At 48.8% G+C, this 133,960-nt stretch overlaps 17 protein-coding genes, 3 long non-coding RNA genes and 1 pseudogene across 46 annotated transcripts; 9 read left to right on the top strand and 12 right to left on the bottom strand.

The window, feature by feature from the left end:
• Positions 1–1,785: 1,785 nt before the first annotated feature.
• On the bottom strand, positions 1,786–5,977 carry LOC120641936 (programmed cell death protein 2-like). 4 transcript variants are annotated; one of them, XM_039918270.1, is made up of 9 exons: positions 5,827–5,977; positions 5,385–5,728; positions 5,066–5,149; positions 4,727–4,824; positions 4,330–4,625; positions 4,024–4,252; positions 2,815–2,898; positions 2,694–2,740; positions 1,786–2,196 (listed from the first exon to the last, which is right to left on the bottom strand). In XM_039918270.1, the coding sequence occupies exons 2-9, from the start codon at positions 5,478–5,480 to the stop codon at positions 2,138–2,140; spliced, it is 993 nt and encodes a 330-aa protein (XP_039774204.1). In that variant the 5' UTR covers positions 5,481–5,728; positions 5,827–5,977; the 3' UTR covers positions 1,786–2,137. The 4 variants fall into 4 exon arrangements, with proteins under 4 accessions (XP_039774204.1, XP_039774200.1, XP_039774202.1 ...); XM_039918266.1 differs by having other exon boundaries at positions 2,694–2,898; positions 5,827–5,975; XM_039918268.1 differs by having other exon boundaries at positions 2,694–2,898; positions 4,733–4,824; positions 5,827–5,975.
• A 5,363-nt stretch (positions 5,978–11,340) lies between these two features.
• LOC120641934 (beta-D-xylosidase 4-like) lies at positions 11,341–18,427 on the top strand. 3 transcript variants are annotated; one of them, XM_039918263.1, is made up of 7 exons: positions 11,341–11,929; positions 14,215–14,502; positions 16,032–16,201; positions 16,353–16,450; positions 16,580–16,927; positions 17,045–17,461; positions 17,564–18,427. In XM_039918263.1, the coding sequence occupies exons 1-7, from the start codon at positions 11,516–11,518 to the stop codon at positions 18,130–18,132; spliced, it is 2,304 nt and encodes a 767-aa protein (XP_039774197.1). In that variant the 5' UTR covers positions 11,341–11,515; the 3' UTR covers positions 18,133–18,427. The 3 variants fall into 3 exon arrangements, with proteins under 3 accessions (XP_039774197.1, XP_039774199.1, XP_039774198.1); XM_039918265.1 differs by lacking the exon at positions 11,341–11,929 and adding an exon at positions 13,852–14,101; XM_039918264.1 differs by lacking the exon at positions 11,341–11,929 and adding an exon at positions 13,867–14,106.
• Positions 18,428–20,627: 2,200 nt separating this feature from the next.
• Positions 20,628–23,553, top strand: LOC120641931 (shikimate kinase 3, chloroplastic-like). Its single transcript, XM_039918258.1, has 10 exons — positions 20,628–21,049; positions 21,660–21,706; positions 21,833–21,887; positions 21,970–22,042; positions 22,147–22,234; positions 22,487–22,569; positions 22,641–22,770; positions 22,883–22,961; positions 23,100–23,164; positions 23,260–23,553. Exons 1-10 carry the CDS (start codon positions 20,839–20,841, stop codon positions 23,311–23,313), a joined length of 885 nt encoding a protein of 294 aa, XP_039774192.1. The 5' UTR covers positions 20,628–20,838; the 3' UTR covers positions 23,314–23,553.
• LOC120641929 (uncharacterized aarF domain-containing protein kinase At1g71810, chloroplastic-like) lies at positions 22,950–30,953 on the bottom strand. Of its 9 annotated transcripts, none has more exons than XM_039918253.1 (21): positions 30,474–30,949; positions 30,321–30,365; positions 30,187–30,225; positions 29,908–30,078; positions 29,237–29,389; positions 29,004–29,039; positions 28,270–28,313; positions 27,859–27,949; positions 27,724–27,765; positions 27,519–27,627; positions 27,259–27,373; positions 27,037–27,086; positions 26,795–26,873; positions 26,660–26,710; positions 26,375–26,516; positions 25,883–25,927; positions 25,434–25,541; positions 25,282–25,323; positions 24,608–24,793; positions 24,245–24,364; positions 23,368–24,154 (listed from the first exon to the last, which is right to left on the bottom strand). In XM_039918253.1, the coding sequence occupies exons 1-21, from the start codon at positions 30,831–30,833 to the stop codon at positions 24,050–24,052; spliced, it is 2,133 nt and encodes a 710-aa protein (XP_039774187.1). In that variant the 5' UTR covers positions 30,834–30,949; the 3' UTR covers positions 23,368–24,049. The 9 variants fall into 9 exon arrangements, 4 of the variants coding, with proteins under 4 accessions (XP_039774187.1, XP_039774188.1, XP_039774190.1 ...); XR_005662448.1 differs by having other exon boundaries at positions 23,790–24,154; positions 26,375–26,593; positions 30,474–30,953; XM_039918254.1 differs by having other exon boundaries at positions 23,790–24,154; positions 29,237–29,380; positions 30,474–30,950.
• A 37-nt stretch (positions 30,954–30,990) lies between these two features.
• LOC120641932 lies at positions 30,991–33,615 on the top strand. 3 transcript variants are annotated; one of them, XM_039918260.1, is made up of 11 exons: positions 31,072–31,301; positions 31,383–31,444; positions 31,534–31,582; positions 31,690–31,764; positions 31,914–31,982; positions 32,150–32,226; positions 32,598–32,686; positions 32,765–32,894; positions 33,027–33,117; positions 33,224–33,289; positions 33,381–33,615. In XM_039918260.1, the coding sequence occupies exons 1-11, from the start codon at positions 31,164–31,166 to the stop codon at positions 33,498–33,500; spliced, it is 966 nt and encodes a 321-aa protein (XP_039774194.1). In that variant the 5' UTR covers positions 31,072–31,163; the 3' UTR covers positions 33,501–33,615. The 3 variants fall into 3 exon arrangements, with proteins under 3 accessions (XP_039774196.1, XP_039774194.1, XP_039774193.1); XM_039918259.1 differs by having other exon boundaries at positions 31,383–31,459; XM_039918262.1 differs by lacking the exon at positions 31,534–31,582 and having other exon boundaries at positions 30,991–31,301; positions 31,383–31,478.
• A 367-nt stretch (positions 33,616–33,982) lies between these two features.
• Positions 33,983–35,497, bottom strand: LOC120641933 (annotated as a pseudogene). Its single transcript, XR_005662453.1, has 2 exons — positions 34,960–35,497; positions 33,983–34,869 (listed from the first exon to the last, which is right to left on the bottom strand). The product of XR_005662453.1 is annotated as a stress enhanced protein 2, chloroplastic-like (transcript).
• A 1,982-nt stretch (positions 35,498–37,479) lies between these two features.
• LOC120641928 lies at positions 37,480–38,303 on the bottom strand. The gene is made up of 2 exons (XM_039918252.1): positions 38,073–38,303; positions 37,480–37,938 (listed from the first exon to the last, which is right to left on the bottom strand). The coding sequence occupies exons 1-2, from the start codon at positions 38,164–38,166 to the stop codon at positions 37,796–37,798; spliced, it is 237 nt and encodes a 78-aa protein (XP_039774186.1). The 5' UTR covers positions 38,167–38,303; the 3' UTR covers positions 37,480–37,795.
• A 3,071-nt stretch (positions 38,304–41,374) lies between these two features.
• Positions 41,375–41,858, bottom strand: LOC120643140. The gene is made up of 2 exons (XR_005662861.1): positions 41,806–41,858; positions 41,375–41,686 (listed from the first exon to the last, which is right to left on the bottom strand). It is a non-coding gene; the product is annotated as an uncharacterized LOC120643140 (long non-coding RNA).
• A 2,894-nt stretch (positions 41,859–44,752) lies between these two features.
• Positions 44,753–46,192, bottom strand: LOC120640361. Its single transcript, XM_039916194.1, has 4 exons — positions 46,162–46,192; positions 45,830–46,037; positions 45,653–45,700; positions 44,753–45,047 (listed from the first exon to the last, which is right to left on the bottom strand). The coding sequence occupies exons 1-4, from the start codon at positions 46,190–46,192 to the stop codon at positions 44,900–44,902; spliced, it is 435 nt and encodes a 144-aa protein (XP_039772128.1). The 3' UTR covers positions 44,753–44,899.
• A 5,440-nt stretch (positions 46,193–51,632) lies between these two features.
• On the bottom strand, positions 51,633–52,298 carry LOC120643139. The gene is made up of 2 exons (XR_005662860.1): positions 52,048–52,298; positions 51,633–51,936 (listed from the first exon to the last, which is right to left on the bottom strand). It is a non-coding gene; the product is annotated as an uncharacterized LOC120643139 (long non-coding RNA).
• Positions 52,299–59,087: 6,789 nt separating this feature from the next.
• On the bottom strand, positions 59,088–59,645 carry LOC120643138. The gene is made up of 2 exons (XR_005662859.1): positions 59,477–59,645; positions 59,088–59,349 (listed from the first exon to the last, which is right to left on the bottom strand). It is a non-coding gene; the product is annotated as an uncharacterized LOC120643138 (long non-coding RNA).
• A 2,325-nt stretch (positions 59,646–61,970) lies between these two features.
• On the bottom strand, positions 61,971–63,426 carry LOC120641927 (protein MIZU-KUSSEI 1-like). Its single transcript, XM_039918251.1, has one exon. It carries the CDS (start codon positions 63,073–63,075, stop codon positions 62,131–62,133), a length of 945 nt encoding a protein of 314 aa, XP_039774185.1. The 5' UTR covers positions 63,076–63,426; the 3' UTR covers positions 61,971–62,130.
• Positions 63,427–68,387: 4,961 nt separating this feature from the next.
• Positions 68,388–69,538, top strand: LOC120641926. Of its 2 annotated transcripts, none has more exons than XM_039918250.1 (2): positions 68,388–68,946; positions 69,071–69,538. In XM_039918250.1, exons 1-2 carry the CDS (start codon positions 68,590–68,592, stop codon positions 69,146–69,148), a joined length of 435 nt encoding a protein of 144 aa, XP_039774184.1. In that variant the 5' UTR covers positions 68,388–68,589; the 3' UTR covers positions 69,149–69,538. The 2 variants fall into 2 exon arrangements, with proteins under 2 accessions (XP_039774184.1, XP_039774183.1); XM_039918249.1 differs by having other exon boundaries at positions 68,390–68,946; positions 69,056–69,538.
• Positions 69,539–79,737: 10,199 nt separating this feature from the next.
• On the top strand, positions 79,738–81,550 carry LOC120641925 (anthocyanin 5-aromatic acyltransferase-like). Its single transcript, XM_039918248.1, has 2 exons — positions 79,738–80,566; positions 80,666–81,550. The coding sequence occupies exons 1-2, from the start codon at positions 79,910–79,912 to the stop codon at positions 81,362–81,364; spliced, it is 1,356 nt and encodes a 451-aa protein (XP_039774182.1). The 5' UTR covers positions 79,738–79,909; the 3' UTR covers positions 81,365–81,550.
• A 9,261-nt stretch (positions 81,551–90,811) lies between these two features.
• On the top strand, positions 90,812–92,787 carry LOC120641924. The gene has a single exon (XM_039918247.1). The coding sequence runs from the start codon at positions 90,956–90,958 to the stop codon at positions 92,141–92,143; it is 1,188 nt and encodes a 395-aa protein (XP_039774181.1). The 5' UTR covers positions 90,812–90,955; the 3' UTR covers positions 92,144–92,787.
• Positions 92,655–99,926, bottom strand: LOC120641923 (DNA polymerase I A, chloroplastic-like). 2 transcript variants are annotated; one of them, XR_005662446.1, is made up of 12 exons: positions 99,503–99,870; positions 98,302–99,019; positions 97,663–97,860; positions 96,508–97,175; positions 95,872–96,298; positions 95,630–95,725; positions 94,733–94,825; positions 94,449–94,643; positions 94,097–94,189; positions 93,696–93,908; positions 93,531–93,615; positions 92,655–93,274 (listed from the first exon to the last, which is right to left on the bottom strand). XR_005662446.1 is itself a non-coding variant. In XM_039918246.1 (12 exons), exons 1-12 carry the CDS (start codon positions 99,643–99,645, stop codon positions 93,113–93,115), a joined length of 3,096 nt encoding a protein of 1,031 aa, XP_039774180.1. In that variant the 5' UTR covers positions 99,646–99,926; the 3' UTR covers positions 92,655–93,112. The 2 variants fall into 2 exon arrangements, 1 of the variants encoding a protein (XP_039774180.1); XM_039918246.1 differs by having other exon boundaries at positions 93,531–93,620; positions 99,503–99,926.
• A 573-nt stretch (positions 99,927–100,499) lies between these two features.
• LOC120643136 (protein EPIDERMAL PATTERNING FACTOR 1-like) lies at positions 100,500–101,589 on the bottom strand. The gene is made up of 3 exons (XM_039919660.1): positions 101,345–101,589; positions 101,193–101,242; positions 100,500–101,076 (listed from the first exon to the last, which is right to left on the bottom strand). Exons 1-3 carry the CDS (start codon positions 101,433–101,435, stop codon positions 100,876–100,878), a joined length of 342 nt encoding a protein of 113 aa, XP_039775594.1. The 5' UTR covers positions 101,436–101,589; the 3' UTR covers positions 100,500–100,875.
• A 1,302-nt stretch (positions 101,590–102,891) lies between these two features.
• LOC120641922 (transcription factor TGAL6-like) lies at positions 102,892–110,913 on the bottom strand. 4 transcript variants are annotated; one of them, XM_039918244.1, is made up of 14 exons: positions 110,896–110,913; positions 110,703–110,795; positions 110,124–110,405; positions 109,518–110,039; positions 109,313–109,419; positions 108,539–108,653; positions 105,351–105,555; positions 105,187–105,261; positions 104,679–104,738; positions 104,482–104,559; positions 104,326–104,389; positions 103,972–104,243; positions 103,638–103,874; positions 102,892–103,520 (listed from the first exon to the last, which is right to left on the bottom strand). In XM_039918244.1, the coding sequence occupies exons 6-14, from the start codon at positions 108,592–108,594 to the stop codon at positions 103,353–103,355; spliced, it is 1,215 nt and encodes a 404-aa protein (XP_039774178.1). In that variant the 5' UTR covers positions 108,595–108,653; positions 109,313–109,419; positions 109,518–110,039; positions 110,124–110,405; positions 110,703–110,795; positions 110,896–110,913; the 3' UTR covers positions 102,892–103,352. The 4 variants fall into 4 exon arrangements, with proteins under 4 accessions (XP_039774178.1, XP_039774176.1, XP_039774177.1 ...); XM_039918242.1 differs by having other exon boundaries at positions 109,313–110,039; positions 110,896–110,911; XM_039918243.1 differs by lacking the exon at positions 110,896–110,913 and having other exon boundaries at positions 109,313–110,039; positions 110,703–110,810.
• Positions 110,914–117,093: 6,180 nt separating this feature from the next.
• Positions 117,094–121,489, top strand: LOC120641920 (UBP1-associated protein 2B-like). 2 transcript variants are annotated; one of them, XM_039918235.1, is made up of 2 exons: positions 117,094–118,792; positions 121,329–121,489. In XM_039918235.1, the coding sequence occupies exon 1, from the start codon at positions 117,194–117,196 to the stop codon at positions 118,781–118,783; it is 1,590 nt and encodes a 529-aa protein (XP_039774169.1). In that variant the 5' UTR covers positions 117,094–117,193; the 3' UTR covers positions 118,784–118,792; positions 121,329–121,489. The 2 variants fall into 2 exon arrangements, with proteins under 2 accessions (XP_039774169.1, XP_039774168.1); XM_039918234.1 differs by lacking the exon at positions 121,329–121,489 and adding an exon at positions 118,934–119,607.
• A 759-nt stretch (positions 121,490–122,248) lies between these two features.
• Positions 122,249–125,765, top strand: LOC120641921 (prostatic spermine-binding protein-like). 5 transcript variants are annotated; one of them, XM_039918236.1, is made up of 4 exons: positions 122,275–122,768; positions 123,135–123,182; positions 123,288–123,385; positions 125,004–125,765. In XM_039918236.1, exons 3-4 carry the CDS (start codon positions 123,296–123,298, stop codon positions 125,457–125,459), a joined length of 546 nt encoding a protein of 181 aa, XP_039774170.1. In that variant the 5' UTR covers positions 122,275–122,768; positions 123,135–123,182; positions 123,288–123,295; the 3' UTR covers positions 125,460–125,765. The 5 variants fall into 5 exon arrangements, with proteins under 5 accessions (XP_039774175.1, XP_039774170.1, XP_039774172.1 ...); XM_039918238.1 differs by lacking the exon at positions 123,135–123,182 and having other exon boundaries at positions 122,328–122,768; XM_039918241.1 differs by lacking the exons at positions 123,135–123,182; positions 123,288–123,385 and having other exon boundaries at positions 122,249–122,768.
• Positions 125,766–128,025: 2,260 nt separating this feature from the next.
• On the top strand, positions 128,026–131,010 carry LOC120641919 (regulation of nuclear pre-mRNA domain-containing protein 1A-like). Its single transcript, XM_039918233.1, has 7 exons — positions 128,026–128,347; positions 128,821–129,068; positions 129,201–129,362; positions 129,443–129,599; positions 129,682–129,824; positions 129,956–129,991; positions 130,100–131,010. The coding sequence occupies exons 1-7, from the start codon at positions 128,272–128,274 to the stop codon at positions 130,817–130,819; spliced, it is 1,542 nt and encodes a 513-aa protein (XP_039774167.1). The 5' UTR covers positions 128,026–128,271; the 3' UTR covers positions 130,820–131,010.
• Positions 131,011–133,960: the final 2,950 nt, after the last annotated feature.

Below are 133,960 nucleotides of genomic sequence, written 5' to 3'. Positions count from 1 at the left end.
TCTACTCTACGGTACCAGCAGCCACCCGAAGAACAGGCAATCGACCAAAACCAGTGCAACGTAAACCGAGTCCACACGGATCTGAAAAACGATGGCACCTGCTGTTGCCGTACAGTAAACTTGTTGGAATCGACCTGGCCAATTCGCTGGAGGCGCCCCCACCCCAATCATTCACGCCGAGCAAATCTCCCAAGCCGATCAGCGCGAGGCCGGAGAGCGAGACGGACCCCTTGCATCGCCTGCCTGTGGTGCCCGCGCACAGTCACCTTGCCGATGGACAGCGAGCGAGCGCCCACCGTGGAGACTGACCCTCACAGCTCGCGACTCGCGACATGCCAAAAACGAACGAGGCGTGGCGACTGGCGAGAAGAGTCCGTGCGGCAGTTGAGTGAGGCGCCGCTCTCCCTCGGCCTATCGGCGCTCCGACGAGGCGTGGCGACTGGCGAGAGCTGTCGAACACCGCGAGAGAAAAAGTCAAGGCGCGGCGCGCGCGTGGGCCGCCCCCGGTTGCCGCCGACCCGCGCGCCGCGCGCCCATTCGCTGCGTCCGCGTCCGTCCACGCGGCGCTACGTGCGCGCGTGCCCGCGCTCCATTGCCCGGCCACCGCTCGTGATCGCACTCGCACAGGTCACTATCGTTCTCGGCGTTGGCAAAATGGCAAGGCCGCAGAGCAGGATTAGGCGGAGATCACCGTTCACCGCACGCTCGCGGCGGAGCGCACCGCACGCCGGGGGCACGCACTGGCACTGCACGGTTGAGGCAGCAGCAGGTCAGGCTGGGGAGTGGCGTGTCCGGCGGAGGAGTTTACCCGGCCCGCCCAATGGCGAGGCGCCGCATCGGGTATGCCGAGCCGAGCGGTGAGGGCGAGATGTTCGTCGTGTTCTGTTCTGTCTCTGCGTCAGCAGGTCAGGCGATCAACCATTAGACCAGGCGACGTGCCGTCTTGGGCTCGAAACGTTGCGACGGGGACGGATTACTGGTAGCAAGCGGAGGAGACCTCGATGCCAAATGAGGAACAAGCATATGCTAGTCCTAGTTTAATTTACACAAAACGCCAAGCGAATAGTTTTTTTTTTTGCAACTGAAATTCTTGGGAAAAAAAACAACGTGAGATGAAGTCAGCAAAGCTACAAAGAGATTAGGTGGCCGTGAGTTGGGGTATAATAATACTGTGCACATCTTTTACGTTCTAGTACGTTTAAATTAAGATTCTTCAAATGGAGAAAACATGGCTCAATCCCATTACTATAATATAATATATGCTGAACCCGTACTGGAATATTGTGGGCCAATTTGTGGACAGGCTGGCACCATGCCCCGGCGATTCGAAAGCCAAGTTGCAAATGCAAGCATCAACGTCGGTGCAGGTGGAGTTGGCAGCGAGAGAATAATACAGCTGATGAATTATGCACTTCGTCTACTATAATTATTATTATAGGCTGCAGCAGTGTGTTTACAGCTTTTATAGGTGTACTTTAATCAGAACCAGCACTTTCGTGCAATTATCAGGCTCAATAAAACTAAAAAAAATAGTGGAGAATATTTTATTTTGAGTGTAAAAAAAAGGGGATTCTGGACAAGGACATAAAAGAGTGGTGGAACTGACGGGGCAAAACAAGAACATAGTACAAACAGGATCGCGCACCGCCCAATAATCGAGTGCTAACATGACTTTGCTTGATTGGAGTTTTGACAATTCAAGCAGCAAGATAGGATTTAACATCTGAAGCAGGAATGATGCCACGCCGATCAAAAGCTACAGCCTGACAGGATAATTGCTAGGACTTGCAGCCAACCAGCTCGTGTTAACCAGGGTTTCTTCAGAGTTCAGACTCCAGGCAAAAATGTTCATGACATCCCTTGTGACCAGGCAAGGCGGCCGTATTTTGTTTTTGACAGTTTGCAGGATCTACACAAAAGTAGCACAAAATTGCAGATAGCTCTACAAATTACAACTCAAACAATGGGAAACGGCAACAGGAGCTGTATATCACACACTCAAACCAGGAACGGTGTTTCTCAGCAAATTAGATCAGATAGGACTTCATCCTCCTGGATCATGACTTCCTCAACAGCTACCAGGAATCAACAGATTAGGTGCTAGACGGCTTCATCCTCCTGAATCATTATCTCCTCCTCAGCTACACCCCAGCAACAGCTGCAAGGCTTTCCACCACATGACGACGGGCAGCAGCTCTGCAATAAATTAGCACGATATATAAATCCCTACAAAATATATAAAACTAAAAACAAAAGATAGTGAACAAATGCTTACTTTTCACATTTCAGTACCAACACAAAATACTAAACAATGTCAACTATATATATGTAGCTTCCCACCTAGCCTCTAAGATTCCATATGCCTAGAAAGTTCATTTAAATCTTCAGGGATCATAGAAATCGATTCACCATAGCATGGATGACAGAAAATGTCTCCAAGATGGAATCTAAAATACAAACAGAATTCATTGGAAGTCTAAAATTTTAGGCTGGATTAATTCATGGCAAACGTTTGCACAGCATATCTTAATCCTTTTCTGGCCATTCCAAAGGGTATATAACGAACATCAAGCAGGACGAAGGAATCTCTTTGTTACACAAATTTGGTGTAATGTACATGCAGGTAGAACCTTAATAAATCCTTAAACTTCATCGTGTATTTAGTACCAGGAAATTGAAGAGTGAGATTGTACCTTTGAGCAAGTGTATATGATAAGAGTTAGCCAAGTCCAGCTGCTGGCTGCATAATTTGAGCAATCATCACTAGCTTCATGGAGAAAATATGATAATGGAGACATCAATTGCAATTCATACTGGCGTGATGAGCCACACAGCCTACAAGTGCCAGCATCTTGTAACTTTGTTGCAGCCAACAGTGGCTTGCCACCATAAGAATACCTAAAAACAATACATGCCATAATTTGATTCAGGTAATGCAAGCCAAGAAAGGCGACAGGCAAAAGTCTTATGAACAACCATGTCAGATTACAAGACTACTGTGAGGTAAATTTTAGAGTAAATTTCACTGGCGGTCCCCAAACTTGTCCCGAGATTTCAAGTAGGTCCCGGTACTCTCAAAATGCACGTCTAGGTCCCTGAACTTGTCCCGAGGTCTCATCCCGGTCCCGGTACTCTCAAAATGCACGTCTAGGTCCCTGAACTTGCTAATCCATTTCATATAGGTCCAAATCTCCATAACATGCTCTCCAAACAGTACGATTAAGTGAACTAACAGGTGGGGCCCATATGGCAGTCACACCTCTCCCTTCTCCCTCCTCTCTTGCTCCCAACGTCGCCGCCCATGGCCATGGCCATCTTCAACCTTGAGAATGGGGAAGGGGGCAGGCTCGGGCGAGGGGGTCGCCGGCTCGCCAGCCGGGGCGGCGCTGTGCGGGCCCGCGGGCGCTGGACCGGGACCAGGACCGGAGCGGGGCTCGCCCGCCAGGGCGCGCCGGCGGTGGTGGCCATGGAGGGCGCTGCCCTCGGGGTGGCACGACATCCAGGGAGCGGGGTAACCGAGGGTCGCGTGGGACGACGGTCTTGACGGCAGCGCGGCTGGGTAGGGAGGGCATGGGGCCGGTGGAGGGGCGGCGGGGATGCAGGGTCTGCCGTCGGCGTGGCCAAGCGGCGGTTGGGGCATGAACGAGGACCGGGGCGGCGCGGAGTTGAGGTCCATCGTGGTAGCGCAGGCGCACGGGTGGCGACAGACGCTAGAGGTGGGGTCCGGCGGCGCCCATACAGAGGGAGGAGGGAGAAGGGAGAGGTGTGACTGCCATATGAGCCCCACCTGTTAGTTCACTTAATCGTACTATTTGGAGAGCATGTTATGGAGATTTGGACCTATATGAAATGGATTAGTAAGTTCAGGGACCTAGACGTGCATTTTGAGAGTACCGGGACCGGGATGAGACCTCGGGACAAGTTCAGGGACCTAGACGTGCATTTTGAGAGTACCGGGACCTACTTGAAATCTCGGGACAAGTTTGGGGACCGCCAGTGAAATTTACTCTAAATTTTAACTACCTAAAGCATTGCTCAGGATATGCATCCAACCGCTTCTTGAATTTTAAGAAAGTTCTGTCGGCACCAATAGCTTTATCATACTCATACTTTTCTCCTTCCCATTTTTCTTCTTCATCATTTGTTGTATCTGTTATTTCTTTGTCCAAAACCAATTCATTGCTACTTGAACCCATAGTACCTTTTCCCCGGTATTGTTCCTTATCATAGTATATGTAAAAACAAGGAAGAACTGCAGTAAAATTCAATCAGATCAAAACATTCAGACTTCGTATACATGATAACGAATTCTTAAGAAATTTTCCTCACCTGGTATGCTCAGATCATCTGTTTTCTCCTTTAATACAGGGCGTTTTATAGGGGCACTAGCACGCTTTGACTTATTTTTCTTTTTCGAGTTAGATGCCAATGTCGCAGCTTGCTCAAGTGCTTCAGCTAAGGCGTCTAGATCGAAATCATCATCGTTGATATCAGGACTCTTATTTTTATCAATCTGTTCTTCTGGGACACTTGTAGAAGAAGGTCCAGTCGCTTGACCTAATTCATCATTGCCACCTTCTGTTTTCTCAACATTACCGCATCTTTGAACTCTTAGGACCTTCCAACTATAAGAATAATAGTAATTAGTAAAGGAGATAAACTAACTTAATATCATGTACAGGATACAAATAATAACTAATAATAAGATGGAATCAAATAGGTATACATTTGCCTTTGAGATTTAGGCCCACATTCTGGTGTCGGGCAAACAAGCACATAGATTACCCTCTCCTCAATGTTTAGCTTCACCACAGGTGCATATACCTGAGTTTAGGACCACAAAAACAAGAGTGAGGGAAAAAAGAACAGTATTGTCATATAAGCATTCTCTACCATCATAGGCCAGTCCAGTATATGAACAGGTTTTGCAATGCTACGCCTGAACGTTGCAAGTTCATAACAGCTTACTAGCTGATGCCTAAACATTACACTAAAACATTTTCTCATACGGGTGACCGCCAGAACGCTCCAACTGCTAATTTCTAGCTAAATCAACAATGCTCACCTGAGCAACGAGACAAAGCTTAGCTCCACATAAGCTGCACTGAAGCATTTCAGGCTTAATGCCCATATCACCAGCTGGCCAATCCTGCAGAAATTTCAGCAAATGAATCAAAAGGAGCTTGGTGTTGAAATACTGATGCCTCGTTGCTTATAATCCCTTAGAAAACAATTCCACCATCTTAGAGGATCGTCAGTTAAAATTAGTAATTGTGGTGGGGGAGCCGATTAAAAAATGCATAACTCGGTCTCTAATTCCTTAGGCAAAAGGAGAAGTAAGAGACAGGAGGAGCTACAGACAGGACTAAGAAAGAAAGACTTACAGGTACTCCACCGATCTTAGTGGTGTAGTGGTCGGCCTTCTCCCGGTAGTCCGCCGCCCAGGGACCAGGCAGACCTAGATGCACCTCCTCCGCCATACCCACCTCCCTGCTTCACCTTGCTCCTCACACTGCTTCTATACTCTCCCCGGTAAACAGAAGCTCAGTTGATACGGAGAGACCTTCAAAACGCAGAGGCACGAGTATCCTGCTACTCGCCGGCGGCCGGCGGCGAGGAGAGAGGCGCGTGGGGGCGGTGGGGGGAAGGTTTAGGCGGCGACGGCGTGGGAGAACTTGATAACCGGAGGCGTCGGTGTGAGCAACGCTGGGCCGCCGCTGGCAGGCTCCTGGAACGAGATAGGCCGTGAACTTGTAAGTTGTATGGGATGGGCCTAAAAAAGGGCAAGGTCGGGCTTAAGGGACGTGATAGTGTAAGAACCATCACCTCAAGGGCGAGGCCCATGAGCGGCCCACGACCACACAGGACCGAATCTACTGTTCTTCTTCTTCCCTGTTCCACCGATCCTCGCCCCCGCGCCGCCGGCCACCTCCGGCTCCGAGTGACCTGCTCGCCCCCGCGCCGCCGCCGCCCGCCGCCGGATCCGCCTCCGCCACCCGCCGCCGCCGTCAGATGCGCCTCCACCGACCACCTCCGCCGGACCCTCACCATGACGCCCCCGCCGCATCCACCGCCCACCGGGGGTCCTCCACCACCCGCGGCCGGCGGCGTCCCGCCGCCCCGCCCACAACCCATCGCCACCGCCGGTCCGCCGCCGCCCACGGGCCCTCCCTCTACAGTCGAGGAACAGCAGCAGCGACGAACCCCAACCCCGAACCCCGGCAACCCGAACCCTGAAATCCCTAACCCAAACCCCGGCGACGATGAGGCAAAGGATGAGGAGACGAAGAGGTGGAGGCGGCGAGATGGAGGAAGAAGGAACGCTTCAGGCGATCGTTCGCGTATTTGTCGCGCGAGCGACGTGCCACGCCGCGTGACGCCGCCCATAAATTAGAGACAGCCCATTGCTTGATGCAGCCCACTTGTGTCTGTCTCTGTTCGTGACGTTGGAGTACGTGCTAGGCATGTGGCACCATTAGGGCCTGATCTCGATTTGATTAGAATATTTCACTCAGAAAGCTCTGATCATTGGCCTTGGTTTGCAATTGCATGTTGCGAATTAGTAAGCCTCTGTAGTCTTAGCAAAAGCGACGGATCAGATCGGTACACGACGAACGGGGAGGCCGGAATTGATTGATCCTTCAGATCCGAAGACGCCACCGCTGTCTGCCTGTCTCCTCTGGGGAGCTGAACATTCCGGTGACCCCATGACAATATGACATGCTGGAGCACGTTTCGATATTCTATCGATCAGCATGAGATCATGACCTGACAGTGGATGATACAACCGGAGCTGTCGCGGAGCAACGGGATGCAGCCTGCGTTCAGACTTCAGAGTTGGATGATACAACGGGATGCTACCGCGGATCTGATCCAATGGTAGGCACACACGCACACTCACTCTTCCTGGCTATTGTTCCCAATGGGTTCTGATCCAATGGGTCCCCAAATGCTCGACAGCTAATACGTTCAGAGTTAGGTCGTCTGAAGTACCCAAGTCACAACATGTACTTTGGCATGCTTCTGCAGTAGCCGGCAGCTAGCGTGTGTCACAACATGTGCTCCAAGTGAAGCGAATACTGGATCAAGTACTAGCCAATTGTTCGTCCAAAACAAAGTACTAGCCAATCTCTCTGATTACAATTACGAATTCAGGAGAAGACGTATATATTGTTTTTCAATTTGTACATCCAGATATCCGCAAAAGGTCGGGTGGCTGAGTTGGCTAGCCCGGCCCGGTAGCGTCGCACACCGACAAGTCCTGAATTTGATTCTCATCAAAAGCATACTTCTAGCTGTTGGGATAAAAAAAATCTCTCACTATGCTCGCCGCGAAGCTTGGCCCTCTTGGGCGTGGACCAGGATTTGGAAGATTTCTCTACCTAGGTAAGCCAATAGAGCTTTTTCTTAATGAAGAAATTGTGAGGCCGTTTCCTCCCTGAGTAGAGTACATACAGATAACCTTCTCGATCATGATGTACTACCAAGAACAACACGCATGATGCTTCCCAGACAGCTGCATGACTGCTCGATCTGCAGCGCGCGGCGTTTTGAGTTGATGAGTGGATACCAGACCTGCGTTGAGTTCGTTGTAAGCAAGGGAGACCCACCAGCCACTCGTCGGCGCCTGCACCATCTACATCCTAACTGACCCAATGATGAAACTTGGAACCGCATCTCGTCAATCAACGAAATAATCGGCACTTTTGAGGTGAGTAGAGTGGCGGCACTCGGAACAGAAAACGCGTGATAAACCATCGAAATGGTGTTGAAGTACACATGGAGAGGTGAAGGTAAAAGCCTGTGCTAAAACTTGTTTAACATGGCAGTCAATAGGGGGATCAAGTTTCAGCACTTGTATTTGCCTGATACCTTGCGCTTGCAGCATTGCTCCGAGCAATGCAACTGTTCAGACGGCACCAGCAACGAACGATGGAGTCATCATCTGCTAGGCTCCAACGGATTGTGCCTTGTCCTGCACCTCGCACGCCTCACCGCGTCATGCAGACCTGCTGACAGCGACGGCTCACGCTCTGGGTAGCTTTGCCTCGCAACGGATTCAGTTCGGTGAGTCGATGACCACGCCCGCGCGCATCTCCCAGATCCGAGTCGAAGCACCGCCGCACATCGCGCGATCGGAGCCGTGGGGTTCGTCTCCGGCTCGGCTCCGGTTCCGCGGCAGGACGCGCGCGCCCGTGACCGGCCGGGGCGCCGGCCGGCCGCGGCCGCGCGTGGCAGAGGTGCCCGTGCCGCCGTGCGCAGGCCAGCGCGCAGGGAGTCACGGGAATCCACGCCCATTTCTGGCGTTTTACGCGCGCGCCGGCCGTGGGGACGCGCGACAGTGCGACACGGGCTTGGCCGGCCGCGGCCGTGGCGTCTTGCTAGCTTTGGTGCATGCACGTTTGCAGGCACCACGGGCTCTGCTGGCTCAGGCCGCTGCAGCTGGTGCCTGGCGATTCATTCCGATCCGAGAAAGGAAAATATCGTGCGTCGCCGTACATGATCCTCGCTCGTGTCCTGGTCGTGACCCATGATCCCCCGTCCGAGTAGCATCTGCTGCCAGTGTTCTTCGTCGCCCTGCACTGTTCTGCATCAGCCGCCAGTGTTCGTGGTGCGCGCTGCAGGCTGCAGCAGTCAGGTATCAGGCCTAGGCTCACGGGAACCAGCTCACATCTACGGCTTCGCTGACGCGTGTTTACCAATTGTGGATGGCCAGCCAGCCTGGTTTGTGCTATGCTAAGCTGTTGTTTGGTCGCATCGCATCCTATGCGTCGTGGGTTCTCACAGCACCTTTCTTCAGAACGATGCAGGAATGTGCCTACATTCGTATCCTGAACCCAAAGCATTTTTAAATCCGCTTGCTTTATCACACTGCAAGCAACCCGCATCCTGTAACCGGTAGGGAATCATGCGCTCAGCCATTGTGAAGCCAAAAGGGCCATTCCAAAAGGGCCATTTGACTGTAGAGCAACCGGCATTTCCATCAACTCGATCTGGGATCCGCACCCTCTGACGACTCCTTTTCTTTCCATCAGAATTTAGAAAGGGTGCAGCCTGACAGGCATCTCTTGTGTCTGCTCTACGGCATGGTGCCGGAATGGAAATGGGACGGTTCAGAAGCTACCGTACTCGCGTCACGGAAGTCATTCGTATCGTATAGCCCCCCGTACCCCTGCCGACGCAAGAGATCTCCATCACATGCGGTGGCCGGTGCATGGACCGGTAACACAGACACCGATGATCGAGAGAGATTGGCACGCTTGCAACTCTGACTTGCAAAAGCAAGGCACATTGCCCTCCTGTTTTTTCAGACGCAACGTTCCCATCTGGCTGTTGACGCTGCCGTTTTATCCTGCGAAACGTTTACGAGCAAAATCTGCTTGATGTGCGACCCCGGTAGGTCGCCGGACAACCTCGCCGTTCATCGCCGTCGACATCGAGCTAAATGCACATCCAATTTGCAAGGGCGGTTGGAAAAAGGGAGGTCCACCCATGCGATCAGGACCTGTATCTCGACCTCTGAACCGTGGCAACGGCATGGACAGACACAATGATCATCTGAAACCGATTTCTCAGCCTGCACGGAGACACAGTTCCTGCGTGTTGACTGTCGATCGATGCACTGACTGCTTCATGTGAGAGAGATGACACCTGTGGATCGATGCAGAGGAGAGGAAACACGTATACCGTATACGTCCAGATGTACACTCGTATCTCTTTCTGGTATTCGGCCGGGCTGAAAGCAGTGTGCGTAACCACCGGTGGTCCTTTGATCGAGCGTCCATCACGCTGAGTTTGGAGGCTTGCTGAGCGGCGAGCGAGCAACGCCGAACTCGAGCTGCTCACGACAGTGTGTTGTGTGATGGTCTGGTGTTGTATTGGGATCAGGAGCAGATGAGATCCATCCATCGATCCCCAACCACCGAATGTGTCGGTAATATCATACGCATGGTCCGTTTCGGAACCGGAAACCAGCCATGGCCCCTGCTGGTGTCCGATCGCCTTTGCCTTTCCATGGCAACCACCGTGCTTTCCATGGAAGAATCTCCGGTCCCCAAGCCACCGGATCGGTCATGCACTCTGTATTTCCAGTATTCCTCACCTTGCTTTCAGTCGGGTAACAAACTGACAGGACAGCCCCAGTTACCGGATCACATCCACGTACAAGGCAAGTAAATCATCACTTTTTTTTTACTAATTACAAGTATTCGCTTTCATGGACAAGCAGTATTGCTGCTCATCCTTTCAGGCACGGTGGCACTTTAAAAATCTCAAGAATGTTTCGCAAACAAAAGAGCAAGAATACGGCAGTAAAAAAGATTCAACTGAACTTTCAGGGCACGTACGGTAGCACTGTAGCTGCATCGCGCTGCCGTTCTGCTCGCCGGCGGCGCCTTTCTTCCGTGGTGGCCCCTCCACATCGACGCCATTATCTCTAGCTCCAATTTTAATAGTACATCTGAATATGAAGTGCGTCGCCTAAACTCAGACGTTTTTAAGCTGCGGATAAAATACTCCATCCAAATAACAATATCTCCAATCTGAAACAAGTGCGCCACAATATTTTTTTTAAAAAAAAACTTTTCAGCATCCATTTGAAGAACTCCAACCAGCAATACTGCTAATGCAATAAAGTGCATTTTAATGAATCTTCTAGCTTGTAAATAGTACAGTAACTAATAACTATTACACTAACTAATCACTAGATTATACAGAGCACTGTAAAACGCGGTGACTTTTCTACGATAGCTAAAAGCATTTTCTTGGAACAGCTAGAACAGTATAGATTACTAGACTATAACAAAGATTTACCCTTACTAAGCACCAGGTTCTCCGGCGCACGGCTTCTAAACTCAGGTAACCTTTTTCTGGCCACATCCTACAACAATATAATTTTGTCAGCTGTTCTTCGATAAGTATCAGCTAGTAGTTATAAGCTAGTTCCGGTCTGAACTTATCATACATTAAAAAAATTCAGGTTGTCTATAGTATTGTCGATATGACGTGATCAATGCTTCTTCCAACACAGCAGGATCTACTGATCAATGTTTCGGAAAAAAAAGGAACTATACATACAACTACAATTTTAGTGAAGATGACCCTAATTAAACCATCAGTAGGTTCCTTAGCCCGTAACAGCAGAGCAGGGCAACAGCAAATGGACCCATCAAGCATACACAGTCCATGCAGAGAGACTCGTCAGGAGAAAAGAAAGGATGGCTCCAAGAATTGGGCGTCACGGACTCGGAAGAATACAAGGCGCGAGCACAGTACAAGACTACAAGCAAAGAAGAGGACGAGAAAAATAAGGGCGCCCCCCACGTCCGTGTTCTCCTCCCCTCCCCCGCCGTCCCCGTCACGGGCCGCCCTCCTCCTCACCAGCTCACACCCATGACCCACCACCCTGCCGCGCGCGCCCACTCCGTCCTACCACTCTATATATGCCGCTGCTAGCGCCTGTGATACGGGAGGGGTGGTGGTGACCAGGAATCGAGAGCTAGCTTAGCTATCTATCATGGCCGCGGCGGCGCCTCCGTTCCCGGCCGCGGTGGCGGCGCTGCTGCTGCTGCTCTGCCTGAGCGGCGGCGGCTGCAATGCGCAGACGCCGGTGTTCGCGTGCGACGCGTCGAACGCGACGCTGGCGGCGTACGGGTTCTGCAACCGGTCGGCGACGGCGGCGGCGCGCGCGGCGGACCTGGTGTCGCGGCTGACGCTGGCGGAGAAGGTGGGGTTCCTGGTGGACAAGCAGGCGGCGCTGCCCCGGCTGGGCATCCCGGCGTACGAGTGGTGGTCGGAGGCGCTGCACGGCGTGTCCTACGTGGGGCCCGGCACGCGGTTCTCGCCGCTGGTGCCCGGCGCCACCAGCTTCCCGCAGCCCATCCTCACGGCGGCGTCCTTCAACGCCACGCTCTTCCGCGCCATCGGCGAGGTCAGTCTCAGTCAGCCGCCCACCCACCCCGACCCACCTCACCTGCCATTTCCTCCCTCCTCCCCGTACGCTCTGCTCTCCTCCGTACACCTGCATTGCATTCTTTGATTCTTTCTTTCTTTCTCCGCCGCGCCACCGTACCTGCATTGCCGCCGCCGCCCCTGCTCTCGCTTGGTGGGGGCGGTTGATTTGACGGCGAGCCGTCGCGTTCGCCGGTGGCGGTTGGTGCGCTGGATCGGTGTGATCCGGCCGGCGCCGCGAATGCCGTGCCTTGCTTTTCCCTCCCGACTTTCCCTTCATGCGATGCGGCACGGCAAGAAAAGCCGCAAAAGCGTGTGCGCCGGATCATATATTCTACCGGTATTTGTTTTGGACCCTTCTCGCCGGCGTCTTTAGATGTCAACCGGCGACGCAGTCTCATACTAGCTATCTCTAATCTACCTACCTATCAGGTTAAAACAAGGAGTGGCTGTATTAGCAATTTGTAATCTTGCCTAGAGCCTAGCATGGATCGGAGAGTTCATAGCACTGCACTATACTTGGCACTGCCTGGTCTTGTTTTCTTGCTCGTGGAGAGTCATGGCGGATGGAGATGCGGCGCCATGCTCCGTACTAGTACGGTTCACGCAGTGAGCTGCACGAAAAGCTTAGCGCGTTCAAGCCGGTTCAAACGGCAAGACAATGGCGACAGGTCGAGTACAAAAAGATGATATATCTAGATTAGGCCTTGTTTAGTTCCGTTTTTCAAAAATTTTGGAAACGGAATTTTGGCATTTAGAAGTAGTAAATGAAATCTATTTATAAAACTTTTTATACGGATGGGTTCTAAATCGCAAGATGAATCTAACGAGCCTAATTAATCCATCATTAGAGATTATTAGACTTAAAAGATTCGTCTCGAAATTACACCCGGGGGTTATGGAATGAATTTTGTCAGTTATCCACATTTAAGACTTCTAATTAGTGGTCAAATGTTTAAAATTACTGTAGCGTTGGAAATTTTTTTGGAACTTTAAGGGGAACTAAACACGGCCTTATAGTACTAGTTAGCGAGAAAAGGAGAAGAAACAGATGAATTAGTTGCTAATCCTGAGTCTTAAGATTATTTATTTTTACAAGTCACGCGTCAGGAATCATTGGGATTCCTCGCCGTTAAGAAAAAGGGAAAAAAAGGGGCTCAGCGCCTCAGCCAAGGACTGATAATTAGAGGGTGCGCCCCCGCATAATTATGGCGGTACGTGGCTGATCCAACAACAGCCGAGTTGATAAGATGCAATGCAACTGGTCTCTGGCCGTCCTAGACATCACGGGTACCTGGCCTGGCTAAGGTATGCAGCAGCACCGTAGCCGTGAGTGGGGCCCGCCCGCCCTCCATACAGAGCAGGGGCTGTTCACAGTTTTTTCTATTTTTTTTAACAAAAGAAAGTTCACTGGAATTCTGCAGTAGTACTAGAAGTTCATACACCTGGTAGTAACTGCATGATAGTAATGCTAAAATGGCCCTAGTTAGCATGCAGTATTTGTTGACTGGATTACTAGGATTTAGGAGTAACATGCGCAAGCAAAAACAAGAACCACATTGGAAGGAAATATCGGTCCTGGGGTCGGTGACCTTCCTGCGTTCATTCATACTAGGATATAAGTAATAGGATAAAGCAAGCACAGTGCATACTGACATGCGCAGCCGCGATTCTTTTGGACATGCGACGCTGTCCCGTGGATTGGACGCTAGCAGCATCGCCTTTTCGTCGTCCGGTCCCGGCGCGGCGCGGCGGTGCCCCCACCTCACCTCCACCTGACCCTCCCTCCCAATCTCCTGTCCGCTGCGGCGTCACTGTCACCGTCTCTCGTGGCATGGGACGGGAGAATTTTCGTCCAGCGAAAAAGATTTCCTCGCCTGTAGGGGTGGTGCGATCTGAATCTTGTTAGTGGCGGGCTTTGCCAAAGCGCAACCGCAGCCCATCATCTTCCTCTAGCTCGTGGCCTCCTCGTCGTCGAGTTTTGTTGGGGAAAACGCGGCGGCGATGCCGTCTCGGCTCCGATACTAGAATGGTGGTTGAATTCAGCAGCAACTGAGCAGTGACCTCTGAGCACTGTACTGACCAATGCCGGCTCCTGTCGGTCTGGCTGGCATCTTACCTTTCTTTCCTTCGGTTGCACCTACCTACCGGAGTACAGTACTGTATCTGCATTCGCGTGCATGTTTGACACATCGGCATAGATTCTGAATTTTCTGATGGATTCGCTCACGGTGAATTGTTTTCTGACGGCAATTTGGTCTGCAGGTGGTGTCGAATGAGGCGCGGGCGATGCACAACGTGGGGCTGGCGGGGCTCACGTTCTGGAGCCCCAACATCAACATCTTCCGGGACCCGCGGTGGGGCCGCGGGCAGGAGACCCCCGGCGAGGACCCGCTGCTCACCAGCAAGTACGCCGTCGGCTACGTCACCGGCCTGCAGGACGCCGGCTCCGGCGCCGGCGACAGCCTCAAGGTCGCCGCCTGCTGCAAGCACTACACCGCCTACGACGTCGACAACTGGAAGGGCGTCGAGCGCTACACCTTCAACGCCGTGGTAAGCAGCTGCTCTCTGCCTGCCAGCTAACCGCTCTCTTCAGACCCTTGCGGCGGCGCCGTTCGGTCGCGCCGCCGTGCCGGATTGGTCCACCTTTTCCTGCACCGGTGGGCTGTCGACGACCTGTCGTGACTCGTGACTGGACTTGATGGCGTCGCCGTGCCGGCGGATTGCTTGCCGCCGTCTTGCACGAATTGAATAGTCCCAGCCAGCCAGCCAGCCTGCCTGCCTGCAAGGGACGTAAGCTGATACGTGGGAGTAAATGCTGTGCACTGCACGGCTGCAACCTGCAGCACAGAAAGCGCGTCCGGCCAGGGTCATGCTGGTGATTGACCCATGTGGTTGTGGCAACCCCCCACCACCACCAGCGTCCCCTTTCGTGCTTTTGTTTAGGTGATCCATGTCCGTTTTGTACGGCCCCTGAATCATGATCAACGTCCAAGTGACGCCGTAGATCGGATCCACTCCGTGCTCGTGCACAAGGACTCGCACCGACAACAGCAGCGCGTACATGTACTGAGCCTTTACGCCAAGCCCGCCGTACACGTTCCGTGGCTGCAATGCAAAGATGTGTGCTTCTTTAGTAGTACTCCCTCCTTCCCCGTTTATAAGGCATACACGTATATCAAGATTCAAACATTCTCATCTTTGACCAATAATTTGACTATTAAATTTTTATTTTTATAATGCAAATTTCATATGATTGGATTCATAATCAAACATAGTTTACAACGATTATAAGTTTATAATCAAAAATGATATAATATATGATAAATAAATGGTCAAAGTGTTGTTTAGAAGACCGTGTCATGTTCTACCATGCCTTATAAACGGGGAAGGAGGGAGTAATCCGTAATGTCTAGTGCTTCTTGCATGGCAGGGCACCTTGATTAGTACGTATCTTAAAGAAAACATCTTGATTAAGATAAGGCTAACCACTGACAGATACGTGGAGGATACCCAAGATTAAGAAAGAGCAATGATTGATTAGGGAATGTCCCAAGGCGTGTTGTATAGATTACATACAGACAAAACAAACTGCAGCATGTGTCACTCACCACTGATCACTACGGATGTCTGCGTTCTGAATTGTTAAAACCCCATCAGATTCCCGTGGTTGCAGATACCCGAAATGGGCGATCTCTCGGCCATCTCCACCCACCGAGACGCATAAACAAAACCTGCCTCTGCGCCTCGGTGGCAGAGCACCGTTCTATTCTAGTGTTCGCAAAGACGAGATCTGGAGAAGAACATTTTAATTTTTCTATGGGAATGCTAGGCAGATGACACAGTGGCATGCCTAACCTAATCATGTGTGTCGTATTAGATAGTATCGTGCATCTGAACCTGTCTCAGCCCTAGGTCCCAGCAACATTATTATTCATCACTTGCTCCGGCATTGCAGCTGTGGAGTCACTGGAGTGTCAATGGTTGCAGTTCTGAAGATCTCTACCAAGATGGACCAGAAAAGTTGAACTCAACTGTCCGAGTTTCAGCATCCTGAACACGGTTTTGTGATGTGAATTCAGGTGTCGCAGCAGGATCTGGACGACACGTTCCAGCCGCCGTTCAAGAGCTGCGTGGTCGACGGGAACGTGGCCAGCGTCATGTGCTCCTACAATCAGGTCAACGGGACGCCCACCTGCGCGGACAAGGATCTCCTGTCAGGAGTCATCAGAGGGGACTGGAAGCTGAACGGGTATCTCCCTGTTTCCTCTTCTCAGTCTTCCATGACTTCTGATGAACTGCAGTCATCTCGTGTTCAAAAGAACATCTTTACAAAGTCCAGGGAAACTGAAATGTGGCTTCAGAAGTATTGATTCAATCATCTACTTACGTGTTTCCTGCAGATACATTTCATCAGATTGTGACTCCGTTGACGTGCTGTACAATAAGCAGCACTACACCAAAACCCCCGAGGACGCGGCCGCCATCTCGATCAAAGCAGGTTCGGTCATTTCCCTCCTAACTGACGATGCAAACAGCAGAAATGCTCATAGTTCAGTTTGAGTGTTGGTGCTCCATTTCTGTAGTCACTTGAAATGCCTCCTGACGTTGCTTGGCCAAACTGCGGCAGGTCTGGACCTCAACTGCGGCACCTTCCTGGCGCAGCACACCGTGGCGGCCGTGCAGGCCGGCAAGCTCTCAGAGTCCGACGTCGACCGGGCCATCACCAACAACTTCATCACGCTCATGCGGCTGGGCTTCTTCGACGGCGACCCGCGGAAGCTCCCGTTCGGCAGCCTCGGCCCCAGCGACGTGTGCACGTCCTCCAACCAGGAGCTGGCGCGCGAGGCCGCGCGCCAGGGCATCGTGCTCCTCAAGAACAATGGCGCGCTCCCGCTCTCCACCAAGTCCATCAAGTCCATGGCCGTCATTGGCCCCAACGCCAATGCCAGCTTCACCATGATCGGCAACTACGAAGGTAATTATTGCCGAACTTCTTTCTTACTGTTGAGAGCTTAGCTTCCCAATCTGTCCAGTTACGAAACAGAAATTGATCCCTCATCGATTGTCTGTTGCCGATGGCATACATATACAGGTACGCCGTGCAAGTACACGACGCCGCTGCAGGGCCTGGGCGCGAACGTGGCCACCGTGTACCAGCCGGGCTGCACGAACGTCGGGTGCAGCGGGAACAGCCTCCAGCTCGCCGCCGCCGCCAAGGCCGCGGCCAGCGCTGACGTGACCGTGCTGATCGTCGGCGCCGACCAGTCCATCGAGCGCGAGAGCCTGGACCGGACGAGCCTCCTCCTGCCGGGCCAGCAGCCGCGGCTCGTGTCCGCGGTCGCCAACGCGTCCAGCGGCCCGTGCATCCTCGTCATCATGTCCGGCGGGCCGTTCGACATCTCGTTCGCCAAGTCCAGCGACAAGATCGCCGCGATTCTCTGGGTCGGCTACCCCGGCGAAGCCGGCGGCGCCGCCATCGCCGACGTCCTCTTCGGTTACCACAATCCAAGTAATCGCCGCACCGCGTTGGCAACTGAATCGCCGTTCCTGAACCTTTTTTTCTTCTTCTAAAGTATCAGTTCTGAATTATTTGTGCCGACGATGATCGCAGGTGGAAGGTTGCCGGTGACGTGGTACCCCGAGTCGTTCACCAAGATCCCGATGACCGACATGCGCATGCGGCCGGACCCGTCGACCGGGTACCCCGGGCGGACGTACCGGTTCTACACCGGCGACACGGTGTACGCCTTCGGGGACGGGCTGAGCTACACCAGCTTCGCGCACCGCCTCGTGTCCGCGCCGGCGCAGGTGGCCGTGCAGCTCTTGGAGGGCCACGCGTGCCTGACCGAGCAGTGCCTGTCCGTGGAGGCGGAGGGCGGGCACTGCGAGAACCTGGCGTTCGACGTGCACCTCCGGGTGCGGAACGCGGGCACGTTGGGCGGCGGGCACACGGTGCTCCTGTTCTCGTCGCCGCCGCCGGTGCACGGCGCGCCGGCGAAGCACCTGCTGGGGTTCCAGAAGGTGTCCCTGGAGCCCGGGCAGGCCGGCGTGGTGGCGTTCAAGGTGGATGTGTGCAGGGACCTCAGCGTCGTGGACGAGCTGGGCAACCGGAAGGTGGCGCTGGGCAGCCACACGCTGCACGTCGGGGACCTCAAGCACACGCTCGACCTGAGGGTGTGAAGGAAACTGCAATGGGTAGGGCGGCCTTTGAACGAGGCAGCTGGCTGGAATTGGGGGATTGGATGGGTCGGGGAGGGAGGAGGGCTCGTCAGAATTGGTTCAGGAGGTTCAGCAATAAGGGCTTCCCGTTGGGAAAGAAATTGGATCATCCACGGGCAGCGTAGTCTCTTTGTTTGGTGGGTGGTATTGGATTCATTTGGAGGGTCCATTTGCAATTGTAATTTCGGAGAAGTGTAATTGACTGAAAGGGAGAAGAGTTGGTTCATTTCTTCAGATTTAACTCAAGGTGTTCAAATGGTTATTGTGTTGTGAAAGAAGCATACCTCTTATAAGATTAGAAAAAAGAAGAACATATCACCTGAACATATCACCTGATGCTAAAGTTCAGTTTCCTTGAACCCCCATCAGTGTATCTATCCCATCTTCGCTATCCCATCTTCGTGTAAACTGTGCAAACTTCAATCTGAGCCTCGGAGAGGTTGATTTACACCTGATATGTTTCCTTATAAAATTACCATCTCCCTCTTATAAAATTATGAAAGGAAGGAGACTTGTGCACACATACTAGTCCATCACGCAACAGTAACAATAGAGGAAATCGGGAGCGGGAGTTGAGTCAGCGGCGAGCGGCGTGGGCCCGTTCCAAGTCTCTTGGCAAGTGGGCTAGGCCCATTATCTCTTCACAACGGGCCATCCTCAGACCACCTCTCCTGGCCTGCTGGCCCTTGGCAGCATGGGCCACAACCGGGCTGGGCTAAGCACGATTTTTGTGTATATACAAAACTGTCCAGCCGAGCATTGTTTGGTTTTAGTTAGGCCGATGACGCAATTCTCAAAAAAGAAAAAGTTAGGCCAATGACGCTCTTGTTGAGAAACGCGGCTGCCTGCACCTGCACGGCCCTCCCCCTGTCGCAGAATCGAACAAGATCCGGGTGATGAAACCATGACTATATGCTGCGATTGGCATGGCCTACGGGGATTTAATTAGGTGGTGCCGCTAAATGATTCACGAGCCATTATTAGTGTCTCCAACCGGATAAGCTCGGCCCGTGGGTGCTTATGTGGATGATGCACTAACAACTGTCCTCACTAAACCTTTTTGTTCTTTTCCCCCTTATTAGAGATCCCGGGGAAGGGTAGGTAGGTATAAGTACATATGCATGTGCATATAAGATCCCGGTCAACGCAAGGATTACACGTACATGATCGAATCCTGACGCTACCTGAAAACCGACGATTGTACTAAGACCAAAAAAAAAACTTGCGTCGGAATCTTACATTTACTTCCTTGTAATGTAAATCCTTGTTTATCCCTTCACACTTTTTCATGTGGAACTCTAGCACATTCCACCAATTTTTCTACCCCACGTTCTTCAGCTTTTTAAAAAAAATAAAGGAAAAAAAAGATGACCTTGCACGGCACTGTGCATGCACCATCTAGTCCGGACTCCAACTCCATGTCAAAAGATCGACGCCTGAGGACAGGTTCAGAATTCAGAAAGCAGTCTGCCGCAGGAAAGGGAAAGCTCGGACGTCTCTGTCTCTCACGGTCTCACCACCTCGCGCGGCGTCGCCATCAGCCACCAAACCCTCCTACGGCTCGGCCGCATCCGACGTGGCGTGCGGGACGACGGGCGCGGTGGTAGTTGGATCGATCCACCGCCGGCCGGCAGAGAGAGAGCGCGGGGACATCCCAGATAACCCAGCCCAACTAACCCCGACGGGCCCATTCTGGATTGTACTTGACGGAAACGCCCTTCCCGTCACGTGAGCAGCCCGCGGTTGCCCATTTTGTGTTTGGTGGAGGGGTGGCTACTGGCTTTGGCTTGGTCCTGACTCCTGAGTGGATTTAACGCACGATGTGATCCCTAACTCTCGATTGTCGTTTGGGCAGGTAAGAAATCTCGCAAGGTTTTCTCGTCCTCGGAACAGCCGAAAGCCCGAAACCGCTAAAGCCAATTCTGTTGGCGCGCGTACTGGCAGGTCTCTGGACTATTCTATGCCACAAGTTGCATCTGATATGCTGCCGCCTCATCTTTTCTTTGATAATTAGGTTTAAAGATAGACTTCGTTTCAAAAAAGGTTTAAAGATAGATTATACCATCCAAATTCAATATGATTTGATTTATGTATATAAAAATATGTCCATATGATTTAAATTAAACGGTTACGAACATTGTAACATGTGACGTTGGACGCCACACCAGGTCAAACTGCGACTTTAAAAAAAAAGAAAAGAAAAAAAGGCAGGTCACTTAGATACAGTACAATTTTCTGCTCTTGTTTGTCATCAGGTCATAATGACAGGCGTATGATCAAACTGGAGTCACGCTAGATGATCTTGTATTTCATATTATGAAAAATATGAGGATTTCAGATCCTGAAAATAATGAAAACATGCCGGACCCACGCGGCAAGAAACCAACCACTTCGAAACCAAACTCACGACCGCCTCTCGGAGGAGTCTTGTATAAAAGCCCCGCGAGCCCACAATTCCCACCTCCTTCAATTCCCTCTCATCTCGCGTCTCCGCACGGAGGGCCGCCCTCCTCGTCCGCCGCCGCCTGCCGCCGGCGAGCTCTTCATTACCCCGGCGATGGCCGGCCTATCCAAAACCACCATCACCAATCACGTCTAGCACATCTCGCCCGAGCGGCTGAGCCACACGTCACAGCAACACATCAAGCCGCGCGGATCGACAGGAAGATGGAGGCGAGCGTGGGCATCCGGGCGCGGCCCGGTGCGTGGGCCGGGCTCGAGAAGCCGCGCGGCGCTTGCTCTGCAAGAGTCCCGGCGGCGGGGCTCACGGCGGAGAAGCTGCCGGCGAGGCTGGCTCTGGGAACCGATCCGCGGAGGAGCACGGATCCTGTGCTCCGTGCCGCAAAGATGAAAGCTTCGTGTTGCAAGAAATCGACAGGTGCAGAGTTCAATTGCCTCTCTCCTTTGGTGTTCATGCGGTTGTTGTTAACAAGTACTGGGATTACCAGGCAGGGCAGGAAATGGATTAGCTATGCTAAGATGGGATAGATGCCGATGAACATGGCAGATTATGCTTGGGCTTGCTGATCGATTATTATTTATTTATTTGTTGTACTGAATTTCGGGAGATAGATAGCTAGGTCCGATAGGATATGTGTCGGTCGCCTGACACGCTTCACACACGTGACACGCGACGGCTGAGGGAGGGGACAGCAAAGTGGCGGAACTCGAGTGTTGCCATACGGTTTTTGTTGGCTATATAGCAGTTCGTAGTGGCTTCTGGGTGTTGGGGGGCCATACATTCGGAAGTTGCCGTTCCAAACCAGGTACAAGAAAACATTGGAAGTTGAAATGGACACAAACATATACTAGTGATTAGGCTGTTTTGTGGTTTTTAAGGGAAGATATAGCTACTTGTGTTTCGTACAATTGATTCCAAATCAATGTCAACGCTTGATATTTAAGTCATATAGTTGTACTGTTATTAGTCATAGTTTAGCGTGTACCAGACGGTTGAGATTTGATACGTACATGATGGCGGCTCGCAGGTACTGAAAAGGTCCACTACTCTGCCGATGAAGCTCTCATACTACAGGTCAGTAAATAAGTTGTTTGCAAATAGGAAGTAATATAATGATAATTGAGTTGACTGGAGAGAGAAAACATCAACCGACCAGCTATAGTTTTTTTTTTACATAACTGACATCCATGCTAATTCCAGCAAAAAGCCCAGGATGTTCTCCCTTACTTGGATGGCCGATGCATTTATCTAGTCGGTTAGTTCTAGTTCCAGTTCAGCTCAAGCACATCATTATGTCGCGGTTTGCATATATGATATTTGCGTACTTTGGTATACAGGAATGATGGGTTCAGGCAAAACTACAGTTGGGAAGATATTAGCTGAAGTACTAGGTTATTCTTTCTTCGACAGGTCTGTACTACTCTCTGATAATTAACTTCACCAACCGTCCACCAAATCTTCTTAGAAGTACCCTCTTTTTTTTCTTTCTTTTTACTGGCCTATTCCAATTGCAGTGATAAGTTGGTAGAGAAGGCTGTCGGTATATCATCTGTTGCTGAGATTTTTCAGCTCCACAGTGAAGCATTCTTCAGAGATAATGAGGTACATGCCCATTTCTCTAATGAGATCTATTAATTTTTTTCCTTATTAAAGGATGGAGGCCTGGGAAAGACTCCCAAGTCTGCAAGGCATTCATGTTTCTTTCTAGGAAGATCGAATTGAAAATTCCTCACCTCTGATATAAATGCTGTAATCCAATAGAGGCTGACAGCATTAAGCTCCTATTCAAATACCTCTATACCTGATAACCAACTTTTCTGATATCCTCTTTTTTTTTTCATTCAACTTGTCAAGAGTGAGGTCCTAAGGGATTTGTCATCAATGCATCGGTTAGTTGTTGCAACTGGAGGTGGTGCCGTGATCCGACCAATCAATTGGTACTGGAAGTGACAAAACTACCCTGAGGTTGCTCTTCGAAACCAATTCTCACACTGCAAGGAATTTGCAGGAGTTACATGAAGAAAGGGCTGACTGTGTGGTTAGATGTTCCACTGGATGCACTTGCAAGAAGGATTGCTGCCGTGGGAACTGCATCTCGGCCCCTCTTGCATCAGGAATCTGGTGACCCATATGCAAAGGTAGATACTGTTGCTCACTGTCATATGAGATTTGAGCTCTTGAGCTCCAGTCTGACTAATATTCTACTTTGGTAACCCTTTCAGTGCTAAGGCCTTTTGTTTCCTAATGCAGGCTTATGCAAAACTTACATCACTTTTTGAGAAAAGAATGGACTCGTATGCTAATGCGGATGCCAGAGTTTCACTTGAACGTAAATTTCCTATAATTTTCAATAACAATGTCTGCTATGCATAATCCTGAATTTGCTGATCCTTTATACTACTGACAAACTCACTAAACACAATGCTTCACATAATTCAATTAATTGATCAAATTCTTCCTGATGCAGATATTGCATTAAAACAAGGGCATAATGATGTCACTATACTTACACCTAGTACCATTGCCATTGAGGTATCCTGAAATTCTGTTTTCTTCCTGTTCCGCCTTAGCTGAATTGGTCTTCACAACTAAATCTAACTGAGATTTTTTCGCCTCAACCCTTTCAGGCATTATTAAAGATGGAAAGTTTTCTTACTGAGAAGGCCATGGTCAGAAACTGACCGCTTGTTGCTGGGGAAAAGGGCACCAACAGCATATGGCCCCTGTTTGTTTAATTGTGCTTGTACATATGCCTTTGCATGAGCTCTTTACAGTACTGTTAGATTGTTGTTCATGCAACATGAAAGATGATTATTTGAGTGTTTGTACTTGTGCGATGAATAAGAGAATAGTTTTAAGTAAAATAATCGCAACTTGTTCTTTATCTTATTAATGAATGGTTGAAGAGCACATCAGGTTAACATGCTATTGCCATTTCGTTATGTCATATAGATTGTGAAATAAAATCAAATAACATGAATCCATGCCATTCAGTGCATGATATATGGGACACAAATTACAAGTTCACGGGCCTGATCTAAGTGATACAAATTATAAGTTTATGCACCCAGAAATACACTTTTAGAGTTTACGGACCTAAGTGACTACAAGTTGATGGGCCTCTGGTGCATTTTACTCTATTTTTATCACACATAAATTTAACTCAAAACTTCATTAGTATACCATATGGACATAACAGAAAGGGCCTTTTACAGGGCCTCGTTTTGTTTGAAAAATATGTACATATAATAAAGAAGTGTCCCAAAATCATTCATAACAAAAATCAGTTTGATCTTGGATTCTAGATTAGATGCTACTGCAAGGGGGGAAAAACTCCTAGTCTTCTAGTAGTGATTCCAAAATAATAGTTAAAGAAACATTTAAGGAAGCAGGGATGGAAAACTTGTACCTTCAGCTTTATATGAACATTCTTCTAATGGTTCTAGCAACAGCCCGAGATAAAATACGGCTTGCTAAATCTGTTGGCAGAAGAAGCAACTGCTGTTGGGACTCCAGTGGAAGCTTCAATAGAGAAGGACATAAACAAATGAGCCATGTGCCATGTGGATTTTGACATATATTAGTCTCACTGAACTTGTATCTCCCACTTACCTCAGGAATGATGGAAATAACTGGCAAAAATTCTGGCAGAGATGTTATTTCATACAGCACAAGAGAAAGTTCATCTGTGCTACCACCTTCCTTCTCTATGGCACTGTTATTTCCAGGAATCTACAAAACTTATACACAATGAACAAAACAAACAAAGGCTCAAAGAAAAAGTTATAAATCTTGCAATACGATGTATGAAGTCATTTAACTCATGTCAGTGGGGACATGTATTGATAATCCACAACATAATATATGTATGCTTTTGATAAATCACATGCATATCTAACCTAAATTTTTTTTTCCATTTCCACACAAATGGATAAAGAAAGCAGAAAGCTGAGATCTATTGAAAATTGTACATACCGGAGATGAATTTTCCTTCTGAGAAACCTTAGATAAAAGTAGGAGCAGGCGATATAGATTTCTCAAGTTAGTGACATCCTCATCATCTAGTGAGGTTAATGGAGATGGACCACCAGCAAATGGCAATCTGGAAGCTGCTGCAGATGTTGCTGAGCTTAATGTAGCTACACCAAGTGCATCTATTCCCTGCACACTAAATTCTTGAGAACGCATAGCCAGAAAGTACTCTTATCAAACAGGTATGCAAGCTCACTTTAAGCCAACATGAATAATGCTAGAAGATATCTTCTAAAAGTCAATCGAAATTTATTGAAAACCAATAAAGATGAACAACAAGGAATGCCTGTCACCATTTAAGAAATTTCCCTAACAAATTTACTAATTTCAAAACATACTATATATATTATCTGATACCTTCCTTGTCAGCATGCGTAGAATGTCGAAAATGGAACCTAAGCGGTTGGAGTGACTTATTACTTTTGCGATAAAAATGAATTCAAATTCAAAAATAAAAAAGAAACTAAAAAAATGAATTAACCTTTTTGCGACCTGTTTGCTTAAATGCTTAGGCGTAAAATATTTAGAATACAGAATCTTAAGATGCCTTGGATTTTCCAAATATTATGATGATCAAGCTAACTCAATGTTTAATTGTGCCTTTAACAGGGTACTACCTTAGCAATCTCCTGAAGAAGTAAATCCTTCACAAAGGCACCCTGCAAAGGCAGCACAGAGCATCAAATATTTATTTATCAGGTTCAATCTTGTTTGTTGTTGTGAAGAGTTAGTTCGGTGTCGAAAAATTATTGGCCTGGTTTGGTCCTACCTGGTCCGTGAGCGTGAATGACAAGACTTGCTTAATTGCATATCTCGCACTATCAACATCTTCTTGTTGATTTCTGACCAATGATTGCTCTGTTCTGGCACGAAGTGACTGTAAAAAGAACCATGCAATGGGAATATGCTCAGAAGTAGGTACCACATACCAAGGCAGATAGTTTCATAGTGCAATTAATTAGAGCTTCAGCTTTAGGCATTTTGTTTAATGAATAATGACAAGACCCAAATGAATATGTGAATCATTATTACGAATTAGCTTTAATCTAAAAAATTACGAATTAGCTGTAATAGGCTGCCTTCTTCCTCATGTTAGACAGTCCCACCACGTTTCAAACAGTTAAATCTTTATTCACATCACAAATATCGCATTAGACATAACACAACTTCATTGGTTGGGATGGGAAGTATCTAAGACATAGAACGGAAGAAACCAACCTCAGATAACAAAGACTCCAGACGATCAATTTGGAAAGTGCCATCCTGTAACATATTTTAGTTGAAGAAAGAAAAGGTAGTCAAAACTTACAAAATTTACAGAGAGAATCTTGGGCATAACATAGGCAGGAAATTTGAAAAATACTGTAATTCGGAGTAAACTGTCGTTATTGGTCTTGTAAACTTGTAAGCATGATTGAAACCTCAATAGTTAATACTACATCCGTTCCAAATTGTAGTTTGTTTGACTTTTTTTACTCTAAGTTTGACCACTCGTCTTATTCAAAAAATTTGTGCAAACATTGCCAAATTTAAGTCATTATTGAAGATCTTGTATTGATAAAGCAACCCATAACAAAAGAAGTGATATTTTGCACAAATTTTTAGTAAGACGACTGGTCAAACTTGGGGTCAAAAAAGTCAAATGGCCTATAATTTGAAATTGAGGGAGTATGATATAAAATTTTTTGAAAATACAAATGCAAATTCAACCTTATAAAGAAGAGCCTGCAAAGTTGATCGGAGCTTTGGTGAATTGTCAGTGAGAACTTTTCTTGCAATCCATGGGTACGAACTGCCCAGCACTTTATAGTTTGGATTAAAGCTGATTGCAATACCTTCCAAGACAGCAAGGCTGAAAAATCACACGGCAAACCTCTTTTATGACAAACACAAATATCAGACACCTCAGAAATATTCAATAGCATCTGCCTGTATGCAAGCTCTGTTAGTGAAGCACTTCGCTCAAATATTGTGGACGAACTCATTAGTCATTACCTTCGAATTACAAGGGAAAAGTAAGAAGGTATCTGGAACTTGAATTTATACCTGAAACAACGCTAGCTCTAGTTAATAGCACAAAGTTATAGTGTATCCATTGAAGAAATGGTTCTCTGTAAACTAGATTAGTACATTGTTCGTCCAAGATTTCCTGACAAATCTCCAAAGCTTATATTCTGAACTCCTCTGTTAACAGCATTCTCAAATACACCTGAGACAGATATAAAAGATTAGGCCACTGAGTGGTCACCAATTGGACAAGTATTATGACATGATTTCTGATCTAAAGATTTGAGATTAGTACGAAGGTATCTATATCAACTAATTCTGAGTTATATTCAAACATATACAATATTCATCTTGAACTGGGTTACCTGTCAATGCCTTTGTGACTTCACCCTTCTGGGCAGTTGGAGGAAGCAAACTGCAAGACATGTAAAGATAAGAGAGGAAAAAGTTATTAGTATAAATGAATTCCATTTCACAAGCATAACATATCACATACTGATACTGATAACTGACAATCAACCCGATGTATGAAAACCTATGGAAGTTAACATAAACTGACTTGTTTCATTTCAGAGTAATTTTCTTACCCAAGAGTGATAAAATCTTTTGCTAAAGCATCAAAATCACGGTTAACAAGGTGAAGACAGGCTTCAATAAATCCATCGCGAAGCTCTTGCCGGAATTCACCCATCATCCCAAAATCTATTAACAAATAATGTGTCATATTTAGTTGAAACAGTGTGAACTTCATTCAATGGGTGGTAAAGAATCAAACTTGGAGCCCAAGTCACCCACAGGGCTATACGCATCAATCTATAGTGGAGAGATAGTAAAATACAACTATTACCCAAGTATGCTAATTTCCCATCAACCGTACGCAAAAGATTTCCGGGGTGTGGATCTGCATGATAAAATCCATATTCTAATAGCTGGGAAAGCGAACAATATACTCCAACCTGTAAAGTAAAATATGCCAGCATAATATTTGATCAATGTTGCTTAGTGAAGCCCAACTTTTACGTGGTTTACTTGAACTTTGGCAGGTCCTTTACCTCAACCAAATATTGATCTCTGACTTCTGACAACTTTTCACCCTACAAGACCACAGAGAGCAAGCAGAATTACATACTGCAATTTTGCATGCATGTTTGGTTGCCAACAGTCGAATAAGATCAGAAGCTGTTTACCTCTATCCATTCCATGACAAGGACTCGCCTTCTAGTCTGCTCCATATACATTTCAGGAACCGAGACATCTCTAAATTTCCCAAACAACTCTCTGTCACAGAATCAAAAGATGTTTCAGGAAACCGTTTCGTGATGAAATAATCATAATCTCAAATAATCAATTTCCGTAGTAAATGTTACAAAAATGTAAAGAATAGATACTTTACTGAAAAAGCACAAATATTATACAAGGAAAGTAGTTCTCAATTAAATCTGATGGTCTCAATCTAAATAGTTTGCACATGTTTGTAGCGAAAAAATGACGGATGTTTGACCATTCAGGTTCTAAATTATCATATATTTCTCAATGAAGGTGTATTTTCATAGACAATAAGTTGAACGGGACTTTGTCTAGTGGATGAAGAATTCAACCTGAACTTAAGTCCATTTCTTGCTTCTTCTCTATAATCCATCTCCTGCATCAAATGTGATTTACCTGTATTCAATGTGAATCTCTAAGAATATGCAGCTAAAATTTTAACCAGATGCCTGACAGAGCCTAACAGCTCTAACTAGAAAATTGCTAGTCACTGGAGCACAGTCTTGCCAGAATAATAACATCTATTCTTCATCAGGCTCTAGAGCTTATCAGAAAAGCTGTGGACTCCCATGCTAAAAAGTACGAATGTAATTATTTTAAACCACTGTCACATTGGAAATGATTGGTATTTACATTCTTCCTTGGATATATATCTATAATACATGTGTTAATAATTTCATACGCAAACTTCAAATTACTTGAGCTGAGTGAACTTTGAATAAAATGGTAGCACAAAAAATAGTAAAATACTGCAGATATAATTTAAATGTTCATAGCCAAGATTTTGGATGTTGACTGCCCATAATTTGTTTTCCTACCAGACTGCTATTACCCACATACCCCAATGAAGCCATTCTTAAGGAATAGGCATACTATTTTATGCCTCTAGACCTCTAGTTAATGGTTACTTTTCATACTTCTGTCAGATGCTATATCATGCCAGTATGCCACAGGCAAATTGTGAATTTTATTGACTAGCATTTGACATGAGCCAAAGTAAAACAAAATGACGTCTAGAAATTCACATGGAAATGACATATCAGATCATAATATATGGGAAAGTTACCCGAAATAGGCTTGATGCCCACTCGTCAAGCACAGCCTGCATATTAGAGAAGCAAATACATGTGATTAAAAATCAATAAACAGAACAGACACAACATAAATGATACAGAATAACATAGTTGAAATTTTAAAAGGAAATTTCCCTTATTGTTGGGTTATTTTTCTATCTTTTGATCTTTGAAAGAAAAAAATTTCTTCAGTTGATTACATGGATAAATAATAGTACAAACTTACTGGGAGGTCTGTGTTTAACTTGGCAGCCTTCCTTGCAAGACTAGCTAGGAACCTCAAGATATATATGTCCAATGAAATTGCTGCTTGAACACCAGGTCTTTGTACTTTGACAGCAACGACCTTCCCATTGGAGCGAAGTTTAGCCTGGTAAACCTACAGATGTAAGAAAAATGGAATGCCAACATTGAGAAGTGTGAAATAATCAATATTTGAGTTTATGATGCAAGTACATGGTTCCATCTTATTGTGCCTTTTAGTTGCTGTTACGGACTGGGCGCTTTTCTTTAAATTTCAAGTCCGTAAGTTACCTATTTGTGGTTCCTTTAAGGAAACACGTGACTGAAACTTCATACATGTTTAGGTTTCCATCCTACAGTACTTCAGTTGCTCCTAAATTTGAATTGAATGGGTTCCTTCAGGGAAACATCCAGTAACGAATATTAACATGCAAAATTGCAAACTGCAGTTGAGTTGCATATCAGTTTTTGGTGTTCAAACTTCAAAGTTCAAATAGCAGCAATGAGGATACGGTCAGATAACTCAACTATCATAATGAAACTGACCATATGCAATTGTGCTCTGCTTCCTTAGTTAGAAACGCAAAATGCTGCTAAGAGCGGTCAATTGGTCCATAAAGACATTTATTTAAAAAAATGGTAAACTGATCGGACCTGCCCAAGAGATGCAGCAGCAACAGGCTCAGGTGATATCTCAGAGAAAATCATATCCAGTGGTAGCCCAAGCTCTTTTTCTATAATGTTAAATGCAGCATCGGTTGAAAATGGTGCTATGCGGTCCTGAAGTAGCGACAGCTCATCAAGGTATGCAGGCGGAATAATATCCTGCAGGAAATGAAACAAGCAATTATCACATATAAAGTCAAAGTTAAGGCACTCCAAGCATGCGATTTCAATAGGTCAAGTGAAAATGTAGCAACTAGTCAAATTCACCGGCCGTGAAGAAACTGCTTGCGCGATCTTCACAAATGCCTGCGATTAAAAGAGCAGCATCATATACAAGCTAATGATCATCACATAAGGGAGTCGCACACATGAACAAGCAGGCATTGGGAAATGAAACAGACTGGGCCAAGTTCCAGTAATATCCTCCTTAGCTGGGCCGCCCGAAGCTGCAAGACAACACCAAATCATCGGTGAACCAAAGCACGGCCAGGAATTTGATCAAACAGCAAGCATGCGCAGGTCCAATCAAAAGCAAGCGCAGCGTGAGGGCGGACCTCGAACATGTCGTCGGCGCGCTCGTTGACGCGGTCGAGGTAGCGCAGCGCGAACCATCGGCCGAAGGAGGTGCCGATCTGCAGCGAGCGACGGAGTACGAGGAGCGGGCGGCGGCGGTACACGGCGGCGATGCCAGGGAGGTCGTACGTGCTGGGGAGCTCCGACTCGGTGGCCGCGCCCTCCTCGAACAGGTACCCGGAGCACCTGGTGAAGGCATCCTCATCGGAGTTGACGGCGATGGAGCCGGACGCCGCGGCGAGAGGAGGCGGCGCCAGTCGCCGGCGAGGCCGGGGCCGAGGTGGCGGTGGCCTCTCTCGCAGAGCGGGCGCAGGGACTGCGCGGGGCTGGAGTAGAAGCATCTGGACTCCTCGAGACGCGGAGGATTTGAGGATTCGAAGGGTGAATGGAGATTTCGGAGGAGATGGATAGAGGAAGACGAAACTGGAGTGAGGGGATTAGGCGCCAAAGGGAGTGGTGTTTAGAAAGCCTGGAGGCTTGGATTTATTGTGGCGTCGCATTTCCTGTGAAACTAAAAAGACTGCGGCACACGCGGCGCGTGCAGCATCGCGCACAATTTCCGCCTCAGAAGATCACGACGAAACGTGTCTCGTAGCTGACTCTGAACTGTGTTATCCCCTACCGTGGGCCGCAGCAGAGCCGCGCGGGGAGAGAGAACCTTGGTGGGATCCATGGCGATCGTGGCCGTGCTCGTCGCTCCCACCACCCCGAGCTCCTCCGCTCCACGCCGCTGCTGGCGCGCCGCGGCAGCCTCGTCTTCGGCGGCCTCCGGGGTGGAGCTCAAGGCGCTGCAGGCCGCCATCGACAAGGTGAGCGGCGGTTGCATCGGCTCCTGACTCCTGGAGCAATTTGATGATCGAGGTGACGCATTGAGCCGGATAGTGTTGCAGAAGAGCAGCGGTGATGTCAAGCAGGCGCTGGACCAGCTGAGAGAGCTGGGTTGGGCCAAGCGGTGGGGCTCGCAGCCGTACGTGTCGCGTCGCACGGTCAGTGCACTGCCCTCCTCTGAAGCATCAATGATCAAACACTTCCTGTTTGCAGGAGGCATGACTCTGCCATGCATTTCCCGGTGCAATTCTGCAAGCATCATGTAACCCTTGATCGTTGCCTTTTTTTTCTTCCATAATTGATCGTTGTGTCTGCATGGGAGCGTCTGATTGTTTTGCAACTGATGAGCCTGCGTTCTGAACTGAACAGACATCTCTGCGGGAACTGACTACCCTTGGAATTAAGAATGCCGAGAATTTGGCTATTCCAAGTGTTAGAAATGATGTAAGTGCTGTTCCAACCAACCATTCAAAAATTGACATGGTGTTTTCTTGTTAGCTGAGGCAAAGCGTGATGGTTTTACTGAAGTTTTTGGAACAACTGCAGCATCATTCAGAATGTAATCTTGCATTCTCTTTGGTTTAATCTTGCAGGCAGCATTTTTGTTTACGGTCGTCGGTACCACTGGATTCTTAGCCGTCATTGCAGGCCAGCTCCCTGGGGTATTACTATTTCCATCCATGACACCTGCTATATGTACTTTCAAATAAGATGAGCAATTGAGCATAGAGGACTTGAAGTCATGGAGTACCTGCAAAATTGACTGTGATCTTGATGTCCAAATGAAAAGGAAGCAAATGTTTAAATCTTCTAAAATTATCTGTGACAGGATTGGGGCTTCTTCGTTCCCTATTTGATCGGAAGCATTTCATTGATCGTACTGGCTGTCGGGAGCGTTGCTCCGGGGTACGTGTTTATTTACCTCTGCAAGTTTGGAGAGTAATTCAAATGAAAGATCTTTTCTACTCCGTATGACCTTACATGGATATGCCTGGCTCCAAAAAGACATCAACTCTTGGAGTAAAGTTTGCTTAGACAGGAAAGAGGCAAAAGTAGCATCCTCAAATAACTTTAACATCTCAAGAAAAAAATCAATAAAATACCAAATTTCGTTTAATTCAATGCATTGATCATTCAAGATACTGCTAACATGAAAAAACTGGAATCCTATGTAAATGGTGCTCAATTTTTTTGGGGCAGAGTAATGTCGATGTTCTATGTAAAAATGTTGCAGATTAATTATGGACCCATGGTAATAATGCATACTATCATTGTAGTCTTCTGCAAGCAGCAATTGGAGCGTTTTCTACAGTCTTTCCTGACTACCAGGAGAGAATTGCTAGGCATGAAGCTGCTCACTTCTTGGGTATGTGATTCTCTCATCCCAACAAGATTATATCTGCAGTAGGAATTCACTGAATGGCAAGCTTTCCTGAAAATTCAGTCGCCTATTTGATTGGCCTCCCTATCCTGGGATATTCTTTGGATATTGGAAAGGAGCATGTCAACTTGATAGATGAACAGTTACAGAAGCTAATATACAGTGGGAAGCTTGATGGAAAGGAACTAGACAGGTACTTTCTGTACATCTGCTTATTAGTGACAATACATTGTAAATTTGATTACTGTGCAATGCACACCTGCACAAATATCGCCAGGATCAAATAAATTTGAACAAGCTGCTGACACCTATAGAATTTCTTCAGGTTAGCTGTAGTTTCAATGGCAGGACTGGCCGCTGAAGGTCTAGAATATGACAAAGTTGTAGGTCAATCAGCAGACCTTTTCACCCTCCAGGTGCTTACGAATTTATCCTATCCTCTCCATTTGTATATTGTCACATTTTCTTGGCGATATCTTCAGCAAACTGCATCTGAAGAATTTCCTGTTTCTTTGCTTCTAGAGGTTCATAAACAGAACTAAGCCGCAACTAAGCAAAGATCAGCAGCAAAACCTTACCAGATGGGCAGTGAGTTATCATTTCATCTCTCTTCAACTATCAGAAGCAGAACCATGCCATAACTTACATGTCGATTGATGCCATTCTTTTGGAATTGCAGGTCCTGTTTACCGCATCACTTCTGAAGAACAACAAAGCAGCTCATGAAGCGCTTATGTCGGCAATGTCCCAGAAGGCTAGCGTGTTGGGGTGCATTGAAGCAATAGAGAATGCCTCCTGATTCCCATGTAACCTGAGTGTCCTAACATGATTGGGTTCAGAGATGTCGTTAAAGAAAACATGAAAAGATGTTAAATTCAAGCTCTAGCAGGAAAATGTCTTCTCTTCCCATTGCATCTTCGTCTAAATTCCCACAGGTGGATTTTAAAAAACCCCGTGAATTAACTTGGGTCACAGGTGTGGTTCTGGCTGTATTGACTGCATCATTTGGCGTAACTGGTTAATCTTTGCCTTGGGATTTAATTGGTTATTGGGCAGTCAAAATTGTGATAGGTACCTCTAATATTTGCAATGGGTTAATTTGGCTTGTGTTATGTATAAAAGTAAATGTGCTGCAATGTCCTCTAGAAATACTTCTCCCCTGTTTCAGTCATAAAGGGGAATGGTTTAGCAGAGTTGGGTTGAGATTTGAGAGAGTGCATTGTTTGACCATTGATAATGTCGTATAGATGACAACCTCAAAGCAAATACAATGAAAGTCAATTTTGCAGCTCAATCGACACAGCAGTGTTTGTATTTCTTCAGAGCCCGTATACAGGAATGGAGCAAGGGAGACATATATGTGTAGATTTGTCTGCACTCCATGTATTATAATCTCAAGAGTCAAACTCCGGATTTGACCCCTAAAGAAAACACGGTGTTTTGCTCCCATGCTTCAGTCACTAATTACAATCTCACTATACTAGTAGGTGCAGTTGAATTAAGGGGCTGATCCTCCCCGTCCCCTGTACACTATTTCTCTGATGAAATGTAGAGATCTACATATTTCACAACCTTGACGGACTGCCTGGCTACACAAAGGTCAAAGATACTCTGCTTGTCTTCCTACACAGGCTGCAGATTTGTGATCACAGTTCATCCTTGCAGGGCCGTGGACAACAGCTGCCAGTTGTTTGGAACCCTGTATGATCCATGTCTGATAACCTTGGATTCAGGATCAATGTCTGAACAAAAATTCAGAACAACTTCCTTGCCGTTGCAACGGACGAAGCTTGCGAAATCCGCGGATCTCAACAGCTTGACGATCTATCTGTAAATACTTTCTCTATGTATATACTGTACTGTCTATATCTAGTCTCTATGCGTATATATTTGCATACTTATACGTCGTCGGACCAGTCCTGGAGCTCGCTCTCGGAGAAGAGCGCCTCGACGATGTTATCGATGAGGGAGTCGACGAAGGCGTTGCACCCCAGCGTGAACATCCGACCGATCCTGGTGCGCGCGCTGGATGCCCACGCGAACGCTGCGGCGCAGGCGACCACGGCCACGCACAACCCCGCCGCCTCCTCGATCTCCATCGTGTCCAGCTTCTTGAACAGCGAGCTGCCCGTCGTCAGCTCCACCGCCACGGCCGCCAAGAAAGCCACCTGCAGCAAGCAGCACCATGAGCTCGAGTCCAACGTGCACAGGTGAACGAGGGAGGAAGAAGCGAGGAGGAGTCTTCAGTGTTGACTCACCATGGCGAGGCGGCCGGAGATGGTCTCGAAGTCCTGGCTCTTGCGGAGCTCTCGATGTAGTCGGCCAGCGATGCGAAGAACGGGGAGGCAGCAGAGCCGCCCGAGTCCGCGGCCCCGCTCCCGTCCTCCGCCCCGGTCAGAATCCTCCGCGTCACCACGCCGCTGCCGGCGCCGTACGACCGCAGCGTGCAGAGCCGGGGCTGCAGCACCGCCTTCCCGGCGTCGCGCTTCTTCGGCGGCGCGGGCACCGACGCCACCTTCTCCGGCGCCAGCTCGCAGATGATCGCGCGCGCCGCGGCCGCCATGGCGGGGGGCTCTGTCCGTGCGCAGCGCTCCCTCTGGACTCGACTCGACGAGCTGCGTGCGATTCACTCGGCTTCTTGGAATCCGATCGCAAATCTGTGACTGTGAGTAACCAACCGGTGACTCGCCGCCCTTTTTGAAAGTCTGGCAGGGACAGCGAGCGGCGGGCGACGCGGCCGTTCACCGCCCGGTGAAGGCGAGCCCCGCCTGGTGAGGCCGCCGGGGACTCGCGGCGAGACGCCCGCACGCCGACACGTCACGCGGGTGCGCTTGGCCGGTGTTGAAGGGACTCCGGGCCCCGGATTCACCCGTCGACCTCGCCCGCGGCCGTAAGATTGTCGCGTTCCCGTGTGTTCCAGCGGCCCACGCCACCGTTGCTTCCGCCGAGACGCCGGCATGGGGGGCGGGCGGACGGACGTGGCGGCGTTCTCGGACACAGTCGCCGTTGCTATCGGCGCTCCAGGTTCAGGGACCACTCTTGCGCCGTCCGATCCCCCATCCGACGGTTCTCCCTTGTCGTAGACCTTTCGACCTTTCGTCCCGAGTACTGGGAGATCGGGCACACGTGTTTGGTGATCAGGTGCGGATTATGACTAGACTATTCGTTCCATCTTTGATCACTATAGTATGATTGTACGTATGCAGAATTCTGGATCGAGATGAGCGATTTTTTAGATTAACTGTTCATAGCTGCAAGGGGCAAATATTTTTTAGGCTTGATCGAGGTTGCGACCAGACGAACTTTGAGGCCGTAAGCTTTAGATTACAAGGTCGTGGTTCTTGTCCAGAAATCATCAACTGGTTGTCAAGCTGTCCAAGTCGCCTCTCCTGCTAGCTCTTCACGCATTCAGGGTGAGCCAGCCTGCTGCAAAAAGCAGCACACGTTTTCGGATGTTTGTGAGCTTTCAGAGCTCCAGGTCCAGAAAAACGGCTGGTGGGTGGTGGGTGGTGCCGACGTGGCATATACAGATAGGATCACTGGGTCACCCACTCACCATGATTCATCACGCGCATGCGAGGATCTCCGCGACCGGAATCATCGTAATCTCTGGATCCATCGTCCGGCATGTTTATCATATGCGTGGTTGTTGAGCACCTCTCGATAACATTAATTCCTAATCAATTCTTTTTGCCCCTTCATTCCAGTAAAGCGATCTCCGTCCATCAACGGCATGCTCCGGCTGCTGTTGACCACTGAGACCACTGTGTCTGTCCTACGACTACGACGCAACCTGGACGCAACGGCTGCTGTTGATCATAGAGATCTCTATGAGGCGCCAAATTGCATTATTATATATTTTTCTTTGTTAAATATGGCCTGATCTTGTTGTTTTTCTGTCCCAAATCTCTGGCGCCACATCAGAAATCGTCTCGTTTGCCGTCCTACTACTAGTCTTCTTGGCCCATTGCTTGGGATGGCCCCAAACCACGCTCTGGCAGGCCAGCACGCATGATTATATTCAAAATGGACCTTCAGACACAGATCGATCGCTTTGTGTGCTGGTGTTGTCGTTACGGTTGGAACGGACCAGCTCACGATGTGAGTGTACTGTGACATTAGGTGTATGACGCAAAAGTATTTTTTTTCTGAGACAGTTGGATAATGGCAAAAGGAATCAATGAGCCAATGTTCTAGGAGAAAAGCTTTAGAGCATGGAGACTCAAAACTGAAAGGCTGCTCTTTAGAGTGTCGAAAAAATTCCAAATCCCCTAGCTCCCCCCCCCCCCCCCCCCCCAGGTTCTTTTTTCATGTACTACATGTTAGTATATTATGACTTCCCTAGGAGTGCTACAGATCGTCATGAAAACATGTGAGAAACTACACGGTTATCTACTTAAAATGTATGGTCTATGGAGAACGGAGAGACACTACTAAGAATAAGATAGGTATATCTCAGTGAATAGTATCATCATTTCTATTCTCATAGCGTATATCGCAACTAAAATTGGAATTTTACTTATTTTTTTGGAGTTTTACGGCATTGATAGACTGGTGTTTGTATCATTGTTGTTCAATTATTCTGTTGGAAACTCTGTGGCTATTTGCATTTTTCTAGGGGAGTGGTAAGGGGCCAGGGCCCACATTTTTTATTTTTTTCTTCAAAAAAATGTAATGGGGATCAGATGCGTCTCGTAATATACAACGAAGTTTGCTTGTTTAATCACGTAGATAGAACACATATATACGGCAAAAGACAGAAGCTTTGGGTACACTGCTTAAGCTGAAGAATGGATCGAACATATTAATGCACGCTTTATGAAGGAACACTACAAGCTTGATCAGCAAACATAACACCGACAACCTAATACCAAGCTCGACCATGAGCCGACACAAACATACATGACAGGGATTACAAACTAAGTGAATTATAGGACTCGAACACGCTCTGATCAGATTGCATGACGCAACAGGACTGGGATACGCATACGCATCCTTGCTTGAAAAGTTAAAAACACCAGCAGGCATCTTCTCGAGGCCATGGAAGCAGGCACAGTAGAGACTGCAGCCAAGCTCTATAGTCCCTTCATAACGCTAGTTAACCTGAGGCTTTGTGCCACTGGACACAACGGGATCCGCGCTGCTTCTTGCTCGGATATGAATGTTCTGCACCACGGTCGCCTCTTCTTCAGCTGGAGAGACCGCTTCAGATGTCAACTTGGTGGGCTCTTGTGCACCTGCATGAAGTAATAGAGCAGAAAAAATTGACCACTGCACCCACTTCATTTAATTTAATTTACATACTTCAAAAGTACTAGCATTTTCCAGAGCGGCAATAATGCTTGAGAATATAAACATAAACGTGACGAACCATCCTGAGCTTGGGTGGTCCAGCCATAGCCCGTGACGCGCTCGACGAGCACGAAGAACATGTCCTTGAGCTGCGCGGCGAAGTAGCTGGCCATGGGAGCTAACTAGGCAGTGGTCGAGGAGCTGCCGGAGCTGTGTGCTTTCTGCTAACCTTCTCCTCAGAGCTCAGAAGTTGCAGCCGCTGCTACAATCTGCTCTGTTGTGTGACTGAGTTTGCGACTGGTGAGTCCTCCCGCTATCCCCGGGCGCCCCATTTATATACACGGCGGGGGCATCGTCGCCGGACATGGAGGCCCACATGCGCACGCGAGGATAATAATATTATTCAGTATTATATTGCTGGCGAGAGCAGCAGCTCGATTATTAAATATTCAGAGAGAATGATATGATGCAGCGTGATTAGTGAGGAGGCAACAAATTGCACTAGTATATTATCTGTTAAGTATGGCAGTGGTTGGGTTGTTTTGCTTCACCAAATCACACGGGCGCCACATGAGAAATCGTGTCATTTGTCCCTCTACCTGTCCTCGACCGTACCTCGGAACAGGCAGCAATAATGCTCGTTACTACGGTGTCTTTTATTTTTTTAATACGATTGTTTATGGTAATTACGGAATAATACTTCAAATTTGATAAATTTAAAAAATAGGTCATGATCATCTTTAAATTTGCTGGTTTCTTCTTCTAATGATTGGACGAAAATTGTTTTCGTCCAACTAGTGGATGAAATTTAGCAAATTTGTCTGCTCAGCTGACGAAATCTCAATTTCGTCCACTGGGCAGACGATCATGACCTATTTTTGAAATTTATAATATCTAGAGTATTATTCCGTAATTATAGTAAAAAATTGTATTAAAAAAATAAAAAACTATGTATGTAGCTCCACATCTCTAATATGTTCATCACTTGTATTGGTCATATGGTGATCAAGTATTCAAGTATATATAGCAGGGTATAAATAAAACAGCTACAGAGGCATATACGTAGAGCATAGATATACATGCCCGATGCCCTACTGCTAGTGCTACCACGAACGCAAGAAAGACCGGCACGCATTCAGATTTCAGAGCACCAGAAAAGCGTCATCGTTGCAACGCAAGCTCGATGTTCGGCTAGGAATCTCTAGGCACAGATGCTCGATGTGTTATATTTATATCTCACCTTTGTGTGTCCAGTTACCCCTGCTATGCTTGCTGTATTGTATCGGCAAATCAATACTACAATAACAGATAGAGTAGAGTGATCAGAGATGACTCAGCAAATTGTACCTGCTACTATATTTTGCTAAGCATGGTGCGATCGGCCGTGTCGTTTTGTTTTACCAAATAAATATCGGGCGTCACATGAGAAATCGCGGAATTTGTCCTTGTACCTGTCTTCACCCTTGGGATGACGCCGAGAAATTGGTGAGAATAATGCCCGTCATGCAGAGCGACTGCTGGCCATCGTGATTAATCATCATGTTAATTATGATCGGGATTTTAATTGAATGCTAGTGTTGTCATACACGAGCATCTCTAGTAGATTACTCATCACCGTCCCCAATACTAAAAACTTGTTCTTTTGGTAATTGGAGGTGCTCCAGCAGATTACCAATTCAATCGCCAATACCAAAATATTTTTTGTGATCATCAAAACGCATCTCCCTCTTGCTCAAATATATCCTTTGAGTAATCTGCTACAACACCAGCTACATTAAAAACAAACGTAAAGAGCATTATTAGCATGGAGAGAAAAAATACATAGGAGCACCAACAAGAAACTTGGAAAAAATACACTTTCCGAAGAAAAATTAATACACTGTTTGGAGCTAAATTACTCCATAAACATTATTATTACAAAAGTATGATCGAGAAACTTGCATGTTACAGACACAACCTAGCTACCTACTGCTTTCAGAAGGCTCCATATGACCTAGCTCGTGAGCCTAACGACCTAGCTGTAACGACCCGGCCCGAGATAACGGCTAAGATCTACTCTTCAAGTTGAGTAAACCACACCTACTAATTAATCCTCTTGCGCTTTCGTCCTCGCTTCGCGCAAAAAAAATCGATCCGGAATTAATTAGCTTCCCGTGACTCGGTATTTAAATTGGTCTGGCTCTCAATCGGTTTTCAGTATGGGACAATCCCCCGCGGGGTGAACAGTGTCGCAACGTTACAGTACCCCCGACGTGCTACAGTAATCGAGCTACAGTAATCGACACCAGGCCCGGTCCAATTCGGCTACAGTACCCCCCGTCTGCTACAGTACCGGCCCACCACTGTTCCCTTGGGCTGTTACAATTATTCCCCCTTAGGACTCGACGTCCCCGTCGAGTACCAGACCAAACTAAATACCAGGATCTCCTCTCTTGGCCACGTCCCATACGTCTAGTGCTAACGGTCCCATGTGCCACGTCCGTGCGTCCAGTGCCAACGGTCCCTGTGCGACGTCCGTGCCTCGCACGCGCCCGTCCACATGCCTTGGCATCTGCGCCCCCACGCGCCCGTGCTCATGCCCGCGCACTTCTGCCCGTATGTGGCGTGAAACCGCGAGAGTCGGCTCTGATACCACTGTAACGACCCGGCCCGGGATAACGGCTAAGATCTACTCTTCAAGTTGAGTAAACCACACCTACTAATTAATCCTCTTGCGCTTTCGTCCTCGCTTCGCGCAAAAAAAAATCGATCCGGAATTAATTAGCTTCCCGTGACTCGGTATTTAAATTGGTCTGGCTCTCAATCAGTTTTCAGTATGGGACAAGTCCCCGCGGGTGAACAGTGTTGCGACGCTACAGTACCCCCGACGTGCTATAGTACTCGAGCTACTGTTCCCTTGAGCTGTTACACTAGCTCAAGCTATTAACGAGTCGAGCCGAGCTGCTATTTTTGCTCGTTTTGTTAACGAGCCGAGCCGAGCTGGCTCGTTAGACTAACGAGTTAGACCGAGCCGAGCCGTGCCGAGTTGGCTCGGTGTCTAGCCCTACAAGCAAGAGAAGGCAGCTGGACGAGGAAAAGGTTCAGTCCTCAGTATTTGAATTTGCACTAGCAAATTTACGTGATCATTTGTCTCGAAGTCTTGTTGATTGCACCAAGGCAAAGGACAAAATATAGGATAATTTACGTGATTATTAGATATGGCAGGGACAGAGTTCAGTGTTCGGGTGTGGGTCACTGCGACTGAATTTAGAAATCAACACGACTAGTAGAGTAGCTCGTTGCCAGACCAAGACTCTGCCACCACACTACAGTAGTTCGTTGTGGCGCTAGGCATGGGAAGCACAAATATATATGGCTTAACTAGAAATTAAGGAGGAAACGTATAAATCAACTAATCAACATTACATGGTCATACACAGATTCAAAAATGCTGGCGAGCACAATCGCAGGATTTGAAATGCGAGGTCACCGACTCGCACGGCTTACAAAGGAACTTTATTTTCTGTAAATAAAAAAACATTACATTCAGAGTTGAGAGCACTAGCTAGCAAATAAATGTCGTGACACAGCGAGAGCGGCAGGCAAGGAAGTTGTACATCCACGGCGTCCGCTCAGCAGTCCCTAGTTGACCCCAGCGTGCGATCCATCTGGCACGGTAGGATTATCTCCGCCTCTGGACCTGACCTCAACGCGCTGCAACACGAAATAATCCAGCAACAGAGAAATGGCGGCATTAGCTCGACCGGATGGATGCATGATGTGTTGGACACCACTAACAGATCGATCGACGATGCATGAGGATACATATATACCTGCACGGTGTGGAGCTTGATGGGCTCCCGCACGTCCTTGCCGGTGCCGGCGCTGTCACGGCCCACGGGCCGACTGGGCGTAGCACCGCGGAGCTCCTTAGTCCCAAACTCAAAGTAGAGAGGCAGCCGAACCAGTTTAAATAGCCAGTCCTTGGGAAGCTAGTAACTCCGGTTCGAACTTTTTGCGCGAAGCGAGGACGAAAGCGCAAGAGAATTATTTAGCAGGTGTGGTTTACTCAACGTGTAGAGTAGATCTTAGCTGTTATCCTGGGCCGGGTCGTTACAGGGGTATCAGAGCCATACTCTCGCGGTTTCATGCCACGTACGGGCAGAAGTGCGCGTACATGAACACGTCGGCGCGTGGAAACACAGATACCAGTGAATCCACGGACGTGGCACATGGGATTGTAGCACTAGACGTATGGGACGTGGCCCAAGAGAGGGATTGTAGCACTAGACGTATGGGACGTGGCCCAAGAGAGGTGATCATGCTCCTTTGTCCCACGGGCCGACTAAACTGCGTGGGTTATTGTAGCGCAAGCTACTGTAGCACCGCGGAGCTCAGCTCCTTAGTCCCAAACTGAAAGTAGAGAGGGAGTCGAACCAGTTTAAATAGCCGGTCCCTGGGAAGCTAGTAACTCCGGTTCGAACCTTTTGCGCGAAGCGAAGACGAAAACATAAGATAGTTATTTAGCAGGTGTGGTTTACTCAATGTGTAGAGTAGATCTTAGTCATTATTCGGGTTGTTACAGGCGCGGCCGCAGCCGGCGACGCGGTCGACGAGGCCGAGGAACTTGTCCTTGATTTGAGCAGCGAAGTTAGCCATGGGTTTGGACTAGATAGAAGAGCTTTAATTTGTCGTTGCTAGTATATGTGTAGGCAGCGGTGCTACTGCCTCCCGATCGAGCTAAATTAATTAGCTGATGGAATTAGTTGGGTGTGTAGCCAGGGGCGCTAGACCTGCAAGAACTGAATAAGGGAGCTGATGGAATTAGTTGGGTGTGTAGCCAGGGGCGCTAGACCTGCAAGAACTGAATAAGGGAGCTCGTGTTCATCAGACATCATCAGACAGACCCACGACGAGGCATCAGAGAATTTCTCGGCCGCCGCGCGTGTGTATCATATGGTTGGTGAGCGAGAGCACCTGAAAACGGAGCTCTCGATCTCATTGGCCGTGTTTGGTTAGGATTCTATGGAATTTTTTTTCATCTTTGACTACTAATTTAGAGTATCAAATAAAGTCTAATTACAAAACCACCTCCACAACCTCCTGTGTAAATCGCGAGACGAATCTAACGAGGCCTTTGACCGCGTGATTAGAGAATGGTTACTGTAGCATCACTGTAACAAATCATCAATTAATTACCGTCATTAGATTCATCTCAAAAAGTTACACCCGTCCCAGAAAAGATTTTACAAATAGACTACATTTAGTACTCCATGCATGCGAGATTCTCTTCTCGGAAAACGTGCGTGAAAATAACCAAACACGGCCATTATTAGCTGGTTAATTCATTCGCTTCTACGAGCAAGGCTGCTGGTTGAATTGTTGGCAGTCTCAATCCAGACTCTACCATGGAGTCTAAGTATATTTATAGTCATCTATTTATAGTTTTTTTCTGATATAGCACTCTAATTATTGAAGAGAGAGAAAAAAATAAGACTTGGTTTTTAGATAAGACCTCAAGTCTACGTGCCCTTCAATGCCCAAGAAGCTAAAGAGACTCGCGTTGTGGAGAGGGCGTGGAGTCCATAGATCTTGTGATGGAAGAAAAACAATAAATAATTCTACGTATAGAAACTACTATTACACACTTTGTTTTGAGAAATATAGTTTTTTGTGATAGAGTCTTTGAGATTTAAGACTCTATGAGTGGAATATGTATCGGGACTGTCCTAATTGCTGCCCGCTCCGCACCAGTACGCGTCTGCTAGCGCCATGTGATGCGATGCGAAATTAATTATTTTTTGGGTAACTAGTTGGTACTAGTACTTGGTGATAACATAATATAATCTGATCGTGATCAGTGATGGATGCAACGGCAACTTATAGCATTTATATATTTATATTTATATATATATATTTGCTAAGAGCAACTCCAGCAGGGAGAGCAAATGGATTTCCATATGAAAATTTAGTCGGTGGACATCAAAAATCAATCACCAGCAGGGGGAGTAAGAGCATCTCTAGCCCGGTGACTAAATGGGCCTCTATCTTTTCATTTAGTCTCCCAGGTGGAAAAATCAACTCTAGCCGGGCCCCTAAACGGGCTACCATTTTGTGGAGGCCACCAAACTTTGGCCTAGGGCCCCTAGAACTGGAGGCCATCTATTTCCACCCGACATGAGGGCCCCACTTCTTTTTTTCCTCTCTCCCTTCTCCTCTCGTTCGCACGCTCGGTCCCTTCTTACGTCGCGGCTCCCGCGCCGGCCGCCGCCGCCACCATCCCGCCTTGCCGTCGTCGGAGATCCTCGCCCGCTGCCGATAGACTCCGCGCCATGGACGGATCCCCCCTTGGGGCACCGACAGCGATGGGCCGAGCCGGACCAGGCCGCCGCCGCCTCGCGTCATCTCCGGCGATGGGTGCCCTCCCCGGCCGGCCGCGCCTACCTCGTCATCCAAGAAACGCCGGTCGACATTCGTGACACCCACACGGCCGGCAGGTCCTCGTCCCAGCGGCGTCCTACCTCACCAGAACCACGACGCCGGGGTCGATCCCGGTGGCGTACGGCCACGCTAGGTCCCCGACGCCGTGCTCACACCCGGCGCCTTGCTGCCTCGCCAGCTCTTCCAATCGCCTCCACCCGGCCCCCTCCTGCCTGCTCCCGTGCGCCATAAAACACCATATCACGGCTCTGTCTTCACCGGCGCCGGCAGGAAGGCCCAAACGCCGAGCTTCTCCGAGCAGGAAGGACCAAATGATAGCTCCTAAATCACAAATAAGGCTTTTGACTAAGCCTTTACAGGAAGGATTTTTACTAACATTTATCATGTAAAGTGCCTGAAACAACAGTTTACAGAAGTTTACAGAAGTCACATCAGTTTGCAGAAGTAATCACATCAGTTACAGCCTGAATTTAACATTCAGTCACATCAGTTCCCAGAAGTAATCACATCAGTTTGGATGCTCAGGCAGCCTGTTTTTTTCCAGGGGCCTTCCAAGTACCAGGTCTTCTCCATCCTTCCAAGTACCAGGTCTCCTTCCAAGCTTCCTTGAAGCTCAAAGCAACCAATGTAGTACCTGGAAAATCTGGAAAACGAAAACTTAGGATTTTTTTCTATAAGATGTAAAGAATGTGTACACATAATTACTTTCAATGTAGTACCTGAATTAGTTGATAAGCCATCAATGGAGTAATGTGCTAAGCTTTCTGCAAATTAACAATCAGTGTCAGATTGCTGCTTCCTATTTGCTGCAAATTAACAATCACTTGATGATATTATCTTGAACAGTTGTTCCATGTGGCTTAGTTGCTTGGAGTTTGTTCAATGATACATATAAAGTTTCAGTCAACAAGAAAGCGATTGAAGTGAATAAAAAAGATATAGCTTGGCAGAGTGACAAGAACAAGAAAAGTTGACTTGGACACTGAAGCATGATTGTTCTTTTAGTGTCAGGTCAGATCAAGCAGGTGTCATCACCCATTGACGAGAAATCATTTCCAAGATACACAAAGGACCTTTTTTTGGAGGAAATCAAAATAAGAAACCCATTTATACTAGCATTGCTTCCCACGGATAGCTAAAGGGCCAAACAGATTAATTTTTAAGCTGAGCTGCTAGAAGCATGGAATTTTTAAGCAGCAGCGAAAGGGTGAAGCCTCTGCAGCATACCAGATCGACCACCTTGAAGACGGCCATGTCGTACCTCGCCTTGGCCCCTTCAGCGAGCGCCTACAAATCCACGCCAAAAGGGCCATCAACTTCAATCCAACCAGCAGCGGAAGCAAGAGCAGAGCACCGAGCTCTGCTTGTGCCAAAAAACAACAACAAAAAAATCAAACGACACAGTTGAGTGGGAACCTTGGCGAAGCCCTCGCGGTGCCGGTCTGCGTCCCGAAGAAGATGACGACCCTCTGCCTGCCGTCGTCGGGGTCCGGCTCGTCCCTGGGCTTCGCGGCGAGGGGCCGCGGCGGAGCGGCGGGCGAGCAGTGTGTAACACCCCGATATTTGCCGGGGTCGCCAACGCCAAATTGGCCACGGCGCCGCTCGAGCGCGCGTGCCGCGCGTCCTCGCCAGTGCCGTCCGCGTCCCTCTCGCTCACTCCCTCGTCTCTCTCTCGCACGCACACCGCCTGCCACGAGCCCGCGTGCCCTGCGCCGTCGCCCCTCGCGTCGCCGATGCACGCCACGCACCGTGCGCTCCCGAGCCCGCCGTTGCCGCCATGGCCGTCGTGGCCGCGAGCCAAACTCGCCGCGTGCCACTCCGCCCCGCTCGCCCCGCCTTCCAGCGCCGAGCCATGGCCGCTGCGGCCACGGGCCGAGCTCGCCGCCGCCGCCACGGGCCGAGCTCGCCGCCGCCGCCAGCTACCGCCGCCACCCGCCATAGTCGCCGCCGAGCGGAGCTCGCCATGGAGCCCCTACCTACGACCTCCTTCCTCCCCAAACGACCACCCAGACACGTTCCCTACCTCCCAAGGAAGCTCATCGACCAAGCCGCGCCCTCCCTTACTCGCCGGAGCGCCGCCGCCGCGACCTAGCGCCGCCGCCGGCCGCCTGCTCGCATGGCGCCGCCGCCACGAGCCACCCCAACGCCGGCCAAGTCCCTCTACAGGTTCGCCTGGACCCCCTCTAGCTTTTCCCCAGAGTCCCCCTCGCCGCCGGCGATCACCGGCGCCGGAAAACGGGCCGCCGCCGCCTCCCCTGTCTCCAACCCCGGCCAAGGGCTAGATTGCGAGGTCCCAAATCTTTCTAGGGGTTTTTTTGCAAATCTAGGGACTTAAACATAATATCTAGTTTTGTTTTTACATTTTTGCAGTAAATTTGGAAATTCAATTAAAAATAGTAGAAAAATCCTAAAAAGACAAATAAGGACTTTTTGTAATCTTTGTGATTAGATCTATGTAGTGAACCTATAATATGACATGTGTAGGTAGAAAAATATTGTCCTAGAATTTTATCCATGCTTGTTAGGGATAAAATCATATATGTAGTTATGTTTCTCCTTTTGCTATGAAATTTTTATGGTAGGTTATTCATGTGATGTAGGTTCTGTGATAAAAATTTCAGAATTATTGATGCATGTATGACTGAGTTGTTGATTTAAGTTGGATAGTGCTTAATAAATTATTATGAATAATAGAAAGGTGTAAAAATAGAAAATGTGCTAAACTTATTTAATGCCTAGTAAATTATAGTTTGAACCATAAGTGACGAGATTTATTTTGTTATGCCCCTCACGACTAGATATATGCTTTGGGTAGATAATATGGCATGCTTTAGTTTAATATTTTGTTGGAAATCAATAATTGCTTGTTAATGCTTTATGTGGATAATTTGTAATAATTCCTTAAATGAAGTTGTAACAATTCAAATGCTTTAGCAATTTCATGGTAAATTAGTGATAATGTTTGTAGTTTAAGGTAAGAATTTCATATCCTGAGTTACTAATTTACCTCATAATAGGCTTGTTTAATATTAAGAACGTGGATAATAGGTTTAGAAGAAAATAAATATTTGTTTTGTACATATGATGTCATGACTGGTGGTTAGTCATCGGAGCTAGTTTTCATGAGCTGTCTAACAAAATTTTGAAACACTTTAATTACATCTGACATGTTGGTTATGTTGGTTGTATGAAGTGCCCGTGTGTTAAACTAGTGTAGGGTTGATGCAACTATTGATAAGCATCTCTCTATATGCTGCCTGTGTCTGCTCTCTAGTTGTACAAACTTTTTTATAAATATTGTATTGAATGGTAAATTCAGTTATTAAATTCTTGTTCATGTATAAATCATGTTAAATCGGATATATCAAAATGTGGTTTGTCTTTATTTATCTTGCTTATGCTTGCTCGCTTGTTACATCAAGTTCTAGTTTAATCCTTCTTGCTTTATCGTATTGCTTGGCTTTTCTAAATAAGTTTAGTAATGCTTTTGAAGGAAACACTTTAGGCTAAAATAAACTGAATGAATTCTTGTATTGCAGCCCCAACCCATTTGCCTTGTGAGCTCGTTTGTTATGTTTACTCGGTAAATAATTGCCCAGTCATATCTTTTCTATTAGTCACATTGCATTGCATCATGTGTTATTTTTCTTATATTCATGCACTCGTATCATTGCATATCATTTAGGTGCGCTAGATATACAACGCGTGGATGTGAGGCACGTGCTGATGGAACCGAACACGAAGACGATGTTTGGTGGACATATCCAGAAGAGGCAAAGAACCAGGAGTACATGCTTGGGCCAGAATACTCGCCAAGCGAGTGTCATCTAACAAACACTGACCTAGTGTTAATCACAGGCAAGCCCCGGTGCACATCCTATTATTTCAATTTATGACATCTATATATGTTTCTATTACTTGTGCATTAGGTTTAGGAATTATTTGGAACTCTAGTTGCATGATCCATAGGTTCCCTATAGTTATACTAGTATATATAGGACGATAGAAATGCTATGCTTAATAAGATCTCGGTGGAAGTCGAGTGATTTCTGGTCACTCGCGAGATATAGGATGTATCGTTATTTTGAGTATATGGAATAATGGAATAGGTTGGAGAAAGAAAAGAAAATGGAGACCGGGCGGGGAAAGGCTAGCCCGTCTGTGTCGATTAAGGACCATTCGTTGTCTGGCCCTGTGATCGAGTTTGAATTGTACTAACTGCATGCCGGGAGTAGGAGGTAGTCGAAACCGGTAAGCCGAGTACTGCCTTGCTTCGAAAGTACAGGAACCCGCACCCAACTCCTGGGGTAGTTGAGTAGTCGCGGAGAAATGGGGATGCATGTGTTTACTTTTGGTGGTCTCACGTTGAGTTTGGCTGACCATATGTCATTGGGCTGGTTCCTGTAGTTCGAGGCGGGGAGGTGAATGGTTGGTTTGTATTGTCCGACGGGGCAAATACGTGCCGTGTTGGTTAGGTCCACCTTGCAAGGTTAAATCGGATTGATTCGCCGTCAGTCGCTCTCGGATATGAGCACCTTGATCGCAGCACCGCATCGTAGTAATGAGATGGAATATAAATGTATATGTTGAAGGAAATGTTGAGATTACTAATTGATCTTCTATTATGTTTGTTTTAGAAGGGGTTCTGCAAATGGCTAGAGAATATTAATTTATATAGAATGTGAGCTAAAATATGGAAAGTAAGGATCCACCCTTAGATGCTTTTCTGCAAATAAATCCACCAGCCAGAAAGCTTTGCATGTCTAGATATGTGGGCTAAATATACCCAAAAGTCGTGTAAGTCTTGCTGAGTATTAGTATACTCAGAGTTTGTTGTTTACCCTGTTTCAGGTATAGAAGCTAAACATGAATCGCATCAGTGGGCTCAATGTGACGTCCTCACGTGTTCATAGTTATCGTTTTGTTTTATTGGTTCTCAATCAAATTTCTTTCTCTCAGGTCATATTCTCTTCCGCTGCTGCTATTTATTTTATGTAAATTCTAAATTTAAAGCTGTTTTGGAAATATTTATGTTATTATCTATTTTTGTGAAATTATATCATGCTGGTACCGTCTGTGCTCGCCGTCGCATGAGACTTCTGGTGTGTTTCGATCGGCCTGTGGGTTGGAAACAGGCTGTCAGGTTACACTTAATTAAGCTAATGCGCCTGATGCGTTTAAATGATGGCCATTACGCTTAATTAAGCCATTTAACTTGGCGGTTATGTCACACAGTGCGACCCCGCAGCCGACGAGCACGGCGGCGCGGGGGAGAGGCGGCCGGCGCGGCACGAACTCGCCGCGGGTGCGGGAGGGAGGTCTCTGTCGGGTGCGGGAGGGAGAGAGGGAGGACGGCGGCGAGGCGCGAGGTCGCCGGCGCAGAGGAGCGCGAGCAGAGGGAGGACGGGGAGAGTTTCGCTGACAACTGGGTCCCACTGGCCAGATTGATTTAGGAGCTATCATTTGGTCGGGCTGACTGGAGTCCGGAGAGAATTTCAAGCCTCTAAATTTTATAGATCGGCCTAAAAATACAAAATAGGGGTCTATATTTGGGCTGCCCGGCTGGAGATGCTCTAAATAGACTGCCATTTTAGTAGGTCTTCTAAATTTCTCCCTCACCCCACTAATTTGGTGGTTCTCTATTTGGACTCCCAACTATGTATCCTACTGATTTGTCTTTTTTTTTCCAATTTTCTTGTTGCCGATCCCCTTCAGCCGCCGCCCCCGCCGCCGCCACGCTGCCGCGAGCGCGCGGTCGGCCGCCTCGCGCACGGGGGCGCTCCAGCCGCGCAGCCCGCCGGCTCCCGTCGCCCTGGAGCAGGTGCTGCCCGCGGTGGCTGCCCGGCGACACATGAGAGCGATCAGGAGGAAGGAATGTTCGTGATTCCACATGTGGTGCATGCATGCCTCATCGTGGATCAGGATTCAGGACTGATTTTTTTTTTTTTTGAAAGAGGACTCAACTTTATTGGCGTGCCAGGCATGGATGGAGGTCGGTTGGAGCTTCCAGGCATCGATCATCGATGGAGGGGTCGCTCTGTACTCAATACTCTGGACTCTGGAGTACTCCCGGACCCGGAGGGTGGGGGCGCAAAGATAAAACTAGTGCAAGTGGTGGGCTGGCCCATGTGTGCCATCATAAAGATCTGAGTTGGGCTACATTAGTATGGCATATGGAGGTTTAATTTTTTTGCGGGTAATGTTATTATTTTTGAACATACGATCGATCGATGATTAACTTGCTGTGGAGTTTTTTATTACTATTAAACTTTCTTTGCAAAACTAATATCCCAAGGCATAAATTTGCAAACATATATAGTATCCCACCAACTCAAGCAGCGATATTTAAGATCCGCCAATTCAAATCGCAGAATTTTAATATCAACAAGACAAAGGGCTACGCAGCACATCTTCAAAAAAATCTTAACTTCTTCACATGAGCTGGGCTCAAGATAAAATTTATGTGAATATTATAGCGCTCGATGAGGTCTGCAAATTTGTGGCTCGCCACTTTTACATTTGAAGCAGTATTTACACCCAAGTAATCGATAAAGTGTTCTGGTCTCTAGTTGTAGATCTATGTATACATCATTTTTTATCTTTCCAGTCACCAGCGCTCAGTGTAGTGTAATTTTAGAAATAATAACGTTTCCATATGACCTCCGATGGAAATAAAGTTTGGATGGTTATTCTTTATTTATCTTTCCGGAATATATAACTATGTTCTACACCATTACTTTTTCATTAAAAGCCATGTTGGGTGTAAAAAATAATCAATACAATATTTGGATCTATAAATAGATATGTGCATTTTATACAAAGTTGAAGAGCTTCATAACTTTCATTTTCATTTGAGCACACATAAAAGTTACGGTTTCCTGAATAAGTGATGCGAAGAAAAAGGATATCTCACCAGTAGAAATGCAAATATTTACATTTTGCCATTTCAACTGGAGGTATTTAAGTTGGCCTTTTGTGTTCACTGTATAAGCTAGTATACTTTTGGAAATTTGACTCGGGATATTATTTTTACAAAACACAATTTTAAAAGAAAAAAATATGGGTGGCACAGGACAACAGCCACAGGCCCACATCAGATTTTATTGAGCCCATTTCAATCTCAAACTTCACCTTCAGCGTTTTTTATATGGCGAATATAATGCACGAGAGGATCTGAATGGTAAAGAATACATGGAAGGCGATCAGTCACTTGAGTGGATATACCATTAATCAAACTACTATTTTTATTGAGGTTGCATGTTTCAAAATAAAAATACACGCCCAGATCCTCATGGATCAAAGGGAAACTTCGAAAGGAAAATAAAAAAATAAATCTCAAGGTGGTTCCATTACAACCAATGGAACAGGAGAATTCTTATTTGGAACACCGGCAAGCATGTCATCAACCATGCACGCAACAACGATGAACAAGTCGAGTCGTTTATTTAACGCGGTTGGTCTCAGTTGAAGCCGGGCTTTGATCCTTGGCTCACGTTGGGATCTCTCGGCTTGATCGCAATGGGCTGCAAAAGTAAACGGTGCCACAGTACAAGTCAGCGATCCATGGATGTAGCAGAAGCATGTGAGGAGTAATTGACAGGAACTCGTAGGCGATTCTGATGAAGCAAGCACACCTGAACATTTGGCAACTTGGCGGGCGCCTCCGGTACATCCTTGTTTGCGCAGGCGCCGCGGCCGCCGCAGCTGACGACGCGGTCGACGAGGCCGAGGAGCTTGTCCTTGAGCTGAGCGGCGAAGTTGGCCATGGACGACGATGATCTCGTAGCTTGTGCTCTGCGTGCTGCTAGCTAGTACGATGATTTTTTCGGTGATGAATTGCCTTGCTTGCCTACTATGGTTGGTTGGCAGTGGAGTAGCGGTGAGTGCCGGAGGCGACCGCCGAGCGTGCCATTTATACACGCCGTGGCGGCTCGCCGGACGCGTCAGGCTTTGCTGGACGAGGCCCACGACAGGGACAGAGCAGAGCAGAGGGTACTCGGCATGCCTCGCCTTTCAGGAATTCAGAGCTAGTACTAGTTTTCAGATCGCACGCGTCTCACACGGTTGGCGAGCAATCGCGCCGCTTGAAACCTGTGAAAAGAAAGGCTCGCCTGGAGAAATGAGCTAGCGCTGCTCTTTATTCAGCAATTGATTACCGACTCGACCACGATCAATTGATTACGCGCTGCATCCATTGCATGATATGATTACCGACTCGACCATGGTCAATTGATTATTAATCCTAATATTTTTATTTATTTTGCATCGATTATTCAGCACGAACCATCGATTACACTGCCGCGGGCAATGATCAATTGATGCTTTCTTCCAATATCTTTGGGGCCACACGACACGATAAAGTGCGACTTCCATTTCTTTTAACACGCGATGAGCCGGGAAGAGCCGCCCTGGCTCTAAAAACCTTCGTCATTCCACATGTGTACTGAATACTGATATGCAGTGGCGGAACCAGGATTGAGTCGAACCCCGGGCCGAGTTTTAAGTATAGACGTCCACAAACTCACAGTTCAAAAGATACATAAAAATATAAACGGAAAGATAGATAACATACAAAAAGCGCCATCGTGAAGTAATATATTTATTCTTCTTCAGCAATTGATCCAAGTCCTTCTTCAGCAATTGATCCAAGTCCAGAGGTAGAAGCTACTGCAAAATGAAAAAAATTTGGGCCGAACCCCGGGCCATGGCCCGGGTGGCCCGGGGTGTGCATCCGCCCCTGCTGATATGCATCAGTTGCTGTGTCAATGGTCAGAGCTCCGCCTGTTCACAAGGGATTCCCTATTTCTCAAGTGATTTAACTTTTTGTTACTTTTCAGTAACTTTTGTAACCATGGATCAACTTCGAACGACGCTACATATAGCCAATCTGATTCTAATAATCGGGAGTACCTGATTTGGGAGTTGGGACTGCCTGAATTTCTTTGTTGCTTTTTATCACTTTTGCAACCTATAGATCAGCTTCGAGTGACAAAATATTTCCATGCCGGATCTTCGCTGCCTGCCGGCCTTGTTCCTTTGCCTGGGGCTCGCTGCTGCACGGGACATGGGCGACAAGCAAAGCTCATCATGGTGGCGAGCAGAACGAAGCTGCTTGCAGAAACACCAGGCTCCGATGGTCTGTGGCTCTGTGCTGCGAGCTCTGAATTCATGTCGCCGAATCGATCGTTTTAAGTTTTAACGGATTGGCACCTGATCGATCGAGGATCCACCTTTCAGTGCGGCGGCGGCGGCGGCGGCGGCGAGGTCTCCAGGAATGAGGACACGGGAGCCGGCGGCAGGCGCGAGCGGCGCTCGGCGGGGACGGCGGCCTGGCGATCGCACGGGGCGGACGGTATTTGAAACCCCGTCCGCCCCCTGGGTGCCTATGCGTCGTCCGATCGAGCATGTGCGGTCCAGATCGGCGCTTGCCGAGAGAGTCTCCTCTTCATCTTCCTCGTCTCGTCAGACTTGGCCTCTGACGGGTCCATCCAGCGCCCAGGTCCATGAACGCCAGTCACGCCGCTCGTTTTGCTCGCCGGAGCTCCGCCGTCAGCCCGCCCCGCTCCTCTATCTTGGGCTCCTCGCTGCTGCACGGACCACGCGTACGCGCTACACGGACTCCAGACAAGGGACGGGCGGCGCCGGCGCGTCGCGAGCAAGGGCACACGGCTGGACGCCGGCGTGCAGGAGCTGACCACCGCTGCCTGGCCCGGACGCCCGGTCTCTGTGGCGCCTGTGCCGAAACCATCCACCTCGCCGGAAGGCCAATAATGGAGGGGATAAGGTGTAGCGATAAGCATCTAGACCTGAATCCCTTGCCCCGTCCGTTTCAATTCGGTGCAGCACTGATCTTTGGTTATCTTGATTGTATTCGTTGCTGAATGTCTGACTGGACGTTCCGTCCAACGAAATCCATCCATAAGCGGTCGTCGGATGAACGCGCCGACAGACTGCAAAATCTGCAGAGACGATCCTGTAGAATCCACGCTGCTCGGTCGCCATCGCAGAGCGAGCTGGTGATCGGCGCGCGGGCGTGGAGTTGCCGGCGGGGCTAAAAGAGGGAGGAGGGGCACTGGGAGCGCACGACGCCAGCGCATGGTGGATGCGAACTGCGGCGGCCGCGGCGGCGGCGGCGGCGGCACGGTGTGCAGGAGGAAAGACGCCTTAGGCGCTGGCCTCCGGGAGTCGCCGTCGCTCGGGCGAGCCATGGCGTGCCGCGGAGACGGCGTTCTCGCACCCCCACGGGGTGGACGGTGGACAGAGCGGGCGGACGGTATTTCAAATACCGTCCACCCCCTAGGTGCCTGCAAGCCGTCCGATTGGATTTGAACGGACAAGATATGCGAGTCTCTGTGTCTTGCTTGTCAGACCCAGATGTGAACGTGGACTCTGACGGCTCGCCAACCACGCCGCGCTTTGCTCGCCGGAGCTCTGCCGCCCGCCGGCCCTGCTCCATTGTCTGGGGCTCCTCGGTGCCCATGCCAACCGCACAGTTGCGCACGCGCGTGCAAGGCAACTAGCACACGGCCGGCCACGGGCAGGTGCCGGCCGTTGGCGGGCATGGCAGGCAGCACAGCGCGAGCCGCGAGGAGCGGTCGCAAAGACGCCTTCGCCGGTGCCGAGTGTTCGCTGCAGGATCTCCAGTGCGAGGGCCTCCAGGAGCAAGAACATGTGATCCGGCGGCCGGCAGGACTCGCCGGCGCACGGGCGAGCCGCGGCGTGCGGTGGGCATGGCGACCTGGCGATCCCACGGAGCGGACGGTACCTGAGATACCGTCCGGGTGGACGGTATTTGAAACACCGTCCGCCCCCTGGGTGTCTACGCGTCGTCCGATCGAGCATGTGCGGCTCTGATCTCTGCGCTAGTCTTCGTCTTCCTCGTCAGACTTGGACTCGGATGGGTCCAGCCCACAGCGTCCAGGTCCACGAACGCCAACTATGCCGCTCTCGGTTTGCTCGCCGGATCGGAGCCCCGCCGCCCTTCGGCTCCGCCGCGTCGCGTGCAAGGTAGCAGGCACACGGCCGGACGCCCGCGCGCAGGTGCGTGCTGACCAACGCTGTCAACGGCGCTTGTGCCGACCATCCACCTCGACGGAGCGTCCGCCTCCCCGCGTCCAAGGAGGCAAGGATGGAGACCTAGCACCATTGCAGGGGGAAAGCACCAAAAACATCAGAGTCTGCAGGCAGGTCAACTGGTTTCGGACGGATTTTCTGCAAGATTCCACTCTCTCGCTGCTGCAGTGATGCCAATAAGACGGAGACCTAGCACCATCGATTCTGCAAGCATAGAGGTTTGTCAAGGCCACGCCGGCGTGGCTCCCGCCGAGCTACTCCGATCCCTTCTCCTCAGACCTGAATGAAGCTGCGGCATTCAGCAGCGGCTCTAGTGTAATCTGTGCTCCTCCTCCCGCCATGATTGAAGGACAGCTCCTGCAAGGCAATCATCTCCTCCCTTTCCGGCACTCGGCGGCGCGAGTTCCTGCACGGCGGCATGACGGCCGGCACCGTTACCTGCGTTGGCCGGCGCGGTGATGACGGACGGAGTGTGCCTGCTATTCATTTTCTGGGCCTCGGCAGCAAACTGGGCCGCGCTGGCCGCCTTTCGGCCCACCCGACGCTCTCTCTTGCCTCCGCCGCTACGAATCCTGCCGCTCGTTTTTGATATGACGCCCCCGTGACCGGAAAGGCGATATATATATATATATATATATATATATATATATATATATATATATATATATAGGCTACAGATGTCAGATCCATCGTTTGAAGCACAGATTAAGCTGTTTTTAATTCCATCTGGCCTAATAACATCACATGCAGGTACTATGTCCAAATTTTACTTTCTCTTTCGATTGCATCCGCATGCAATTGAGTTGGGCAGTTGCATGCAACATGCGCATACGCATGGCTGAACATTATCTTCTTTTTAGTTTATTATTTTTTCACTATACTGCTCCGATTGTTTTCTTTTCTTTTTTCTTTTTATTTCTTTCCTTCATTCTTTTTTTTTTCCTTTTTTACTCTAAGCCTGCATATAAAGATTTATTTTTATATATAAATAAGCCTGCATATTCTTTTGTTCACATTTAAAAGTGATTCATACTCAATGTGGACTAATTTATATATATTGTAGATTCATACATTAGTATGTGAAAAAAATAATTAGTTCTTTTTTATATGCTAATTTGTCTTCACATAAAATTATTTGTCTGTGTGTATCTAATTTGTTCGCTATGTAGATTAAATTATTCCGTGATGTTGACTCATTTGTTCGTGATGTTATTTATTCTATACAACCAAATATTCGTGGTGTGTAATATTTTGTTCGTTGTACATTATTATTTGTTCATTACATTTAATTTATTGTTCGTAGAAAATAATCATTTGCTCGTGTTCTTAAAATATTTGTTTCCAGAATCTGAAATTCACTATTTAGTATTAAAAATATATTTTTAAAAAATATCGTGCAAACATAGGTAAGTGTGATCTTGTTTTAAAGATCTTGTTGTTAGAAAGATAATGGTGATTTCAAATTTAATCCAAGTGTTTGGTTTAATAATTATAGTTTTTTTAGTTTTAGATTTGCATACATGTGTGATATCATCATGTTTGTCTATTTCTGCATGCATGCACAGATTACCTATCAATAAGCACAGCAATTCAATATAAATGGGCCGACCCAAACTATAATCATACTCTTGAAGCGATGGTTCCGTGAAATATCACTTCAGGTGATGGATAGTCCCCCCCCCCACCTCCGGGGTGGACAGTAAATGAAATACCGTCCACCCTTGTTCCCCGTCGCGGCCGCAGTCACCGCGTTTCCGCTGCCGTCTGCCGGCTATAGAGCGGCACTCCGCGCACTTGAGGATCCTCCCGCCGCGAGCGCTTCAGGATCCTTCGATCTATGAGCCTCCAGCGGCTCCGGCAGGAATTGCGGCGACTCGCAGCATAGAGACGGTGGCGCGTCTTTGGACTGTCCCTGCTTAGGATGGCCTCGCCACCGTTAACATTCTGATGAGTGCAGCGACTCCTGTCCTCCCTCTGGACTCCCGTTCGATTGCGCCAAGATTCGTGCTGCCGCCGGCGCCGCCGGGGTGCCATCCAAGGGTGGTTGGTGGGCGGAGCGGTCGCCGGCGAGGTCGCCGGCGGCCGGGTTGGCGGCGGGAGGCGGCGGAGCTTAGGGAGTTCGGATTTCCGGGGTGCCATGCCCGTCAGGCTTAGAGGAGGATGGTGGCGGCGACGGCAGGCCCGGAGGCGGCAGCGGTTGGTCCGGCGGCACGGGTGAGGGGGGTGACAGCACCCCCGGCCGGGCGGGGTTCGATAGCCGATGGGCGGCGGCAGCGGACCCGGCGACGGCTGGGGGGGGAGGGGGGGGGGGCAGCTGCCACTGCGCTCACCAAATCCGCATTCCCTCGCCACGCCGCCGCTGGTTGGCCTGCCACCTGCCTCCGTACCACAGATTGCGGCCCGTGCAGTGCAGCTGAAGAGGCTCTCGTGCGAGCTTTGGAGTCAGGTTCCGTCGGTTACGGTTGGCATCTAGGCCCTCGCCGTCAGCCCGCCAAATGGACAAACCAGACATGGGGTGACCACTGTTGTTCGCGCACTACGGAACTTGGGGAGAGTTTTGCTCTCGTTTTCTCTTGATGAGGCAACAACAATGCAGGACAGCAGGAGAAGTGGCAAACAAAACGCCTGTCTGAATTTGGCATCATGTGCACATCATTTCCTTCAAGAAAGATGAGCCAGCTCACAACTCGCAACTATTTTCCCAATGGCTTGTAACAAAGATAACCTTTGAGCTAGACACAGCAGGGTCAAGTGTCCATCCATCCACATATTTTATTTCTTTCCCCTGGATTATTAGAATGATGGAACAAGAACCAGTAAGCTTTGTATCCGAACTTGAGGTCTTTTACGGTTCATAATACTATCACGTAGTGGTGTATGATATAGAAAAGATCTAACCATCTATTAGTGAAGGTAATATAGTAATTATTGATCTGTTATTAATTTAGATGAACATGATAGGTTGATAAATGATAACCTAAAGTAAGTGGGATCGTTTCACCGCTAGGTTAATTACAAAAGTTTGAGATGTCATCTATGATCTTTTCCTGAAATACTATTAGAGTACCCATAATACTTATGTATACTACCTGCAATTAATTTTAACCGTCCAATACTAATATAATAGTTCTTTTCAAATGTTAGTATAATCTAGTATTATAAACCGTAAAATACCTTAACTCTTCAGGTCGTGTCTTTGATCTCATTCATGATGAGGTCAAAACTTGGTGCCTTGCTGGGCTAAAACCCTTTCTTCTTTAGTTGCTCCATTCAGTAGTGAGTAATTCTTTTAGCATACCTGACTAGGGTAGGTCGTTGTTTCTGCGTATCTTACTCATGTAATTCTTCTTCTTACTAATCATGATTCTAAATAGCGGGCTAAGAGGTTTAGCGGCTGGACTCTAAAAACAGCTAATAGCGGGCTGAATGAGGCTATAGCGACTAAATTACGCATGAGTTCAAATAGTGATGTATGCCTGAAATAGCTATAGCATGCTATAACGGAAGCTATATTGGGAGATTTAAAACCTTGTTACTAATATATACCGGCCACAATCTATCTGGGTGTTTTTTTTAAAAAAAACAATGGAACACAGAGCAATGAAACATGAATGAGGCCACATCAAAGACATCACTTTTGCGAGCACAAAGAAATCTTAGGAGCGAAGTGGGAGCTAGATCCTGCAAAAACACGTTTTACAAGTCCGTCCTCTCCCAACAAAGCAGTTAATCTACAACAGCAATCGACCATAGTGGAAGTAAAAAACAGAAGCTGCTAGCCACATGACCCGTTTTTTTTTTCTCCTTCTGCTTCCATCCGAGCTCCGGTGACCGGCGCCAATGCCGCCAACTGATCGACAACCCTGCTTTCACACAGATGCAGAGAACTACAGGTTCAGAGCCATGCACGGGCAGAAACAGAATCACAGAAAGTTCAGACACGACTGGATATCCAGAACATCAGTGGAGAGCCGCGGAACCAACCCATACCAGATCACGGCATCTCCAAGCCTCTCTCGCAGCAGATGCCGCCGCATGCAGGCAGCTCGTTTGAGTTCCGCCGAGCTCGGATAGAAGAGAGGAGGAGACCAGCAGGGGCAGGGGGACCTCTCCCTCCCTGGTCCCCCAAAGGCCTCCTCCCTGGAGCTCCCGGCTGACTTTATACTGCGGCCCCGCCGATCGCGACGCGGTGCTTTGCGGTAGAGGATGGGCTAAGCCTGGTTGGGGGCATGGGCCGCCATGCCGCTAAGCTCTGTGGCTCTCTGCGTAATATGACCCTGACTCTGATGGGGATCATGCCTACTGCGTCGCGTAGGGAGTGACCGAGACTGACTGCGTGTGCTGCATGCAAATGCCAAAAATTCTTGTCGTTGTTGGACGCCTGGCCAGAAAAGACTCGAGAATCTCCCTGCTATAGATGGCCAATGGGCCGGCCCGGCCCAGCCCAGTACGACACGACATTGGGATGGCACGGCCCGAATGGCGTCGGGCCGACACGGGCTGACGGGCCTCACGAGCCGTGCCGCTGTGGGCTTCGTGTCTGGCCTCCGGCCCAGGCACGGCCCTATGAGACTTTTTTGTGCTGTGCTGGCCCGTGAAGCATGGCAAATTTCACGGGCCGGGCCAGCCCATAGCTCGTCGTCGTCCAAGCTCGCCGTCGTCCAGCAGCTCGCCGTCGACCCGCGCAGGTCCGACAGACTTCGAGGGCTTGCCGGCCGTGGCCCTCGTGAGGGCAGAGGAGGAGGAGGCGAGCCAGAGGAACTAGGCGGCGACACTGGTGCCGTTCGTGGCGGTGCGGGAGGACGAGGTGGAGGCCAGGAGGGAGGGCGCGGGCTAGGAACGACGCGGCGGAGCGTCGTTCGTGGCAGTGCGGGAGGACGAGGTGGGCCAGGCGGCGGCGGCGACGCGGCGGAGCACCGTTCGTGGCAGTGCGGGACGATGAGGTGGACCAGGCGGTGGCGACGACGCGGCGGAGCGGCGGCAGAGCGCCGCTCGTGGCCTCGTGGGTGTGGGAGGACAAGGTGGAGGCTAGGAGCCCAGGAAGGAGGGGGCGGGCTGTGAGCGCGGCGGGGGTGGGACGACGGGGTGGCCGGGTAGGGAATCGGCGGGGTGGGGAATAGGGTTAGGGTTAGAGGCGCCGTGGGGAATTTTTGTGGGGAAGGGTAGAATTTTGTGGGCTGGGCTGGGGAGGGGCGCTAGTGCACCGGGCCGCTTATCGGGCCGACCGTTGGGACCGGGCCGTGCCGGCCCACGTGCCTGGGGTGCGGCCCAGGCACGGCCTGCTCCCTCGGGCTGTGCCAGCCCAGGCCCGTAGGTCACCAGGTCGGGCTGTGCTTGGGCCGGGTCAAAAAAACGTGCCTCGGGCCTCGGGCCGGTCTAACGGGCTCGGGTTGCATGCCCATATATACTCCCTGCACGCGCGGGTCGCTAGCTAGTTCCATGCAAGGCTCAGTTTCAGTGCGAGATGCACATGATGCATGCATGGGGCCTGGTTTGAATCTAATCTTTCCCCATTGCCAACGAAAACCAGTTTATCAAGCAAATCAAGATCGGTGGTTAGCTTGTGATCTGAAGATTGGAGCCTCAGCGACAGCGCTGGAGGAGCAGCAGCACCAGCTAGCTAGTGTGTGTGGGTGACCCAGCAGCCAGCAGGGGCTCATCAGTCGTCACAGGACGCACGTGAAAACGCGCAGCGGCAGACGACAGGCAATCGCCGCTGTTGCGCTGCACTGCATCGACTGCATCCATGTCCTCGTGGATCGATGTGCAGTGCCGCGCTGCCGTCCACGCCTTTTCTCCACGTGTGCAGTGCACGGCTGCCGCCTTGCCGGGCCCATGATCCATCGTGCGGACACCTGACCTGAGAAGGCCGTGCATTGCTGCATGCACCATGCCCAAACGCAACGCGATGCTTTTTCAGCAGCACGCTTCACCGTCGGCAGCTCAGCGTCTGCGTCTCTCCCCGCAGATCTCTGAGATCTCGCCGCGCAGGCGCCGCGTACCCCGTGGGCGCCATGCACTTGCACGCGCACGCCGGTCGCGGCAGGGTACGGGCGCACGGCGGGGGAGTAGGGGTCCGGGCATCTCCGCACAGTGCGCCGCACCGCCGTGTTCTCACGAGACGAGCTGAGACCTGAGAGCAACAGGGCTAACTGCCTGTTCCATCAATGCCGCAGCTACTATTCTTTTGCGTGGGGAACCGTGCTTGATTCGTGGAACTACGTGACATAAACTGTGCTCCTGACTGACAGGGTGCTCGCTGCCAAAGGTGCGCACGTCCGCGGCCACCGTGCCGGCCGTGCGCGTCTGTATGCATGCATGCAGAGCCCAGACGTGTGGCCTCTGCCTGCTGCGGTCTGCATCGATGGTGTGCCTGCAGGCTACGTGGCGGTCATGATCGGCCGGCGTGACATGTCCGCCGAGCACGGCGAGGAATTATGTAGACTTCTCGTGATTCATTTTTTTTTGTTTGAGTACTCCTTTCGTTTTGCATCAAGAAGAAAAAGTTCCTTGATGGCGGCAGCGAAAATTTCTGACGCTCAGGCTGACGAACGAGACGGTACGTACAGAGGAGGGGGAGGAAAAAATTGTCCACGACGGTGGGTGCCGCTGCGCAGCGAAGATTAGGGATGATGGTTCCCGGTTCATAGCCTAACGAAGAAGATGGCGAGCTCGGGGCCCTCGCCGCCGGGCGGGCTGACCATGTAGAGCGACTCCGAGTCCCGGGACCCGATGGTGTGCTCGAAGCTCCCGCGCATGTACGCCACCTCGCCGTCGGGCCCGTCCACGTCCGACCGGCCGGGGAGCACGCCGCCGCCCATGGTCACCGCCCACAGCGTCTCCAGCACCGCGATGTCCTCCTCCGTGGGCTCCCGCCGCACCGCGTACCCCACGCGCTTCCCGTTGCAGAACATGGTCCACATCGGCTCCTCCAGCACCCACCCGTCGTCGTCGTGATGCTTGAAGCTGGCGCCGCCAGCGCCGGCGCCGTCGCCACCGGTGGGGTCGCCCGCATCCGTGGGCCCCGCCGCGTGCTTCTCGCTCTCCAGCACGATGCGCGCGCCCGCGTGGGCGCCGAGCTCGCGGAGCAGCGCGTGCGTCGGGAGCGCGAGCTCCACCACCAGCGTGGGGCGGCACCGGGCGTTGTCCTGCAGGGACAGCGACACGCGGCCGTCGCGGTAGCCGAAGAGCGTGCCCGTGAGGCGGTGGCGGGACGCCGCCGCCGCGCTGGACGAGGACCCCATGAGCTGCGACAGCAGGGAGTCCGACGGGGTGAGGCGCGCGGGAGGCGCGATCCGGCACGCGCCGGACTGCAGCGGCCGCCCGCACCGCGGGTTCAGCAGCGGCAGCGACCGGCACATGCTCTGGAACATCCGCATCGGCCGCGACCGCCGCCCCGGGGCCTTCCGCTTCGGCGGCTCCTCGAGCGCGTGGCCCGCGGAGCGCGCCGGGGACGGCGCCGACTGGCCCAGCATGGGATTCTCGCCCGCGGCGGCGTCGTCGTGGTCGCTCCCCTCCGACGACGAGAGGGACGCCGAGCGCGCCCTGTGGTCCGGCTCCTCGGCGGCGCTCGCGTCGACGTCGGCCATCACGGAGGGAGGCAAGCTGGGCCCGCGCTACCGGTGGTGCGGCAGCCGGCGCGGCCCGCCTGCTCCACCGATCGGCCGGCTTCGAGCGCGATGGATAGCCTGAGGCTGCGGATCTTCGCTGACCATCGGAGGACGCACGGCGGGGGGTGTTTTGATGCGGTTGCGCTTGCGGTTCGGAGCCGCGAGGCGGCCGGCCGAGTCCGCCGGGCGCGGATATGCATTAGAGGAGGTGACAAAATATACAACCATCACGTCAGGAGTCATCTTCCGCATGCGGTTAAATGGGCCGTCAACACAACATGCTAGGATCATAGTATAAGTGTATGCACGGAGAAAAAACAAAACTGACGATGTCATCCCACACACAACAAAGTTCAGAACCAAAAATACTATAGATCTTTAACTGTTTATCTAAAGTAAATTTAGATTACACCATTGTGTTTCTTAAAACAAGATCTTCAAAATAAGACCTCACTTGACTATATTTGCATGATATTTTTAAAAAATATCTTTTAAATACTAAATAGTTAATTCTAGATCCTGAGAACAAATAATTATTATTACGAACAAAATAATTAAACATAATGAACAACTAATAATATAAAATGAAAAAAATATTAAACACCGTGAATATTTGATTGTATACGATAACTAATGAGAAAATGAATATTGCGAACAAATGGGTCAAGGTCACGGAACAATTTAATTTGAAAAGTGAACAAATAATTTGATGTTGTGAACAAATTGGTTACTCGCGGACAAATAATTTTACAGGAAGATAAATACATATGCAATACAATCAAATATATATATAATCATTTCACACATAAAAAATATATTTATAAGGATATACACGCACTAAAATAAATTAGTATATAAAGAAAATAAGTCATTTCACACACCAATTTATGAATCTACAATACGAAGAAATGAATTTTCATGTGAGAAAAAATATACTAAATAATAGCAAATTTGGAACGGATTGAAACACTAATATGCATGTGAAAAAATATACTAACTACTAACAAATTTTCTAAGTGTTGCAGTGCTAAAATTTATAAGTTTCTATTAAAAGTTGGATAAATAATAAATAAATAAATTTAAAAATAAATCATATTATTGAAGAAAAGAAATAAAAAATGTAATCCAAAAATTCAATGGAAATGGAAGAAAATTAAGTATAAAAGGCAAAAAAGAAAATATAATAACAAAATAGAAGAAAAAACAATAAAATCAGTTGTTATATGAAAAGGAATAAGAAATGAGAAAAAGAGGAAGAGAGAAGGAGGAAAAAAATAATACACCGACAATGACCAGCTTTCATGCGTGCTAAAAGAAGAAAGGAAACCTAGAAACTACAACCAACGATATAATAATAAGAAAGAAAAGTGAAGAGAAATAGGAAAAACAAAAATAAATACTCCACAGCAAACTTGCGTCATGCACGTGTCCTGTAACATATATGTCCACATGTATGGACATGTACATAACAAACTTGTGTTCCGGAGTCCGCTGGCGTCGGCATCTGCTCCGTTAACTACGCGCGTGCGGGCGTACCGGTCGGCCATTCTGTCTGGGCTTTCGAAATTGACCATGGGAAGCCCATGTTCTTTCAGGGAAAGGACTTCTGTTTTTTTTTTCGTAACGTGAGCCCACAAGGCTCAATATATGGGTTGGTGATTGCGGCCCAAAGTCCATCGGAGACGCGGTTCCTTCTTCCCGTGCCGCTTTTATTGTTTCCAGCTGCAATCCATCAGGGAGTTTTCCTCCGGTATTATCTGCCATTTTCTGACATGAAAAATGGATTCCATTTAGAGCTCTCGCGAAGCGTCCCGTTCCCCAAGCTCCAGTAGAGAGCGGCGAGCTCCATGCGAATCTCGATCCCGCACCCGTTTCTCGCCAATTCCTGTTCTCTGACGGCGTCGCCGGCGCCGGAAGGGAAGGGAATCGGCTCGAGAAACGAGTGAGGTCCTGTATATCTGCTAGCTTTAGGTTTAGTCTAGTAGATTAGGTTGTAGATTTGATTCTTCCTTATCGGTGCTTGTCGGTGGTGGTTCCATATCCCACCACGGTGTCTTCGTCGGAGGTCACTGTTAGAGATTTAGGTAATTTCGGGCACAATTTAATTCCAAAATTAAATATATAAACTAGCAATATTTTTATGACTTTAAGGAGTAAAATAAAACATGTGAACATGTTTATACTTATCACACAGATAAGCATAAACAATATAAATAACCAAAGTTTCAGGGAGTACCCTGAAGCGGGGCCGTTGCCGGAGGTATTGGCTGCGCTGTTACCAACTGGAGTAGACATCTACTCGGTTGGCCTCAGTCGAAGTAGTCGAACTAAATCGGTGCAGGAAGAAGTTCGCAGTGCAGTCCCGCGAACGGTCACCAAGATGTAGTCGACGTAGTCGTTCGACCACCAAAATGTAGTCGACGTAGTCGTTCGGCTCGTCCACCAGGAAGTAGTCGTTCAATCGGGCAAAACCTTTGTATTTTTGAGCAGTCACGCTAAAGCGTTACCCAAAAACCTGATTGACCGCCTATCCCGTGCAGGATCTCAAGGCGAGCAAGGTTTCGGAGGCCTGCTCACGCTAATTCTGTGCGCGCAGAAATTAGCGTTGGGGAACTCAGTTGTTGCAACTGGAGAGGGAGAAGAGAGGAGCCGAGTTGCCTCAGTGCTCTGGTGCAGAATGGATGAGGGGAATGTCACTTCTTATATAGTGACTCAGGTGCTCAGGATCGTTGAACCTGGACACCATCAGAGTCATTTAGGTGATGCGGTTATGGCCATTAATTATAGATTTAATTGCACGTTTAATCGCACGATTAATTGCTGTCAACGGCAAAATAGCCATCACATCGCACCGCACCGCACCGGCACCTGCACGTCACGTCCGGCCGCGCACGCGCACGCGCACCGCCCGTCCGGCCGCGCCGCGCCGCGCCTCGTCTCGGCCTCGGCCTCGGCCACGGCCCGGCCCGGCCCGGCCCGGCCCGGCCCGGCCCGGCCCGGCCCGGCCCGGCCCGGCCCGGCGAGGCGAGCTAGCGCGCGCGTGTGGTTCACCATCCTCCTCTTACCGGCTTCACAAGTGGTGTACACGAAGTCCACCTTTTAAGTCGGTTGAGATCCTCCTCGATTCCCGGTACAGAATTAAGCATTGATTCCCTAGCATTAATAGTGGGCTTTAAATTCTTTTAATGCTTTAGAAGTAATGGGCCAAGCCCATTACTCCAACAGTCACGTCAATTGCGGAGGAGGTGTCATCGGTGATTTGCTGTGGTGGTTAGTTTTTCTCCTTTGCCGAATAAAGGTTCTCCAGCTCCTCTTCGTCTGTGATGACAGCGGAGTCATCTTTGACAAAGATGCTGTGAGCTTCTTTTGCCTCCTCTGTTCTTGTCCCGGAGGGTGGGGTCTTCTTCTACGGCTGTGGAGGATCTCTCGGCTCTGGCGGCAGAGGCGGAAGATGGTCTTTTGCTCTCCGTTTCTTTGTGTTTGAAATGGAGACGTCGTGCTCCCTGCGGCCGGCTATGGTGGGGATCTTTTGCTTCCTTCATGTTTTCTATGTGGTCTTTGGTAGTGGATCTGCAGTATGGTGGTGGCTGTTGGTAGGGTGGAGCGCTTCGGTGTCTTGTGCAGGCGGTTCGACGACGACGATGCTATTCTTTGTCTTTGTCTTTTGCGTCGTCGGTCGAATCTGCCGTGTGCTTCCCTACGCTGGATGTGTCCATGCCAGCCACAGCGCCACTGGCCTTGCAACCACCGAGAAGGCTGCAAGAGGCGGGAGGAAGATTGCTTGTTACTCCTTTGTTCATCGGAGAAGTTTTATGTACCAACACGAATCGAAGTCGGGTTGGTGGTTCTGATCCCTTTTCGGGGTTCTTTGTCGTCTGGCGATGTGGGGTTTCCGGAGGTCCTTGAGGCGGCGGATCTCTCGTTGCCTGTTGATTGTCTGCCGGTTCGTTCAGTGGTTTATACAGCATGTCGATTCTGATGTGCTACTCAAGACGGCGCCAAAAAAATCTTGTTCTTCGCCAGGGAGGAGGTCGGCATCAAGCTGGGAGCTCCGGCCGGCGGCGGCGAGAACGACCGGGATTGCACAAGAATTTGAATGTAATTTCTATTTCTTTCAAAGGTGTTCTTGTAATTTGGGCTGTAATCACCAAATATTTGAATGAATAAAAATCCGGCTTCTCAAAAAAAAAAAGCTGCAATCCATCAGGAACACGAGTAGACCACAGTGCAGTGCGCAGACGAGGACGCGGCTGGATTCAATGCTGGTTGCCACGAAGACGAAGGGTGCTACGATCATGTACGCTCCCTGGCCCGTACTTAACTCACATTCATCTTCTGCACTCAAAGAAAGAAAGTAGGCGAGCGCGGCGTAGTATCTGTAGTTCTATACTGGTAGCAAACTCGCAGCATCGCAGCCAGATCATCAAGATCAAACAGAGGACACCGATTTGAGTGGTCGTGCAGCTCATGTGAGGCTTGCAAGCTCGCAGGGCCAGCTAAGAGCAGCGAGCAGGCAGGAGTCCAAAAGCCAGGGTGGCCGGGACACATCATTACATGGCCTCGAGCTAATCGATTTTGAGAGGTGATCAACACTAATAGAAATGCAGTACAGTAGAATGTGATGTTGATACCACAACCAGAAGGCAGTACACTAATACAGGTGATCTTTTCGTCGAGCACAAGTCTTATAATTAATTCCCCGGGCCGGGCTGAGATCATAGGAAAAAACACAGGAGCAGAGCATGTGGTAGGCTGGTAGATGCGAGCTCACATCGACCTTGTGCTGTCGCTCGCTCGTACCCCAGATTCTCAAGCCTGAAATGCGACAGATAAACATGGACAAAAACTAGTGTTCTCTTAAGTGGATAAGCGTGCGGGTTAGAGAAAGAGAATCCCAGTGCCGAATAATTAACAGCTTGTACCCTGATCCTGATGAAGAGATGTTGACCGGTCAGGCCCCAGGTCTACTATCTTGCATGCAGGTGCGGCAAGGCAAAGCTCTGTAGAAATTAAAAGCCGGGTTGCTGAGGTGTACTTCAATGCCCCTCGCTGCCTTGCAGCTGGTTGTCGTCAGTGTCCGCGTCGGCATTCAAGGCGCCCTACCTGCCATGGCTGCAAGAAGTATGGACATTTACAAGTTTACCCTTGTACAATGTACACTAGTACTAGACTGGTTGTTAGTGCCGGCTACAGGACGTCGAGTCGAACCCTCCAGGGGTATTACAGGAAATATTCTGGGGCCCATCTCCCCTCGTCCCGGCGAAATAAATTAGGGCTCGACGCCCGTATGAATCTGCCATAGAGGGGGAGTAAATACTCCTGAACGCCGCCATCGGCATCCCACCGAGGGAGGGCACCCACCCAAAAGTTGACGAGCAAAGGATACAGTAGCGTAGCGCTAGGCTAGAGACTATACTACAACCGCCGCCCCCAAACTCCCTTCTCCAGAAGCTCCCAGCATCTACCGAGAGCGGCCGCGGAGAGCCGGAGACAATGGATCAGCACGGGGAAAAGGAGGCGGAGAACAAGTCCCAAGATTCGGCGGGGCAGCGCCAAGACGCCGCCGCCGAAGAATCACCGGTGGCTCAGCGCCCGGGGTACAAAGCGGAGGAATCGGCGGGGCTGCTCGTCAAGGAGGTGGTGAGCTCTGGAGAAGCCTCGCCGGCGCTCTTCGCGCACCCGTGCTCGCTGCTGCAGCTCCTGCTCCGCGCCTGCGCCGGCTGCCTGGGCCTGCACGGCTACTTCAGCAGCGACGAGCCCGACCCGAAGCCGGCCGCTGTCGCTGCGCCGGACGCCGCGGCGGATGCGTCGTCGAAGGAAGGAGAGGGCGGCGGCGAGGAGGCTAATAACGTAAGTGTGGATCGATTTGCCACCGCTTCATGACTTGATTTCCACGCTCGTTTCTCCGGTAACCGAACGACTGATGATGGCTCCCGTGAAAATATGAAATCCGTTGCAGTTCTTGTACATGCAGGAGGAGGTGGTGACCAGGGTGTGGGCGGTGAGGAGGCCGAGGGAGGGCAGCGGGGGCAATGGCGGAGTACACCACTAGACGACGTTTCTCCATCTGCGCGAACAAAATAAGCTGGTGATGAAACTACGGTGACGCGTCGGCCTCCGCGGCAGGCGGCAGCTGATGTATTTTGTTCGTCGAAGCTATGGCCGTGTGTAGCATCTTTTAACTTAGTATAAATAAAGTAGTAGGTGTGGCTATGCGGTTCTTGTTTGCGTAGGCTTCTCTGATCTGAACTTGAAATAAGACTCTGAAAGTTTGTAGTTATCTGTATAGTTATCTGCGTGTTTAAGCTGCAATACCCGATACGTGCGTTTGCTACTCGATGTGTGTGGGTGGTAGAATTAATTGTTTGTTGTCTTCAGAATTCAGATCATAGTTTGTTGCTGCTGGTGTATATATAAACAGTCCAACAATCAGTCACCTATATACTGTGTCCTGTGCTCCATTCCATTCCATACGAGTGAGTGTTACGTGCTTTGTGTTCATGGAATTATTCGAGGTTGTAGTAGATCCGATTGACCGGCTTGTGTCCTGCATATATGTGGCACACAAGTTAAAGGTGTACTAAGTCTAAAATCGATCGCCAGGCACACGCCTGGGGAAAATCGAATGAACACGATGGATCGGATGATGCCCGAAAGTCTGAATGTGGATGTCCGATCCGGATTCAGATTTTCATTGGACAGCTTTACATGGGTCCAACTGGTCGTTTCGTGTTCCATTGCACAATTATCATAACTAAAAACTTGTGTGCCGGCAGGGGTTGCAAGGTTTCAAGAGGACGAAACTCCTCTCTCAACTTCGTGAAACTCTCTCATCTCTCCTTGATACTACTAAATCAGCAAAATTACTAATTTGGCATATTATTTAACCCCCTCTGAACTTGTCACCAAATCTAAAAAATACCCCTGAACTCAAAAACGAGAAATCTTACATACCTAAACTTTCAATACCAGCCAAATTACGCCCCTTGACCACGTCAAAACTGTTTTGTTGGTGGTTTTGCTGATGTGGCACATGTGGATCCCACATATCACTATTTTTTTGCCACATCACCTCCGCTTCCTCCCCTCTCTCTCACCGACTGAGTGGCCCCACACGTCAGCCCTTCTTCCTCCTGGCGCACACGAGCTGGGCACCCGTGCACCCTGCTCCTTGCCCGCAGACCGCGCGCCCGGCGCGCCGCCTCCTCCCCCAACCGCCTCGCCTGCGCGCACGCCGCCGCTGCCCGAGGCCGCCTTGCTCCGCGCCGCACCCCCCCTCCCCCGCACGCCCGCCCGCACCGCCGCCGCTGGATCCGCGCGCTGTTGGGCCCTTGCCTTCCCCCTTCCTGCGCGAAGCTTCCGCCGCCCCTGCTCCCGCTCCGCCCGCGCGAGCCGCCTTGCACGTGCGTGTGCCTCCTGCATCCGCAGGCCGCTGAGCCCACGCCGCGGGCAAGCCTGGCCCGCTAGTCCCGCCGCGGGCTCCTCCTTTGCGCTCGCGCCGCGCGCCGTGTGCGGATGACAGGAGAGGAGGGGGGCGCCACCGGAGGCTGGAGGGAGGTGACCGGAAGAGCAGGGGCGTCGGCGGTGGAGGGGGTCTGGAGGTGGAAGAAGGGCTGACATGTGGGGCTGCTCAGTCAGTGAGAGAGGGGGGAGGCAGAGGAGGTGATGTGGAAAAAAATAGTGACATGTGGGACCCACACGTGCCACATCAGCAAAACCACCAACAACAAAACAGCTTCGACGTGGTCAAGGGGGTAATTTAGTCGGTATTGAAAGTTTAGGTATGTAAGATTTCTGGTTTTTGAGTTCAGAGGTGTTTTTCAGATTCGGTGACAAGTTCAGGAGGTCAAATGGACTTTTCACTTTAATATATATAAATTCTTGATGAAACTTCCATTACAACAGGTTTAAGAGGAAGATTACACTGATTACAACAGTTCTCTAAAAATGCTCCTACATAGTACATACTTTTTATGCATTGGGCCCCGGGTTGAACCAGTTCAAAGTTTCAAATTACTAACATCACTACCAGTGGCGGATGCAGGATGAGAGGCAAGGGGGGGCTGAAACAATGGAGATGTTGATTTGTGTGAAAATTTAATAGTGATTTGATGCTTTTGCTACAGTGTTTTACGTGTAATTAGGGGAGCTTAGTGGGGCTGGAGCCCCCTAGCCCCCCTGCTGGACCCGCCGCTGATCACTACTGACATGTTTGTACACAAAATCAAGTTTCCATGTATTTTTAGGTCAAGAACCCGGGGTGAAGTGAAGCACGGGCAGCCCGGGCCGTGGCTCCGCCACACTGGAGGGCACAACCTATCGAACTCTCCTTCCAACGCCTCGTGACCTCGTGCAACTTTTGTATCGGCAGAGCGTGTGCGTGCGCGCTCCTCCCTGATGGCTTGCGTGGCGACCGTGCATCGTTCCCGACGAGATACCCGCTGGACTAACGCGGCGAGGGCGAGGGGAGCGGAGCCATGTGGGGCGCAGGAACGGCCATGGAGCTTGACTGCTTAAGAAATTACCCGGTGCTGCAGCTGGACTGACCGGCCAGCCGGCCCGTGTTGGGGCTGGACTACTCGCGCTTTTTTATTTTTATATTTTTTATTTTCGTTTTTTACAAAAATATATTTTCAATATTACATTTTACAGTTTTGTACCCCTACCGCCCTCCTGGGGGGCGGCAGGTGGCCTGCCGCCCCCAGGAGGGCGGTAGGGACTTATTTGTAAATAAAAAAATTATTTGCTCGGACGCCCTTGGCGGGAGCCTGCCGCCCCCCTGCCGGGTGGCAGGCCCCCTGCCGCCACTCCACTGGGCGGCAGGGGGCCTGCCGCCCGGCAGGGGGGCGGCAGGCTCCCCGACATATTGCCCTGCCCGCTGTGCCCATTAAATGTGTTTTAGATATGAATACAAATAAAAAACCATTAGTAAAGAATATGAATATGAAAAATATAAGCTAGCAATTCACACACATACGCAAATGAGAACGAAATAGGTGATGTATGAGAACGAAATAAGTATAACATGATGACATATCCATAACAAAAATACAGAAACAGCTAGAAGCACATCCTAACCACCCCGGCCACCCCGGCCATGTCGACCTCTTTTACGTTGAGCGTGGACGTGGTCTGTAGAGTAGGTGTGTCGCTCTGGAGGCCCTACGTCTCTACCTGGATGTCCGGTGGGCACAGGTGTCTGGAAGATAGTATCGGCCTGCGGGTTAGGTGTAGAAAATAACCGACTCCAATCTTCAAAGTTCGCCTCAAAGGTATCCTGTGTGGGCCCTATACAGTAGCAATTAAGATATCTTAATCATCGTCTTATAAGTCATATATTTTGATATATATTCATCATACGTACCTGGTGGTGGTGGATACGATGAATGACCCATATCAGGAAGCTGGTGGTGCGATCCTGTAAACCGTTCAAATTATTTAAAATATTCATACAGATAAGAAGCACATTATAAATTCGGGCTACAGATTAGGTATTTACCTTGCGTTCCTTCTGCTGTCGCCGTTGGTTGAAATGACATCCCTGCAGCTGGTGCCATGGTACTAAACTGAGTCCCTCCGTGAGGTTGGTAAGGTGGGTGTGCATCACCTGTATGCACTGAGAATTAATTGTTGGCTTCGAAGTAGGAAGTTAGTAAGTATCCTCACGTACCTGGATAATGCTGCTGAGACCAATAAGGTGCTTGGGAAGACTGCTGCTGTGTGGGAACACAAGGAAACGAGGTCGAGGCTTGAGACGAACCGTACGAGTCATCGTACGATGTCCGGCTACCAAAGGCTTCAAGCATGGAATGGGCTCTTTGTGAAACTCGGATCCAGGCCGACTCTTGCTCATTCCTATCCATCATAGATCCCCCTCGAATCCTCATCAAATTCGCCCTGGCATCTAAGTCCATCAACCTGCATATTTCAAACTGCAAGCAAGAAAAAAAAGACATTAACACTGTAATCCAAAGTATTTGAAAAGCGATGATAACTTTGACTCACCGCCCCAGCTAATGCTTCATCCCTATGTCGTGCGTACCCATCCTGTGCTGTCGCAACATGCGGCTGTGGTTGCTTGTCAGCATATATCAAGCGGCAACGAGTCTGAGGCAGGTACCAGCTCAGGTACGCCCTGTACGAAGCCTCCGTGTGTGCAGGGGTCGCAAGCGCCACGTTCTCCTCTGCCTGGTCCCAGGCATCGACCCAAGGCTGCACCCTTGTCACCCACATGTTGGAGAAGGGTTGCCCAGTCCTCGATAAACTAAATATTGAAAATAATTTAGTCAAATATGATTAGTTAACCATACAATGCATAGTCACTGAAATAGTATATGAATTGTTACCTGTGGTCATGGCGTTCGACCCGATCCAATGCTGACGGCACAGGATACAATTGCCTTTGACCGAACTGTCTCCTGACTCTGTCCGGGCAGTGAGCCTCAATGTAAACGTCGTACACCAACGCTGTAGTTGTCATCCATAAGGCCTGGTCCTGAAAGCAAACCGAAGATATCCCGATCGGTGCACGAGTGTTTATAGCCAACTCGGAGTAGGGCTCCCACACGACGTCTTCAGGTGTCAACCAATCAAACTCAGCCACAAAATCAGGATAGGCCCGACGAGACTGTACGTGGGCCCACCTCTTCTGCACAAAATTAATAATAATATGTACAAATAAGAAATACAAAGAGGGTAAAACAAAGCAACAGAATTGCCAACAGAATAGTACGAGTAGCAGTCATTTCCGTACCTGACGAGCGTACCAGACAGTCCCCATGGTGGGCCTATCGTCCTCGGTGTCACCGTACATATCCAGCTCATACGGTGAGTGGTCGATAAGCGGGCGACCAATTGCTATCCTCTCGTACGACCAAAGTTGTAGCAGAATTGGACAACCTGTAAGAATTGCATTGTGTTTATTTTGCACCGATGCCTTGCAGAGGCCACGGTACGTGGCTGCAAGTACCGCTGCACCCCAACTGTATTGAGGCATTTCCTCCACAGCTGCCTCTGCGATCTCCAGTGCGTAAGGCACAAGCACCCTATCCACATAGGCCCCGTGTGAGTTGTTGAACATTATGTATCCAAACAACCACATCAGGTATGCCTCAAGGGATCGAGTGACGCTATCATCATCAGCATCATGTGCTAAATTGTCGGGCTGCATAGAAAAGATGAACATTTATGAGTACGAGATCAATTATAAAATAAAACCATATTTGCACTAGTCAAAAGCATAACTCTAACATTAATCGTAACAAAACAAGGTATGTACCTGGAACTGGAGGATCCATGCCTTGGCAGGGCCTGTTGCTTTTGGGTGCTCTTCTACATCAATCGCGATGTCAATATTTGCAAAACGCTCTTCTAGATCGTCCAACCACGTAGGCGGGACGACACGAGGCCCTACGGCATCCCCACTGATAGGAAGACCCAGCAGCATCGCAACGTCCTGTAGGGTCGGTGTCATCTCCCCACAAGGGAGGTGAAAGGTGTTTGTCTCAGGCCTCTATCTATCAACCAGAGCCGTCAGTAGGGACCTGTCCAGCTGTACTAAACCACTCTCAGCAAGACGACCTATAGTAAGAAGACCAGCCTCACTCAACCTGAAAAATAGAACGATCAAATGTAAGTACATTATGTACGAAACGTGTACGAAACATATACGAAACAAACGAATTTTTAAAAACATAATCCGACGACATATCACCTGGGCACCCATCGTGGCTCAACAGGAATAAACTCCGCTGGTGGACGTGGACGCAGCACGTTAAGTTTCACGCGCTGAACCACAGCAAGAAAGGACCGGTGCGACGAGTCTATGACTCCGTCAAGTAGAGCTGGCGTATCTCCGGCCATACCTAATACAAAAAAATATAAATTTTCTGCATTTTCTATAATTTTTCTGCATTTTTCTAATATTTTCTAAATTTTTCTGCATTTCCTACAATTTATCTGAATGTTTCATATACTTTTCTAACATTTTCTACAATTTATCTAAATTTTTCTGCATTTTCTACAATTTTTCTGCATTTTTCTACAATTAATCTTAAATTTTCATAAACTTTTCTAACATTTTCTTGCATTTCCTACAATTTTTGTACAATATAATTTTATAAATATATTTTTCCAATATTTTCTCGTATTAAACAACTACTCAATACCACAAAATTTGTTGGTAAACCTAATTGGTTTTTCTAAAAACTAATCTTAATTCTACATAAATTATATTAAAAACATTACCTAAATCGCTAAAATATTATTACTGCTGCTTACACTAATTATAGAATTAAACATACAATAAATTTAGATCGAGAAAGTTGAGAAATATTTGTTACCTGCGGTTAGGATCCAAAATCCGGCAGGGCTTCGCCGTTACAACTCCCTCCCTCACCCCTCCTCTTTCCCTCCCGCTCTCTGGATGTCGTGGGAAGCAAATGAGGGGGGAGGGGGGAGGGGAAACCTTTTATACAGGAGGGGGGAGCCTGCCGCCCCCCTACCGGGCGGCATGCTCCCGCCAAGGGCGTCTGCGCAAATAAATTTTTTTTATTTACAAATAAGTCCCTACCGCCCTCCTAGGGGGCGGCAGGGGGCCTGCCGCCCCCCAGGAGGGCGGTAGGGGTACAAAACTGTAAATTGTAATATTGAAAATATATTTTTGTAAAAAACGAAAATAAAAAATAAAAAAATAAAAAAAGCGCGGACTACTCCTTCCTTGCGCGCGCTGTGCCTATGGGCCCGTACCATCACGTGGGTCTTGCGCGGGCTGCTGGCCTGCCGCAATGGGGCCATGATTTTTGTTTCGGCCTCTTGGGCCGAGTACTGGGTAGACGATCATCTTTGCCTCCCTCTTTCGCTTTTTCGTCTTTTGCATTTGAGCTCTCGTGTAACAATTTAACAATGTTACGTTTCCAGTGGTAGGTAATATTTTCATCGATAGAGAGACGTTTATGATGACTTCGCTAATCTTAAAAATTTGACGGCTCAGTCTTCAAAAATATTTATATGGGTGGAGTTTCAATACGTGTACTCATAGGGATTCATAGAGATGAGTGTGCGTGCATTGCGAGTGTCTAATTTATATTGTGTAACTAAAAAAAGAATTGTACTGTGTAATTTAAAAAATTGAGCTCTCGTGTCTAATCAATATTGCTTCGTGGAGTCGAATTCAGATAGTTCCCATAACATTCACTCTGTTCGGCTGGCTATGGCTGGTGCTGATTTACTGTGTGTCGGCGTCCCGACCCGAGGGTCCGGATCCCAACTAGTAAATGATGCGTGTTTCCTCGTCCCAGATGTTGATGCAAGAGGCAACACAGTAACGCACGGGTTTATCCTGGTTCCGGCCACGGGGTCGTACGTCCAGCAAAGGGGTGTGCGAGGGCACTGTATTATCTTGCACCCGGAGTGTTTGTAGTAGGGGGTACAAGCGAGGCGAGAGAGGGAGGGAAGCTCCCCAGTCCCTGCTAGAAGAGGGGTTGAGCGTGGCGAATAGTGATGTCGGAGCTCGGAGCGAGTGCGTGTGCTCTGAGTGGTGTGTGCCTAGAGAGCCGACCGACCCCCTTAAGGGATGCCCGCCTCCTCCTTTTATAGACACAAGGAGGGACGGGTACATGCACAGGGGATTGCGGAGATCGTCGTTTCTCCCCGAGTTGTGGGGATACAATAATCGAGTAATGTGGAAAGTACACTGTGGGGTATGGCGTCGGGTGTGGCGGTCGTCCTAGCCATCGTCCTTGGTCTTGCGGAGATCGCGCCGGCGTCCTGCCAACTCCAGCAGGCGGCGTGGTCGTCACTGTAGGATGTTCAGTCCTCCGGATATGACGTTCCGTGGGCCCTACAGGCCAGGGTCCTGCGTGCACCAGTGATGGCGGGGCACGCGGCGGTCCTGGATCCCTCTTAATAAAGTGCCGGTACTCGCACTAATGGAGGTCTGAGGGTCGCGTGGAGGTCCCGGACCCCTCGAGGGGGGAGGTCCAGGACTCCGGTTATGTGTGCTGAGCGTTCCTCCTGAGGGGCACGTGGCGTCGCCGGACCCCTTCCCAAGCAGGAGGCGGGTCTGGGGCTATGCGTGTGATGAGGTGGAGTCCAGACTGCCGGAGTTGGCAGAATAGTAACGGGAGCAGTGCCGAGCACGTCTCGTCTCGCGTCGCAGGTCTCACAGTGCTGCCACAGCGTCCGGGATGGCGGAGTAGTGACCGGAGTTGGCGGATAGGACTCCAGTCACATCCACTGTGGGGAATGGCGGTCTGACGCCATCTGTCCTGAGCACTGTGGAGGAGTGGTTGCCATTCAATGCCTCCGTACGGCGGGCGGTTGAGCGGCAAGGCCGTTTGTCCCTTATGCCGAGGAGTGGCCTCGAGCGAGGCGGAGATGAGTTACCTGCTCGAGGGAGGTTCGCTGCCCTCGAGCGAGGCGGAGATGATTTGCCCGCTCGAGGGTAGATTCGCTACCCTCGAGCGAGGCAGAGATGAGGGGCGCAATTCAAGGGTCCCGATGGGAGCCCTCGAGCGAAGCGGAGATCGTCCCGCGGGCCCGAGTGGGGTGCGAATGGGCTGCATATTGGGCTTATTTTGAGTACTTTCTTTTCTTCCAGATTGGAAGGAGGCCGTGGGCCTTCGTGGGCCCGGTTGGCTGACATGTGTTCGCATTTGTCAGGGTGATCTTAGTACCCTGATTAGGGTCCCCCTAATCACGGTACCGACACTGTGAGAGAAAAATACTGCTGGCTGGCTGGTAGCTGGTGTTGATTTGATGTGAGAGAAAAGTACTGCTGCTGGTTGCTAGTAGAACAGAGTGATTAATGAGCACTGTCGGTACCCCAGAATTGGGGTACCCCCTCGCAGTGACTAGACAAGAGCCTTGTGGTTATCCTTAACTACAACCAAACAACCGGACCCCTGCGATCCGGAGCCCAGTTCACATGACAACGGTCCCGGACCCGTCCCCCGGCTGGGGAAGGTCTGGAGCACGACGTGTTCCGGAAGAAGCAGGCGCTCAGCTCGAACAGCCGGGGGCTCCGGACCTCCCGTAGAGGTCCGGACCCCCGCGGAGTCCCGGACCCGCCATGGGGTCCGGACCCCCTTGTATAGTAATCGGACCCCTCGCTAAGGGAAAGGGTTGACACCCCGCCCCAGGGGGGTCCGGAGCTGCCACGTGTCTGCAAGCACAGACACGTATGTAAGGCCGCTTGGTCTCCATACTAAGGATCACCTGCCACTACATTCATTGTGGTAGGTGAACGTCCGCATTGATATAGCAGAGGCCGAGGCGAGTTTTTGACCAGGGGACACTATTGATCGCATATTACCAAGACGTGTAGTGGAGCCGATGGCGCCGCCCACACCGCGCCTGTCAGGTTGCCATGACAGATGGACACGACGGCTCGGCTTCACCCATTATGACGCCTACATAATAGCCTCAACAGGTCGCGCCGCAAGCTACGCTCCCCCAACGGGCACCTTGCTGACGGGACAAGAGAAGACCTCCCTTCGTCAGAGCCTCAGAGGGTCAGCAGGGGATGGAAACATATCGGAGGAAAGATTCGTAACCACAGTAGCCATTTGAGTACTCTGCGCTGTATGCAGCACAGTCACGTTGGGCCCACTTGTCGGGGCCCCAACGTCCTATGTATCCGCGCCCCTTGGTCTATAAAAGGGGGGCGCCCGCTAGAAGAGAAACTCAGGCTGGGTAAGAGCCAAGACCCGGCAGAGGATAGATTCATATACAACAGAGATCAAAACCTCTCCCAGTGGATGTAGGGTATTACGCTCCGGCGGCCCGAACCACTCTAGACCGTGTGTTCTTGTGTGCCTATCTCAGAGCTAGATTAGCCCAATCGCCTAGTACCTTCCCGAGCACTCCCTCTCTGGGAATAGCCGGGTGCGTTCCGCCACCCGGCTGTGGGTACCCTAGAAATCCCGCAACAAGCATGGTACGTAAGAAATTTTGTGACATGGCAAGAGAGTTAATGAGAAAAAATATATACATGGTTTCTCATGTAAGACACCATATCTACACAAGAACAAAAAAAAAGAAGAAGAGTGATAGGATGAGGCAAGAAGAGAGAGGAGAGAAGCCTGAGGATTGGATCAAATTTATTTTATTTATTTATTGTAGAAAACTATGCATTGAGTAGTTTTTTATTTTTTTCTTAGCCGCCATCTATAGATATTATGGATGTAGAGATAACTTTAGGCATTTGCACTCTTGGATTCGAGGATCCTGAATGCGAAACACACGGGACTCTGACCCGTGATCTTCGTGACGTGATAATGATGGCCTCCTTGTCTTTTAGTGCGTGTATATATATATGGATTTATAGGGTTTAAAATGCGTGCATTGTGAGTTTTTAATTAAAATCTAAAAAATTTGAGATTTCGTGTGGAATCAATATTGCTCCGTCGAGTCGAATCAAGCCATTTTTAGGTATTTGGGCTCTTGCCTCTTGGATTCGAAGATACTGAATCACCGTGTTCGGCTGGAGCGCCTCCAGCCCTACAGGATTTCTCTTACATTTCTGCAGCACTAGTCTCCAGCCACCAAGCAGATAACAGTGTTTTTCTCTCACACTACTCCAGCTCCAGCCTCCAGCTCTAGCCTGCCGAACACGGTGAATGAAGCCATTAATAGGCAGACACTCAGGATCCATGGTCCCCGTGGATCAAGAACACGAAACACGCGGGACACGGACCCGCGCTGCTCGTCACGTTCTCCTTCCGCGTCCACAGTCCGCACCAGCCGCGCGACGCTACGCAGTTCTAATCCGGCCGCTCAGCTCGTGGCTGCAGCGCCGCGCTCATCAGACCCAATGGCTCCGGTGAGAATCGTCGACGTCGCCTACGTTCCCGCGCCGCCGCCGGCGGCGCCTTCCGGGCCTATCAAGCTCAACGCCATGGAGGTGCAGTGGGTCGTGGCCCCGGTGCTGCAGCACCTCCTGCTCTTCGAGGGCGACCAGCTGCCGCCCTTCGACGACGTCGTCCGGTCCCTAAAATCCTCCCTCGCGGCGACGCTGGCCGCCCACGCCCCGCTCGCCGGCAAGCTCCATCACCTCGCGGAGACCGGCGAGGTCGCCATCCGCTGCTCCGCCGCCGACGACGGCGTCAGGTTCGTGGTCGCGGAGACCGACGCCGACGCCCGCAGCCTCGCGTGCGACGAGGACCACGACGTGGTCACGTTCGAGGGGCTCGTTCCGGAGGTCGACATGTACCGGCAGCCGGCGCCGCTGCTGGCCGTGCAGGCCACGCGCCTCGGGGGAGGAGGCGGGGTGGCCCTCGGGCTCACGCTGCACCACGCCGTCGCTGACGGGCGGTCGATGTGGAGGTTCGTGGAGGCCTGGGCGGCGGCGTGCCGCGGCGACGCGCCGCCCGAGCCGCCTCCGTGCTTCGACCGCTCGCGTGTCGCGCTGCCCGGCGGCGAGGAGCTGGCCCGGAGCGTCGTGCGGAACTACATGCCAGACCTGCCGGTGGTACGTGCGTTCCCGCGAGCACAGCGCATGTGGCTTCCTTCACATCTCTCCCATTTGGATTTGGGTTTTGATTTTGTTGCCACTACACCACACCACCAGGTGCCTATGCCCGCGATTTTGAAGCAAGACCGGCTGCGGTTCACCCGCCGGACGTTCACCCTGGACGCGGCGCGCATCGCGCGGCTGAAGCAGCGCATCGTCCGCCTCGGCGAGGCCCACGGCGCGCCGCTGCGGCGCCCTCCGTCCAGCTTCGTCGCCGTGGTCTCGCTAGCATGGACCTGCGCCGTCCGCTGCCGGTCCTTCCCGGTGGACGACGACGTGTTCCTCTTCTTCCTGGCCGACGCCCGCGACCGCCTCGACCCTCCCGCCGGCACGGAGTACTTCGGCGCGTGCCTGACCTGCTGCCTGGTGAAGCTGCCGGCGCGGGAGCTCCTCGCCGAGCGCGCGCTGGCGGCGGCGGCGGCGGCGGTGCAGGAGGCGATCCGGGAGATGGCGGAGGACCCGCTGGGTTCGTCGCCCGGGTGGGACTTCCTCAAGCTGGCCCGCGACCGGAGGATCCCCATCGACCGGGTGGTGAACGTGTCCGGGTCGGCGGGCTTCAGGGCGTACGACGTCGCCGACTTCGGGTGGGGGAGGCCGCGGCGGACGGAGAACGTGAGGATGAACCACGACGGGCAGGTGGCGCTGGTCCGCGCCAGGGACGGCGGCGGGGTGCAGGTGGCGGTGTCCTTGCTCCAGCGGGCGCACGTCGACGCGTTCAAGTCGGAGCTCCTCAAGCTGCTCGGGTCGGATGAGTAGTTGTCCCTTCTGTCAGCTGTTTTTCGAGTCGTGGGTTACCTACTGTTTCATTTTTTGTCTGTAATGTCTCAACTCTTCCCCTCGAGGCTCTGCCTGCTCAAGTGGTTGTTCTCCTCTTTACTCTTGTAGAAAATAGTCGTATTTGAAATGGTGGATGGCTTTATTAAAAACAGATATTTTGAGACTGCTCGGCTGATCCGATAAGCTAGCTGATTTTAGCCGAGTCGGCCATGGTCGAGAGTGTACGGTCAGGACAGGACGGGGTGGTGGACCCGTGCCGGGCGACTGGACGAGGCACGCCGACGGCGACGAGTCATTTCACCGTCGACGGGATGCGCAACGCGGCGCGCGCGTCCCTGTTTCGAGCTGTATCCGGCGGCATGTAAACGCCTCGGGTGACTCGCGTCAACGTGGTAGGTGTGGCTGCTGCCTAATGGCTTCTAGATGATCTGAATACGAGACTTCGAAAGCGTTGCGTGGCACGCACTCTCTAATCTCTATGTCCACAAATATAAAAAATTCTAATTTATCACAAAATAAATATTCTGAAATTGATTGCCAACAATACAAAATAAATATTACCAAATGCAACTCTTTCTATTTGAATAATTTATTTTATATGAATTCTTTTATATTCGTGGGTGGAGGGAGCAGTTATTTCCAGTGGCGAAGCCAGCCCAGAAAATGACCTAGGGCGGACTTTTAGATAAATTTTTTGCACGACCAGAGCGAGACGCCGAGACTTGCTGCCCGGCTGCAGGCGCCTGCGCCGGCGGCGCACGGGATCTGCTGTCGCCACCGACCGGCGCCGAGATGGGGCTGCTGAACGGACGGGCGTGGAGTGGCGTCGCACAACGGCATTGACACGCCAGCGTGAGCGCCTGAGCGGGACTGCAGGGGAGGTAGATGGTGAACTGCCGAAATTGGCAGCTGCATCTGGTGGCAAGATGCAGTGCTGGGCTGGGGCGCTAGGTTGAACCACTTAAGAGGCCGCAGCCCACTCGACCTCGCGTTCGGGGGGCGCCGCCGCAACGTCATGAGCCCCTGCCGGAGTTGAGAACGGGGATATTGTCAGCACCCACGAACCAGAGAAAGCATCTCCTACAATGGGCCGCCGCACCAGGAAGCCTAGTGTCTGTCTTGGCGCGAATGAGTTCGCTAGATGTGCCTGCGCGCACATATCAGGTCAAGCCCATGTAAACGCAAGAGAGTCGCTAGTTAAATACTGAGTGCGTGCGAGGAGGAATGGTATCGAACAACTTGTTTGAACTCTTACTCCTTTCTCAAGTAATCTATTCTGCGGAAGCCAATTTCCTATTCTCTTATGTTCTTCCTATGTTTTTCAGATCCATCCTTCTTCTCTTTTCCTGCTACCTCTACTATTAACAAATATACTCTGGACTTCACTTAGAGGGACCTAGGGCGGCCGCCCTGGCTCGCCCTAGTGGTGGCTCCGCCACTGGTTATTTCCACGTTCCTTGGACCTTTGCTGGGGGGCCTGGCTGGGGACATATATATGAACTGTCCAAGTCCAACCCGTCAACCAAATCTGAGAGTGATTGGTTTTCTGATTTTGTTCTTTCCACGTTCTTGACTCTTGAGATCATGAGATGCATGCCTGTCTGGCCACCAATCAAAGGAGTGTTGCATGCATAGCCACCGAAGCCTAGCTCCCCGGCACGAGCCTGGCCCAGCTCAGCAGCAAACCAATCAGGTCGCGGCGGTGCAGGACGCGATCCGGGAGATGGCGGAGGACCCGCTGGGTTCGTCGCCCGGGTGGGGACTTCCTCAAGCTGGCCCGCGACGGGAGGACCCCCATCGACCGGGTGGTGACCGTGTCCGGGTCGCCGGGCTTCAGGGCGTCCGACGTCGCCGACTTCGGGTGGGGGAGGCCGTGGCGGACGGAGAACGTGAGCAGGGAGGAGCCGGGCCTGTTTGTCGTGGTCAGCTGATAACGATGATTTTATTAAAAAAATTAGTGACAAATCACTGTTACGTTCTGTTCATCAAGTGAGCTGACAACGTTTTCTAATGGAGATGACACCGGCGACTCCATCGGCTGGCTCCGCCCCTAAACGCGAGGATGAACCACGCCGGGCACGTGGCACTAGTCCGCACCAGGGACGGCAGCGGGGTGCAGGTGGCGGTGTCCATGCTCCAGTGGGTGCACGTCGACGCGTTCAAGTCGGAGCTCCTCAAGCTGCTCGGGTCGGATGAGTGGTGTTTAGTTTTGAGCTATTCGAATTTCCGTTTTGAGTAATAAAATTGGGAATGGCTTTATTTTAAAAACACACAATTTGTTTGTTGCACTGTACTGCATACGGCGTAAGAGTGTCTCCAAGAGTTTATGTGTTATGTTAGCTAAATTTAAAGATTATACCTCTTTGTAAGAATAAAAAATCATCTAATTCTATGAGATAATCCAAAAGATTAACTAGGTAAAATATCATGGCTATAATCAAAATCAGTTCCACGTCATCCTCTCTCCTATCCTCTCGTCTCTTATCCTCCCATCCTCTCTCCCTCCTCCCGCTCACTGTGTGCAATGCTGGCACCATGGACTCCGGCTCGCGGCCGGCGCGCACAAGCTGTACGCTGGCGAGTAGGAGAAACTCGCAGCTGGAGCAGGTGGTCTAAAAGAATGGGGAGCGTGACGGTTGGCGACCTTGGGGAGCGCGGTGGCGACGGCGCGGTCACCTGCAGGCAGGTAGGCGCCGCGGGAGAGGGCACGGGAGAGAGGGCGGGACCATGCGGGAGGAGGGATGACTACTATAGTGTCGTGATGCTGCAGACCACAGTCGGGTGGCGGAAGGCACCCGCCCTAGTCCAGAGGGTGTGTACTCGGGGGTTAGCTAGTCCTAGTTCGATCTCGCTCAAGAACACGATGAACACAGCGGGATTAGAGTGGTTCGGGCCGCCGGAGCGTAATACCCTACGTCCACTGTGTGTTGTATTGCCCTCCCACGAGAGTGAGAGAGTTGTGAGAGCTTGTGTGTCCGGAGAGCTTGTTCGAGAGATCTCTCTGCTAGGAGGGCGTGCTCTCCCTTTTATATATCCAAGGGGAGCACGTACACTGAGCGGGGGCCCGACATGTGGACCCGGCGATGTATTATAAACTACACTTTAGCCTTCAATGCCTCAGATCCGGAGATCTTGTCGTCGGTTTCCGTGCGTAGCTTCTGACCAGGGATGGTCTTGAGCTGTCCTGTCAGAGTAGAGTCTAGCCTCTGCAGCCGCGCGTCGAGGTCATGATGAAGCGCCGAACTACTGACTCAGTCACTGTAGCAGCGTGTACTATTGCTCCAGTCAGTAGCTGGTCATCATGACTCGTCGTCCATGCTCGCGGTGCTGAGTCTTTAATGCTTGCCTTGGTAACTGACGAGCCGCCTCGGTAACTGGCGATCCACAGTGTGGACTGACAAAAGCTGCCCCGTGCCCAGCGGCAGCAGAGCACGTCTCAACCACTCGCACTTAATGCGGGTGAGTGAGGGAGCTTCCAGCGGAAGGCTTGCGCCCGCGTCTGCGTGACATGTGGCGGCTCCGGACCCCTCCCGGGCAGCTAGCTGAGCCGAGAGCTCACGGGGGTCCGGATAGGCACGTGGAGGTCCCGGACCCATCTGCGGGAGTCCGGATGGCACGTGAAGGTCCCGGACCCACGTGCGGGGGTCCGGGTCCGCGGCCATAGGTACTGAGTATTTCCACCTCTGGGACACGTGGTGACACCGGACCCGTCCCCGAGTGGGAAGCGGGTCCGGGACCGTTGGTCCGGTGAGATGGAGTCGGACCCCAGGGGTCCGGCTGCTCAGCTCCTTAGGGCGTAGTTACGGATAACTACGCGAGTCTTGGTATAGTAGGAGTGGGTACCCCAGTTGCAGGGTACCGACATACAGAATAAGGTCATTTGTCCCGGTTCCAAAAGGCTATTTGTCCTGGTTTTAGAACCGGAATTCGGCCGCCGGGACAAAAGCGGCCCTGGAGTCTTTTGTCCCGGGTGGTAGAACCGGGACAAAATATCCCTCGCGCTAAAAAATCTTTGCGCCCTGCGGGATTGGAACCCAAGACTTATTGCCTAGCGCATGGCATGCTTGCCAACTCACCTAAGTAGTACATGTGACTCAGTAAAGAATAACTCTCTTTTGAACTATCACATGGAGGGGACTTTTGTCCGGGTTGGTAACACCAACCGGGACAAAAGAGTCATTTTGTCCGCGTTGGTACCACCAACCAAGATAAAAGGGTCACCCTTTTGTTCGGGTTGGTGTTACCAACTAGGATAAAAGGGTTGGCCCTTTTGTCCCGAGTGGAGCCACCAACCGGGACAAAAGGGAAAAGGCCTATGTCCCCCGCTGGCCCGGCTAGCCTTTGGACCCGGGACAAAAGCCATATTTTGTCCCAAACCCAAAGATAACCGGAACAAATGACCTGGAACAAAGATCATATATGGCGAGTGGCAGGGCATCCATAAAGATTCTTACCGGTTTTGTCGGGATGAGGGAGGAGAAAGCGAGTCCACGACTTTAGCTGTTCTGTTGAAAACGAGTTTTAACGCTTTCTCTCTTTTTTTACCTATTCACGGTGATTTTCACAACCTGTTGGAGATGCTCGGCATTGTTTCTCAGCTCAGCATTTGCTATCCATGACTCCACGCCACTATTGGGGGTTGTGGTGCATGGTGGTTGAACCGAGCGTGTACTATCAGGACATGACGTGGGGTGGTGGGCTCGTGCGGGCGACTGGACGAGGCACTCCGACGGCGACAAGTGATTTCCATTCCGAGCTTTATCCGGCGGGCACCGGCTGCTGACCGGCATTTAAACGCCTCGTGTGATCGCGTCGACATCGCTGCACACTGCATGTGCATGGGCCGGAAAGCAACTGACAGCCGACCGGTGTGTAGGTGTGGCTACTACCTAATGGCTTCTAGATGATCTGAATATGAGACTTTGAAAGCGTTGCGTCGCACTCTCTATGTCCACAAAATTTCTTATAAGATAAATATTTTTACCTTGATTGCCAACAATAAAAAATTAAATATTACCAAATGTCTATTTAAATATTTTTTATATGAATTATTTTTATTCGTGGGTGAAGGGAGTAGTTGTTATTAGTGTGATTAGAGTGACTGCCTGCCGTCCTCCTTCCTTTGCTGGGGGAGCCTGCCTGGGGACATATGAGCTGTCCAACCGTCAAGTAGCTAGAAAGGGACGTTCTTGGATCTTATTGACCAGCATGAGTACCAGCTGACTGCTGTTGCACACTTTTGAAGAGGAAGAAAAGTTCATATCACCTAATGCCTAGAAAAAATTGAACCGAAAATATGGGATGTTTGAATTATGTATATTTGAATCTCTGGATCTAGATGTTATGTATATTTGAATGCTTCCGGCTTATTCACACAACACTCTAATCGACCGAAATCAGATCAACGGAAATGTATATCTTCTATCCTCACCTCCTCTTACCTCTTCCTCACCGTGATCTCCATTCTCGTCCGGCGCTCCCTCACCCGCCCACGATACCGGCGCTGCCATCCTTACCTCTGCCCGCCACCGCGGCGCCGTCCAACACCAAAGCAAGCCCTCTTCCTCGCCTCCTCCTTCCCTCGGACGTTGGCCGTTGGCCTTGCTTGCACACGGTGGATGGCTGGGCGGCCACGATTTGGCGGCAGCGGGCCTTACTTAAATCAGAGGCCTCTTCCTCACCTCCTCCTTCCCCTTCCATCGCTGGCCGCCTCGGCTGCACCTTCTCGCACCCAGGCCTTGGTGACATTGTCGTCCCCAAGCTTGTTGTTGCCATGTCAGGATGCATCGACAGGCGGCGGCGCAGCAGGCCGCAGGTGGGCAAGGATGCGCCGGTCGGCGGTGGCAGCGCCGTGGGCGGGCCAGGGAGCGTTGGCCCAACACCGCCCAAGCGGGTGACTGCCATGCCGGCAAAGGGTGCGGCACCGTGGGCATCTATCCCGCGGGCTAGGACGCTCCGGCCCACACCAGCCTCGCCCGCGCGGTGCCGCGGGCAGTGCCCACGCGGCCATGTAGCCAGCCGGCAGTGGCACCGTGGGCAAGCAAGGGAGTGCCAGCCCGGCACCAACCATGCGGGAGAGGGAAATGAGAGAGGAGTGGAGGAGGGAGACGAGCCTAACATGTGGGCGCCACATGCAGGAATCCAAATCAGCGATCGCTCGCTGGAGTTGCTGCTGGCGATCGTGCGCATGCGCCTGTGCGCTCGGGTGCGATTATGCATCACCAGAGGCGACGAAATCAGCAACCATCGCCTTAAGAGTATTTTCAAGCAGCGATTAAATGGGCCGGCAGCCCAACAGATTCTATACTCTATTTCATTTACCTGCTCCATAAACTTCATAGCTGGACGAGTAGTACTCTAGCAGGAGGTAAGAGAATAAAAGATGCATGCATGCAAATAGATACAAAAATCCATGACGTCACCCACTTGCAAAGAGGTTTTAAAAGTAAAAAAATCTATAAAACTTAAAATATGTATCCAAATTAAATTCCGATTACATCATTATCTTTCTTATGACAAGATCTTCAAAACAAGACCACAGTTGCCTATCTTTCCCCGATATTATTTAAAGTATTTTTTAATACTAAATAATTAATTTCAGCTACTGGGAACAAATATTTTAACAACACGAACAAATAATAATTTTCTACGAACAAAAAACTAAACATGAGGAACAAATAATATTATGTTATGAACAAAATATTAAACATGTACATAAAGATAGATAATTTTACATGAAGAACAACACATCCACCTGGCAAATAAATTATTTTTATATACAAATGGAATATGAATATGAGTTTTTTTTGAGACAATATGAATATGAGTTGGACAAGTTAGTATATAACTAAATTATTTTACACACCAATTAATGAGTCTAGAATACAATAATTGAGAATTTAGTATCATCAGAAAATAATAGAATGAAAAAAATCATAGATATGGGGAATACTTAAAAAGATCCGCACCGAGTAATAATAACAAATGAATCAATGGTGCATAGATAGTGCACTCTTTTCTTATGTAGTGGGTATGGGGTTTGAACGCTCACCTTGCTTTATTTTCCGTTAAATACCCCCGCTGTGGAAACAGATAAGGCTTGAACGGGCATAACCATCAAAAAAATTGAACGGGCCGTAGTGGAATCCATCAAGCTAAAACATTAAGGAAACGGCTCCGAGCCCAGGTCGTCACGTGCACAGCTCAAGCTAACGGGCCAAATCTTCCATGCCCGTGTTGGGCCAAATCCACTGTCGGGCTGAATTGAAGCTGAATCTTCCAATTAATTTCCTTGAGGCGATGGAGGCGAGATTTATAGCCCGGGCGTGTGCGCTCCGCTCCAAGGGGCCTACCTTGGGGCCTACCTTATATCTTCTGGAAGATAATTAAACAACTCATCTATAAAAGCCCATTAAGACCTAATTAATGATTCATTCAATATTTTATTGAAAAAATTAGTTGAACTAGCATTTAAAAATGTTGAATCAACATTTTTAAAATATTGAACTAACATTTTGAAAATGTTGAACTAATATTTCGAAAATTTTAAACAATATTTAAAAAATGTTGAATCTCGACAATTTTTTGCTACCATCTTCTCCGCCGCCGGTGGCACGGGCGGCCGCGGCGGCCGACCGGCCGCGTGAGAGGCGGCGGCGCGCAGGTAGGCCGCGACGGCGCGCCGGCAGGCCGAGGAGCGGCGGCGCGACGGGAGGGTTGGCCGGGGCGGGGCGGGGCAACGCGGCGGCTGAGCGCAGCGGCGGGGCGGGCAGGGGAAGGCCGCCGGCGGCGGGCGCGCCGGGGAAGGCCAACGGAGGCGCGTGCCCGCGTCGGGCGGCGGCGGGGCGCTCCAGGGAGGCCGGCGGCGGCGCGTGCCAGCGGCTGGGCGCTCCAGGGGAGGCCGGCAGCGACGGCGGGTGCGCCGGGGAAGGCCGCCGGCGGCGCGTGCCCGCGTCGGGGAAGGCAAGCGGCGGCGGCGGAGCACGCCAGGGAAGGCCGCCGGTAGCGCGCGTGCCTGCGTCGGGGCGGCGGCGCTGGGCACACAGGGAAGGGCGTGAGGTGAGAGAGAAGGTGAGGGATAGGGTTTGAGTGTATGAGATCCAATGGTTTAGATGATTGTACGAATCTCAAATACTGGAAGATGTAGAAGAAAAAATCTACCGAAAGATGTATAGGATTGGCGCCTACCTTAGGATGGTCCCCCAACTGCCCACCTGCGTGGGTAGAGTTAAGTTATTATTTCCTTATTCTCCTTTGATTTTTTATTTTTGATTTTACTTCTTAACGTGTGGGTATCCACAATCATTACTACATTAGTTATTTTCTTGCATTTCTTTTCCATTCCTTTTCATTTTTTCGTTTCTTTATTTAACATGTGGGTACTTACAATCTTATGTTTTTTGAAAAGTTTGTCTAGAAAGAGTTATGCACAAAGTTGTGCAGAATAAGTTCTGTATATAATTTTACGATGATGTTGCTTGTACAAATTATTTATAAACTTATATTAGAAAAAAATTTCTTAGAAATTTTAATTATAGTATCACTCATAAACTTCATTGGCACTATTGTCACATGAACTTGTGAAGTTATTCTAAAAAATTATAAGGATAAGTTATACCTAAAACTTTTGTTCGAAACTTCTCTAACATAAATTTCATTGAAAAGATTTTTTTAAAAAAAATGATATAAAAATTATACACAAAAGTCATATATACAACTTTGTAACTTTTTAAAAATGAAAAATTGCGGAAAACAAAAACTTTTCAAGAAAGGAAAGTTGGGTGTTGTCCCAATCGATTGCTTGCTGGGAAGCCCCTCAACGCTCGCTCGCTAACTAGCAATCCCCCACCACATGTCAAGGTCACATCAGACATACATTGAATTTAATGGAAGCTAAGGAGATTTGGATCTCAAATGATGAAATTAGCAAGTTTGAAAATGTAAACGGTCATTTTAAGAGTTTGGAGATCGGTATAACACTCTGAGCCGAATTCGAAGACCGGCGATACATTACTCCCACTTGACCGCGCCTCCTAAGGTTTTGCCCATCGTCCATCGATCATAGCCCTAGCTCCATCGCCTCGCCTCGCCTCGCCGCCCGCCACCCACACTCACTGCGGCCACCGGTTTTTTTTTTTACTCCACACATGTGGGTGTGGACAGAAGCACATTGCACATTGCTCTGGATCCCGAACCCTAAGCCGTAGAGACGTGCCCTGAAAACTCAAGACTTAGAGACGCGCACAGACTCCACACATGTCTGATCGCCGAGCCCTGAAAACTGGAAGAGAAGAGAAGAAATCTCGCCGCACACAAATCTCAGAGTGCTAGAGGTTGATGGTAAAAATTGTACGATTGTTGCCTGTTGGCCCGGGCACTCCTCTCTCCCCAAAAAAAAAAAAAGAAAAAAGGTCGGCCGGACACTTTACACTGGACGGTTAGATCCTCTAAAAAAAATGGACTTGCACGGTAGATTGATCGAATTTTTGGTTTCACAGGGTACACAACCACACTTCATGGTCCCTTGCCTGGCTCTCCCTCCTTGTTCCTGGGTGCCCAGCCGAGGGATCCATGACGCTGCGGCCGCTCGCCCGCCGCGCCCTCCACCGCGTCCACCTACCTCCGCCGCCGCTCGCATCCTTCTCATCCGGCATCCGAGGCCACATCTTCCTCCGCCTCTCCACCTCCTCGTCTGACCAGCCGCACTTCATCGTCGACTACCTCGTCTCCACCTGTGGCCTCCCGCCGGACAAGGCCGCCAAGGCGGCGCCGCGGTTCGCGCACCTCAGCTCCCCGGCCCGTCCCGACGCCGCGCTGGCCTTCCTCCGCTCGCGGGGGCTCACCCGCGCGCAGGCCCGCGCCGTCGTGTCCTGGAACCCCGCGGTGCTCCTCAGCGACGTGGACGCCACCATCGCGCCCAAGTTCCGCGCCGTGCGGGCGCTGGGCCTCACCCGCGCCGAGGCCGCGCGCCTCTTCGCGCTCTACCCGGCCGCGCTCACCATGGGCGTCCACACCACCCTCCTCCCGCGCCTCCTGCTCTGGCTCGACCTCCTCGGGTCCGCCAGGTTACTGATGAAATGGCTCGCCAAGACGTGGCTGCTCAGGAACAGCGTCGACGCGCTCCTGCAGAACCTCGACGCGCTCCGGGGCCACGGCGTCCCCGAGGCGCGCCTCGCCGCCACGGTGCGCCTGAAGCCGTCGCTCATCATGCAGTCGCCCGCCAAGCTCCGGGCGCTCGCCGCGCGCGTCGACGCCTGCGGGGTGCCGCGCGGCTCCGGGATGTACGCGTGGGCGCTCCTGACGCTGCACAACGTCAGCGACGCCGCGTTCCGGGCCAAGAGGGCCGCCGTGATGCGCGGGACCGGGTGCACGGAGCAGGAGTTCCTCGCCATGTTCCGCCGCGCGCCGTGCTTCCTGTTCATGTCCGCCGAGCTGCTGCGCCGCAAGGTGGAGTTCCTGGTGGGCACCGTCGGGTGCGGCGCGGACCACATCGTCAGGGACCCCGTGCTGCTGACGCTCAGCCTCAGCAAGCGGATGGTGCCTCGGTGCCGCGCCATCGAGGCCTTGAAGGCCAGAGGCGTGGACATCGGCAAGGAGCGGCTGGTGAACATCGTGAGAGCTTCGGAGGCCAGGTTTGTGGAGAGGTATATACTGAGGTATAGCGATCAGGCGCCCGAACTCCTCGAGATGTATCCTCTTGATCACTGCAAGCGGAGCTCGCGTGGTGATTGCTCCACCATTGCCAGCAGCTGCAGCTAGCAGGGTGATGGATTTAACATTTTGTTCTGACTCCTGCGTAATGTGTGTTGAGGTTCAGATTTGGAGGTTGGCATTGACATTGTTTAAAGATGATTCGAGCAGAACAGAAGCTGATAAAAGCATGTTCTATTTGCAATACAGAGGCATATGTGTAAACAATTAAGCGTGCTGCACTGTCATTTGGTTCTGAGCTTCTGGCTTTGCCGTTAGCTGCTGCTTCGTATTCTGAATGAGTTGAAATAGCAACATTCTTCGCTGGCCCGTTTAACTGTGCCGGCATGGTTTCGCTGACATACCTACCTAATCTCAAGTTGTAACTCTTTTTCTGTCATCACTTGGCTCTGTCACTTGTCATCCCGTCCCCTCTTTTTTTTCCTGCAACTTTCAAGACGAAGTTCGGCAGACACAGGTGCTGAAGTAAGGCATTTGGAGATGAATTCTTGACGAGCTGGAACATCATCACAACACTGCTACGCACAATTTCACAATGCCGCAGAAAAAAAAAACAAGATTACGAACAGAACGACGCTAAATTACATTCCCTTGAGTCTCTACCAAAACATAGTTTCAGTTGCAGTACGTAGCGAAGTGTTCAGCATCAGCAGAATAGGTCAGCTAACCTAATACGTCCGTTAAAAAAAAAACTAACACGTCAGCATGCTAGACAAATCTTATAAACATTGCATGCTTCGTTTTTACTACTTCTCTTCGGGACAGTCAACTACATCATGCAAACGACAGATCGACACAGATCCTAATTGGGAGAGTGGGAGTCAAGCTAATCCGGTCTTTAGCACAATGCCTTCCCAACCGAGTGCCGATCGCCCACTGCCCATGGCGAAATAAATAGTGCATGGCATCCAACCTGGGGGGCCGCACTACTCTACCAGTTGATACCAGTTCAAAAGGCACTGAATTTCACCGCAGGAATTGATGAGGCACAACCTTACCGTTTTTGCTCAACATGGTCTACTTAGCTGCATACCAATTCTGCGCACATTTGGCATCAACAGCCAGGTCGACCTTCAGGATGTTGGTGCCATAGAAGGGCTTAGACATGCACTCGACTACTATGGACTTGGCCTGTTCAGCGGACTCGGCAGGCCCTTCCAGTATCACTTCATCATGTACCTGAAATATGGAGCTGTCAGTTCTTCACTTCTTCTAGGTCTAAATTGTGTTGCATTTACCCAAAAAGGCTAAATCTAAAACAATATTCCAAAGTAAACATTGTGAGCACCAACTGCATACATTTTGACTCAGAAAAATGGGATACTAATGGCCAAGTTTCACCAGTCACAAAATGTCAGTGCCCTTTTCAGTTTCAAAGGGGGAAACAAAGTATGCCAACATTAAACAGTGATCAGTAACTTTACACATCAAATACCTGCAAGAGTAGCGTCCAACCAAGTTCCTTCAGACGAGTATTCCTGTCTATCTCATGCATTGCACACATAGCAACATCTGCTGCACTGCCCTATGGCGTTAAAAGAAAACATTTTAAGCACAAAACTAATTTCAACAACTATGAGTTGCGATAGGCAGTACTTACCTGTACAGGAGCATTGATAGCAGCACGCTCAATGTGACCCCTTTGGCCAGAAGTTGCATGAGCCATGTTTGGAAAACGGCGTGATCGCCCAAGCAAAGTATAAACTTCACACCTCTCCTGTGCTAGCGCTTTCTGCTTCATTTGCCAAGCCTTAACCTCCTTTCGATCACTATACCAGAGTTTCAGTGTGTCCTTTGCTTCCTTAACAGAAACCTGATAAGGGAGGAAATTACATAAGGCTGCATGTCTTATAAACATGGCTAATCAGCATGCAGGTTGTTTTCTGGTTTCTAGCTGATTGGTTAACCCAGTAGGCCAAGCTGGTACTGAAAACACACCCAAAGTTGAAATGTTGCTGTTAATTTAGATTTTAGAGATATGTTCATTTGACAAGTTTGTACCTTCCAATCTCGAGCAAGTCCATGGGCTGTTTTTCCATATGCAATGGAAAAATTTAGCATTTTAGCTTTCCTCCTCTCAGCACCAAAAGCATCCTAAATCACAAGAAAAGCATTAGAGTTTCGTTCCAGACACGTCACATACATTCTCATGCTAATAATATTTGATGGACCCATATCCATAACTAACTCCACGGTGTATACTGGACCAAAAGACATGGAAAATAAAGGAAACTGTAAGTGCAACATAGTGCAGTACACAAGATGAAGCGATAAACTGGCAAGCCTGACCATAGTTTTAACAAATTAGAAGGAATCAGTATAATTCTCAGAAATACCATTACAGCTAGCATACCTTCAACAGTGGCACAGGAGGTTTCTCTTGACCAGGTTGAGGATGCCACTCAAGAATTACTTTCTCTTCTTCAACAGCCTCGCGAATATGCTGGTACATGTTCATGGCAGTCCTGGAATGGAAGTCACCGCCAGCTTTGAAAGCATCTAACATGCTTTTACAACCAGCAAGATGCGCCAATATCCGGAGCTCCAGCTACATGCAAAAGAAGTGAGTCATTTTTGCTTTGTACTAATATCAGCATACAAATATTTGAAAACTCAGCTGAGCAGTGAGCACAATACCTGACCATAATCAGCAACAATAAGAGTGTTCCCTGGAGCTGCGACAAAAGCTTGGCGAATTTTATACCGATCCTTTTCAAGTGCAGGTTGGTTCTGCCATGAAGGAATTTACATCACAAGTTCAACAAATTATTTGATGTTGGTTATTTGTATCAAAATACTAGAAGATGTAAAGCAACCAACCAGCTCACAGCTTGCAAGACTTGACAAAACATTTCTCATCTTTTGGTTATCAGATTAAATGCTGCAACAACCTCATATAACTATTTTGGGCCATTATGTTCAAAGAAACTACAGAGCTCATTTTCAAACTTAATATCAGTAACAGGCTAACAACTTGCTTATTGAGTTGACGAACATGGCTTAATGATTTGCATAACAGTACCTTGTTTAAGCTTCATCCAGTCCACACATATTAAGAATATAGAAGCTGCCAATCTAACTGCTAAATACATTTGTATCATAGTTCATATTCCAATTCAGCGCATTAACTTTATCCCATCGACAATAAGTAATGACACTATGCCTTATGTTTCAAGTTAGGATCCAACACTCAAACAGCCTGTTGTCCTTTTCTAAAATTTTATAATATGTTGAAAGTCCTGTATAATTATTGACTGTCATAAACACGAGTGTGGATAGCTCCGAACCCAAGATGCACAACCTCACTACAAGGGCAGAGGTAGGAGAAGGGAACTGGGATAATAGATTGGTTCATTCTTGCTTGCCTTTGATTGATACATCCCCTCTCTTTATATGAGGTTTACTTGTCACCTATCTCTAACCCTAGCCCTAATGGATCCAGCCCATAAGGCCTAGCCAACTGCCCATAACATTGACCTTGAGAATGCCATTATACTACAATCGGGTGCAATCCCTAAAATCGTAAATGCCAACCTGCAAATTTGGTGTTCTCGCCGATAAACGCCCTGTTTCTGTGTTGATATTTAAAGAACAGTGGATCCGCCCCTCCTTACATGATATATGATTTCCCTGTCAGGGGAGCAAAAGGAGATAATTAGGATAAAGACACAAATTAAGGCTATACTTTGTGATAGTTGGCATTCAAGCCAAACTCACATAGCCGTGTACAACAATGACTGCTGCAATCTACACTAGGGTATGTGGAGCCAGCTCACCTGTAAAGGAAGAATGAAGTTGGATATCAACGAGTCAATAGAACAGATCTCACATAGAGCTGCAATGGCATGACATGCTTCTTTTCCTTTCTTGCCTCCCCCAAATGCTTCATATGCAGTTCCATAAGAGGAGGTGTCTTCTAGGTCACAATCAGAAATTTCAGAATCACTACCACATTCATCATTACTTACATCATCTGTTGTGTAAACAAGATCCGATGGAACTTTCCCAGCCAAATTTCTCAATGCATCCCCACTAACTGAAGGCCAGCCACTTGCAGTGAATATTTCAGTTTGGAGGTCTTCGACAATACTGAAAAGTTCAATTGTGCGATACTTTGGAATCTTCTTGCCTTCTGCAACTGCAGTTTCATCATTAGGCACTTTAATAGCTCTACTCTTCGGCAAAAATTCACCAGGTTTGAATCTGTCAGAAATCAAGAACGTCAAAAATTTATAGGGATTACATCCAAGGAATATCTAGGAAACAGAATTAAATATATATTGACTTAAATTTTTCTCCTTTTATTTAATATGTAACAAATTAAATAAGACTTTCCTAGATGGGAAATTAAAGCAGCATAAATATGGATGCCCAAAAGGAATTTTAAACAGAGAAAATGGTGAAGTTCATACCTGTTCTCTATACCACCAAAGAAGAGTTGTCGAATCTGAATATCACTATTAACATTCATGTATTTTGCATCAGGGCAATACTTAGATGCCCACTTCCGAAATTTTTCAGCAACTAATTTGCGCTGTGCAACAGCAACTTTTTCAATCTCTGAAAGGTAAGCACGGTCGACAAGCATTCCAGCTGTTTCCATTTTGACAAGAATAGCACCAAACGGACGCCAATACTCCTCATAGAAATCGTACATTGAACCTCTGGGGACACCATCAAAAGTCCATGGCATCCTTTCAAGCTTGATTTTCAAGCTTTCATAAAGCCTCAACGTACTCATGGAATCTAGTGAAGAATAACAGATCCACAGTTCTCTATCTTCTCTTTGTAAAATTTCAACAGGCTCAATTGCAGTAATTTTACCTTCTGATCCATCTTTTTTTATCTTTTTCCTACCAAAGATGGTTTTCATTGACCGCTTCCCGATCTTTTGCACTTCCTTTGGGACAACACCCAAGACCCTGTGATCATTTGTAAGTCCCTCAAGAGAATATCCCCCATCCGTTCTTCTTGACGAATCCCAAAGTCGTGCGAGATGCATTGTATCAGCATGAAATCCAGAAACTTTAATTCCATAGTTCTCTATGACATGACTATCGAAACTATAATTGTGCCAAACCTACATAACGAAAATAAGATACTTTCTTTAGAACATTCCAATAATGAGATAACTGAGGTAGATGTTTTATCCTACGGTTCCAGGAATAGCAAGGTTTGGCTACAGATATCAAAAGAAAAGGGTAAAAGCAGAGAAACGGATAATTTGGCTAACACCTGCACATCGTAAAGTAGTAAGCATGAGTTTTGAATCTGACTGTGACATATCATGTACTTCCTTAAATAGTAAATAATTGCAATTATACTTCCCTAAATAATTGCAATTATACTCTTGTTCTTGGATTTGTTTATACCACAATAGTCTTATACAATAATGGAATAGAGAGGACACCAGTACAATCTCTTTAGGATCAACCCCAGCGTCGAGAAATTAGTTAATCAGTAAAGATACATGGATTTGGTGTCCTGCCCAGGAAAGAGGCCCAAGTCCTAATAACCCCGCTAAGTGGTGTCAAACAAAAAGAACGAGAAAGTGAGCAGCATTTCACCTTCCTAATTGATGAATCTTCAAAAAATGGGGAAAACTCCATGAGGACATCCCGTCCACCATCCAGCACATCCACCCAAATGCATGTCTTGCCATTTCCAAAATCAGCTTCAGCACCAGAAGTGCCAGAGTAGATGCTAAAGCATGTGACCTTTCCATGGCCAACTGGTGTCTCTTGTTTAACATCAATATTAGCTACCTGCATGCATTGAGCTCTCCTAAATTATAAACAATAACAAGGAGTTGGTTTGCATTCAAAAGGAAAACAAATCTTTCCAACATATAACTTAATTGTCAGTACCATAACACCGAACAAAGAACACAAGATAATAATGGGTATCTGCTTAATTCTGTTCAATATCCATGAGACCCCTCATTTATCATGGACACCATACTGAACAATAAAGCAAAAGGTGCAGGCATACATGGTGCATAAGGAAGTCACAGAAAGAAAGAAAAATGTAAATTAAATCAGAAGCAAACATTTGGAATTTAAAAAAGGTGGGTATGTATGCATATGTAAAACCCTGAGTCCTGATTTTAAAGGAGTATATAATGCCTTATTGAATATGTCAATAGCAGATTGGCAGCAAAGGATCTTATAGAGGTTCAAACAATCGCCAAGGGTTTTCATCCCTACCTCTGTATCACATGCATGAATAAAATTTCTGTACTTCGTAGTAAGCAACTGAACAACTCTCCTAGCTGACTTGACATCATCAACCACCAGAACTTTTTCATAGATGGTAGCAAGTGCCTTCCGTGCATCTTTAGACTCCTTGGACAAGGGTGCTTTAGCGGGAGAAGGTTGTACTGTCTCCTTGGGTGAGCATTCATTTTCATCTTTAGGATCGCTTTCTGTAGCCTTGTCATCAAATGGCAAGCTTGTTTCAATTTCAGAAATTTTCGGAAGAGAAGCATGAAACTTGGAACCATTTGGCCAATGAGCCTCCACTTCGGATTCACTATGCCTGTTAACTGGTTTGGTGTCATCTTTAACAACACTGGCCAGTGCTGACACAGCAGTTGCAGCACGATTAATCATGTGATGCTTTGCAGGTTCCATATTGGCATGCCTATTTGCAAGTGAATTCGGCGCCATTATTTGTCTTAAACTGTGAGCTGAAGACTGCTTGGAGCTCTTGAAATCTTCAAGGTGTTCATGATGAAGAATAGCTGGCCCTAGGTGACTGGAACCTTTGTAGGTACCGTTGCTGGTTCTGATGGCAGATAACCTCTTGCTCTCAGCAGCCCATTCTTGCGCCCCACTACTTTGCACGTTAAAGTTGACACATACTCCAAACTTAAGAGGTTTGTTGTCTTGAATTCCAGCACCTGAACTATGAGAGTACTCCTGCCTGACAAACAGAACCGTTCTTAAAGTTAGAGGGAAAACACCAAAGTGATGCACAACTAGGATACTTTGGAGAACCATCATCAAATGTTGATTCGCTAACAAAGTTCAAGCAAATACCATAACCAGGGACGGGCCAGAGACAATAGGGTCAGTCCTACGGGAATACAGGATATGGATGCAGAGCAAATTTACGCAGCAGACATAGTATTAGGCTCACTCATCCACGATTGGTCCATAGAAAGTACTAGTATCACCAGAACACGACACTGAACAGTAACCACCGCAGTAGCAGCTTGCCAGCTAGCACAGGCTCACAGCATCGACCTAACCTGAAACCATAGGCCAGCATCCTACTAATTCCTAGTGCCCCATGTAAACCTCGAAAAAATGATTATCACTAGCACTACCACCTATTCACACATCACGCAGGCTACCTAGCTTCACTGATTGAGCATTAAAACCTCAAAACAGTAGGGGTACTAACCTTCTGCCACCGGTGAAGGGCGACATCGTCGAGCGGCCGCGGCGGCGGGGGCGGAAGGGCGAGGGCGCCCAGGGAGGCGCCGAGCACGGGCACCGCCGGAGCAGCGCCGGCGCCGGCGCCGGCGCCGTCCCGGCCATCGCCATGGACCCCACGAGCCGCCTCAGCCTCCCGGCCCCTCCCCCGGCTCCCCCGCCGCCGCAACCGAGGCCGCAGGGCGCCGTCTTGGACAACACCGCGCGGCGCGGGGTAGGCACGCGTGTTAGGGTTCAGGGTCAGGACGCGCCGGGCCGCGCGGGCATTCGGCGGCCGCGAATGGAGCGGCGGCGGCGGCGCGCGAGGAGAGTTTGGGTTCGGTTCGGAGGGAGAGAGAGAGAGAGAGAGAGGTGTTGGGGTTGCGGGATAGGGAAAGGCAGGAGGGTTTACGCCAACGGTGGAATCCGGAATCGTATCTGTGCCCTGCCTGGCTGGCAGCTGGCTGCCTCCGCCTCTGCTGCTTGTGGGTGGTCTGCGGGGCGGGGCCCACAGCGCGAGGTGTTGCTGGTGTCGCAGGCTGCTTCTCTGCTACTGCTACGTGCACACGGCTGCCGCCACCAGCCCGGTTGGCAATCTTGGTGCTTTGTGTGTGTTGTTTTTTGTGTGTACACATCGGCTGGTGTGGGCGTTAATGGTTGTTTAAGTGGGTTTAGTGGATGATTTGAGGGCTTTTTAATCTTAATTTAGTTGCAATCGTGGAAGATGGGGAGTTGTGTTCAGTGCTGTAGTGTTGATGTGATGGGCAAAGGGTTAGCTTACTAGTTGATTTGGATTTTTTTTAATTTGTTTAAAAATCAAAAGGAATGAGAACGTGATGCGTTTTGGAGCTTATGATGAAGTGGCTGAACACTGTATTTGCGATTGGATGGATGCAATGTCAAAATTCTAGGAAATACGAGGAATGGTTTTTTTTTAAGGGTAGGAATGGTTTTTTTGTGTGTGTGAATGCAAAAATAGACAAAAAAATAGGTATGTGAAATCATAAATAAGGGAAATAGATACAACAACTAAAGGCACCGAGGCATGCTGGCATATCCCAAAAATTACTGGCTCATCGAGAATCTCTCTTCTCACAGGACACGTACTCGCCTAATAAGCTAATAATAACTATCTAACTACTCATCTTCGACCATCATCATTTACAAAACTATCCCGGACGGTGTGGCACACAACCAACACACGCTCAAGTCTTCGTAAGCTCGGGCGACGACGTACAATGCTTCATTCATCAGCGTAAAGATGCGTAGGTGCTCCACGCGTGTGCAGCGGTGCGCGCCAGAGCTTGCTTGTTCTCTGCTCGCGCCGCCGTGGCCTCGTGGCGCGGCGTCACCGGGCGAGAGCTAGCTGGAGGGCACCGGGTAGCACTTGCCCCTGCACATGCAGCGGTAGACCATGGGGCACGGCAGCGGCTCTGCCGCGGAGCACTTGAAGCTGACCATGACGCGGCTGCACGGCGAGCACGCCCCGCACGCGTGCGAGCAGTCCGGCAGGCTCGACCCCGTCGCGCGCACCTCCTCCTCCCGCAGCACCAGGTCCTGCTCCTGCCAACCAACCTCAACGTGAGCTCGCAGGTCGTTGGTCCATTCAGAAATTCAGATGGAGCCAATGCAAGGTTAGTTGAGTGCGCTGGTTGTCGTAAGTCGTAACAGCAGCATACCTGCACCGAAGGTATGGTCATCTCCACCGTCGTCGCCCCATGCTCCAGAGCTGTGCTCAGATGAGAAGATCGATCATGGTTAGCACGCGTACGGCATCGAACAGGGCGGCGAGCACACTTTTTTTTAGAGTTCTAAGCAGCCGCACACTTACCAGGAGCCGGTCTGATGCCATCGCTCACGGCAGCGAGCAGCGACGCCACCGCCAGAGCGAGCAGGGCAGGAGCGTGCCTCCCCATCGCCATCAGCCAGCCCAAGGAAACTGCGAGAACGAGGCGCGGCGTCCGAACCGGCGTGCTGTTCGCTGCCCGGACGCTGCGTCCTACTGGCTCAACACTGAGAGGCTATCTACTCGTACTGCTTGTTGCGCGAGGAGCGAGGCTGAGCTCTGCAGCCAAATGGTGGCGTTGGGTTCTGCACGTCGACGCGCATATATACCCGCGTGCATGAGGCCGCGGCCATTGATGAGGGGCGCCGCGCGGGGGGGACCTTTGATTGTGCGTCACATGATCCTCGGCCCCCCTCACACGGATTCAATGACCCCCTAGCCTGCCGCGCCGCAGCCCGCAGGCCGCTGGCCGGTCGCGGTCGAGAGAAGGCGCGGCGCGGCGTGGCCATTCAAGGCCGGGAGCTCGGCCTGCCGCGCTGCGCGAGCCCCCGCAGCTGCCGCGACGACTGCGGGCGCGTGAAGGGGTTCGTGTCGTGACCCCGCCGGCCGGAGACAGAGGCGACGGGCCGGCGAGCGGCGAGGCAGGCCGCGACGCGGGTCGCGGCGGCTTTGAATGAAGCCAGCGCGGCGCGGCCCCATTTACTCCGCGTCTCTGCTCCGTGACCGCGCGCACTGTGGGAGAGTTCGTTCAGAGCCATCAGTTACTGCGGCGCATGAGCCTCCGCCTGTCGCGTTGCTCTGCGCTCGCTCTGCCTGACTGGCTCTCTCCAGTCTCCCCTGCTCACGCGCGCGCCGGAACTGTGCGCCAACTCTCTGAACTCGTCCGTGCTTCGCGTACCCTCGCTGGATAAAGGCTAGCAGGATCCCAAAGCCATGGCGTGCATGGTCCCTGGTGCGATGCGTAGGAGTAGGAAGTTCAGTGGGCAGAGGAGCTCGCATTGATACTCCGGATCGACGGCCCTGCTTCCTGATTGGATTGCGGAGAATCCAGCCTCCTGTTGTTCTGTTGTTGGTGTGAAGATCAGAGAGATACGGAGCGGAACACCTGAAGATTGCATGCCGCAGATCTAGTGGAAATTGAGGAATGAAGTTTGCTAACCCGTAACTGTGTGAGCATTACCGCAGAAACACACGGGGGCGTTAATCGTCGATAAGAAGGACGTTGCAGACTGAGTAAGAACATATTAACTTACGGGAGCTACTGGACACCTCCGGATCCGTGGCGCACTGGTACCGCGTCTGACTCCAGATCGGAAGGTTGCGTGTTCGATTCACGTTGGGTTCAAACCCCCGATTCAACAGGATCTCTTTTTTTCCTTCTTATTAAGTTTATTTACACGTTAGCCCCTTGGTTCTTCTTTTCTAATCTCTTTCTCCCCCCTATAGCCACGTACCCAGTTCTGTGTGTTTGCGTTTAATCATCACGGATTAACTCACAAAGAAGTAACAATATTACAAGAGCGCACCAAACGAACGGATGCTTTTTTTTTTCCTCTGAAGCCTGAACCGCACGCACACTAGGAAGCTGCAAATTTGAAACTCTACGGATGCATCTCATCTTAAGTGGACTAACTTGTTCCATACAATACATTTGCACAAGGACTGCGTGCCCTACTCATGAGAAATGGACAGATACTAGTTACATATCGTTACATCATATAAATTCATTCATGATATACCGTAAATAACACTACTTGTAAAACCCATCATTTATACCAGTTAATTATACGGCCTCTAGAAAGCCTCCGGGCAGGGTATACCAAAACTGTACACGTCTCGGAAGCCCTCAATTTTTCCGTTATTCTTTCATCACCCGACAAACGCACACCAGTTTCCTGTTCCACGGAGACGCGGGCACCGGCGGCACGGCGCCGCTGGTTGAGAACGAAGCCTCTGCGTTCCTCATCTCCAACCCCAGCGAGGTCCACGACTTCTTCGTCGTCGTCGTCGTCTTTGGTCATCGGGCCTTGCACCTTGGGAAGTATACAACGAACTACAGATGGCTGAGCGTCGGCGCCTCGCGGGGCCGCGTCGCCCACAGATGGCTGAGCGCGCGGAGGCGCTGGAAGTAGTCGCCGAGCGCCAGGAGGCCCCTCGCCGCCTGCCGCGTCGTCAGGATCTTGTGCATCTGCTGCAGCGTCGTCTGCCGGAGATGGTCCGCCTGCACACCCGACCGAGCAGAGGCCACGCCCACGCATATGCTAGTGAGCAATCCATCCATGGTAGACGATGATGATGATGATGCTTGGCGACCGGTTCGGTTCGATCAGCTGGTTACCTGGATCACGAAGCCGACGAGCTCTTTCAGCTTCTCCACGGCGGTCTCCATCTGCAGCATGTAGCCGTCGGGGGGGCCGAACGGGTCGGCCGCGGCCGTCAGCGTCTCGGCGAGGTTCTGCTGCAGCTTCTCCATGCCCTGCGACAGGGCGTCCTCGGCCTGCGTCGAGGTGTGCTGCAGGCCGCCCACGGCCATCAGCTGCGCCTCCGTCAGCGGCTCCAGCTGCGGCCTCAGGATCTGGCACCAGCAACAGCAAGGCCCAACGTGTCAGACAAACCGCTCCGGATCGACAGAGGACACAACACTTGCTGCATGTCTGAAGCTGCACGGCCACCTTGAGCACTTCCGACGGCCGGAACCCGCCGATCCACAGGAAGAAGCGCTCGGCGGGGGTCTTCCACACGCCGGACGTGACGTAGAACACGTCCGAGTTGGCGGCCAGCGCCTTGATCCTGAACAGGTGCTCGTAGTTGTTGAGCCCGGTCTCGACGAGCATGCGCAGCTCCAGCTCCGTGGTCTGCCCCTGGAGAGCGGACCTCAGCTCGGCTGTGTGCCTGTTCTGCTCTTCCACCCAGTTGCTGTAGTCTATCTCGAACGCAGCAACACCTGTGGAAAGGAAACCGCACAAATAAGCCATTGGACAGCTAGTGTTTGTTCTTCAGAACGAACGATGTGCGCAAAACCTAACCTGGAACCATTGATCCTGTGAATCCGAGATTTCGGTCTCCCAAATTCCCATTTGCATAGGCACCCTGCAGATCAGCAGCCAATGCACTGGGGATCAGGGAATGTAGCAGGGACTGATGAAATGGTTTTAACCAACGGATTGTTTCCTTTCTTGTACCTGCTGTCGAGCCCGTTGAAGCTCTTGCTCTAGCTGCGCCAGCTTCATCCGGCTTGTCTCTAGCTGCTGGATGTACGCCTATTGAACAGCAGTAAAACGGCAACAATTGTGAGGTACTACGTACAAGGTAGGGGTAACCCATACCATGATAGTTGATAGCACCTAAAGATTGGTGAAGTTCTTGTGGTTATGGTTACCTTTTTTCTCAGCCGGCTCTTCCGAGCAGCCTCTCTGTTCTGTGCAAGTCTTCGCAGGACCTGAGGCAAATCATTTCAGGTTTATATTCGGAGCATTTTATTTATTTCTCTTGCAACAATAAATCAATCAACCTATGAAATGGACTGTTGAAGCTAAGAACTAAAGACTTTTCTCTGTTGGAACATAGTAGTATTTAAAAAAATACTGAGGCTGTGTTTAGTTCGCGAAAAAAGTTTGGGTTTTGGTACTGTAGCACATTTCGTTGTTACTTGATAAATAATGTCCAATCATGAACTAATTAGACTTAAAAGATTCATCTCGTGCTAATCAGTTAGACTGTGTAATTAGTTATTTTTTTTCAACTACATTTAATACTCCATGCATGTCTCAAAAAATTCGATGTGATAGGTACTGTAGGAAAATTTTTGAGAACTAAACAAGGCCTAAGCATGTGTGCCAGTCAAAAGCAGAAAATAAAAAAAACAAGTAAAGATTCTTGAACTGTACCCTCTCTGGCGGCCTGCTTGTTTCCTGATCCGTACTTCTTGCCGGCTCCAGTGCTACCTGTGGAACATCTTCTAGCTGCGCAAAGCTCATCAACATGAGTACTCTGCCCAAATCACAGAAGTCATGAAAGAACCAAGCTGATTGATGAGTTCATCGTTCTTCACCCTAGTGTCGAACTTGTCCGCCTCCATGACGGTGGACCCACTGGTGGCCTGGCCGCTGTCGACCTTGAACGGGTCGCTGTTCCACATGCCCATCACGGGCGCCGGCGCCGGCCGCTCGTACACCCCCATTCTGATGGGCGCCGCCGCGAACTGCACCGCGGGCGCAGAGGTCATGTACTCCGGCGGGGAGGCGGCGGCGCCGATGCTAACCAACAGAAACAACCAGCGGGGAGAGGCAGCGTGAGTAACGGCAGAGCATTCGTTGCAGGTGGCGATCAGGTTAAAGAGAGAGGAAGAAAGAAAGAAGAAAGGTAGGCCAAGCTTTCGAGCTCCAAATGGAATGAGCACAGCGGCAAAGGCAAAATATGCTCGCTCGCTCGCTCTCCGAGTGCGGCCGCGGAAAGGCGGCCTCGGCGAGCACTTTTGGCAAAGCCGCCGAGGCTGACAACGTACGCAACAAATGATGGCATGATGATGGATGGGGCGCCGAGATGACGCCGCGCACTCCGGCCACGAAGAAAAAAAAAAGATCTTACCGTCCACGACGGCGCCGCTGTCACCTCCGGACGGCACTGGTTTCACAAGGAGGAAAAGTTCGGTGGATCGATCGACGGCGAGCTGCGGTTACGGGTTGAGGTTGCCTACTGGGATGCGAGAACCTGTGCTGGTGCTGCCTAGCCTAGCCTACTGGGACGGGGTGCATCTGCATCGGCCTCAAGAGAAGAGAATTGGAGAGGCCGCTGCCCTGGCCAGTGGCGGCTGGATGCCACCCTCCGCCGTCGCCTCGACCTCGAGTGGAGCCTGGAATCTGGAATCCCGAATCCGGCGGCTGGAGCGTGGAGCCATCCGGCGGCTTTCCCAAAGGCAGAAGCAGTACAGGTACAGCAGCGGGGGGAGCAGTGGTGATCGATGGTGATTGGCTGGTGGGTAGCGTGTCGGCGGGAAGGAATAAATCGAGCCCGGGCTCGACGCGAAACGGAAGAGATCGTTGCCACCTCTTTCCGGCGGGGCTCCTGCTTCTCACCGCAGCTGCTTTTCGTCCCCATTCTTTCGGCGCCGGCGATGCTCGGCGGCGCCGCCCGGCCGCGACGGCTCAGGGACGCGCACCCAGTGCCAGCGCGACACGACGGCCGACCACCACGAGGGCGCGAGTCCACGGCCACTGCACGACGTCGTGGTGCGCGGCGTGCGGCTGGCAAGCGCGATACAGGATAAGCCCGTGTGCTGATCTACTCGGAGGCGATAGCCGCGCCCCGGTCTCAGTCAGGCGCGTACCGGCCGACCGGCGGCGACGCTGTGCGGCCCAAGTTACATCCCTACCCCGGGGGCCGGGGCTGACAAGGACGGCCACCACACCGGCCACTGCCAGGAATTCCGGCCATTTCTTAGTAGCAGATGTTAAACTAGTGGTTAAGGATTAAGCATGCAAAGAGTGTGGCGACAGTGACGCCAATCAGTTCATCAGCCGTGACATCAGACCGCAGGAATAGCAGTGAAGGCTCCTGAAGAAAACCCCAGAAAGAAACGGCGGCACGCATGCATGTGTTGTATGCTTTTGAGTTTTGATCCTCTTCTTTCTGTTATCTTCCACATGACCAGATGGGAGTTCAGAATTGCAACCCTAGCTTCGGCGCTAACAATCGAATCCTTCCATGAGGCGAACTCAGTAATGATCGCAGATCCTGTCCTAAGTAGGAAGGGGGGCTGTACCATAACAAACGACAGTGTGTTTCTAGCATGATCTGTTCAATGATTCACGGGCCTCAATTATTGTTGTGTGCAATGCAATGTTTGCGTCCTGCACGGCAGGAAACAGAAGCTTCATCACACGTAGTGGAGGGCTTGCCAAGCCATCCAGCAGGGCGAAAAGAGGGTTTGGATTGGACGGCCCCTCAATTATTGGCGAGGCCACTTGGCTTTTACGGCAAAGCAGGCTAGGTTGGTCTCTGCTCTATCCAGCACACAGGAACGGTCACTGGCCACTGGGCATCATCTGAACCCCACCATCCAAGTCATCTGAACGTGTGGGTGTGTTTTGTCACTGTACCAGGTTTATATGCAAGGATCTGGATCCCAATTCTCCTATAGAAACAGTCTACGAGATGCATCTCTAATGGCATATACCCATATCAAGCCAATTGTGCAGACTGCAGAGAGGAGAAACACACAAAAAAGAAAGAACATAATATGCCATGCTTGCATGCGTACTATAAAATATAAGGAACAAATTCTGCAAGTTGTTTGTAGTATGAGTTTACTGTGCGCAATGATGCTGATGAAAAGGAAATGTGATGGCTGATAACAAAAGAAAAGGGAATGTCTGATTGATTTGCCAGTGCTGCTAATGCATAGCACTGGTCACCACTCACCACTTCAGATCAGCACCAGGCCACTTGAGCAGGGGGGCGGCAGCCCCTGCCTTGAGGCGTTGGAGATGACGCAAAAACAAATACCTTTCCTTCACCAGAGCCTAGTGCCTCACTGCCAATGCGCTATTTACCAAATAAGGCTCCCGGCCCTTTTCCGTTAGGGGGTCAACTATCAGAGGACCTCAGCTAACGAGAGACCTGATGCAAAGCTCACCATCATGGCAGCTAAAAGGAATGGTACTGATGGCTGATGTGTTCTATTCAGGAACAGCTATTTGTCTAGTGTCTTGCAAAATTCAGTGGAACCTGTGGGAAGCAAGAAAAGCTTGTCGAAAACGAGAGCATATGGCTGTCTAGGGCTCTAGGCTATGCAGAGAACAAAGGGACACGTCTGACTTCACAGTCTGCTTTTGGAGAGAGTTAGCACAAAGTATCTCTTGATGTAGCATGCGTTTTGGTCCTAACTGGTGATTTCAAAAGACGGTAGCCATCGTATTATTTTTCCTACTTTTGAGCTTCGCTTTGTTTATTTTAGCTAACATGATCTCACTCTAGATGCACTAGTCCACTTGCACCTCTAAAGATCTAGTGTTCAGTTTACATCATGAGGTGCCACCCACAGGTAATGAAAATCTATGCAAATTGCACTACTAGTCTATTAGTGCTAGTGACACCAAAGCTATTGGCTCTCTTTACTTCACGTCTCGTTCTACTTCAGCTGACTAATTGGGTAGTAGTCAAAACGTTGGTATTTGCTAAGGATCAGATGGGCAAAACGTTCAGATGATACAGTGGGATCAGGTCCAAGGAAATACGCACCTAAGCTTGTGAAGGTTGAAATGATCTTCAAGGTATCCAGGGTAGAGCTCCATCATAACATGCTCAAAATGACCTCTCTTAAAGTAATACTTAGACTGATCACCTCACCTCGTATCTGTCAAAGAGAAAATAGCAATCCAATTTACCAAAACGAGAATACCGGCTGCATGATTCATAAAATTTGAAGGTTCCGCATCTGCTCTAGGCTGTCTAGTGATGAATGAACATGAAAGAAGATATGGTCTTAGAAAAAAAAACTGTTATGAAAGATATACTCTTTTGAAAATACAAATGTTTGATCACTTGCTCTGATCACTTTATTCTGGCCGACAATGTAAAGATTCTCATAAACATGGGTGCAAGAGTGCTATTCCAGATTTACTGGAGGAGCCAAAATGATTGATTATTAACTCTGTATCCTTACAGCAAGTCATACAGAGTAAGAAGCCAACAACAAATTGAGCAAGACTAACTAATGTTCAAATAGCCATGAATCATATGTAGAAGAACCCATCCACTGAGAAACTAACATGTCTTAGCCCAAGCAAACCATGCCCTATTTCTTTCGAGCCAGCAAGGATGAAGAGATAAGCAAGCCATGTTTGGTAGTCTAGTGTGATTCCTTCGTTGTTGCCAATTTCTACCAAAACCCCAGCTATCATTAGCTACAGCATACATGAAGAGCAGCCAAAGAACAGAATTCTACTTGCTCATGACTAAGATCAGCACACAATGAACAGGCGAAATCAACGAATAAGTAGGGAAACTTATTACCTGGTTGCAGTTTCTTCAGTAAAGGATAACGGAGGACATCAAATCACTGAACACAAGGGCCTTCACGGATGTGCTCTAGCTCAGCTCCAAAGGACACCACCAGTTGGCTGGAGGAAGTGATGCCGGGTTTATATAAGGAGCCAGCTGCCTTCCCTTTAAAAGGAGGAGCCAAATATAAAGAGCTTTGAGTATCTAATATTATCACCTGGGCCTCATGCTTAGGATGCACTAATTATTCTTTACGTAAACTAGTTGGATATGTGTGAAGTTGCTTGCACAGAGGAATACATATACGCATCCATCATCACCTAACAAGTGAGAGCCTGAAAAGTATGCACATGATTTTGACAGAGAAGAAAGACGGTAACTTTCAGGTGTAAAAGAAGCATGCTTTTAATCCTGCAGTGCAGGCACACACTTGGTTAGTTAGAGAGATCGACACATTAGGTGTTCAATAGTATCAGTTAACCCAATAGATTGGCAATGCCCTGGAAAGGCATGACTCCAAGTAGTTTCCACGTACATTGTACTACAATTCCACTTCCACCAAGCAAAAGATGGTTAAATACACAACATCTGCTGTCACTTATTGATTAGGCAGAAAGGTGACAGAATTACTCATAGATGAGAAGATTTCGGTGCAGAAGGAGCTTCTTTTGGCACAAGAACACCTACAAATTGAAGGTCCTTGCACTTTTGGCCTTGTTACTCACAGGTACAGATGAAACTGTCCAAACATAAATGGTTACGAGTCAGATGGAGCTCAGGACAGCACTAGGTTCACACAAAATTATAAAGTGAGCTTTGGAACCTCAAGAAGGCCATAAGGATTTAAGTATATGCTTGTCGTTGTGATGACCCTATAATGGGGTCCTGTTAGATTCCATGATGCAAGGGACATCACTAGATTCACCAAATTGGTGCAAGGTGGAACTTCCCATTTCTGGGGTATCCCTCCTTATCACTAGACCTCCTCAGCATTCCCAAAAAGAAGCCTCCTTTACATCATCTTTTTGCTCCAATGCTATTTGTCTCCAATTCCTTAGTGCTTTCTTCAGTGGCCTATATACATTCTTGTTGAGAAGAACATATCCTGTTGATCAGTCAATTAATTATGAAATAGAAATACCTATCTTGGTAACGAGAAACTGAATTCAAACATCAGTTGAAAAAAAGCTTAAAACAAAGTACAAATCTCTTAAGAATTTTTATTTGGTTTTGTAATACTACATCGCCTACTCATTAACAAGTCTTAAGTCGCCCCACTATTGGGCAATCATTGCTCATATCTTTCCAAAAGCAAGAGGAAATTACACTGCATAATAATCTGATCCAAAGCAAAGCAAAACAAAACGAAGAGGAATATATTACACCTAGTGGGGGCACCTACTCTTTTGCGAATTTCGTAACCCTGGTGCGCGACGACGAAGAATTCTCCTTTGCTATAAAGATGCAAAAGAAGAGGAACCTTTCGACGGGCAACCTAAAGAAGAAGAGATAAGATAAAGCACTACGAGGGATCAATTAGTAGTATAATTAGGCCACAATGATGCAGTCTTGCTAATAAATGCAAACTATTGAACCTTAATGCAAACGGGGCCCTGCTTGCTGATGGCAGCATTATTGAAGCTATTCATGCATGTCTACATCATGTTGTGTGTTTTCCCCCCTTTTTGAGTGAGAATACGTTGCAGCAATAGTCGTGGCTGTGGCTGTTTGATTCCTTCGTTGCCTTGTCTTCCTTTTGCTTGATTGGTTTGCGCCCTTCTTTTCCCGACCTCCTTTTGCCCCCTTTCCAGTGTTCATGATGTTCAGTATGATTTCAGGGAAAAATTCTGGTAAAAAGTTGGGGTAATTTTGTAGCCCCTCCAGTTATTGGGACCTTGAATCCTACAAATAAAATAATCCAGGAAGGGCAGCGGGTTGATCAGGCTAAGAAATTATCCTTTCAAACATCAAATGCGGCTGTTTGATTTCAGGGAAGTTAGGGCAAAGCAACAGATAATAAAAGTGCAGGTCGTACTCTGTATTGATCTGAAAAAGGAATTGCTTACTTGCTAATGCAATTTCAGGTTTCTTTGGCATCGAGGATTCCGGTTGGCTAGCTTTCGGCAGGCAGAAGTAGGCGGCGGTAGATTGGAGAAGTGGAACGAGGGTTGGGTTGACGGGCATCCAATGCCACCTTGAAAACGAACACTGATGCTGTACCTGGCGGGCCAATCTTGCCTGGGTCTTGGACGGCATCTCTGAAGCAGCAGCGTTCAGGTAGCCATTCCGAGTTTCTGACAGATCAGATCGAAAGTTTCTCAGCCAAATCTCCCGGATTAGGATTTTTTTTTTTGAGACCCTGCATTAGGAGTCGATGGCCAAATATATTTGGATGCTTTCGGTTTGATACTTCGATCTCTGACACAGATAAGTGAAGAAAATTTGGTTGTCATATCCAAGTAGTACGAGGTGAAGAAAATTCGCATGAAACTAGTGCGATGAAGAGAATGAAAAATAAGTAAAAAGTTGCAGTAGCACCATCAAAAAGCAAGAGGGAAGATACATTTCACCAAGTGAGCAAGCATAATGGTGCATGACAAAGATTCTCACGTGAGCAGTGCTACATTGCTGCCTCCATTTTACTTTTACCTGTAGCAACGGCATTGACATGCTACATGCTTGCTCGATGTTTCTTTTTTTTTTTTGCCTTGTTTGGTTTCTACACGAACCATCTTAGAATGTGTCTTCTAGACTCCCCATAAAGTCCTAAATGAAGTCTATTTGTAAAATTTTTAGGAATGAGTGTAACTTTTCGCGACGAATTGGATGATGATAATTAATTGACGATTAGCTACAGTGATGCTATAGTAACCATCATCAAATCACGCGGTTAAAGGCCTTATTAGAATCTTCCGGATTCCTAGCGCGAGGATTCTGAAGTTGGTTTTGTAAACTGACTTTGTTTGACGCCATAATTAGCGGTCAAAGTATTATTATTTCCTAGAATTCCAGAAAAGAAAAAAGGCATGTATATTATAAAAAAAGACATTAACACGGTATCCAGTCGAATATATGGTGGTAGCTTCTTTAAAATTATGTTTCAACAAGTTTATAAAAAACACAGGATATGTTTTCTGCATGTGTGGTCGAAATCTGTAGAAGTTAACAGCGTGCATTTTATATAACGAAAAGATAAAGGAAGGTGGCAATTGCCGGTTTGTGCTCGCCATTGTTTCGTTCCTAGGACCAAAAGAACCTCGCAATTGGCGAGTGAGAGGTCACGGTGATAAGTTATTTTAATTACGAAGTGGGTGAAAAGTAGTAAACGAACATAGTATTAGAATCTCAAAGAAACCCTGGATCTTGGCTGTTTATGCGTTGGGCGATGCTACGGTACTCCATTTACCTCTTAAGAGGTAAGAGTTCAAATAAATCTGAGCCACTGAATTTTCAAGAATTAAATCCATCTTAAAAATAAAAAATGTATATGTCCTTAATTATCTTGCATGCATGCATGCAGATCCGAAAATCATGGAACTACGCGCTAAATCTCGTTTTCTAATCATGCATGCAGACCGTTTAACTAAATCATGCATGTACCTGTATGGAAAAAATGTAGCAATATTAGTGAGTTTAGAAAAAAAATTATATACACAGTTAAAATGCAGAGCACCTCTCACACAAAAATAATAATAACATGTGCACATGTATTTGTCACACTATAGAAAATAAACGCCTAGATCTAACACATACATCTCTTTTTTTCATATCATTTGTTACAGGCATGTCACGTTAGACCAAGTCCTACCACTAGATTATATCATGATACATATACGCACCTGTCATGCTACAAAAGTTATATAGGCACCTTTCATGATATGGATCTAAAAATATTTTTTTTGTTCAAGTTTGTCACGTTTACATGTTTTTGTCACGAACATGTTTTTTTTCAAAGTAACCACACACACCTCATGTTTGCTTTTATTCACGTTAAGAAACAAATATGAGATCTCAACTAATTCCTATGGCGGGCACCTCATCATGTGGAAAAAACATAAATCTAATATCTCAACTAATCTACATGCATGTTAGTTCTAACTCTCTATTTTCTGATTTGAAAATATTAAAACTATTACCACCTAAGAGGTAATATTGCATTAGATCAACGGTCCACAGTTACTTCGGTGTACCATAGCAAAGCCCTTATGCGTTAGCGTATTGATCACTGAGTAGATGCGGCCTAAGCTGATGGCGAATGATGGCTTTGCTGCAAGTTGCTCCTATGATCTTTAGTGTAAGCAGAGCAGAGCTTGGCTATTGGTTTGTGCCATGGGACGATTCTCTGATACTCTTCTCTCCGAGTTGCTTCACACTGAGCTAGCAGAGGCCAACGTGAGCCCTGACATCTTCTTGAACAACCCAATCAGAAATAAACAAGGAGCAGCGAGGTGATCCCAGTTTCTTTTTCTGCGCTTTTGGTCGCTGGTCTCTCTGCTTTGTTGATCCGAGAGAAGAAATGCGTTTGGTCATGAGTTATAGACCGATGCCAATCGGAGCCCAGTTGGTGTTTCCTTATTGCGAGGGAAAACTCTGCGTGGCCGACATGATCAGTGTGCTGTTCATATTGTAAGCTTGGCCTGAAAGTTCGAAGGCTAGTGACTAGTGTCAATCGATGGGTCTTCTTCAAGGCATATCCGCATCTGCCTGGGTATATGTATATTTCTTCTTGAAACAGAGACGAGCATTACGTGGTGAACCGAAGATATACTCTTTCAAGAGACGGACCAGCCATGAAAACTCTTCAGAATTTGTGAGTGTCAAATTCAGATAAATTCAGAAAAGTCGTTTAAAAAAATCAGATAAATTCAGAAAAGTTCTGCGCAAACCTTGCAGTGCCCTCGCGGTCGGTGGTGGTGGGTGCCTGGGCGCGGTATCACCCATCGTTCACATCAGTCGCGAACGCAATCTACTCAGCACGGAGGGGATCAGGATGGAGCAGCAGGCTTTCGTCTTCGCATTTGGATAGGGAGACGCAAACGGCAAACTCGACAGACCGCGTGCAATTACTTTACTCTCCAGTTGCAAAGCTAGAAAAAAAAAAGTTGCAAAGCTAAAAGCCTAAAGGGGGATCACCTTGGGTATCAACTATCAAAGGCATGCCGGTGCAGCTACAGAGATGCTCACTGGACGAAGGAAGGCATTTCGTGTTGATCCAAGGAACCCCAACTTTTGACTTTGTATGCAGCAGTGCACACATCATTTGCATCTGCACAGGCTGAATCTCTTTGGTCGGAGACCTGTTCAGACATTCAGATAGGCTTGCATATGCAATTCTGTTAGGTATGGCCACACCTGGACAGCACTAGTCAGTCAATACGCAACGGCCAAAATGATCACTCTATGATACATGTTCAGATACGCACGTCTCTCTCTCTCTCTCTCTCTCTCGGTTTAAAAATGGTGCAGAAGTGTCTTCACACTGTACCTGCCAACGGGATGGGCAGCGACTTGCTTCATCAGTGATCACTGAACGCTGATCAGGAACGAAGCTCGACGCAACAATTATTGGAAGTCTATTTTTTTTATCAGGTTTTATGTTAACATCCTTCATCTACAACCAGAAAACCAAACAACTTTTCTTTTCGCTACCATACCTATCTGCCGACTGCCGTAGTGCTGTCAGCAAGCAAACTGCACACCTATTTTCTCTGAAAACAACTCCCAACAAAGAATGAATTGGTGGGGTCGAAAATACGATGCGATCCCCCACTGGAGCCAATAATTTGGGCCCTATATGCAGAAAATGGAGCAGCCAATGTCATCTCTGCCTCACATTTTTCTTTTATCTGGACAGACACCAGGTTGGGTTCGGTCGGTAGGCTCTCCATGAGCAGCCATCAGCCATGCGTGCGGCCACATGGACGCCCAAGTTGCTGCCTTCCAGAGGCACTGGGCACAGGAAGCCTCAACTTGTGGAGAGGAAGAACGCTGTGTGCGTCACCATGGCTGGCCTTGAATTGGTCAAGTGTAGTTTGTGGCTGATGAGCAAGCAATACAACTCATGACTCATGAGTGGAGTCGTTATGCCTTTGGGTTTTGACTTCGCGTTTGGTCGCAAAATACTCACTATTGCTCTGATGCTGACTTCGTTTCCCTTGTGCTTTCTGACTGACTAGGTGGGTTGCCCGATTTGTTATGGGAAGACCCTTGGTTTGATGACAAACCTCTCTGCTTACTGTACCCTGTTCTATATGAATTTTGTGCAGACAAATGGGTGTATGTCCATCATTTTTTATCAAATAATGCACAATTGCAATTCACAAGATGGCTTTCTCCTATTCTTTTCACCTCCTGGTTGGATCTAGTGAACGAGATATACAATTATCCTTTTGATAATTCTCAAGATGTGATCTCCTGGAAATGCAACAAGAACGGTGTTTTCTCTACCAGATCAATATATGATTCTCTGACCTCAAATGATCAGGGTATCTCCTTTAACCACATATGGAAAGCTCGAATTCCTCACAGGATTAAAGTTTTTATGTGGCTTTTAGAGAACAATGCTGTTCTTACAAAAGATAATTTGCTAAAAAAGAATTGGTTGGGATCCCCAACATGTTACTTCTGCTCTTCTCATGAATATATCGACCACCTCTTCTTCTTATGTCCTATTGCAAAGGTACTTTGGGGCTTGATTGGCCTTTGTATTGGCGCATCTAACATACCAGGGAACTTAACACAATACAAACAATGGATTTCCCACTGGCTACCTGATGGACAGCAAGTATATACATTTTGTGTTGCGGCCATCTGTTGGGCCATCTGGAAAAAACAAAACTCAGCTTACTTCGAAAATAAAAGGTTGAAAAATCCAGCCGAGATCCTGTCTTATGCTTGTGCGCTTATGTCCTACTGGGCAGGTTTATATGGAGCGGAGATGCAAGGGAAGATCGTGGAGGGAGTGAAGCTCTTGCTTTCCTGTGCTAGTCGGATGATGGTTCAGCAGCAACACCCCAATCCTCCGCTTCTGCTGCCGCCGGCTCACTCTCAAGTTGACGATATGGATGATTCGACTGATGCTGAGGCGTGATGTCGTCTGTTGCTCTTTTTCCGTGTCTTCTGTTCTTTACGGTGGTTTCAGTACTGTGAACGTTAGGCCTCTTTGTGTTGAGGTCGCTTCCTAGGAATCCTAGGGTCTTCTTTTGGTTGCTGGGAGTTGGGGGATTGAATGTCAGTCCTTCCAACTCTCCAAACTGCTTAGTTCTTGTTCTGTCATTCCTCAATCCGGCTGTTCTGGTTACTTGTAAAACTGTGGAATTTCCGTTCTTTAATGGAAATGGGGCCTTCCTCGTGTAAAAAAAAGGTGGGTTGCCCGATTTCGTCCTTATTGCTCTGATGACTTTGGGCGACTGATTTCTGTTCAAATGCAGCTTACGGTTATTTTTTTCTTCTAAAAATGACCAAGTTTTCCTTGTTTTGACTGCAGATAAAAGCTTGCAGTTGAACTCAGATGCCTTTAGTAACATCTATTTTCAACACACATATGCAAAATTGTGGTGATTCTGCAGAAATCAGTACAAGGACAGCCTCTGAAGCTAATGGGATGGAAGAAATTCAGCGATGATCTGGGCTATGTGGGCGCTCCCGGGCCGAGCTTAGCAAGAAGAAAACTTAGGATGACTGTTGGGCCTCCAGTAAAGGCCTCTACAGCATGGCCTAATTTTCATGGGCTTTTCGGCGCCGCCAGCTCGCCGTTAATGAAGAGGCGAGGGCCTCGTATATTTACCCCACCTCCATTTCTCTCTCCTTTCATCAGTGTCCGGAAATCCCAAATTCCCAATAATCTCCCCTGCCTGCGGACAAGCGTGCGCCTAAACCCTAGCTCGCCTCCCGATGGCGCCGAAGAAGCGAAAAGCCGATCCGGCCGAGTCCGCCGCCGCCGCGGAGCCAGCCGCCGGGAACCGCAGCCAGGAACCGGCGTCCTCCGAGAACAAGCCCCGCGGCACCATCTACTTCCCCATCACCGACGACCCGGAGCCCACCGCCTCCGCCGAGGAGGACGAGGACGAGGTCGCCATCGACGATGAGGGCGAGGCGGAGGACATCGGGAAGCTCCTCGAGCCGCTGTCGCGGGAGCAGCTCGTGTCGCTACTCCGCACGGCCGCGGAGGCGAGCCCCGTCACGATGGCGGCCGTGCGCCGCGCCGCGGAGGCCGACCCCGCGAGCAGGAAGCTCTTCGTCCACGGCCTCGGGTGGGGCGCCGGCGCCGACGACCTCCGTTCCGCCTTCTCACGCTTCGGCGAGCTCGAGGACTGCCGCGTCATCTCCGACAAGCAGTCGGGCAGATCCAAGGGCTACGGGTTCGTCCTCTTCCGCTCCCGCCGCGCTGCGCTCCGCGCCCTCCGCCGCCCCCAGCTCCAAATCGGAGGTCGTCTTGCTTTCTGCCACCTCGCCGCCTCAGGTCCCGCACCCCCAGCCTCTCAGTCTCAGAACCCTACCTCCAACGCCAACACCAACACCAACACCAATTCCAACTCCAACGCCGGTACCACCGGCAATGCTTCTGGCTCCTCATCCTCGCAACCCGATAACATGCCACGCAAGATATTTGTTGGTAATGTGCATGCTGATGTGGACGTCGACCGCCTATTTGAGTACTTCTCGCAGTTTGGTGAGATTGAGGAGGGGCCCTTGGGCTTTGACAAGAACACTGGCAAACCTAAGGGATTTGCATTGTTTGTTTACAAGTCTGTGGAGAGTGCCCGCCGTGCATTGGAGGACCCAGTGAAGAATTTTGATGGCAAGATGCTGAATGTGCAGAAAGCTATAGATGGGAGGACCAAGGGCTCATCTGGGACAAATGCAAATGCTAATTCTAATGCCGCCACTGCCTCTGCGGCCGCAGCCGCACAAATGACTGCTCCTGCCACTGCTGCCATTAGCCCATATGATGCATCAGCATATGGTACTACTGCTGTTACTGATTTGGGTTTTGCACAACAAGCTGCTATGCTGGGATTAGGTGCACAACAACAGGCATTTGCGCAGCCCAATGCAATGCTTGCCATGATAGCGGCAATGCAGAACCCAGCCGCGCTGGGGATGACACCAGCCATGCTTGCAGCTATGAACCCGGCCTTTGCTGCTGCTGCACTGGGTGCTGGGGGGCAGCAGGCACACACAGCTGGTCTTACAGGTTTTGGAGCTCAGGGATTTGGGACACAGGCATTTGGAGCTGGAGGTGCCACTTTCCCAAATGCAGTGGGTGTTCAAGCTGCTGCTGCTGCATATCAAGGAGCTGGAGCTCCCCCTGGTTATCAAGGGCCACCTGGGTTTCAGGTTGGCCAAGCAACTACCCAGACTAGTACTGCAGCAGCTGCGGCCGCCGCCGCTAGTGCTGCTGGTTATCAGGCTGGGGCTGCTGGGCAGGGCCAAGTGCCTGGTGCTCAGATCGGGGGCACTGGTTTTCAGGGTGGATACTGAAGGAACTAGGTATATTAACTCTAAACCTGTTACATTGTTTTATGACTCACATTTTTACTGTTGATTTGAGTTCCTTCATTCTCTATGCATTTTTTTGTGATTCGTTGATCTTGCTCGTATACTCTTCTGATTCGTTTCCTTGTATTTTAGTTTGGCATCTGCGGGTCGTGGTTGGTTCATGTGATTTTCCATTCGGATGGCTTTTAAGTCTATGTTGGTGCCAAAATGTTGTGAAAGGGTTCCTGCTGTTGACTTTACCAGATTTGACAGATACCTTTGTGGCAGTATTTGAAGGAGAAACTTTCTTGAAGAATTATGTCATTTTTATTGCCTACAATGTAGTTTTGCTATTGCGGATTAATTATGTACTCTATCATCTGTATTGGATTTCATGTACCGAAATATCTGTATTTTGACAATTTGGCTGTTATCTGGTCTCGTCAGCAATATCAAATGGTTTTTCTGGGCACTCGAAGACATTTTAATTGCAGTTACAGTTGTGGTGCTGTTTGGATGTATGGGTGGGTATTGATGGCTTTTGCCTTCAACTTGGAACTTGGAAGTTTCTGCTTTGATGTTGGGTTCAGGGACTACAACATTTAAGATCTTAAATATCTTGCAGCTTTGTTGCCTTCCAAGTTTATTTCTAAATTTGCCCGGTGTTTAACAGTAGCTGTGTAGATTGATTGAATCTATTATGTATACCGTGCTTTATAAAGTGAACTTGAGGGATAGAGCCTAGCTTATGGTATTTCTGTTTGGTATCTAGTGTTCATATACCTTGAGAAGTTCTCTGAGATTGAAGCATAACAGTTGGAGCTCTTTTTTGTGCCAGGATTACTTTATTATACACGCTCATAGCCTGTTGTCCTGACACTTCATAACTGGATTACTAAATAAATTAGCCCCTTTCCTGAACTATACCTCCACTTTAGTTGATTTTTTTCATTAATTGCTTATGTTAGGATATGATGGATAAGGACAAATGAAAGGTTTTTCTTGCAATCTTCCTATTAGATTCAATAAGGCAATAAGACTTTGATTACTAGAATTTGTTCTTACTGCTGGTAGATGACTAAGCTGTTGAGCCCTCTCTAGAAGCTCAATGGTGACATCTGAAATGTTGAGTCTCATGAGAACTCCAGAGTAAGCCAGGATGAAACTGCCAAGTCGTATCAATAATTTTTAATCCTTATGCATGCAACCAGACTACTATGTTTTCTTTGCAGAACATGAAAGTAGCAGTACTATTCATGGGCTATGCAACTGTTGTATTTATTTCAACATGGAATTAGTTTTGCTATTGATGATCTACATGACTGGCTGGTCGTGGTTGTTTTATCTTGGTGCTTTTGGGCAGTGTTTGTTTCTAGATATGAATAATACTGCTATAGTTGAAGTAATACAGTTGGAACTTGGGCACATGACCAATTGATCTAACATGGTTTACCACATTGCAATTTCTAAAACACAGTAATAGCTCATATAGTGCAGAAAACACACTTCAGCTGGTTGGTGGTGGGGGTGGGGTGGGTGGGTGTGGGTGGGGGGGGGGGGGGGGCATTCTGCCTTATGACATGTTTTGCTAGACCAGGTGGCACAGGCCAGGCTAGGTCACCTTCTGTTTGGCATTTCTGTTATGTTATTTTCTTGGGGTTTTAGACTAATGGGCACCCTGCTCTTCAGACTATAAGCTCATGCGCAGATCTCAGCTCCCTGCGACTTTTGCTTAATCCATTAATTCATCTTAGCACTAGCAAATTCCTCTTAGTAAACATTACAGCACTATTGACCCCATTGACTATGCCTTCTAGCCTGCCCAAGTTTTGCAGATAAGTGTAATGGTATTCCATTCTTATGACGACAGTTATCTTCTATTCCTGTGTGGGGGAATTGTCATGATAGTTGATAGCTAACAGTTCTAAATGTTTTATTTAGTCTCACATACCACTACTAATAATTGTTCCTTTGTTTTTGACCCTTCTAGTTTTTGCTTCATTGTCAACAAAGCTATTTGTTGCTTACATAATTATACTCTCTGGTGATCGAATGTCAATGTTCCTTTGGATCTGCTTATCACTGTCATGATTACGCCTTTCTGTGCCAGATTGTCTTGCTAACTATTGAAGAACTATTCAACCTCGTATCATTAATGTTCTATTGATATTGTTGTGTTCTTCTATACTTATAATCATGTTTGCATCCTTACGGAATGTGGTTTCTATGAGCCTCTTATGAGCACATGATCGTTCTTATACAGCATACAATTTGATTGGGCTTATTACAGAGTTATGTTTGTACTCGTTGCTCCAAGTTCTTGTGGTTTTTTAGGATTTTCAGCTCAGTACAGTCTTAATTAAATCTAAGATGAAAATCTCAGGGAACCTGTTTGATTCATAGATTGCCCAAACACAGTTAAGTGTAAGGGATCTCAGTCAGATAATTTGTTATGTGGAGTGATGACCACATCCAGGGAGCAAGCTACTATCCTCTTGACCATGAATGCTAAAGCATATTGTAACATGTCACTTTTTTTTATCTTCAGCTATATTTTAGAATCTGAGTTGCGTGCACATGGTTTTCGTCACATGAACTATTTATTGGTATGGGCACGGTGTGGACTGTTCTACAAGGGGTGTAGCTATGGTATAATGTATCCATGACAGTTGCTGCCTCACACAATTTGGAAGGTATGTGTTTTTACTACCCTTGTTACGAATGATTCGGACTCGAACATTCATCAATTGTTGTTGAAGATGTTTAGACCGTCAGAACAAAGGAATCCCATTCCTGACTCCCCGTCGCCCCCACTAATTTGCACAGCTTTCCTTTACACAAGCATCCTGCATGCAAGTAGCCTGATGCTCTCTCTGAAGCTGTCTCATAATATTCACTTTTTTGAACTTTCCTCCCCTTGCTAGCCTGTTAGGTTTCGTTTGCGCACTGCCTTTCTGTTAGTTTCCCGCAGATAAGTGTTTTATCAAAATGAGCGGTGCTTACTGCCGACAGGATTGGTGGCACGGCATGGTGCTGTACTGCTGTGTTGACCCAACCATTTCTGCGATTTCCTCTGTTAAACTCCCGTTGGGACGATAAGACGTCTATTTTGTCGCCGCACGGGCGTTGGGATTTTTTTTTATAAATAAAAGGCGTTTTGGGGGGGGGGGGGGGGGGGGGTTGCATGCCGGAACTGGTGGTCTTCCTGCGGAAAACAGGTGGGCGTCGTCCTGACGTACTAGCACAGATCTTTTTCCAGATTTTATACCTTGTAAAAACAAAGAAACTCTGCCGCAGCGCGTGCTTCTCGCTGATGCCTCAACGGCTCTCCGTTCCCCCCACCTACTCATGGTGATATTCAATGCGTGACACTGAATTTCCTCTTATTCACGAGAAGAAACCTTGGTGTATATCACGTCATGTCTGAGGCGTTGAGGACGTCGTTAGCGACGTGCGCGCTTGCTTGGCTGGTGAGGAATTGTCCTCCGTTTTGGCTAGTTGCCAGCCTGTTTGGTCTTTCAGCCCGAGTAGTTCAGGCTTCAAAAGCGTCCGGTGGTCAGGTCTCGAGTGGGAAGCAAAAGCCGCCGCTGCCCCTGCGCCCACCCCCGCGATGACGGTCCAAGGTTACCGCGGATTAACTAATCCGTGCGTAACGCTAGCCGTCTGATTCGCCGTTCAGTTTTTTTCTTCACTGTTTAAGCCCACAGGATCTCTCTTCAAGCCCCCCCGGGAAACAAGTTATTTACGCATATGCCCTCCACCCATCAGTTGCCACGGCAAGCCCCGGCCTATCCTGCGCCCACCACCTGCCCTGCCCCTCCTGCCCGAGCTGCCCGGCTCCTCTGCCCTCTCCCTCCGGCCTCTCTAGAGTGAAAAAGTCTCCTCCTTTCCTCTGCTCCATCCTCCCGTTGCAGCCTCGGAGTTCGACTAGTAGCCTCCTTGAAACCTTCAGATCTGCGCCGCCCAGTTCCAGTTCCTCGACACAAAGGTAACCTCCCTGCCCCTGTCTCTTGCCTGGCCACACTGAATTACTTCATGTTCTTGCTGGTGAGGATAATCCTATCTGTTGCCTCTGTTAACGCCTAAACTCTTCCTGGTTTGTAGTTTCATGCATGGAGCCATGTAGTTTTTATCTCTTTCATAGCCTGTACCTTTTATATGCATGTTTGTGAAATATTTCTCTTGCAGAACAGAGACATGTCTAACATTTGAGGTTCTCTTGTGATATGAAGTGCCATGTTGTTCATCTCTGTTTTATCCAATTTTTTCCCCCAAGTCGCCAGAGCTTTATTTGCCTGACAGTTGTACTTGTGCTCTGCGAGCAAATCTAAGATTGGGTTTTTGCTAAAATTAGGGGGCACAAAATCTCAGGGCTGAAGGCCTTACGCTCGGCCTTGAGAAAGTAAACCGCTGCCAGTTTTTAAGTTTTGCTGGCTTGCCCCAACGGTATACTGTCCCATCTGACGGACCTTGTTCCCTGTGCATGTCCGCGTGGCCTCGTCTACAGCCGTCCAGATGGACACCATGACGCCCGCTGCCGCCACCGGAGCCGTCCACGCCGGCGCCGGCGACGCCGTCGTCTTGGAGAAGCCGCTCGGCGCCGAGGTAAAAACAACTAGCAGAATCACTGGCGTGCCTCTGTTTCATCTTGCCGTTCTGGTCCTTTTGATTCGGTGCTATATTTTTTTTTCTCCTCGATTAGCTTGCCCTTCTCCTCTGTTTTTTCGAGGAAAATATCATACTGGTGCGAGCCTGCTTTGGGCCGTCGAGTGGGTGGGATATTGTTCTTTGTCTCGGACTTTTCGGATGCGGATTTGTGGGGGTGGGTTTAGGGCGTGGTTCCGGCTGGGGATTTGAGTTCCGTGGGGGGTGGGCCCACCGGACCTCAGGATATAAAAAGCGCCCTCTTGTTGCTTACTAATTACGTGCCTACCCCGCGCCCGAATATTCGCTTCCCATGACACCAATAGATGCCTCCTCAGATTTTTTTTTACTCCTCATCAACAACTCTCAAAGGCTCCCCCCCCCCCAGAAAACAAGAAACTGGTGGACAATTTCATTCAGTGGCTTACCTTCTAAGCAAGATGATTAGAAAGTGATCTGCTTTCTGTTGTAGTGTAATTATGCGGTTAAATCCTTCTTTTTCTCTAAATTGTTGTGCATCTAATTTTCAGCACATAATTTGTACTTCCTTAAGGACGAGAAAGCCTTTCTTTAACTTTCGCAAAAAAGAAAGAAAGCCTTTCTTTAACGCCATGGCTGTCTCCCCCCCGGTCGGCGTGCTTGCCGTTTGCACTTTTTTTTTTGCAAGGAAGATGCGACTGCGACACTAGAGCCTTGCAGTTGGGTCCCTTCGTAACTGAGATATTTTTGACGTGGTCCCTTTGCTCCATGCCTCCATTGCCGAAGCCGTTTGTAAATTTCCAGCAGGTTAGATGCCTCGGCCTCAGGCTCAGGGTGGGAACTGAAAGCTAAGTTCTTACGGCCCCCGATGACATGTGGCCCCAGGTAGTTGTACTCTTCAGCCTACCCTCCAGAGCTGGTACTTGAACAGTTGCAGTAGATCCACGTTTTCGTTCGTTAGATCCAGTCATCTACCATGTCGACTGGTGGATGATACTGTATCTCCACATGGTTATGGTTGACTGTACCAGGTCAGTTCTGCAGCAAACTATCCTATTTTACACTCATCGACACAGGACAATGTTAAATACAAAAAATCCAGCTTTGATGGCTCAAGCCCTTTAGCTGGTTGCAAGTTAGAAGCCATCCAGGAAGAATGAAAAAAATGTATCTAGGTGACCTGGACAATAAAAGCGGGATGAGCTTTCTGTTCCTCTCTATGACAGCCACATGAATGCTATATCAGAACTCTTGGACCATATAATTGCACATTGGTTTACTGTTCTTGCTATTTGAGATCAGACGTCTATTTTACCTTGTAAATCTAATTGTCTGCTGTTTGTGCTGTGCCTAAGGTGATGTTTCTTGGCTATCAAAAGTTTTTTCCCCTTGGCGAGCTAGCTATTTGCGTCTGTACATATGGTTCATTCGCTATGGTGCAATTTGATTATTTCTTCCCTTCTGTTGCATTTTTGTGATATGTGTGTTCAAGCATTCTCAACATATCTTACCCTTTGTGCTATACAAATTTCTGTTTCTTCAGTGTTTTAGCATTGTTCTGAATGTTGACATTATGGATATTTGCTTGATCAATGTACAGGATCCTACCTATTGTATGCCTGACTTCAAAATGAGCGGAAAGAAGGGTGACGAGCTTGAACCCACTGATGCTGGTGATGAAGATGACGGCGGTGACGATGATGACGAAGATGGTGACTTTGGGGAGGGTGAAGAGGACATCTCAGAAGGAGAAGAGGACATCTCAGAAGGAGAGGGATATGATAACCCAAAGGGCAACGAGAACAAGAAGAAACAAAGAGGTGATGGTGAGGAAAATGGTGAGGAAGATGAGGAAGAACCAGAAGACCAGGAGGAAGGCGGTGGTGGTGATGACGATGACGATGACGACGACGACAATGATGATGATGACGATGATGAAGATGGCGGTGAGGATGATGACGAGGGTGTAGAAGGGGAAGACGACGACCAAGATGAGAATGAGGATGAAGATGACGATGAAGAGTCACTCCAGCCCCCAAAGAAGAGGAAGAAGTGAAGATCTTCAATCCGGCAATAGTTACCATGTGCTGAATCCTGGCTCGCTTTTCGTCCTGTCCTCGCAATCGAACTTTCCTTTAGAGTTACGAAGGCTCCACACGTTCTGCGGCACTGCACGTGTGGGCTTGTAGGGGCTTTTTATGATTTGAGGCAATTAGGGAGAACTCTGTCATTGTTGCTTGCTTCAGTGGAGTTGAACAGATGTTTCGCTAACATAATTCAACCTGAGTGATGAAAGCCTCGGGATTGAATATGCCATCAAGGCCTCGAGATTGAATATGCCATCTCTTATCTCAGTACAGAATCGACCATGAAGTCTCGGCTGTTAACTTCACCTGCAATAATGAATTCGTTTTGCATCTTTGTGTGTATTTTACGTTTGTATTCGACTGAAATCTCAGCTAATTTAACTGATGAGCTGAACAAAAGCAAGTCACTGGTTGGAAAAGAGACGATAGAGCCCATAGCCAGGAGTGCTTGAGCTTTTCGTTCAGACCAGATCGTCCAGCACGAAAGGGCTCTTTACAATGCCAAGGAGCAGGTAACGCTCGAGCCGCCCGTGTCGTACTTTCTTGGTGCCCGCCCTACTACCCGCCGGTGCCCGTAAACCAGCGTCGTTGCCCCTGCTTCCCAAACCTCCACGGCTCCACCTGTTGACAGCGATGTCTCTACTATCACCTTGAACCCGTCCTCTACTTGGTATCCCGACTTAGCTCATGGCGTTGACCCCCCGCTACTTTTTGTGTCTTTGTCGCGCTGCCCAATAGGGGTGGAGCTTCACGCGTGCTTAGTTTGGGCCGCGGTTCTACGCCGCATGAGACATTGTCATGGACTGTTTTTTTTAACATACAATACAGACGCATAGGTTCATGTATACGCATGCATACTCATATCTATAAATATATGTACAAAATCTAGTTCATATAAACATCTATGGGAGACTAAACCGACAAATCCTTAAGAAGTCTTGGCGTGAAGAAGCTAAATAGATTTTTACTCCCTCTGTTTTAAATTATAGGTCATTTGACTTTTTTAACCCCAAGTTTGATCACTTATTTTATTCAAAAATTTATGCAAAATATCTTTTTATGTTGTGAGTTGCTTTATCAATACAAGATCTTCAAAAATAACTTAAATTTTGCAATGTTTACATATTTTTTTGAATAAGACAAGTGGTCAAACTTAGGGACGAAAAAATCAAACAAACTATAATTTGAAACAGAGGTAGTACTTAAACATAAAGGTTGGCATGGACTAACATGGCTCGAGAGTCGAGAAACTAGGGTCAACCATGAGAAAGCCCCCTAGAATGTAAGTTTGACTAGCTCGACCAAGTATGAGGGTCGATAATCGTCTATAATGAAAAATGTAATGTGAAATGAAGTTGAGAGACGAGTAAGAGTGAAAATCTTTACCTATTTCTAAAGCAAGGATTGTTTTCTTAGTCCGTCAATTGGAGTTCTAATCAAAATCCGGTGACCGTTTGCTGAGTTGAGAGTTCGAGACCGTTTAGAATTAGCGTTTGGCGAGTAAAATAATAAAAAACTAAAGTTCTCAACCGACAATTACTATGCTAATCAATATATATTTATAATTTTATATGACTTCCCGTAGTAATGACGAGCATATTAGCTATATAATTAAGATACGGAAGCTATGTAATCTTATTTTTGTTTGAGATGAGATAACTCTAAGAGTTTCTAATATTTTTTTCCCAAAACTTGTTGTTTGGCAACTCCCCAAATAGGTATGAAAAGACAAAAAAGAGTCCATCTCGAAGAGTTCCATATTTTACTCCAAAAATGAGAAGTTGTAGCCCTACAAGGATAATTTCACGAGAAACTTCCATGGCTAGCGGACAGGAGTTTCTTGCAAGTTAGATTGCCGGTGATTTAGGGCACAAGAGGGCTTAAAATTCGGGGGAAAAGAAAGAGAACGACGAGAGAGTTCCGTTTTACCTCTTACTTGCGTGGTGATGCACCGTGGCGGCTGGAATCGGTGCAGGAAGAAATAGCGGCGGGCGCAGTCCATGGCGGACAGGCCAACGGTGGCGGTGACGGCCACAGAAACTAAACCCTAAATCATAGAATGTGGGAAAAATCAAAAGAATGGACTGTATTCATGGCTCGAAGGAGGGATGACGCGGAGAAGAAGACGGCGCGACAAAAAAAAATGTCGCGGGGAGGGGCAATAGGGAGCGACGGAGGCATGCGTATTTTTACGCAAAAGGGAACTCAATTTGCTAATTGTTAGGAGACAGAGAATTAGGGTGAGGAACTATTGAAGATTGTTTTTTTTGTCTTTTTCAAAAAAATAAGAATGAGGAAGAGAAATAGGATACTTTTGGGAGATGCTTTAAGTATACTTATTTAACCTAAATCCTATACGTGTGCTTCAGAAGGTCATTATTTATTTTGAACATTTGGATGTCACGTAATATCTTGTACTTTTTTTTATACCAAATGTCATTCTTGATCTAAATTTAAAACTTGTGTAATTTGATGACTAAAATGAGAATAAGTTGATGATCCCTTTTTTTAAATAAAGCATCCAAATAAAAAACAAAGAAGCACACGAGCAGAGCCGATCTGAATCGCGCTTACACTCCTCTTCTTAGTTCTTACCTCCCCAAACCCTAGCCTCCCCGATCCATCCTCACATCGAGATTTCGGCGGCCGATGCCTCCGCCACCGCCGCCGTGGTCTCCTTGCACCCTTTGCATCTAGGGTTCATCGGTCCCGCTTCCTCCTCGTCCCCAAGATTTGCGCGACGCGTCGGCGATTTGAGCTCTGCGTGCTGTTCGGGTGGCCATGAACAGCGCGTTCAGCGAGGACATACTCGCTGACAAGCTCGCCAAGCTCAACAACACTCAGCAATGCATCGAGAGTATCCTTGCTCTGCTTTTCTCAGGCTAAATCAGTGGATTTTGGGTTGTTTTGTGGTGCCAAGGGAAGTTTACTGTGAAGTTGCAATTTCTGCGCTTAACCTCACTTTTCTATGTGATTAGACTGTGGAAACATCTCTTTTTGTCTGCGCGTAATCTTGCGCCCGTCGAATTGCTGTCAGCTTCGTTCAAAAGGATGTCTCTTCGAATAGCGGATAGGGAGGTAGTGCGCAAGATAGCAATTTTTAGGCGCCTGGAAATGCAAATTCTTCTGTACCCGTTCTACACTATTTTCAGATAGATTCTTGACTAGTTGGTGACTCTCTGTTCGGTTCTTTTTCTAGAATGCCTACTGGAACAGTATGACTTTAAATCTTTTAACCTATCTAGGGTGTAAATAGATTGATTTCTTTGTCATAACATGTAATCATGTTATTTGATTGTTGCCTTGACTATTGCTCTTCGTGACCACTAGCGCTGTCGCATTGGTGCATTTATCATAGAAAGAATGCAGAGCAAATCGTCCAGACTTGGGACAAGCAATTCCACAGCTCTACCAAGGAGCAGAAGGTCCCTTTCCTTTATCTTGCTAATGACATCTTACAGAACAGCAAGCGCAATGGGACAGAGTTTGTAGAAGAATTTTGGAAGGTACTCCCTGGAGCGCTTAAAGATGTAACTGAGAATGGTGATGATCGTGGTAAGAAGGTGGCATCTAGGCTGGTGAGTATCGTAAATCAATGCTATGCGCTGGCCAATTACTGTTGCATATCTATTTTGAAAATGCATATGTACCCTGTTAATATTACCGTGCAGCTTAAAAACTTACTAGTAACATACCAATGTGTGTCCTAGGTTGACATATGGCAAGAACGGAGAGTTTTTGGTTCACGTGCTGGGGGCATTATGGATGTGATGTTTGGAGCTGCCCCTCTTCCTGTTTTAGATATGACAAAAAAGCGCTCTCACAGTTCGGCCATAAAGATTGTTAAAAGAGATTCACGTTCTGTAAAACTTGTAAGATTTCTACTCCTGCTAGAATTTGTTTTAACAATTGTTCGTTGCTATGAAATTCTCTCAACACTGTCTTTGATCAGAGACTAGGTGTAGGAGGAACTGCAGAGAAAATTGTATCCGCATTGCATACTGTTCACAGCGAACAAGCAGATGAAGATGCTGACCTGGAAAACTGCAAGACTTCTATGCGTCATGTTGGAAAGTTGGAGAAGGATGTTGACAGCGCATGCAGCAAATGTAATAGTTGTTTGTCAGCCTGAGCCGAGTCCTGCATTTTTGCTACCTCAGTAGACGTTCTTAAGATTTTCTCTGTATGCAGTTGAAGATCCTCGCCGTGAGGTTCTTTGTGCAGAATTAAAAGATGAGGAGGCTAACATGAAAAAATGCATTGAAAAGCTGAAAGTAGTTGAAGCAAATAGAGCAGCTGTTGTGTCTGAATTGAAGGAGGCGTTGCAGGAGCAGGTTGGAACAACATGATCCCTGACTAGTTATGATGCATTTAGTTTTTTTTTCCTTGAATTTGTATTTGCTTGTCATCATTACTTGTATTTTGGGTACAAAGATATGAAATCTTACTTGTTTATGTTAACCAGGAATCCGAATTGGAGAAAGTCCGTACTCAGTTACAGGTAATGTCCCCCCAAACCATGGAAATGTCATTACAGGCTTGTATTGTTCTGTAAGATGTAAACAGTTGCCATTCTTATGTTTTTAAGTTTTAACTTTCCAATCGACAGCTGGCTGAAGCAATGGTACATGAAGCGTCAAACATGCAACGGAGACTCAAGAATGAGCCAACCATTCCACTGCCCAATGCAGCATCATCAGCAGAGCCAGGAAAGCCGCTTCCCAATGGGCAAGCAAAGGAGCAGCAGAAGACAGCTGCTGCTATCCTCGCGGATAAGATTGCAGCAGCATCAAACTCTCAGCAGATACTGCAGTCTGCACTCTCCAAGTTTGCTGCTGAGGAAGCGAAGAATTCATCTGAAACACGCTCAGATAAGAGGCAAAAGACTGATCAACCCTTGCAGGTACCAAGTGTCACGAATGCTGCTGCTTTCGTTCCCATGCCACAAGTGGTTGCCACAACAGCTCAGCAGCAGCCCCAGGCAATGCTAGTACAGCAAGCACCTATGCAGAGCCAAGGCCCTGCACCCCAGCCCCAGTACAATATCTACCAGGCTCCTTCCCAGCATTTCGTCCAGCAACCTGGAGGCGTGATGATGGGCATGCCTTACAACATGAGCACCATGACCCCACCCCCGCCTCCACCGCCACAGACGATGAACCTAGGAAGGCCCTCACCCACAGCACCCCAGCAGCAAATGGCTATCATGCCGCAGACGAGCCTGGGGCCGCAGATGCAGTTCACCCTTCAGCAGCCCGGGGTGCCGCCTTTCAGGCTGATGCAGCCGCCCCCTCCTGGAATGCAATACTTCCACCCCCAATCTCAGTGACATTTTTGGTAGCCTAGTCCTGTTGAACTGTGACATTTTTTTCTTCTTCTTCGATTTAGCGCTGACTGGTAGGCAGGATCTGACTGCTGTAGAGTGTACTGTCTGTATTTGGCCATTTCGTCATGTTGTACTGTACATGTATGCGAGGAGAGTAAAGATGCGAGGAGAGCGACAGGAAGGTTAAAGATTCACATAGGGTGTGCTTGGCTGGCTTTCGTGGAGCTGCACTGAACCGTACATTACCATGGACGAGGGGAGCCATAGCGTTTGGTAGACCCCAATTGCGGTAAGTTGAATGAGTTTCTGTTCTGATTAGTAGGCTGCATGAATTCATCTGTGGATGCAAGCTGAATCTGTGGGGTGTTAGCATGTACACCGCCATTACACGGACCCACTAGACCTAAGATTGGAGAGAAGCTCTCGATGTGTTGGCATCCACAAGATGGGAGATGAGGACGAGGGTGCATTTTTATTTGCAGTGGAAATAAGCTACAAAACAGCATGCTCGCAGGTTATACAAACCCGGGCCACGGGGCAAGACGACGGCGCTCTGCTATGACCGCCGATTTTTCTTGATTTTCTTTACATGCCCCTCAAAAAGAACAAGCGGCTCTCGTGCCATCTCGTCGAACAGTGATCAATTTTTGTAATAGTTAATAAGATTAATCAGTAGGCGGTTATTTTTCATGAAAAGGCCATCACGTGGCCAACTCACGAAGGGGCCATACCGAAGGGGCATGTCCCTAGGTCTCCCTTGGTCTTGTATATAAATAGTAATCTCTATCAATCAAGTGAATCCAGTCATTCTATTCACTTTCATTTCTAACACGTTATCAGACACGTTGCTTTCCACTGAGAAGAAAAGCCGACCCACCGTTCCCTGGAGTAGTGGTTGGCGCTGTGGTTGAAGAACTCGACGAGAAGAACAAAGAGAGGCCTGGGCCCTCGGCGTAGAGCGGCCATCGACGACGACGGCAGCGGAGGCACCCGCAGTGTCCTCGGTGCCCGTCCCTCCTCCACAGGGGCGGTGCAGTGCCAAGAACGGCAACACACGGGCGTTCCGTCACGGCGGCCCTTCGCAGGGCGAACGGCGTTCGCGCGCGGACCTGGAGACGACGTCGCTTGGGGCCGGCGGTGGTGACTCCCGCCGGCGACGGCCGTTGCGGTGCAGGGGCCAAGGGGCGGCGACGGCTGGCTTCCAGGGCAGGAAGAGGTGCCGCCCCTTGGGGCAGGCGGCGGCGCGCCCAAGCGGCGACGGCGGCGCCCAGCAGGGGCGCGGCGGTGCTCGGCCAAAGCCCAAACGGCGGCGCTTGGCGCAGCCCCCCAGCAGCGCTCGGCGCCCACGACGGCAGCACATCCAGGCGGTGGCAGCAACGCTCCATGGCTCGGCGGAGGAGCACACCGGCGGCGGGGCACAAAGACAGACGGCGACGACGGGCGGATGGCGGCGTCGGGCAGCCGAACGGCGACGACGACTGATGGCGGCGGCTGGTGCACGCGGACCCGGCGGCGCTGGCCACCGCCTGCGGCGGCGCTAGGCACGGTGACCGACCGGACCGGCGGCGCCCAGAAGGGCAGGCGGCGGTGGCGCCCTTTGCCCCGAACGGGCGGCGGCGTGCCCTTCGGGCAGGGAGCGGTGGCTCCTGGAGGCCCCTAACCGCCTCCCCCTCCTTGTCATTTTTTTAATCGGACCAAGATGGGCCACGCCAGGCTGCTGCGCTCTGGACCAAATGAGGCCACCAGCGGAGTCAGACTATGCTATTTTATTTTTTCTCTCTCTCATGCAATCTTGCAATAAGGCCTCCTAAGTTCTATCTATTTACATATTTATTATTGCATTTATAATTGCAATATATTGCATTTATAATTGATGATATAAATGCTTGTTTTAGATTTTGAGTTTAAATGCCTTATGATGCAAATTATTACCTAGAGTAAATAGATAGTTTTTGAGACATATGAGTCTTTATAAAATTGCATCATAATATATTATATTGCGGAGTTTTTCACTATTTAGATATATTTTCTGTGTCTATGATTTTCTATTTTAGTCAGTCTAACAGAATTTGTATGATAGAGTTTTACTGCTCTATATTGTTTTGCTCTAAAGGCCAGAAAATTGTTTGTCTAAATATACATAATTTGTTGATTTTGATTGGCAAATATTTTTAGTTGCAACAAAATCGAAGCCTCTTAATTAATTGATAGTTAATTAAGCACGAATTGTTTTAGGTTCATATGAGCCTAATCGGAAAATGCAATATGGTAGGCAAACCATTTTTGCTAGTGAGGCTAACATAGGAAGTGGATTTTTGCTTTAGTCCTACGGGATTTTGCATAAACTATGCCACTACCCAACTATAGCACTTTGTGCGTTATTGTTGCACTATATCTGCTAGGTATTGTAATTGTATATAATTTGTGGTTTGATTATATATTATATTACAATACCATCTATAATTCTATTATATTTTCGGAGTATGTGGTGCACCAATCTCCTTTTGCACCACATACATATTACATTTGTGACTTTGATAATTAATTTGTGATATGTTGGTGCACCCAAACCCCCGTTTTGCACCAACATATATGTTACATTTGTATCTATGTAATAGAATTGTGTATGTTGGTGCCCGCAAACCATATTCTGCACCACATACTTGTTAAATTTGCTAGTTTACATAATTGCAATTTAACAAAGTTCTCATTTGATAAGAAGACATTAATCCATCTATGATTAAAATATGCAATAATTTTTTTATTATTTTGGTTATAAACACAAGGTAATAGAGTCTATGGCATTGGCTGCGTTTAATTTCTTGTGAATTATTCTGCCCTGAGATCGTGCCATAGCAGTGATCTAATCACCTATTATTGAGAGGTCTACATCTTGTTTCTTTGAAACATAATGATTACCAACGTTGTGTTTTAATCAAAATAAAGTTTTTGAATTGCTCTTTGTCATCATATTATTTTATTATTACACAAGGTATTAGAGTCCTAAGCAAAGGCTGTGTTTAATTCCTTATGAATTATTCTGCCCAGAGACCGTGCTTAGGCAGCAATTTACATTGTATACTATAAAGATCTACTCTATGTTTCTGACATAGAGATTATCTATACTGTGTATAAAAAAAATTT

Source organism: Panicum virgatum, chromosome 7K (assembly GCF_016808335.1).
Source record: "Panicum virgatum strain AP13 chromosome 7K, P.virgatum_v5, whole genome shotgun sequence".
NCBI classification, from domain to species: domain Eukaryota; kingdom Viridiplantae; phylum Streptophyta; class Magnoliopsida; order Poales; family Poaceae; genus Panicum; species Panicum virgatum.
Note: the sequence above shows the minus strand (reverse complement) of the source record. Positions and strands in the feature narration are given on the sequence as shown.

Excerpts from the sequence above, each read along its gene's own strand:
- LOC120641936 (XM_039918266.1), bottom strand. The coding sequence starts at position 5,480 with ATGGCGGAGGAGGTGCATCTAGGTCTGCCTGGTCCCTGGGCGGCGGAC. Across the intron at positions 4,253-4,329 it reads AGATGATCTGAGCATACCAG|TTCTTCCTTGTTTTTACATA; the intron begins GTGAGGAAAATT and ends ATTTTACTGCAG. Across the intron at positions 2,197-2,693 it reads TCATATACACTTGCTCAAAG|AGCTGCTGCCCGTCGTCATG; the intron begins GTACAATCTCAC and ends AATTTATTGCAG.
- LOC120641934 (XM_039918263.1), top strand. The coding sequence starts at position 11,516 with ATGGCCGCGGCGGCGCCTCCGTTCCCGGCCGCGGTGGCGGCGCTGCTG. Across the intron at positions 16,202-16,352 it reads GGGGACTGGAAGCTGAACGG|ATACATTTCATCAGATTGTG; the intron begins GTATCTCCCTGT and ends TGTTTCCTGCAG. Across the intron at positions 17,462-17,563 it reads CTTCGGTTACCACAATCCAA|GTGGAAGGTTGCCGGTGACG; the intron begins GTAATCGCCGCA and ends CGATGATCGCAG.
- LOC120641931 (XM_039918258.1), top strand. The coding sequence starts at position 20,839 with ATGGAGGCGAGCGTGGGCATCCGGGCGCGGCCCGGTGCGTGGGCCGGG. Across the intron at positions 22,570-22,640 it reads GTGATCCGACCAATCAATTG|GAGTTACATGAAGAAAGGGC; the intron begins GTACTGGAAGTG and ends AGGAATTTGCAG. Across the intron at positions 22,962-23,099 it reads TGCCAGAGTTTCACTTGAAC|ATATTGCATTAAAACAAGGG; the intron begins GTAAATTTCCTA and ends TTCCTGATGCAG.
- LOC120641929 (XM_039918253.1), bottom strand. The coding sequence starts at position 30,833 with ATGCTTCTACTCCAGCCCCGCGCAGTCCCTGCGCCCGCTCTGCGAGAG. Across the intron at positions 30,079-30,186 it reads AAGCAGTTTCTTCACGGCCG|GATATTATTCCGCCTGCATA; the intron begins GTGAATTTGACT and ends CATTTCCTGCAG. Across the intron at positions 28,314-29,003 it reads GGGCATCAAGCCTATTTCGG|GAGATGGATTATAGAGAAGA; the intron begins GTAACTTTCCCA and ends CATTTGATGCAG.
- LOC120641932 (XM_039918259.1), top strand. The coding sequence starts at position 31,164 with ATGGCGATCGTGGCCGTGCTCGTCGCTCCCACCACCCCGAGCTCCTCC. Across the intron at positions 32,687-32,764 it reads TGAAGCTGCTCACTTCTTGG|TCGCCTATTTGATTGGCCTC; the intron begins GTATGTGATTCT and ends CTGAAAATTCAG. Across the intron at positions 33,290-33,380 it reads AAAACCTTACCAGATGGGCA|GTCCTGTTTACCGCATCACT; the intron begins GTGAGTTATCAT and ends TTGGAATTGCAG.
- LOC120641928 (XM_039918252.1), bottom strand. The coding sequence starts at position 38,166 with ATGGCCAGCTACTTCGCCGCGCAGCTCAAGGACATGTTCTTCGTGCTC. Across the intron at positions 37,939-38,072 it reads GACCACCCAAGCTCAGGATG|GTGCACAAGAGCCCACCAAG; the intron begins GTTCGTCACGTT and ends TACTTCATGCAG.
- LOC120640361 (XM_039916194.1), bottom strand. The coding sequence starts at position 46,192 with ATGGCGGCAACGGCGGGCTCGGGAGCGCACG. Across the intron at positions 46,038-46,161 it reads GGCGGGCTCGGGAGCGCACG|GACGCGCGGCACGCGCGCTC; the intron begins GTGCGTGGCGTG and ends GGCACTGGCGAG. Across the intron at positions 45,048-45,652 it reads ACGACATGGCCGTCTTCAAG|GTACTACATTGGTTGCTTTG; the intron begins GTGGTCGATCTG and ends CAGATTTTCCAG.
- LOC120641927 (XM_039918251.1), bottom strand. The coding sequence starts at position 63,075 with ATGGCCGACGTCGACGCGAGCGCCGCCGAGGAGCCGGACCACAGGGCG.
- LOC120641926 (XM_039918249.1), top strand. The coding sequence starts at position 68,590 with ATGGATCAGCACGGGGAAAAGGAGGCGGAGAACAAGTCCCAAGATTCG. Across the intron at positions 68,947-69,055 it reads GCGGCGAGGAGGCTAATAAC|TTCTTGTACATGCAGGAGGA; the intron begins GTAAGTGTGGAT and ends AATCCGTTGCAG.
- LOC120641925 (XM_039918248.1), top strand. The coding sequence starts at position 79,910 with ATGGCTCCGGTGAGAATCGTCGACGTCGCCTACGTTCCCGCGCCGCCG. Across the intron at positions 80,567-80,665 it reads ACATGCCAGACCTGCCGGTG|GTGCCTATGCCCGCGATTTT; the intron begins GTACGTGCGTTC and ends CCACACCACCAG.
- LOC120641924 (XM_039918247.1), top strand. The coding sequence starts at position 90,956 with ATGACGCTGCGGCCGCTCGCCCGCCGCGCCCTCCACCGCGTCCACCTA.
- LOC120641923 (XM_039918246.1), bottom strand. The coding sequence starts at position 99,645 with ATGGCGATGGCCGGGACGGCGCCGGCGCCGGCGCCGGCGCTGCTCCGG. Across the intron at positions 94,826-95,629 it reads CGAGAACACCAAATTTGCAG|AACCAACCTGCACTTGAAAA; the intron begins GTTGGCATTTAC and ends CCTTCATGGCAG. Across the intron at positions 93,621-93,695 it reads CTATCAATGCTCCTGTACAG|GGCAGTGCAGCAGATGTTGC; the intron begins GTAAGTACTGCC and ends TTAACGCCATAG.
- LOC120643136 (XM_039919660.1), bottom strand. The coding sequence starts at position 101,435 with ATGGCGATGGGGAGGCACGCTCCTGCCCTGCTCGCTCTGGCGGTGGCG. Across the intron at positions 101,243-101,344 it reads TGGCATCAGACCGGCTCCTG|CTCTGGAGCATGGGGCGACG; the intron begins GTAAGTGTGCGG and ends ATCTGAGCACAG. Across the intron at positions 101,077-101,192 it reads TGACCATACCTTCGGTGCAG|GAGCAGGACCTGGTGCTGCG; the intron begins GTATGCTGCTGT and ends GTTGGTTGGCAG.
- LOC120641922 (XM_039918244.1), bottom strand. The coding sequence starts at position 108,594 with ATGATGGAGCTCTACCCTGGATACCTTGAAGATCATTTCAACCTTCAC. Across the intron at positions 104,244-104,325 it reads CACAGGATCAATGGTTCCAG|GTGTTGCTGCGTTCGAGATA; the intron begins GTTAGGTTTTGC and ends TCCTTTCCACAG. Across the intron at positions 103,875-103,971 it reads GGCCGTCGGAAGTGCTCAAG|ATCCTGAGGCCGCAGCTGGA; the intron begins GTGGCCGTGCAG and ends TGCTGGTGCCAG.
- LOC120641920 (XM_039918235.1), top strand. The coding sequence starts at position 117,194 with ATGGCGCCGAAGAAGCGAAAAGCCGATCCGGCCGAGTCCGCCGCCGCC.
- LOC120641921 (XM_039918236.1), top strand. The coding sequence starts at position 123,296 with ATGGACACCATGACGCCCGCTGCCGCCACCGGAGCCGTCCACGCCGGC. Across the intron at positions 123,386-125,003 it reads AGAAGCCGCTCGGCGCCGAG|GATCCTACCTATTGTATGCC; the intron begins GTAAAAACAACT and ends ATCAATGTACAG.
- LOC120641919 (XM_039918233.1), top strand. The coding sequence starts at position 128,272 with ATGAACAGCGCGTTCAGCGAGGACATACTCGCTGACAAGCTCGCCAAG. Across the intron at positions 129,069-129,200 it reads AGAAGGTGGCATCTAGGCTG|GTTGACATATGGCAAGAACG; the intron begins GTGAGTATCGTA and ends TGTGTGTCCTAG. Across the intron at positions 129,600-129,681 it reads TGACAGCGCATGCAGCAAAT|TTGAAGATCCTCGCCGTGAG; the intron begins GTAATAGTTGTT and ends CTCTGTATGCAG.